The sequence below is a fragment of the Mustelus asterias genome, chromosome 16 (assembly GCF_964213995.1).
Source record: "Mustelus asterias chromosome 16, sMusAst1.hap1.1, whole genome shotgun sequence".
In the NCBI taxonomy this organism is placed as follows: Eukaryota; Metazoa; Chordata; class Chondrichthyes; order Carcharhiniformes; family Triakidae; genus Mustelus; species Mustelus asterias.
In genome coordinates, this window is record NC_135816.1 from 11,788,904 (window position 1) to 11,933,082 (window position 144,179).

The 144,179-nt window shown below is 48.8% G+C and overlaps 2 protein-coding genes across 2 annotated transcripts in view; one reads left to right on the forward strand and one right to left on the reverse strand.

The window, feature by feature from the left end:
* Nucleotides 1–1,003: 1,003 nt before the first annotated feature.
* cdx1b (caudal type homeobox 1 b) lies at nucleotides 1,004–56,245 on the reverse strand. The gene is made up of 4 exons (XM_078231554.1): nucleotides 55,813–56,245; nucleotides 24,439–24,447; nucleotides 3,883–4,031; nucleotides 1,004–1,201 (listed from the first exon to the last, which is right to left on the reverse strand). The coding sequence occupies exons 1-4, from the start codon at nucleotides 56,243–56,245 to the stop codon at nucleotides 1,004–1,006; spliced, it is 789 nt and encodes a 262-aa protein (XP_078087680.1).
* Nucleotides 56,246–127,831: 71,586 nt separating this feature from the next.
* LOC144505615 (uncharacterized) overlaps nucleotides 127,832–144,179 on the forward strand; it is a 77,621-nt gene continuing 61,273 nt past the window's right edge. The window contains exon 1 of the mRNA XM_078231719.1: nucleotides 127,832–128,097. The gene's annotated coding sequence lies outside the window, so the exon portion shown is untranslated. The remainder of the gene's footprint in view (nucleotides 128,098–144,179) is intronic.

Consider the following 144,179-nt stretch of genomic DNA (forward strand, 5'->3'; position numbering starts at 1 on the left):
AGGACACTGATTCAACGTTTTGAGCAAGAGATGAAGGGTGGGAGGAATGGGAGGTAGACTGTCTTTACACAGTGAGTGGTAATGAGTTGGAACTCGATGCTCACGAGGGTGGTGGAAGCGGAGACGATGGATGATTTGAAAAGGAGATCGGATGGATACTGAAATAAACCGGACTAACGGGTTAGAACGGGACAGCTTGGATCGCTCTATGGGGAGCCAGAATGGACTCAATGGGCATGTTGCGATATGGAAGGTGCAAGATAAATGCAAGTTGTTGTTGTACCACTTTTACGTGACTTCCACGGGGAGAGGATGCAGAATAATATCTATAAAAGCAACAAGACTGAGGTGCATTTCCCTATCAAAATCAAAGAAACATTCTTGGAGGTCCAATTTGGAAAAAATGGTGCCGTGTTCCGGCAGAATGCACCCCCTTGAATAATAAACTCTTTCTTAAAAAATAAACAAGCCCCTTTAACCAGGTGAAATATATTACAGCCTATCCAAAAAAAAAAGCAAATTCAAAAGCATTCACAACAGCAGAGGCCAACGCTTGGTGAAGCGGTCACTGATCTCACTCGGGAGAGTGCGGCCTTGTTACTGAACACGGTCTCCAGAAAGATCAACACCGCAACAGACGCCTACTCCGAGAGATGGCTCGTCCGTCTCTGTGTTTAGTTCTGTTCCCCTGGGCAGCGAGTCAGGTTTCCCAATGGATTGGCAAAGCAAAAGGTTAGAGTTCAAGCCTCGATCCCAAAGGCCCAACCTGTTCCTTCTCACTGCCGCTCCCCCCACCCTCCTCCTCCACCTTCCCGAGGCGACGAGGGAGGGTGGACGGAGGCGGCATTCCGAGTGTTCAATGACGGTCGCCATTCCCAAAGAACAAAAGCCTCTTCCATGTTGTAAAGCGAGTCTCTCCCTTGCTGGAGCCACAGCCTTGCCGGATCCAGAATAGAGCAGGCCCCGTTGCCCCCGGAGATACAGGTAGAGAGAGGAGTTTGGGTTAGGACAGGTATTCCTCTTTGATAGTCAGTGGGATGGACTGAGAGACAAGGTTGCTGCTGCTGCTGACCAGTCCAATGGCTGTGGGAGGCCCGGGGACTGGTGGAGTGGGCGTGGTCGTGCTGGCCTGCTGGGATTGCTGCTTCTTCTTGTTGATTTTCCTCTCTTTTGCTCGCCTGTTCTGGAACCAAATCTTCACCTGGGACGGGGCGAGAGAAGAGAGCAGACAGTCTACATCAAAAAAGACTCTCCATCATTCCAAGCTCCAATATCCAGACACAATTACTTCTTACTTTATTTATCAACTTAAAATGAGTGGCGTGAGGGCGAGGGCTGCACAAGTCTTGCATTTTTAGCAAGGGTAAGATATGGCACCTGCTGTGGGTGAGCCATTCAGGACTGAGATGAGGAAGAACTTCTTAGAGTCATAAAGTCATAGAGGTTTACAGCACGGAAACAGGCCTTTCGGCCCAACTTGTCCATGCCACCCCTTTTTTTTAATGATTAAGCTAGTCCCAATTGTCTACGTTTGGCCCATATCCCTCAATAGCCATCTTACCCTTGTAACTGTCTGAACGTTTTTTAAAAGACAAAATTGTACCCGCCTCTACTGGCAGCTTGCTCCAGACACTCACCACCCTCTGTGTGATAAAAATTGCTCCTCGAGACCCTTTTGTATCTCTCCCCTCTCACCTTAAACCAATGCTCGCTAGTTTTAGACTCCCCTACCTTTGGGAAAAGATATTGACTATCTGGCTGATCTGTGCCTCTCATTATTTTATAGACCTCTATAAGATCGCCCCTCAGCCTCCTACGCTCCAGAGAAAAAAGTCCCAGTCTATCCAGCCTCTCCTGATAACTCAAACCACCAAGTCCCAGAAAAAACCTAGTAAATCTTTTCTGCACTCTAGAAAAAGAAAGAAAATATTTTCAAGAGGGAGCTGGACGTGGCCCTGGTGGCTAAAGGGATCGAGGGGTATGGAGAGAAAGTGGGAATGGGATACTGTAAGTGCATGATGAGCCATGATCATATTGAATGGGGGTGCAGGATCGAAGGGCTGAATGGCCCACCTAACACCACAGTCCCCACCACCACCACACCCACCCCCCATTCCAGAACATTTCGTTTTACCTTAAATTTAAAGATAGCCATCTTATAAAACTTTGATTTCACAACAACTGGGGAAAGAAATCCAAACCAAAACCTATTGTAACATCAAGTAACAACATGGTTGCTTCCTGGCAGAGGAAGACAAAGAGTTTACTGCTGTGTGGGAGCATCGCACTGAAGAGCAGGATGAAATATTTTCTGTATTAGCAAGTAAATGGAATCATAGAATCCCTACAGTGCAGAAGGAGGCCATTCGGCCCATCGAGTCTGCACCGACCACAATCCCACCCAGGCCCTATCCCCATAACCCCATGCATTTACCCTAGCTGATCCACTAAGGGGCAATGTAGCAAGGCCAACCCACCTAACCTGCATGTCCTTCGGACTGTGGGAGGAAACCGGAGCACCCGGAGGAAACCCACGCAGACACGGAGAGAATGTGCAAACTCCACACACACAGTGACCCGAGCCGGGATTCAAACCCGGGTACCTGGCGCTGTGAGGCAGCAGTGCTAACCACTGTGCCACCATGCCGCCCCATGCTTTTAAAGTTTGTTTTCAAAAGGAAGGGAATGGGGTACAGACCGGACTTTGAGATTTAGGGAACAAGGAGGCATCAACAGGGCCCTGGCTGGTGGAAATGTGGCACACACACTTCGAGTGGAATGATTTTCAAAGGACATCAGAAGATTCAATCTGGTATGGCAGGAAGTAATGGGCTTGCTGGAAACTGAGGGTGCCCTGAAACTTCAGCTGGCATTCTCCAGTCTCGCACGCCCCACTATGGCTGCCAGCGAGAACGGAATATTTGACGCTCAGCCAAAACTCCATTCCCTGCAGCAGGACTGGAGAATCTGGGCCACGGGCGTGATCGGAGAATTGTGGCCTTTGTCTTGCATTGCTACCCATCAGCCAGAGGTGGGCATCCCATTGAGTTAATTGGTAAATGCAAGAGTAATCTTTTCTTTGATTTATTAGTTGCCTGTCAAATAACGTTTGATTAGTGTTGATTTTAGTTTGTTTGTTACATTAATGCCTTAAAACGTGACTTCTTGTCCCATGACTCTTTCTGTCGGTCAATCGGAAATTCACCTCTCTTTAAAAGTTATCGATCTCATGACAACACGAACAGCCACGAACGGTCACATGGATACCATACCTGCACAGACTGACAAACACAGATACATATGCACATGGGGCGGCATGGTGGCACAGTGGTTATCACTGCTGCCTCACAGCGCCAGGGACCCGGGTTTGTTTCCTGGCTTGGGTCACCGTCTGTGTGGAGTTTGCACATTCTCCCCATGTCTACGCGGGTTTCCTCCGGGTGCTCCAGTTTCCTCCCACAGTCCAAAGATGTGCAGGTTATGTGAATTGGCCATGCTAAATTCACCCTCAGTGTACCTGAACAGGCAGTGGAGCGTGGCGACTGGGGGATTTTCACAGTAACTTCATTGCAGTGTCAATGTAAATCTACTTGTAACTAATAAATAAAGTTTACTTTGCTTTACATGCTACAGATACACACACAGGTAAATGCACACACACCACACACTGCCAGCATTGGCAATAACCCCTGGCTGGATCTTCCTCCCACTCTGGACCAGACCAACTGAGGCTATTTCCCTCACTCACTGAGCACAGGCCGAGGCGCAACCTAGGGGGACATATTAAGCTTCCATGTCTCGACAAGTCACTGACCAATGACACCCATGGCAATAGTTTGCTGGGATTTAGGTTCTTGTTACACATAAATGAGACACACCCACCTGTCGTTCAGACAATCCTAATGCGATTGCCAATTCAGATTTCCTGCGGATGGTAATGTATCTGCTGTAGTGGAATTCCTTCTCTAACTCCAGCCTTTGATGATCAGTGTAGACCACTCGATACTTGTCTTTCGTTCTGGTTTTGCCTGCTGGTAAACAGGAAGGAACAACCTGATTTATTAAGCATGGCCTTGAACACGCGAGAATCTCCACCTTACAGCCAGTGCAAGGCCAGTGCTGGCCCGTACATTATCCACCGGCCACCTGTATTTAATTGGGAAATGGCATGGCTAAATACATTTATAAAGATACAGGGACAGAACGAGGCCATTCAGCTCCTCCAGCCCATTCCGCCATTCACTAAGATTATTGCTGACCTGTACCTCACCTCACTATATACACCTTAGCTCCATAACATTTAATGTCCTCATCCAACAAGTCTCACAACACCAGGTTGAAGTCCAACAGGCTTATTTGGAATCACGAGCTTTCGGAGCGCTGCTCCTTCATCAGGCGAGTGAAGTACTTTGGAAGTGTAGTCACTGTTATACTGTAGGGAACATTATTGTACACAGCAAGAGCCCACAAATAACAATGCAAAAATGACTAAATATTCTTGATTGAATGACGTTGGTTGCGGGATAAATGTTGCCCTGGGCACCAGGGAGAACAGCCCTTCTATTCAAAATAGTGTCTGTGGGATCTTACACATGCAACTGAGAGGTCAGATATCTGATTAGGGAACCTGGTTAACACTGCGAAGGCTGGTATTAATTGGCCAGCCCTAGTTGTCCTGAGAAGGAGATGGTAGGCCTTCTTTAATCCCTGGTGGTGGGTTTTGTACAAGGCGCGTTTCTCGCTGGGCCCCTTGAGAGGGAGGTTGAGAGGCAGCTGCGTTGGTGCCGGTCTGGAGTGGCGTATAGGCCAGCCTGGGTAAGGACGGCAGGTTTCCTTCTCAGTAAAGGCTATTCGTGAACCAGCTAGCTGTTTCCATTTCCAGATTTTGTTCCAAATGCCGCAAGCAAGATCTCGGTGACAGGGCTGGAAGTCATTACTGATTTGATGGCACAGTCAGTACACCATCATGGCACAGATATCATCCAGCAAGAAGGACCGAACTCCCTCCGCGTTAGGCCGCAGTGTCCACCTGGGCTGTGGGTCGGATTCTGGTGGGTGATAGTGCATTGGTCCCCCATCCCTCCTCCCGTTTCCCTGCTCCAGCTACCCTGGGGTGAGAAAGGCACGCTATTTCTTGATTCGTCTGCTGCAGGATTAGAAAGGCATGATATTTTCTGTGTGTTTTTGTTGTTGAAAGAAATACAAAAATAAACAGGTTTTTTTTTTCAGGCTCGCGTGCAAGTGGTGAGGGTGGAGTCAGCAAAAAGCATCCAAGCAGCCCAGTAACTAGTGGAAAATCTGGTTGTCAAACCACAAGCGACCAGCGTGAGTCACTAGTTGGTGTGTCGACACAGTGTCTAAGTGTGTGAACTGAAGTTAACTCCATAATGTGACAGTCCCAAAACAACATTGGCGTGAAATGTGTCAAATAACATCGATAGCAGCATGCCCTTCCGTTTACACATCACTGGGTCCATCTGAGCACAGCAAGAAGGAACAACATGTCACCCTATTATAGAATGATTCAGTGCAGGAATAGGCCACTTGGTCCTCCAGGCCTGTGCTGGTCCTTCATCCTCTTTGCCCCGTAAATCGTTCCCCCTTCAAGCACTTAACCACGGTGGCACAGTGTTTAGCACTGCGGCCTCACAGCGCGAGGGACCCAGGTTCAATTCCCGGCTTGGGTCACTGTCTGTGTGGAGTTTGCACGTTCTCCCCGTGTCTGCGTGGGTTTCCTCCGGGTGCTCCAGTTTCCTCCCACACTCCAAAGATGTGCAGGTTAGGTGGATTGGCCGTGCTAAATTGCTCCTTAGTATCAGGGGGACTAGCTAGGGCAAATGCATGGGGTTATGAGGATAGGGATGGGATTGTGGTCGGTGCAGACTCGATGGGCCAAATGGTTTCCTTCTGCATTGTAGGGATTCTATGAAATGTTCGACTAACCGGACCTCTTTCGAAAGTTACTATTGTTTCTGAATCCTTTCAGGCAAAGAATTCCAACTCCAGTTTTTCAGATAAAGCTCGGCACAACATCGTGGGCCGAAGGGCCTGTTCTGTGCTGTACTGTTCTATGTTCTATGTTCTACAACATTCCGCTGTGTAAAAAACAATATCTTTCTTCTCGCCCTCCATTTGGCTTCAGTGACCCAGCCTGCAATGATTGATGGGAAGGGAACTCTGAACTCTACCAACCCTATGAGAGAAGAAATTCCTCCTCATCGCCATACTTGATGGGAGACCCCTTATTTTTAAACTGCCCATTCCCCCCCACAACCCCGCAGTTCTTTTTTTTATTCATTTGTGGGACATGGGCGTCGCTGGCCAGCATTTATTGCCCATCCCTAGTTGCCCTTGGACGGCTGTTGAGAGTCAACCACATTGCTGTGGCTCTGGAGTCACATGTAGGCCAGACCAGGTAAGGACGGCAGATTTCCTTCCCTAAAGGACATTAGTGAATCAGATGGGTTTTTCCAACAATCGACAATGGTCACCTGGAGATTCTTAATTCCAGATATTTTTTATCGAATTCAAATTCCACCATCTGCCGTGGCGGGATTCGAACCCGGGTCCCCAGAACATTAGCTGAGTTTCTGGATTAATAGTCTTGTTAAATTAAGGCCCCATCCACCCCCACAGTAGATGTAAAGAAATGCTAATGCCACGATTTCAAAGAGGGCGCCTAGGGTTAATATTTATCCATCGATGAATGTCATTCAAACAGATTATCGCACTGCTGAGTGTGAAAGCTGGCTGTGTGCAAATTGACTGCTGCGTTTCCGATATTATAACAGTGACTACGCTTTACCAAGTGTTTCATTTCTTACAAGGAAGCATTGGTTCCAAAACAGCCAGCATAATTAAGGATGCCACACACCCCGGACATTCTCTCTTTCACCTTTGTCCGTCGGGAAAAAGATACAAAAGTCTGGGGTCACGCACCAACCGACTCAAGAACAGCTTCTTCTCTGCTGCTGTCAAAGACGTTTGAATGGACCTACCTTGCATTAGGTTGATCTTTCTCTACCCCCTAGCTATGACTGTAACACTACATTCTGCATTCTCTCCTTTCCTTCTCTATGAACGGTATGCTTTGTCTAGATAGTGTGCAAGAAACAATACTTTTCACTGTATACTAATACATGTGACAACAATAAATCAAATCAAATCAAGGTGCACTGGAACACTGGAAAATATATTCAAGAGGCGGCTGGATATAGCACTTGGGGCGAATGGGATCAAAGGTTATGGGGAGAAAGCAGGATTGGGCTATTGAGTTGGACGATCAGCCATGATCGTGATGAATGGCGGAGCAGGCTCGAAGGGCCGAATGGCCTCATCCTGCTCCTATCTTCTATCTTTCTATGTTTCTCATGTCATGATTGATGCAATACAAATGCAAGGCTTTCCACTTCAGAGGTTGGAGAGATCATTGCCCGGGACCCCCGACTCGGGGGGGCGGGGGGGGGGGGGGGGGGTCACCGCCCACTCCTGCTCTTTCTCATCCTTTCAATCCGCCTGTGTGCTGCTTCAGAGGACAGGAGATCCTCGCAGTTTGCCAGCAAACAATTTCACCATTTGTAGTCAGGTTGAAGATACCAGTTTGTGTCGCTGATTCCTGACTCCAGTTAAAGCAGCACCAGGATTTAACCTCTGCCTATCACATGTCGTAGCAGAGCTTGACAAACCCCAGGCACCATGTAAAGCTCTGGACACTCTGGGGAGGCCTGGATGAGGTCTTGAGCTGAAACGTCAGCTAGTTTAGCCCCATCATTAGAGCAAGTCACCACCTTCCTAAAGAGGCACCTCTGCCCAGAGGATTAATCGGAAGCTGATTGCCAATTAATTTGCCGGCGAGCATGTTATTTTGATGGTTAGCGTTTAACCGAATGCTTCCTCCAAGCTGCAGGCAGGGGCACATCAGTAAAAACAGCATTAATTGTCACCTTTTACTGTCCAATTACTGCTGGAGGGTCGAAGGAAACTTTTAAAACACGTCAGGAGTCTCACTGGGAGAATTTCACCAACATTCAAGCTGCATTGATTCTGGAAATTCACACCTGGAGTGATGAAGGGTGGCACAATGGCACAGTGGTTAGCACTGCTGCTTCACAGCGCCAGGGACCCGGGTTCGATTCCTGGCTCGGGTCACTGTCTGTGTGGAGTTTGCACTTTCTCCCCGTGTCAGCGTGGGGTTTCCTCCGGGTGCTCCGGTTTCCTCCCACAGTCCGAAGATGTGCAGGTTGAGTGGATTGGCCATGCTACATTGTCTCTTAATGTCCCAAGATAGAGTTATAGAGTCATACAGTGCGGAACGTGTAGGTTAGGTGGATTAACCATGGTAAATGTGTGGGGTTACAGGGATAGGGTGGAAGGGAGGGTCTGGGCGCGATGCTTCTTCAGAGAGTCGGGGAAAACGAAATGAGCCAAATAGTCTCCCCCTACTGTAGGAATTCAATGCTGTGTTACATTTTGGAGACTGTCATTGAGTCACCGAGAGGGAGCTTGGCCATAACAGAAAACAGTACAGCACAGGAACAGACCCTTCGGCCCACCAAGTCTGTGCCAACACAGATGTCTCTCTAATCTAATATTTTCTTGCCTCTACACGGTCCATATCCCTCTATTCGCTGCCTATTCATGTATCTATCCAGATGTCTCTTGAACATTGTTATAGAATCTGCTTCCACCACCTCCTCCGGCAGTGCGTTCCAGGCATTCCCCACCCTCTGTGTGAAAAACTTGCCCCTAACATCTCTTTTAAACTTTCCCCCTCTCACTCTCAACCTGAGTAATTGACCCTTCAATCCTGGGAAAAAGACTCTAACTGGAAGGACTCTGACTCTGTCGTGGGTTTTCTTTGGTCTGGAGAGGGGATGAGTGGAGAGCATGATGTCAGGCAGAGTGGCTGCCGCTGGAGGGGACAAGAGACAACAGGTTCAGACATGCCCCCGCCCCCCCCCCCCCCCCCCCCCCCCGCCCCCACACCGTCCCCGCTACCCCATCCTCCCCTGGATCTTGGGATCAGGGGGATCAGGAGACTGAATTTGATGATCAGCCGTGATCAAAAATGAATGGCGGAGCAGGCTCGAAGGGCCGAATGGCCTACTAGTTTCTAGTTTCTATCTCTACCCCGGGAGCTCAAGAGCAGCACCCGAGAGCCTCTCACTCTGCAGCAGGGACATTGCTAAATGATTCGCTGTCCGTCAGTCAGGACAGACAGCGAATAGAGGGATATAAGCAATTGGTCCAGATAGGTAAACGTGATCGACGCAGGCTTGGAGGGCCGAAGGTCCTTTTCCTGCGCTGTACTGTTCGTTGTTCTTTGACACGACACACTGAGCGGGAAGGAGCCCGCACACACGGCCCGACCAAAATTACACCTGACCAGCACTCGAATGCTAAACCAATAAGCTTCTAGATTAACCCCGCAGGAAGTACAAATCAGAAATTAGGATCAGAAGCCAGATTTTCAAACAGCGTATCTTAACAGCGCTACACACATTTCAGCACCATTTTCAACCTTTCACTACAATCACCCCCCAATTATTTGCAGACAGAACTCCCAGGGTGCATAGCACAGCTTGGGGCCACTCTGCCCATCCTGACCGACCTAGCTCCGTGCTGGAGCAATCATAGAAACCCTACAATGCAGAAGGAGGCCATTCGGCCCATCGAGTCTGCACCGACCACAATCCCACCCAGGCCCTACCCCCACATATTTTACCCGCTAATCCCTCTAACCTACACATCCCAGGACTCTAAGGGGCAATTTTGGCCAATCAACCTAACCCGCACATCTTTGGACTGTGGGAGGAAACCGGAGCACCCGGAGGAAACCCACGCAGACACGAGGTGAATGTGCAAACTTCACACAGATAGTGACCCGAGCCAATCCGTAGAATGTCCCATGCTCTTCCCCAAAACTTGTGTTTTTCTCTGTTTCAAATTACAGTTTCCTTTTATTCTGAGGCAGCAATGGTTTTATCCATGACCACACCCAATGACAGAGCACTCCATGTGGCAACAACACTCTGCATCAAACTACTTCCACCCAACTTCACTCGTTTCATGACAACCCCCAAGAGGGAAAAATAATATTTTCTTGGAAGAAGAATTCAAGGTTTTAAACAACCTTTCCGAAACCTCCTTCCCTGCCTTTGTCTACGCAATCCCAGTAAAGCACCATTCAAGTACACTGCACAGCTCTGGCCTCCATATTACAACAACAACATCTTGGGTGGGATTTTCCAGTCACGCTCGCCCCAAGGCTGGAAGTTCCCACCCGAGGTCAAAAGACCTTTGCATGGTCCGCTGAACTTTCTGTCCCGCCCACTACGATTCGCGTAGTGGGCAGGACAGGAAAATTCCACCCCTTGTGTTTATATAGCACCTTCACCACAGTCAAACATCGAATCATAGAATCCCTATCGTGCAGAAAGAGGCCAATCGGCCCATCCAGTCTGCACCAACCTTCCGAACGAGCATCATCCCCAGGATTACCCCCCACCCTGTCCTGTAACCCCACGCATTTACCCAACGAATCCCTCAGCCTACACATCTTGGCACACTAAGGGGTGATTTAGCATTGTCAATGCACCCTAACCAGCAAGTCTTTCGGACTGTGGGAGGAAACCGGAGCGCCCGGAGGAAACCCACGCAGACACGGGGGGAACGTGCAGATTCCCCACAGATACTGACCCAAGGCCAGGAATCGAACCTGGGCCCCTGGCTCAGTGAGGCAGCAGTGACGTATCACTCTGCTACTGTACACTCCAAAGCCTTTCGCAGGAGGGTTATAGAATCATCTAGAAAGGTTGCCCCATGAGAGAAGGTGAGTAAATCAGATGTGTCAATGTGTCAGCAATCCACCCAGGCCCATGTCCCCCTCCTTTCCCTTCCCGAAAATTCTTTTGATTGAAAAAATTATCCAGATTGCCTTTGGAAAGCCACAATTAAATCTGCCTCCACCACACACAGGCAGAACATTCCAGATCCTAACCACTCGCTTCGTAAAAATGTTTTTCCTCATATTATTGTTGCTTCTTTTGCCAATTACCTTAAATCTGTGTCCTCTGGCTCTCAACCCTTCTGTCAGTGGGAGCATTGTCTCCCTATCAACTCTGTCCACACCCCTCGTGCTTTTGAACACCTCGATCAAGCATCCTCATGACCTATGGCTTCATTGCTGGAGCTATTCTTTGGGGGGGAGATGGCCTAGTGGTATTATCACGAGACTATTAACCCACAAACTCAGCTAATGTTCTGGGGACCCGGATTTGAATCTTGCCACGGCAGATGGTGTAATTGAATTCAATAAAAAAAATCTGGAATTAAAAATCTGCTGATGACCATGAATCGATTGTCGGAAAAACCCATCTGGTTCGCTGATGTCCTTCAGGGAATGAAATCTGCCGTCCTTACCCGGTCTGGCCTACATGCGACTCCAGAGCCACAGCAATGTGGTTGACTCTCAGCCGCCCTTGGACAACTAGGGGTGGGCAGTAAATGCTGGCCAGCCAGTGATGTCCATGTCCCATGAATGAATTAAAAAATCTTATCTGCACCCTCTCTAAAGCCTTTACATCCTTCCTAAAGTGCAGTGCCCAGAACCGTACAGACATACTCCAATTGAGACTGAACCAGTGTTCTAGAAATGCTCCCCATAACTTACTTGCTTTTGTAGTTTATGCCTCTCTGTATAACTCCTAGGATTCCATATGTTTTACTCACCACTTCCTCAACTTGCCCTTACAGCTCCAATGATCTGTACACATATAGCCCAAGTCCCTCTGCTCCTGCACCCCCTTTAACATTGTATGCCAGAGTTTTCCAGTCCTTCATGCCATTGGGATCTTCCAGTCCCACCGCTGTGAAAGGAGATTTCAATGGTACGCTGGTCGTGCCGCACTTTTCCTCGCCGTTGTCGGGGCAGGGGGGTTGGAAAATTCCAGATCCCTTCCTTTATTTTACATCATTTCTCCTATCACATGGCCAGCACGGTGGCACAGTGGTTAGCACTGCTGCATCTCAGTGCCACGGACCCAGGTTCGATTCCCGGCTTGGGTCACTGTCTGTGCAGAGTCTGCACATTCCCCCCCTCCCCCCGTATCTGTGTGAGTTTCCTCCAGGTGCTCCGGTTTCCTCCCACAGTCCAAAGACGTGCTGGTTAGGTGCATTGGCCATGCTAAATTCTCCCTCAGTGTACCCAAAATGCATAGGTTAGAGGATTACCGGGGTAAGTGTGTGGGCTTACGGGGACAGAATGGGCCTCGGTAAGATGCTCATTCACAGAGACAGTGCAGACTCGATGGGCCGAATGGCCTCCTTCTGCACTGTAGGGTTCTATGGTTCTATGATTTCCCCTCAAAATGCATGAATTTAAACTTCTCTGCATTAAATTCCATCCACTAGTCCATTTCTTCCAGCCTGTCTGCAGCCTCTTGAAGTTTCAAACCGTCCACCTGAAAGTTCACAATAGTTCCTAGTTTTTGTCAGCTGCAGATTTGCAAACTGTGCCCTGAACACCCAAGCTGGAGTTATGTAAACATGATTAAAAATAGATCACACGGCCAGAGGATTATAGAACAGCTACAAATTTAATTTGGAACAGAAACCAGAAAAGTCAAATGTTTGGAATGATCCCTGAGGGTTGAAGAAGAGTAAGAAGTCTCACAACAACAGGTTAAAGTCCAACAGGTTTATTTGGCAGCACGAGCTTTCGGAGCGCTGCCCCTTCATCAGGTGAGTGAAGAGCTCAGCTGAAGAAGGAGCATCGCTCCGAAAGCTTGTGCTGCCAAATAAACCTGTTGGACTTTAACCTGGTGTTGTGAGACTTCTTACTGTGTTTACCCCAGTCCAACGCCGACATGTCCACATCATTGAAGAAGACTACAGAGGTGGGGAGGGGCAAGATTATAGAACAAAGAACAAAGAAAATTACAGCACAGGAACAGGCCCTTCGCCCCCCCCCCCCCCCCCCCCCCCAGGCCTGCACTGACCCTGCTGCCCAACTGAGCTAAAACCCTCTACCCTTCCAGGGGCCACATAGAGGGATTTGAAAACAAAATGTGACTTTTAAATTCGGGGAATTGCATAACTGGGAGTCACTGCAGATCAACAGGCGAAGGGGTGATCGGTAAACAGGACTTGGTGTGAACAGGGGCAGCAGAGTTTTGGGTGACCTCAGGTTTACAGAGGTTGGATGTGGGAGACCAGCCCAAACCTCAAGGTAACAGTGGCATGGGTGTGAGTTTCAACAGCAGATGAGTTGAGGTCGCAGCAGAGCGGGTGAAAAGAATACAGACATATTGAACCAATGGAGGAACTGTGAAAGATATTCTCAATGATGATAATGGAAGAGTGAGGTCGGCAAAGGTTGAAAAGGCTAGAATAGGTCTGGCAGCATCTGTGGCAAGAGAGAAAAATAAAGTTAATGGGTTGGGTGAATGATAGGCGCAATATTGAAGACAATTTCACTGCTTCTGCTTGAGTGCTTGTGTTCAGGAGAATGTTGAATTTAAGTCTATTTATAAGTCACACGTAGACTTCCATTAACGCTGCAATGAAGTTACTGTGAAAATCCCCTCGTCACCACATTCCGGGTGTTCGGGTACACTGAGGGAGAATTTAGCACGGCCAATGCACCCTAACCAGTACAACTTCAGATTGTGGGAGGAAGCCGTGCTGCTAATGTGAAAGATTGGGCCGGCACAGTGGCACAGCGGTTAGCACTGCTGCCTCACAGCACCAGGGACATGGGTTCGATTCCCAGCCTGGGTCACCGTCTGTGCGGAGTTTGCACGTTCCCCCTGTGTCTGCGTGGGTTTCTTCCGGCTGGTCCGGTTTCCTCCCACAGTCGGAAAGATGTGCTGGTTAGGTGCATTGGCCGTGCTAAATTCTAGATATGATACTATCTGAAGAACAAAGGGATGGCTTGAGAAAAAAAGGTAGCAAGAGCAATCTCTTTCACCATCTACCTCCTTAGGTAGCTGATTGATTCAACAACAGGTATCAGTAGCGTCATGAGGAAATACCTTTTATTCAGCAAGTGGTTAGCATTTGGATGAACTGTCTGCATGCGTGGTGGAAGCAGATTCAAGCATGGCTTCCAACAGAGAATTGGCCAATTATCTGAAGAGAAAAAGGGCGATGGGGAAAGGGCGAAGGGAGTGTGACATGTGAGTTACTCCTGTAGAGAGCCGGTACCGACACAATGGGCTGAATGGCCTACTGCTGTGCTATCAACATTCGATGATTCTATGAGCTACAATGCAGTTATTGCCTGATCACACCGATCAGTGTCTGTTCATGTCCCTGTTACAGGCAGGTGAAGGCTATGCCGCTGGTGGAGGGATTCAGGAGCCAGCAGTCCAGTCACATGTTCCTTGTGAGCACATGACACGCTGCACACACCGCCGGAATTCTCCGGCCAGTCACGCCCGTCACCGCAGCCAGCGAGAACTGAGAATTTGGCACTCAGTCAAAATTCCATTCGCTGCAGCGGGACCGGGGAACCCCAGCCGCAGACGCAGTCGGAGAATCCCAGCCACGGATAAGGTCGGAGAATCCCAGCCGCGGATAAGGTCGGAGAATCCCAGCCGCGGAGGGAGTCGGAGAATCCCAGCCGCAGGCGCAGTCGGAGAATCCCAGCCACGGACAGGGTTGGAGAATCCCAGCCACGGACAGGGTCGGAGAATCCCAGCCACGGACAGGGTCGGAGAATCCCAGCCACAGACAAGGTCGGAGAATCCCAGCCGCAGACGCAGTCGGAGAATCCCAGCCACGGACAGGGTCGGAGAATCCCAGCCGCAGACGCAGTTGGAGAATCCCAGCCGTGGATAAGGTCGGAGAATCCCAGCCGCAGACAGGGTCGGAGAATCCCAGCCGCGGACGCAGTTGGAGAATCCCAGCCGTGGATAAGGTCGGAGAATCCCAGCCACGGACGGGGTTGGAGAATCCGAGCCACGGACGGGGTTGGAGAATCCCAGCCGCGGAGGGAGTCGGAGAATCCCAGCCGCAGATGCAGTCGGAGAATCCCAGCCATGGACGAGATCGGAGAATCCCAGCCGCGAAGGGAGTCGGAGAATCCCAGCCGCAGACAGGGTCGGAGAATCCCAGCCGCGGAGGGAGTTGGAGAATCCCAGCCATGGAGGGGGTCGGAGAATCCCAGCCGCAGACAGGGTCGGAGAATCCAAGCCGTGGACGAGATCAGAGAATCCCAGCCACAGAGGGAGTCGGAGAATCCCAGCCACGGACAAGCTCGGGGAACCCCAGCCATCATTTCACAAAATTATTCAATGTCCTTATCCCCAAGATTCTATACATGAAGAGGATGTTCACAGCATATTGAACATTCTTCCCTCAACCTGAGAAACAATGACTAGCTGGTCCTTTACCTCCTTGCTGTTGTGCAGAATCTTAGAAACATAGGAATTAGGAGCAAGAGTTGGCAATTCAGCCCCTTGAGTCCGCTCCGCCATTCTATATGATCATTGGCTGATCTCCATCTCATCCTAACTCCACTTCCCTGCCTTTTCCCCATAGCCCTCTATCCCACTTTCGATCAAGTATTTATCTCTTTCGTGAATCCATTGATTGATTCTGCACCCACTGCATTCTGGGGCAGTGAGTTCCATAGATTCACCGCCCTCTGTGAGAAGTAGCTGCTCCTTATCTCTGTCTTGATCTTCCCCCCTCTTACTCGAGAGCTATGACCTCTTGTCCGAGACTATTCTAGAAGGAAAAACATTTGGTAAACATTTTCTTTATCAATCCCATTGAGTATTTTATATACCAAAATCAAATTCCCCCTCAATCTCTGTACTCCAGCGAGTACAAGCCCAAGCTGCTCAAACGCTCCTCATACGACAGTCCCTTCAAACCTGGAATCAATTTAGTCTGCGTAATAGTGGCTGCCACACAAGGTGCTGGTTTGGCTCCTATTCTGCCCAAGACCACAAGGAACTACAAAGGGTCGTGAATATAGCCCAATCTCTCACACAAACTATCCCCCCATCCTTTGCCTCGACAAAGCAGCCAGCATAATTAAGGACCGTCCGCTCCCCGGACATTCTCTCTTCCATCTTCTTCTGTCGGGAAAAAGATACAAAAGTCTGAGGTCACGTACCAACCGACTCAAAAACAACTTCTTCCCTGCTGCTGTCAGACCTTTGAATGGACCTACCTTGCATCAAGTTGATCTTTCTCTGCACCCTAGCTATGACTGTAACACTACATTCTGCACTCTCTCGCTTCCTTCTCTATGAACGGTATGCTTTGTATAGCGTGCAAGAAACAATATTTTTCACTGTATGTTAATCATAGATCATAGAAACCCTACGGTGCAGAAGGAGGCCATTCGGCCCATCGAGTCTGCACCGACCACAATCCCACCCAGGCCCTACCCCCACACATGTGACAATAATAAATCAAATCAAATCAAAAACAATCACTGCATCCATGAATTCATTGCAGGTGAAGATCTTTTTGAACAGTGTGATGAGGGCGTCCTTTGGGGTAAAGAGTTCTGAGTTGCTGTTAGTGATCAGGTAGACATGTTAATCAGAGGCCAGGGAGTAAGTCTAATGATTTGAAATTGCCTTACTGTCCCACACTATCCTCCACTTCTCCTCCACGCTTTGACGTGTGCTCCAATCGAACTTTATTACCTGCTAATTCCAGGTATCCATCCTGATTGTCAACATAATCGAAGGCCAATTGCACAATGCCTCCGCTGACAGAAAGTTTATGATGAAAAATTGGTGTCCCTGATAGCGATTCTTGAGAGACCTAACTTGAGTTGTTGATAAGAAGCTTATCCTGGTTAATGGATAATGTGAGCTTTATTCCACTTCTCCTCACGGAATTCAACAACAAGTCCTTGGCTTTTCCGCAGCTCTGAGTCAGTGGGTGACCCTTCCCCCGGTAGCCACCCAATCAAAATTGGAGAATGAGCAGCCAATGTTTACTGACAATGTTTAGAGACAAGAAAGTATTTGTTTATCCAGAGTGCTTTTCACCACTTCAGAATGCCCCAAAGTGTTTTACAGCATCGAGATATCAAATATACAGCAAAGGAACAGGCCATTCAGCCCATTTAGTCCATGCTGGTGCTTATGCTTCACTCCTCCCCTCTTTCCCCAACCAACTTTGTCAGAATATCCTTCTATTCCTTTCTCCCTCATGTTGCTTAGCTTTCCCTCGGGTGCACCTAATGGCGGCACGGTAGCACAGTGGTTAGCACTGCTGCTTCACAGCTCCAGGGTCCTGGGTTCGATTCCCGGCTCGGGTCACTGTCTGTGTGGAGTTTGCAAATTCTCCTCGTGTCTGCGTGGGTTTCCTCCGGGTGCTCCGGTTTCCTCCCACAGTCCAAAGATGTGCGGGTTAGGTTGATTGGCCAGGTTAAAAAAAAAATTGCCCCCTAGAGTCCAGGGATGCATAGGTTGGAGGGATTAGCGGGTAAATATGTGGGGGTAGGGCCTGGGTGGGATTGTGGTCGGTGCAGACTCGATGGGCCGAATGGCCTCCTTCTGCACTGTAGGGTTTCTACGATTTCTAATCTGTTCGTCTTGCTACCCGGAGCAGCAACTTCCACATTCTCACTGCTCTCGAGGGAAAAGGAGTTTCCTTTCAATTCCCCATTTGATTTCCTGGTGACTATCCTAAATTGTTGGCCTCTGCTTGAGCTCTTGATCTGAAGTCTACTCACTGTTGTAAAGTAAGAATGACAGCAGCCAATGTCTACACAGCAAGCTCCCACAAACAGCAATCTGATAATTGTCAGAAACAATACATATACATTAGGTATATGAAGGGATATTGGTTACATACCATCCCATGACACTGGAGGCCACAACCCTACTTTTCTTCTACATTGTGCCATGGGGTCTTTTACATCCACCACAGATGGAAACGCCAGTTTAATGCCTCATCCAAAAGAGAAAGTGCAGTGCTCCCTTGGTACTGCACTGGGATATCGATCTGGATTATATATCTGGAGTGAGATTTGAACCCACGATTTTCTGCCTGAATTCTAACTGTAATCTCCATTAGATGTACAGCTCCCCCCCTTGCCTCCAAACCCTTACCCCGCTTGCCCTGCTTGCCTTTATAGGACGGGGTATAGAGTATAAAAGCTGGAGTCTGATGATGCAGCTGTATAGAACGCTGGTTAGGCCACATTTGGAGTACTGTGTCCAGTTCTGGTCGCCGCACTACCAGAAGGACGTGGAGGCATTGGAGAGAGTGCAGAGAAGGTTTACCAGGATGTTGCCTGGTATGGAGGGTCTTAGCTATGAGGAGAGATTGGGTAGACTGGGGTTGTTCTCCTTGGAAAGACGGAGAATGAGGGGAGATCTAATAGAGGTATACAAGATTATGAAGGGTATAGATAGGGTGAACAGTGGGAAGCTTTTTCCCAGGTCGGAGGTGATGATCACGAGGGGTCACGGGCTCAAGCTGAGAGGGGCGAAGTATAACTCAGACATCAGAGGGACGTTTTTTACACAGAGGGTGGTGGGGGCCTGGAATGCGCTGCCAAGTAGGGTGGTGGAGGCAGGCACGCTGACATCGTTTAAGACTTACCTGGATAGTCACATGAGCAGCCTGGGAATGGAGGGATACAAATGATTGGTCTAGTTGGACCAAGGAGCGGCACAGGCTTGGAGGGCCGAAGGGCCTGTTTCCTGTGCTGTACTGTTCTTTGTTCTTTGTTTGTTCTCTACACCCTGCCAATTCTGGCCACTTGAGTCTTCCCGACTTCAATCATTCCACCCTCGGCGGCCGCGTCTTCTGCTGCCTGGGCCCTAAGCTCTGTCCACCCTGAACCTCTGTCCCTTTCCAACTCCTCCTCCCTCTTTAAGACACACCTATATCTTTGGCCAATCTTTTGGTCACCTGCCTTATGTAGTGTCTCCTTATGTGGATAGATGCTAACCTGTATCCCATAACCCTCCTTTAAAGTGCTGTTCTTACTTTAGAGGTGCCATAGGAACACAGGTTATCTGAGTCAGAGAGGAGAGTCTTGCCCAGTGAAGCGAATCAACGGTCTGGGAACTGATGTTCTCTCATCTACAGCTGTCAGTATCGCTAACTCTTTCACCACACTGTGGACATTCCTCTTCTGAACCTTCTTCACCTGTCCATACTTAAATGTAAATATCCCAGCCAACACACTCTTCCACCCTGTTTGCTGACTGTGTTACAATCAAGACCCGCTGCCAAACTCACCCTTTTCCAAATCTCAGCACTTCATCGGCTGGGGCATTGAGTTTAAAAATTGGCAAGTCATGTTGCAGCTTCATAGAACCTTAGTTAGGCCGCACTTGGAATATAGTGTTCAATTCTGGTTCGCCACACTACCAGAAGGATGCGGAGGCTTTGGAGAGGGTACAGAAAAGATTTACCAGGATGTTGCCTGGCATGGAGCTCATTAGCTATGAGGAGAGGTTGGAGAAATTTGGTTTGTTCTCACTGGAACGACGGAGGGTAAGGGGCGACCTGATAGAAGTCTACAAGATTGTGAGAGGCATGGACAGAGTGGATAGTCAGAAGCTTTTTCCCAGGGTGGAAGAGTCAATTACTAGGGGGCATAGGTTTAAGGTGCGAGGGACAAGGTTTAAAGGAGATGTATGAGGCAAGTTTTTTCCATAGATGGTGTTGGGTGACTGGAACTCGCTGCCAAGGGTAGTGGTGGAAGCAGATACGATAGTGGCTTTTAAGGGGTATCTGGACAAATACATGAATAGGATGAGAATAGAGGGATATGGTCCCCGGAAGGGTAGGGGGTTTTAGTTCAGTCGGGCAGCATGGTCGGTGCAGGCTTGGAGGGCCGAAGGGCCTATTCCTGTGCTGTAATTTTCTTTGTTCTTTGTTGAATTCCTAATCCCCCCCCCTTATCCTCTTCCTATAGGTCTTCAAAACCCAAACTTGGTGCCATTCAACTGAGGCCCGTTGATTGGCCAGACCCTCCTTTATAGTCTAGTTTCATATGACACTGGCCCTTCTCGGGACATGCGATCAGCAGGAGGCCAGTCTCTTGTACTTGTTCTGCCGCTGAATGAGATCGGGGCTGCTCTGTACTTTGGTTCTTTAAACCTTAGTCCAAAATTTGTCAATCTCTGTTTTGAATCTGCCATTTTGCTATTGCCCCCCCTCACCCCACCCCACACAGGTTCAACAGCCTATTCTTGGGGAGAGTGTTTCACATTTCCCCTCCTGTTTGTGTGAAAGGGTTCTTCCCACCATCACCCTGAATGAGGGATTTTAAAATTGAAGCTAATTTCCCCCAAACTAGCCTATTAGAATCACTGAATCCCTACAGTGCAGAAGGAGGCCATTCAGCCCATCGAGTCTGCACTGGCCATAATCCCACCAAAGCCCTATCCCTGTAACCCCACATATTTACCCCCTGACATTAACGGGCAATCCACCTAACCCGCAATCTTTGGACTGTGGGAGGAAACCAGAGCACCCGGAGGAAACCCACGCAGATACGGGGGGAACGTGCAAACTCCATGCAGGCAGTCACCCGAGCCCGGAATTGAACCCAGGTCCCTGGCGCTGTGAGGCAGCAGTGCTAACCCACTGTGCCACCGTGCCTATTGGCTCCATCAACCACCTTGAACACCTCAATTACAACATCTTCCATACTCAAATACAAGTCTGATTTATGCAATTTTGTTTTCACAGGTTAGAAATTGTGAATGCTCAGAGCATGTCGAGGAAGGGGCAGAGAACAGGAAGAGGTCATTTAAAGGCCAGTCAAACCCGTTCGCCATTCAATGAGATCACCAACGTGAATCTTAACTCCATCTACCCACCTTGACTCCACATTATTTCATACACTTGCCTGGTAAAGTCTATCAAACACTATACTTTATTATCTACATGTATCTACATCTACTGGGCGGCACGGTGGCACAGTGGTTAGCACTGCTGCCTCACACCCAGTGCCAGATTTAGGCATAAGCTAAACAAGCTACAGCTCAGGGCCTCACAATCCGCAGGGGCCTCACAAAATTTCAGAAGGTTTACAATGAGGAGAACATTTAAGAGCGGATACCAGAAAAGAAAAAGAAAGCACCTGCTTGAAGAGCAACTCAAAAAATTACCAAAATTACCAAACTCTATGAGAGAGATCAAGCCAGCCAGATGATAAATACGTAATCAGTAAATGCATTCATTTGAAAATAATTTGTATTTTTCACTTTAAATACCTTGCTATTAAATAATTAAAAGGCATAATCATGTTTTCAATTTTTTTGTGGTGACCCAAGGTCCTGCTTTGGTACGCACCTTTGTGAGACCTTTTGGTGTAACTTTTTAACAAGGGGCCTCCAAGCTTTATATAGCTTAGGGCCTCACCAAGTCTAAATCCGGCACTGCTCACAGCACCAGGGACCTGGGTTTGATTCCCGGTTTGGGTCACTGTCTGTGTGGAGTTTGCACGTTCCCCCTGTGTCTGCGTGGGCTTCCTCCGGGTGTTCCGGTTTCATCCCATAGTCTGAAAGATGTGTGGGTTAGGTTGATTGGCCATGCTAAATTGCCCCTAGTGTCAGGGGACTAGCAGGGTAAATATGTGGGGTTACGGGAATAGGGCCTGGGCGGGATTGTGTTCGGTGCAGACTCGATGGGCCGAATGGCCTTCTTCTGCACTGTAGGGATTCTATGAAAAAGCTTTTGATTTCAGATTTAAAATGAGGAATTGAGTTGGCATCCATCACCTTTTATGAGAGAGTATTCCACATTTTTGTCACACTTAGCTTGAATGGACCGGCCGCACCGAGGCTGATGGGGGCACAGATCATTCAGTAACTGCTGGCTGGCTCATTTCCTAAACTCTCCCTACATTGTCTCCCCACCACCCACTCTCTCCGCCCCCCTCCGTCCCACCGCCCCCCCGCCCCCCTCCATCCCACCTTCCCCCCCCCCCACTCCGCCCAACAATTCCTGTTGTCTCAGCACTGGCAGTACAATGGCCCACCTGCTCCCTCTGGTTACAGTAAGGGGTGATTCCACCAGGATGAAAGTCCATGCCAGCCTGCAGCACTGAACCCACTTGTCTGCCAGCTTCGATGGGAAGCTACATCGTGTGTGTACCCCTGGCCGGATTCTTCTGTCTGACCTCAGTCAGTATCCTGTCAGAGGACAACAGGGGAGCAATTTTGGAAAATGTATGTTGTGGCCTGGACTCTGATGGCGGTGCCCCACGTTCACCCTCACGCGCGTTGGTCTTGCGCCGTTCACACGGCATACCGGCCATCAGTACATCATTACCAGACCAAACCTCCGGAGCAGGAACTACATAAGAACATAAGAAATAGGAGCAGGAGTAGGTCCTATTTCTTATGTTCTAATGTAGTTCCTGCTCCGGAGGTTTGGTCTGGTAATGATGTACTACCAGTTTAGGCGGTTACCCAAAACCAGCATCTTACGCCCAAGGTTTAGTTGCCCTTCCTAATATCACCTTTAGTTCAGGGTCAATGTTTTGTCAGACAACCCTCTCTGTTAAACACCTTGGGACATTGAAGACACAATTTGCATTCATACGGCACCTTCCATGACCTTTGGATGTTCCAATGTGCTTTACAGCCAGGTTAAGCACTTTTAAAGGGCACTAACTGTGTTAATGTATGAAAGGCAGGAAGAGGAAGAGGCCATTCAGCCCCTTGAGTAGCACCTTGAGCAGCTTGCACCATTTAATTAGATCGTAACTGGTTTCTTAACACCTTCCGTTCACCTTGCTTACATCAGCCTCCATGCCATTGCCCAATCTATCAATCTCAGGTCTGACATTTTCAATTTCCACAGTCCTTTAAGTCAGCGACTTTCCATATTTCTGCTACACCCATTCTCCCTTATTAAAGGAGCTATTTAAATGTAAGTTGTTGTTGTTCCAGCCCTCAGGTGGTCCTTTACCTTGGAATGGGTGGATGGTAGTTCCTCCTCTTCTCGACCAGAGGAGTCCCTGGGTATCTCCAGCTGTGGCAAGGCCCCTTCCACTTCCGTCTGAAGAGAGAGTTGGAGGTTTAGTTTCGTCCCCTATCTAACATGCGGCAGCTCCAACATTGGACTTCCTGGACACTGAACTGTTAGTCCAGGTGGTTAATGTATTCATAATCTCTGGGGAATGCAGGAGCAGGAAGGGGACCATTCAGCCCCTCCAACCTGTTCCAAGGTTCAGTTATGATCAGGGCTGCTCTGCTCTCTATCTCAACTCCATCAATCCGCCCCTGTTCTGCATCGACTTTAATACCCTTGCCCAGTCAATAGCTACCAATGGCCAGGAATCTGAGTTTAAAAAAAAGGAAAGATGGGAAAGACTCAGCAGGTCAGGCAGCATCTGTGGAGAGAGAGACAGAGTTAAAGTTTGAGGTTGATTGCCTCTTGTCAAAACAGAGAAATCCATCGATCTGAGTTTTGACATTTTGCCAGGGTGGCACAGTGGCACAGTAGTTAGCACTGCTGCCTCACAGCTAAAGGCACCCGGGTTCAATTCCGGCTTTGGGTCACTGTCTGTGCAGAGTCTGCACGTTCTTCCTGTGTCTGCGTGGGTTTCCTCCGGGTGTTCCGGTTTCCTCCTACACTCTGAAAGACGTGTTGGTTAGCTGCATTAACCATGCTAAGTTCTCCCTCAGTGTACCTGAAGAGGTGCCGGAGTGTGGCGAGTAGGGGATTTTCACAGTAACTTCATTGCAGTGTTAATGTAAGCCTGCTTGTGACACTAATAAATAAACTTTAAAACTTTTCTGCAATGGTCAATGTTAACGCATCCAGAAAACTCAGGCTTCTGGATGGAGAGCATTCCAGATTTCCACCACTGCCTCACTCTAATTTTAATGTTATGTCCCCTTTGCTTTGGGCTCCACCACCAGGGGAAACAGTTCCTCTCTATTTACCTTATTATCTCCTTTAATCACCTTAAACACCTCAATGTAATTGTTACTTAATCTTGCATGTTCAAGGGAATACAAGCTTACCCTGTGTAACTGGTTCTCAGAATTTAACCCATTTATTAGCCTGGTAAACCTGAAGTAATAATCAAGGCCATCCCATCTCTCCAATTCCAATTCTCTTCCTGCACCTAGTGACACACTAAGGCAGAGTTTTGTCTGTTTCCATAGCTAGTAATTCCCGGGACAGGTCTCTAGTCTGTCGCCAGGGGCTTGAGGGGTGTTGCTCCACATCAAGCGTTGCTGACCAGGAACCTCTCCCGCTCTTAGCACCCACCGCCGGTGTGTTTGGAAGGATTTTGCATGTTGACACTCAACTTGTTTGGCCGTGTTATGACTTGGTCACCAAGTCCAGGATGGGACTTGAATCCGAAACTTCTGTCTCAGGGACAGGGACACTAGGCGCTGCGCTACTGGACCTTCCGTCCTGTCCTTCATGAAGGTTAAAGTGCTTTAAACCAATCAAGCTATTTGGAAGTGGAGTCACTGGTAGTTCCTCCTCTTCTCAACATGAGGAGTCACTGGGTATCTCCAGCTGTGGCAAGGCCCCTTCCACTTCCCTCTGGAGATAGAGTTGGAGGTTTAGTTTCGTCCCCTATCTAACATGCGGCAGCTCCAACACTGGACTTCCTGGATACTGAACTCTTAGTTCAATTGGTGATGGAAGTAATGTGGGAAGCATGACAGACAATCCACAAACAGCAAGACCCCAAAAGCAACAATGTAGAGAGACAGAGAGGTTTAGGAAGGCAATTCAAGGGCAGCCCAATGACCAGATGAACTGTTTTTAGTGGTGTTGGCTGAGGGGTAAATATTGATCCAGCCACAGGTGAACAGTCCTGCTCAATATTGGCTATGGGACAATTGTACACAGGCACCTCAGAGAGCAGCAAAAGCCTGGGTTTAACCTTTCACCTCAAAAGGATGACACCTCTGGCAGTGCAGCACTCCCTGAAATAGTGGATTGGGAATGTCAGCCTGGATTTTGAGCTCAAAGTCTCTGCAGTGAGTTGTGAGTGTGCAAGAATGATATAGTTTTGACAACATGTGGTATTAAATGAGTACTTTGCATCAGTATTCACCAAAGAGGTGGATGATGAGTCTGGGAAAGGATGTGTAGATAGTTTGAGTCATGTTGAGATCAAAAAGAAGGAGGTATTGGGGTTCTTGAGAAACATTAAGGTAGACAAGTCCCCAGAGCCTGATGGGATATACCCCAGAATACTGAGAGAGGAAATTACTGGGGCCTTGAGAGAAATCTTTGTATCCTCACTGGCTACAGGGGAGGTTCCAGAGGATTGGAGAATAGCCAATGTTGTTCCTTTGTTTAAGAAGGGTAGCAAGAATAATCCAGGTAATTACAGGCCGGTGAGCCTTACATCAGTGGTAGGGAAATTATTGGAGAGGATTCTTCGAGACAGGATTTATTCCTACTTGGAAATAAGTAGGCATATTAGTGAGAGGCAACATGGTTTTGTGAAGGGGAGGTCGAGTCTTTTGTGGAAGTGATGAAGATGATTGATGAGGGTAGGGCAGTGGATGTTGTCTACATGGACTTCAGTAAGGCCTTTGACAAGGTCCCTCATGGCAGACTGGTGCAGAAGGTGAAGTCGCATGGGATCAGAGGTGAACTGGCAAGGTGGATACAAAACTGGCTCGGTCAAAGATGACAGAGGGTAGCAGTGGAAGGGTGCGTTTCTGAATGGAGGGCTGTGACAAGTGGCATTCCTCAGGGATCAGTGCTGGGACCTTTGCTGTTTGTAATATATATAAATGATTTGGAGGAAAATGTAACTGGTTTGATTAGTAAGTTTGCGGACGACACAAAGGCTGGTGGATTTGTGGATAGCGATGAGGACCATCAGAGGATACAGCAGGATATAGATCAGTTGGAGACTTGGGCAGAGGGATGGCAGATGGAGTTCAATCTGCACAAATGTGAGGTAATGCATTTTGGAAGGTCTAATACAGATAGGAAATATACAGTAAATGGCAGAACCCTTAAGAGTCTTGATAGGCAAAGGGACCTGGGTGTACAGGTACACAGGTCACTGAAAGTGGCAACGCAGGTGGAGAAGATAGTCAAGAAAGCATACGGCATGCTTGCCTTCATCGGTCGGGGCATTGAGTTTAAAAATTGGCAAGTCATGTTGCAGCTTTATCGAACCTTAGTTAGGCTGCACTTGGAATATAGTGTTCAATTCTGGTCGCCACACTACCAGAAGGATGTGGAGGCTTTGGAGAGGGTACAGAAAAGATTTACCAGGATATTGCCTGGCATGGAGGGCATTAGCTATGAGGAGAGGTTGGAGAAATTTGGTTTGTTCTTCTGGAAGGACGGAGGTTGAGGGGCGATCTGATAGAAGTCTACAAGGTTATGAGAGGCATGGACAGAGTGGATAGTCAGAAGCTTTTTCCCAGGATGTATGAGTCAATTACTAGGGGGCACAGGTTTAAGGTGCAAGGGGCAAGTTTTAATGGAGGTGTATGAGGCAGATTTTTTACACAGAGTAGTGGGTGCCTGGAACTCGTTGCCGGGAGAGGTAGTGGAAGCGGATACGGTCGTGACTTTTAAGGGGCATCTTAACAAATACATGAATAGGATGGGAATAGAGGGATATGGTCCCCGGAAGGGTAGGGGGTTTTAGTTCAGTCGGGCAGGCTTGGAGGCTGAAGGGCCTGTTCCTGTGCTGTAATTCTCTTTGTTCTTTGTGACAGTTTAGAAGCTGATGGTCTACTGACTGAGGGTGATTTAGCCATTTTCATCCATACCAGACACATATTGTACTCCACGTTCTGCTGCTTCTATGAGTAATAATCCTCAGTGTTGATCATTGAAATTGCTATGAGTCTTGTGAATGATTTACAGAGATGACTCATGGTGAAGGGTTGCACAGTGAACTCATTTGTTTTCTGTTGCTAATTGCACTGTATCTAAGATAACACGATCACTCAGTTATATACTCCATTCCCTCCCGCCTAATGTCCGACACAGCACAGAGACCTAATGTAGGTGGACATTATGCACTTGCAAGAGTACGGGGGGGGGGGGGGGGGGGGGGGGGGGGGGGGGGGTGGCACAGTGGTTAGCACTGCTGCCTCACAGCGCCAGGGACCCGGATTCGATTCCCGGCTCAGGTCTCTGTCTGTGTGGAGTTTGCACATTCTCCCCGTGTCTGCGGGGGTTTCCTTCGGTTGCTCCGGTTTCCTCCCACACTCCAAAGGTGTGCTGGTTCGGTTGATTGGCCATGCTAAATTGACCCTAGCAGGGTAAATATGTGGGGTTATGGAAATAGAGCCTGGGTGGGATTGTGGTCGGTGCAGACTCGATGGGCCGAATGGCCTCCTTCTGCACTGTTTCGATGAATCCTCATCCCTGTGTTCAAATCCCTTGGCCCTTCCTAGCTCCATAACTGCCCCTGTAGGGCAGCACGGTGGCATAGTGATTAGCACTGCTGCCTCACAGCACCAGAGACCCGGGTTCAATTCCCGGCTTGGGCCTGTGTGGAGTTTGCACATCCTCCTTGTATCCACATGGGTTTCCTCTGGGTGCTTTGGGGGTTTCCTCCCACAGTCTGAAAGACGTGCTGGTTAGGTGCATTGGCCATGCTAAATTCTCCCTCAATGTACCCAAACAGGCACCGGAGTGTGGCAACTAGGGGATTTTCACGTAACTTCATTGCAGCGTTAATGTACGCCTACTTGTGACACAAATAAAATAAACTTTAAAAAAAAAACTTTCCTCCAGCCCCACGATCCTCCGCGATCTCCACATTCCTCCAGTTTTGTCCTTCTGAAAATTCAGTTTGAATCACTCCACATCCAGTGGTAGCCATGTCTTTGGCTGTTGTTGAATTGCCTTCCTAAACCTCTCTATCTCGCTACGTCTCTCTCTCTCCTTCTTTTAAGGTTTCTTAGCACAAAGGATAGTGAAAACCAAAAGTCTTCACTCATAAAGCCTTAAGGCTGGGGGTCAAGTGAACATATCATGTTTGAGATTGACAGATTTTGCAAAGCAAGTGTATCTTAGCGTACAGAACCACGGTGAGTAGTAGGAATTAAGATGAGCAGCCATGATCTGGCTGAATGTTGAAACAGCCTTGAGGGGCTGAATGGCCTCCTCCTGTTACTGTGTTCCGCAAAGACTATTGGTTCAATCACCATTTCAGGAGTTAGACTCTCTCTAGGAGGGACTTTATGGCCTCCCTCATCCTGAAACCGTAAAATTCCACCTGAGGTCAACGGAACTTTCCATGGTCCACCCCTCGCCCACTCTGGTTCCCGTGGCGGGCAGGGCGGTAAAATTCCGGCAACAGTGTTGGAACTGCCACCTGTTAGATTGGGGACTAAAAGAAACCTCCAACTCTCTCTCCAGACGGAAGTGGAAGGGGCCTTGCCACAGCTGGAGATACCCAGGAACTTCTCTGGTTGAGAAGAAGAGGAACTACCACCCATCCATTCCAAGGTAAAGTACCACCTGAGAGCTGGAACAACAACAACTTGCACGTAAATAGCTCCTTTAATAAAGAAGAATGAGTATAACAGAAGTCTGGAAAGCCTCTCCCTCAAAAGACGAATGAAAATAGTTGTTTCGTTGTGCAGGACTTGAGTATTGTTGAAAAAAGAGACATGCTGTCAAAGCTTTCCACCTTGCACTCATCAGGACAGATGCAAGAATGCCAAATTTCAAAGGGAAAAGCAGTTTATACTGCAGGAGAAGAGGATGCTAATGGGTTGGCAAGTGGACTCTAATTGATAGCTGCGTCGCCATGGAGAATGCATGGGATTCACCTGAATGCACAACAGGAGTAACAGGTGAAACGAGTTGTTTCACACTGCTACTATGCACAAATGATATTCGCCACTCACAAACTAACAAGGTGCTGCTCTCAAGCCAAAAAGCCATTCAACCTGAGTAATGCGGCCTATAAATTTTGGTGCCAGTGTGGTGCCAGGTATGTAGATCATACATCCCAATGACATGGGGATTGTATGAAACTGATCAAGGTTGTGTCCCTCCAGCTATTCACAACTGGCAAAGTACTGACTGTACTCAACAAGTTCCTGGAACATAGGGTAAGATTCTCCAGCCTCCGAGCCGTGTGTTTCCCACTGGTGGGAGGTGGCGCGTTGTTTGCCAGCAGCAGAATTCTCTGGCCTCGCCACCGTCAATGGGAATTTCCATTGGCGTCACCCCACACCGACGGGAAACCCACGGGCTTTGCCAGCAGGACCGGAGAAACCCGCCAGCTTTAGCATTGTGGCCATAATGTCCAACATTACATGTGATTTCACAATTGGATAGCACTTGCTAAACAATCCTGATTGTGCTAAGAATTATACTAACATCCAATTTAAGATTATCTGTTGGACTCACAGTGAGGCTCACTTACACGTGCTGGAAACCACGAATATCCAAACACACAGCCCTGTCCTTCACAAACAGAGAGAACGTATCCACACATTGCCTTTTCTCAACTAAACAAAAGCTCGGAGAACAGCCATTCTCTGATTCATTCCCTATGCCTTGAGCAATCAGAGTTGACTTGCCTGGTTTGAATTTAAGTGAAAGCTTTGTACTTAACTGTTCCAAGGTGTATTCTCCATGGCAGACCATCTACCAAACACTCCCAGGACAGGTACAGCATGAGGTTAGACACAGAGTAAAGCTCTCTCTACACTGACCCGATCAAACACCCGCCAGACAGGTGCAGCATGGAGTTAGGTACAGAGTAAAGCTCCCTCTACACTGTCCCCATCAAACACTCCCGGGACAGGTAAAGCATGGGGCTAGATACAGAGTAAAGTTTCCAGTACACCGTCCCTATCAAACACTCCCAGGACAGGTACAGCACGGGGTTAGATACAGAGTAAAGCTCCCTCTACACTGCCCCCATCAAACACTCCCAGGACAGTTACAGCACGGGGTTAGATACAGAGTAAAGCTCCCTCTACACTATCCCCATCAAACACTCCCAGGACAGTTACAGCACGGGGTTAGATACAGAGTAATGCTCCCTCTCCACTGTCCCCATCAAACACTCCCAGGACAGGTACAGCACAGGGTTAGATACAGAGTAAAGCTCCCTCTACACTGTCCCCATCAAGCACTCCCAGGACAGGTACAGCACAGGGTTGGACACAGAGTAAAGCTCCCTCTACACTGTCCCCCATCAAACACTCCCAGGACAGGTACAGCATGGGGTTAGATACAGAGTAAAGCTCCCTCTACACCGTCCCTATCAAACACTCCCAGGACAGGTACAGCACGGGGTTAGATACAGAGTAAATCTCCCTCTACACTGTCCCCATCAAACACTCCCAGGACAGATCGAGCACAGGGTTAGATACAGAGTAAAGCTCCCTCTACACTATCCCCATCAAACACTCCCAGGACAGGTACAGCACAGGGTTGGATACAGAGTAAAGCTGCCTCTACACTGTCCCCATCAAACACTCCCAGGACAGGTACAGCACAGGGTTGGATACAGAGTAAAGCTCCCTCTACACTGTCCCCAACAAATACTCCCAGGACAGGTACAGCACGGGGTTAGATACAGAGTAAAACTCCCTCTACATTGTCCCCCATCAAACACTCCCAGGACAGTTACATCACGGGGTTAGATACAGAGTAAAGCTCCCTCTATCTCACACGGCGATTATCACAGCCCAGAACAATGGATCGGCTTGAAATTGGGCTCAGCCCTTCAGGTTGTGGTGCGAACGAAACACTTCTTCAAACACAGGGAGTGGAAACCTGAAACTCTTTCCCCCAAAAGGATGTTAAGGCCATGGATCAATTGAAGGTTTCAAAACCTGAGTTTGGTAGATTTTTGTTCGAAAAGTATACTAGAGATCATGGAAGCAAGGAGTTAATCGACAGGTCAGCCATGATCTCATTGGATAGCAGAGCAGGCTGGAGGCGTTGAATGTTCCTACCTTCCGATCCTATGCTTCCTCCAAGGGCGAGAGATTGAGAGCGCGAAATAGAATATGACAATGGCATCAGCATGTGACTTGTCCTCAAAACCTGGATTCTTGACCCCTTGGCAGACGTTACTGCGATAAATCTTATCTTAGAAATGTAGAATAGCCAGCAATAAAACTGCTCTAAATATGCCTCACATTTTCTGGGTTAAAGTTACTTTCAGTCTCAAGATGTCAGTGTGTATAACGTCCACCCTTGAAGAGTGAATGCAGTGGCTATTGTTCTTGGTTTTCCTGTAACGTAACCTGTGCTCCAGCAATTAGTAGTCATAGAATCATAGAATCCCTACAGTACAAAAGGAGACCATTCAGCCCATCGAGTCTGTACCAACCGCAATCCCACCCAGGCCCTATCCCCCGTAACCCCACACATTTACCCTGCTAATCCCCCTGATACTAAGGGTCAATTTAGCATGGCCAATCAAACTAACCCGCACATCTTTGGACTGTAGGAGGAAACCGGAGTATCCGGAGGAAACCCACGCAGACAAGAGGAGAATGTACAAACTCCAGACAGACAGTGACCCGAGGCTGGAATTGAATCCAGGTCCCTGGTGCTGCGAGGCCTCAGTGCTAACCACTGTGCCACCATGCCGCCCAGTCATTGGCCACAACTCTGACCCCAACCAAACTGAATAAAGAGCAGCACATTGCATACTTAGCACAGTCTCTGTTACTGGCCTGTCTCCTATTGGCAGCTCCCTCTGAAGTCCAACCCACCTCGGATAGCGCAGAGATGCTGTATATCCCAAAATTATTTCTTGACATTATCCCCACAACAAGGGAAAGAGATGGCTGAAGCGTGGCCAGATAGAGACGTTCAGGGTGATGAAAGGGTTAAACATAGAGAAGGTGTTTCCACTTGTTGGGAAGTCCAAGAGATTACATATTGTTGTTGTCAGATGGTCAATCGATTGTCTACCCAGGGTAGTGAGTCTCTGCTATGGGTCGTCATGTGATCAACAGGACAATTCCCAATCCACATATCTTTTAGCATGTGGATCAGGCAGTCCCATGAGGTGGTGGGACCCGGAGTGCAAGACTGACTCCCTTTTCTTTCTTTCTCCCCACTTTGCCTCATCATTGAAGCATTTGGACCCAGCTTGGTGGACAAGTTGTCGCCATTTTAAACAATCGGTAACAAGCTCCTCCCAGTCATTAACGTTAATGCTGCTTTGATTCAACGGGAGCTTCAGAGTGTCTTTGAAGCATTTTCTTTGTCCTCCCCTGGAATGGCGACCATTTGAGAGTTGAGAGAACAACCTTCCGATCCTCTGGCGGCACGGTAGCACAGTGGTTAGCACTGCTGCTTCACAGCTCCAGGGTCCCGGGTTCGATTCCCGGCTCGGGTCACTGTCTGTGTGGAGTTTGCACATTCTCCTCGTGTCTGCGTGGGTTTCCTCCGGGTGCTCCGGTTTCCTCCCACAGTCCAAAGATGTGCGGGTTAGGTTGATTGGCCAGGTTAAAAAAATTGCCCCTTAGAGTCCTGGGATGCGTAGGTTAGAGGGATTAGCGGGTAAAGTATGTGGGGGTAGGGCCTGGGTGGGATTGTGGTCGGTGCAGACTCGATGGGCCGAATGGCCTCCTTCTGCACTGTAGGGTTTCTATGATTTCTATGATTTCTATGAACAGGACCCAGCAGGAGAAGAACCTTTCAGCCAACAGTCCATTGAAGCTAATTTGCAGGAATTTGCCTGAATGGGAATGGAGCTGGCTTCAAGAAGGACAGTAGTGCTTGTTTGAGCTCCTCCCATTGAATCGGAAGGCTACACTGGAGGCATTGCTTCTGGGATTCCTCTAGTGCTCTATATGTTGTTGATACATAGAAAATAGGAGCAGGGGTAGGCCATTTGGCCCTTCGATTCTGCTCCACCATTTAACACATTCAGAGCTGATCCTCCATCTCACATACTCCCATGCTCTCCTTGACACTTTTAGAGTCTAGAACTCTATTTCCTTCTTTGACATATTCAGTGACCTGGCCTCCACAGCCTTCTCTGATACAGCGCCAGGGACCTGGGTTCGATTCCCAGCTTAGGTCACTGTCTGTGCGGAGTATGCACGTTCTCCCCGTCTCTGCATGCGTTTCCTCCGGGTGCTCAGGTTTCCTCCCACAGTCCAAAGATGTGCGGGTTAGGTTGATCGGCCATGCTAAATTGCCCCTTAGTGTCAGGGGGACTGGCTAGGGTAAATGCATGGGATTATGATGATAGGGCCTGGATGGGATTGTGGTCGGTGCAGACTCGATGGGCTGAATGGCCTCCTTCTGCACTGTAGGATTCTATGATTCTAGAGAATTCCACAGGTTCATCACCCTCTGAGTGAAGAAATTTCTCCCCATCTCAGTCCTAAATGGCCTTCCCCGTTGTGGTGAACCATAGATGGTTACCACTATGAGTACTGAACCATAGATGGTCAGCACTATGGGTCCTTGTCGATATGTTACTGTTGTCACTGTTGGGGTTAGGGTTGGGGGTGTTCTACCTGTTGATATTGTTCTGTGGTACACTCCAGTTGGCTCCGCCTACCTGGAGGAGTATAAAGGTCACTGCACTGCCTGGTGACCCTTTAGTCTGGGATTGTATTGTTATATAGTGTGCTCCATTCTTGTTAGTAATAAAAGCCTTTATTTCCCGAGTATGATCCAGCCTCCCGAGTGATTTAATCGCGCATCAGCCGTACACTGCCCAGGTCTAACTACAGGAGTGTGGAGACAACAGCTGCTCCATACACTAGGGCTTCTGCTAACTTAAGGAAATCTTTTTGTCAAACTTTTGCTGCTGTAGATTTTTTAGAAGACTGGGATGGCAGATCTGATCCAGTGTTGGATCTCCTCAGTTGGAGCATTGCGGACAATTCTGGGCAATCCCCTTCAGGATGGATGCAAAGGACCTAGCCGTGTCAAAGGTTAGCCAGGATTCTCCAGGGATGAGGGACTTCAGTTATGAGGAGTGGTCGGAAAAGTTGGAACTGTTCTGTTTGGAATCAAAAGGTGGCTTACAAGATGATGAGAGGATGGAGTAGATGGAGAAAAGCTATTCCCATGTGGGTATTCACATATGCGAATTGACAAAAGGATAAGAAAATTAGGGAAGTGAACACCTGGCTAAAGGAGTGGTGTGGGAAAGATGGGTTCCATTTCATGGGGCATTGGCATCAGTATTGGAACAGGAGGGATCTGTACCATTGGGACGGTCTCCACTTGAACCGATCTGGGACCAGTGTTCCAGCAGAAAGGATAAATAGGGGGTTACAAGGACTTTAAAATAGCAAGTCGGGGGCGGGGGGGGGGGGGAGAGAAGGGTAAAACTACAAGAGGTGTAATGGTTAATGGTTAAGCGTCAGGTTAGTATGTGAGGAGAAGATAGAGGTTGATAGGATGGACAGGCAGGGCCAGGCTAATGACCATCAGGGATTAACAAAGCATGTCAAAATGTATGAAAAAAGTAGCACACAAGAAAATCCTGCAAGGGAAAGACAAGCCAGTAGGAGATATTTAAATGCACGCAGTATTCGAAATGACAACACAAATAGAGATAAACGGGTATGATTTGATGAGTTAGAAACATGGTTGCAGGAGGACTGGGAGTTGAACGTCCAAGGGTACTCAGTATTCCGAAAGGATAGACAGGATGGAACAGGAGGTGGAGTTGCTTTATTGGTTAAAGATGACATCAAGGCTGTATTAAGAAATGACATTGGCACTGAGGGGCAACATGTGGAATCGATCTGGGTAGAAATAATAAACAAAGGAAAAAACATCTTGGTGGGAATAATTTACAGGCCCCCGAGCAATACTTCCAAAGTGAACATGGTATAAACCAAGAAATAATGAGGGCTTGTGAGAAGGAAACATTGGTAATCAGGGGTGATTTTAACATGCATATTGACTGGATTAATCAAATTGGCAAAGGTAGCCTCGAGGGAGATTTCATAGAGTGTGTGAGGGATTGTTTCTGAGAGCAATATGTTATGGAACCAACAAGGGAGCAGGCTATTTTAGATTTAGTATTATGTAACAAGGAAGGGTTGATAAATAGCCATGTTGTGAAAGATCCTCTTGGAAAGAGTGATCACAGCATGCTAGAATTTCAGATTCAGATTGAGCGAGAGAAGCCAACCTAGAGTTTTAGCGTTAGGCAGAGGTAATTATACAGGCCTGAGAAAAGAGTTGGCCCAAGTAAACTGGGCACAGATAATTGAGGGCAGGACAGTTGAGGGACAATGGCGGATGCTCAGGAAGATATTGAATACCTCTCGATTAAAGTATATTCCTGAGAGGAAGAGGAATTGTAAAAGGAAGGAAACCGTTCCATGGCTGGACAAGGAAGTGAAAGAGGATATAAAGGCAAAATCTAAGGCATACCAAACTGCAAAAACTAGTGGCAAGCTGGACGATTGGAAGAACTTTAAGGTTCAGCAAAAGGCTACTAAAAATAGAATCCAAAGAGCGAGGATGAACTATGAAAGGAAACAAGCAGAAAACATAAACACAGATACCAAAAGCTTCTGTAAGTATATGAAAAGGAAGAGAATAGCTAAACTAAATGTTGGCTCTTTAGAGGACAATACTGGTGAGGTATTAATGGGGAACACGCAGATGGCAGAGGCACCAATCTAATATTTTGCCTCTGTCTTCAAGGTGGAGAATAATGAAGATTTTCCAAAAATAGTAGTTAATGCAGAGCAACTTGGTGCATTAACCATCACTAGGAGAGGGTATTGAATAAACTAATAGGATTAAAGGCAGATAAGTCCCAGGATCTGATGGCCTGCACCCTAGGGTATTAAAGGAGGTGGCAGCAGAGATAGTGGATGCATTGGTCGTGATATTTCAAGGTCCCGGTGGATTGGAAACATGCGAATGTGACGCACCCATTCAAAAAGGGAGAGAGACAAAATGTAGGAAACTATAGGCTGGTTCATTGACCTCCGTGGTGGGAAAGTTGCTGGAATCAATCATTAAGGAGGAGATGACTGAGCATTTGGAAAAAACAAAGCTCAGTCCATCATTGTCAGCATGGTTTTGAGAAGGGAAAGCCATGCTTGACAAACTTGCTTTGAGGACGTAACCAGCAAGGTGGATAGTGGGGAGCCTATGGATGTGGCATATCTGGACTTCCAGAATTCGTTTGACAAGATGCCGCATAAAAGACTGTTCCAGAAGGTGAGATTACAGGGGATTGGGGGTAGAGTATTAGATTGGATTGAGGATTGGCTGACTGACAGAAAGCAGAGGGTCGGAATAAATGGGTCCTTCTCTGGCTGGCAAAATGTAACGAGCGGGGTGCTGCCGGGGTCAGTCCTTGGATCTCAACTGAAAGTCAGTATGCAGGTGCAACATGTGGTAAAAAAGGCAAATGGGATGCTGGCATTTATTGCAAAAGGACTGGAGTATAAAAGTAGAGAAGTGTTGTTGCAATTGTATAGGGTGTTGGCAAGGTCACATCTGGAGTATTGTGTCCAGTTTTGGTCTCCTTATTTGAGGAAGGATGTGGTGGCATTGGAGGCAGTTCAGAGGAGGTTCACCAGATTGATTCCGGGGATGAAAGGGTTGACGTATGAGGAGAGATTAAACAGTTTGGGTTTGTACTCGCTGGAGTTTAGAACGATGAGAGGGGATCTGATCGAGGTATATAAAACTTTAAAAGGGATTGATAAAGTAAATGTAGACCAAGTGTCTCCTCTTATGGGGCAATCTAGAACAAGAGGTCACAGGTATAGGTTGAGAGGCGGTAGATTTAAAACTGAGTTGAGGGGGAACTACTTCTCGCAGAGGGTGGTGAATTTGTGGAACTCGCTGCCCCAGAGCGCAGTGGAGTCTAAATCATTGAATGGTTTCAAGAGGGAGATAGATATATTTCTAATTAAAAAAAGGAAAGAGGGATATGGGGAACAGGTGGGGAGGTGGATTTGAGACCAGGAAGAGATCAGCCATGATCTGATTGATGGCGGAGCCCAGGTTCGAAGGACTGAACTTGCCGACTTTTGCTCCTAATTCCGATGTTCCTAAGAGTTCTACCGTTACCTGCGAGGCAGGAACTGTAGTGCTATACTCTCACTTTAAAACCTGGAATGGGGAGAAAGCACATCAAATATATCCTGACAGACACCAGCCTTTACCCATGGCAGCACGACCTCTTTGTCCCCACTCGTCTCTATGTAACTAGACAGATAAGGATGTCTTTCAACAGCAGAGAATGCACTAACATTGAGTAAATGTTAATTCCCCTTTGCTTTTTCTCTTTGTAGGTCACCGTACACAATGATAGTGAACCTTTCCTTATCGCCCAACAAGCTTCAAGAGTTAGTTATTGGGTCATTGGTGTAATTAACACTCTCAGAGCCTCCTCTCACAGTTCTGGTTCCCACTTCATTCCCCAAACAGGGGCTTGTGCCAACATCACGGCAGGAATATTCATTAACCCTTCAGTGGCCAGCTCAGGAAAGAATCTAACTGAAGTTGGAACAGTCGCTTTGGAAGGTGCAGGATTCAAAACCGCTGGCCTGGCTGAGGGAATTCAGGGTTTGACACCCAGTGCGATCCTCATGTCCGATGGGTGTGGGTGACTGCACCCCACCCCAACCCCCTCCCCATATGAATTGTGATGGTCCATAAAACTCTCTCACTGTATGGTCACTCTCCAACTGGCCGAAAGAATGATTGCCATGGACCTGAATGGGCACACTCAGGTGACGGCCTGTTGGACTCAGTCTATAGAATCCCTACAGTGCAGAAGGAGGCCATTCGGCCCATCAAGATTTCATAGACTCTCCGAAAGAGCACCTTACCCAGCATACCCCACCCCCGTCCTCTCTATCCCCATAACCCCGCACATTTCCCATGGCTAATCCACCTATCCTGCACACCTTTGGACACTAAGGGGTAATTTAGCATGGCCAAACCACCTAACCTACACATCTTTGGACACAAAGGGGCAATTTAGCATGGCTAAACCCCTTAACCTATACATTTTGGGACGCTAAGGGACAATTTAGCATGGCCAAACAACGTAACCTGCACATCTTTGGGCTGTGGGAGGAAACCGGAGCCCCCAGAGGAAACCCACGGGGAGAATGTGCAAACCCGACACAGACAGTCACCCAAGGCCAGGAATCAAACCCAGGTCCCTGGCGCTGTGAGGCAGCAGTGCTAACCATTGTCAACCTGCAAATCTTTCCATACGACCTCAGGATATCCCAAACCGCTTAAATGGTCAACGATGTACTTCTAAATAGTTGTTGCTGTTGTAATATGGGAAGCAGAGTAGCTAATTTACACAAAACAACATCCGGCAAACTAGGCCTCAATTTAACATAATTTCCAACAGTGTCAGCACCGTGTTGTCACAGAGTCAGCCCTCACTGCTAGCTTTGACCTAAATTTTATGCTTTGATCTCTAGATTGGGATTCAAGCCCAGACTGTTTTAAAAGCTTTGAGAAAGTGGAGTACTGTGTACTGTTTGATCTCCTTACTTGAGAAAGGATATACTGGCACTGGAGGGTGTGCAGAGGAGATTCACTAGGCTGATTCCGGAGTTGAGAGGGTTGGCTTATGAGGAGAGGCTGAGTAGACTGGGAGTATACTCATTGGAATTCAGAAGAATGAGGGGAGATCTTATAGAAACATATAAAATTATGAAGGGAATAAATAAGATAGAAGCAGGGAGGTTGTTTCCACTGGCAGGTGAAACCAGACTAGAGGGCATAGCCTCAAAATAAGGGGGAGCAGATTAAGAACTGAGTTGAGGAGGAACTTCTTCATCCAAAGGGTTGTGAATCTGTGGAATTCCCTGCCCAGTGAAGCAGTTGAGGCTACCTCATTGAATGTTTTTAAGGCAAAGATATTTATTTATTAGCCACAAGTAAGGCTTACATTAACACTGCAATGAAGTTACTGTGAAATTCCCTTAGTCGCCACACTCCAGGTCAATGCACCTAACCAGCACGTCTTTCAGAATGTGAGAGGAAACCAGAGCACCCGGAGGAAACCGACGCAGATACGGGGAGAACGTGCAAACTCCACACAGACAGTGACCCAAGCCGGGAATCGAACCTGGGTCGCTGGCGCTGTGAAGCAGCAGTGCTAACCACTGTGCCGCTGTGCCGCTGCATTCTGATAGGAATTAAGGGTTATGGTGAGCGGGCAGGTAAGTGGAGCTGAGTCCACAAAGGAACCAGCCATGATCTTATTAAATGGCGGAGCAGGCTCGAGGGGCCAAATGGCCTCCTCCTGCTCCTAGTTCATATGTTCTTAGCTTCTTTAGTAGGTTCTGTAATGATACCAATCTGCCTGTGGGTTTCTGCAAACAGACATAAGAATTATCTGTCTCCTAACCAGGTCAAAGTGCACAACACTGTCAAATTTGATAAATTAATTAGTAGTGTCAGGACAACACCAAAGCTGTGTTTTTAAGAGCAATTTACTTAGGATTGGGCCCTGCTGGGAAGGTTGATACTTATTGCCGATCCCTAAATGCCCTGATGTATTTACTGGCCGTGCGCTGTCTCTGAGCAATGGCAGTGGTTTGATCCAGCAGCTTGTTAGACCACTTTAATATATATTCAAACAGTCTTTAAAGTCTGCTAGATGTTGCAATTAAAAAAGAATTAAACTAGGTAGCCATGTGGGTCTGGAGTTACACCGAGGCTCAGGTTGGGTAAAGGCAGCAAGTTTCCTTCCCTAAGGGAAATGAGGAGAGGTAAAGGGAAGGGTTTTCAATGCTGAGGGTCTGAGGTACGGCCGCCAGTGATGGAGGAACGGAAGTCTGGGGAGCGCAAGAACCCAGAGTTGGAGGAAGGCAGGAAGCTTGGAGAGTTGTAGCACTGAGGGAGGGGACAGAGTTAGAGAGGGTTCAAAGCGTCACGAGACTGAGAATTTTAGAAGCTGAGACCTGGCTGAACTGGAAGCCCATGTAAGTCAGCAAGCATGGCGGGGGATGGGTGAGTGGCGGGGGATGGGTGAGTGGCAGGGGGTGGGTGAGTGGCGGGGGGATGGGTGAGTGGCGGGGGATGGGTGAGTGGCAGGGTGTGGGTGAGTGGCGGGGGGATGGGTGAGTGGCGGGGGATGGGTGAGTGGCAGGGGGATGGGTGAGTGGCGGGGGATGAGTGAGTGGCGGGGTGGGTGAGTGGTGGAGGATGGGTGAGTGCCGGGGGGTTGGTGAGTGGCGGGGGATGGGTGAGTGGCGGGGGGTGGGTGAGTGGCGGTGGATGGGTGAGTGGCAGGGGGTGGGTGCGTGGAGGGGGATGGGTGAGTGGAGGGGGATGGGTGAGTGGCGGGGGGTGGGTGAGTGGCGGGGGGATGGGTGAGTGGCAGGGGGTGGGTGAGTGGCGGGGGATGGGTGAGTGGAGGGGGATGGGTGAGTGGCGGGGATGGGTGAGTGGTGGGTGAGTGGAGGGGGATGGGTGAGTGGAGGGGGATGGGTGAGTGGCAGGGGGGTGGGTGAGTGGCGGGGGGTGGGTGAGTGGAGGGGGATGGGTGAGTGGAGGGGGATGGGTGAGTGGCAGGGGGGTGGGTGAGTGGCGGGGGGTGGGTGAGTGGCAGGGGGTGGGTGAGTGGCGGGGATGGGTGAGTGGCAGGGGGGTGGGTGAGTGGTGGGGGGTGGGTGAGTGGAGGGGGATGGGTGAGTGGCAGGGGGGTGGGTGAGTGGCAGGGGGGTGGGTGAGTGGCGGGGGGTGGGTGAGTGGAGGGGGATGGGTGAGTGGCGGGGGGGTTGGTGAGTGGCGGGGGATGGGTGAGTGGCAGGGGGGTGGGTGAGTGGCGGGGGATGGGTGAGTGGCGGGGGGATGGGTGAGTGGCGGGGGGATGGGTGAGTGGCGGGGGGATGGGTGAGTGGCGGGGTGGGTGAGTGGCGGGGGGTTGGTGAGTGGCGGGGGGTGGGTGAGTGGAGGGGGATGGGTGAGTGGAGGGGGATGGGTGAGTGGCAGGGGGTGGGTGAGTGGCGGGGGGATGGGTGAGTGGCGGGGGGATGGGTGAGTGGAGGGGGATGGGTGAGTGGCAGGGGGTGGGTGAGTGGCGGGGGGATGGGTGAGTGGAGGGGGATGGGTGAGTGGAGTGGGATGGGTGAGTGGCGGGGGATGGGTGAGTGGCGGGGGGTTGGTGAGTGGCGGGGGTTGGGTGAGTGGCGGGGGATGGGTGAGTGGCGGGGGGATGGGTGAGTGGCGGGGTGGGTGAGTGGCGGGGGGTTGGTGAGTGGCGGGGGGTGGGTGAGTGGAGGGGGATGGGTGAGTGGAGGGGGATGGGTGAGTGGCAGGGGGTGGGTGAGTGGCGGGGGGATGGGTGAGTGGCGGGGGGATGGGTGAGTGGAGGGGGATGGGTGAGTGGCAGGGGGTGGGTGAGTGGCGGGGGGATGGGTGAGTGGAGGGGGATGGGTGAGTGGAGGGGGATGGGTGAGTGGCGGGGGATGGGTGAGTGGCGGGGAGTTGGTGAGTGGCGGGGGGGTGGGTGAGTGGCGGGAGGTGGGTGAGTGGCGGGGGGTTGGTGAGTGGCGGGGGGGTGGGTGAGTGGTGGGGAATGGGTGAGTGGTGGGGGGTTGGTGAGTGGCGGGGGGTGGGTGAGTGGCGGGGGATGGGTGAGTGGCGGGGGGATGGGTGAGTGGCGGGGGATGGGTGAGTAGCGGGGGATGGGTGAGTGGCGGGGGGTGGGTGAGTGGCGGGTGTTGGGTGAGTGGCGGGGGATGGGTGAGTGGAACTTGGTATGAATTAAGTTTAAGTTTATTCATTCGAGTCACAAGCAGGCTTACATTAACACTGCAATGAAGTTATTGTAAAAAATCCCCTAGTCGCCACAATCCAGCGCCTGTTCGGGTACACTGAGGGTGAATTTAGCATGGCCAATGCACCCAACCAGTCTTTCCGATTGTGGGAGGAAACCGGAGCACCCAGAGGAAACCCATGCAGACACGGGGAGAAGGTGCAGACTCCGCATGGACAGTGACCCAAGGCGGGAAGTGAACCCAGTTCCCTGGCGCTGTGAGACAGCAGTGCTAACCACTGGGTTACCGTGCCACCCATTAGAGTTAGGATTGGAACAGCAGGGAGTTGGCTGATCTCATATTTAAGGAGCATAGGAGATGGGAGGTCTGTCATAGAATCAAAGAATCTCTACAGTGCAGAGAGAGGCCATTTGGCCCATCGAGTCTGCACCAACCACAATCCCACCCAGGCCCTATTCCCGTAACCCCATATACTTACCCTGCTAATCCCCCGATACTAAGGGGCAATTTAGCATGGCCAGTCCACCTAACCCGCACATCTTTGGGCTGTGGGAGGAAACCGGAGCACCCGGAGGAAACCCAAGCAGACACGGGGAGAAGGTGCAAACTCCATGCAGACAGAGACGTGAGGCCGGAATCGAACCTGGGTCCCTGGCGCTGTGAGACAGCAGTGCTAACCACTGGGCCGCCTTGTCTACCAGGAAGAGCACTGGAATGGTCAAGACGTAACAAAAGGCACTAGTGAGGGTTTCGGCAGCCGATAAGCTGAGGCGGGGCTGCCGTCAGGTGATGCTGCAGAGGTAGAAGTGTGTTGTCTTCGTGATGGAGTGCAGATGTGGTCAGGAACTCATCTCAGGACGGAACCACTTCACAATCTCACCCAATGGGTACAGATTATAGAGAGGCCATTTGAGGGGAGTGGGGTGGGGTTGGGGTGGTGTGAGGTGGGTTCCTGGGGACCAGCGAGTTCTACGAGGAGACAAACAGTCAGACTGCAGTGCAGAGTGGCATCGTACAGAGCAGTAGGTCCTCGACAGGAGATGAAAGTTCAGTGGGGCAACGAGGCAATAAAATCAAAGCAATAAAATCTGTGCCAACATCAAATACATTATAGATCCAATAAATTAAAACTATTAGACTCCATCTTGTCAGCAGCTCAGAGTTCATGATCTATACTTCAATCTCCAAATTCATTTTGAACTGCCTCTGTGTGTTACACCTCCAGGTCTATCTCGTTTTCAAACAAATCTTCATTGCGTTTAGCCAAATATGCTCCTCAAAGTGCGAATATTTAATGTTAGGTTTATGTGCATTGGGGTGACTGCAGGATATGTGCCCACTAACACACACACACACTCACAGACACACACACACTCACAGACACACACACACTCACAGACACACACTCACAGACACACACTCACAGGCACACACACACTCACAGACACACACACACTCACAGACACACACACTCACAGACACACACACAGACACACACTCACAGACACACACACACTCACAGACACACACTCACAGACACACACTCACAGACACACACACACACTCACAGACACACTCACAGACACACACACACTCACAGACACACACTCACAGACACACACACACTCACAGCCACACACACTCACAGACACACACACACACACTCACAGACACACACTCACAGACACACACACACTCACAGACACACACACACACTCACGCACTTACACACACACACACTCTCGCACACACACACACTCACGCACTTACACAACTCACACATACACACTGACACACACACTCACGCACGCACACTCACGCACTCACACTCACAAACTCACACACACTTACTCACACACACAGTCACTCACGCACACTCACATAAACTCCCTCACACTCACTCACATCCACACATATAAACTAAATCTCACACAGACTCATACAGATTCACACACACACACTCACACACACACACACACATACTCATACACACACACACTCACACACACAACCACCCACACACTCACACACACTCTCTCACCCACACACACACACTCTCACACACACACACTCACACACACACTCAGACACACACAATCACACACACACTCTCTCACACACACACTCACACACATTCACACACACTCTCTCACCCACACACACAGACTCTCACACACACACTCTCACACACACACTCTCACACACACTCTCACCCACACTCTCACACACACTCACACACACATACCCACGCGGAATTTTATCAGCCCACCCGCCACAGGAATCGGAGCAGGCGAGGGGCGGACAGTGGGAAGGTTCATTGACCTCCTGCAGGATTTTACGGTTTCAGGATGAGAGAGGCCATAAAATTCCGCCCATAAACTCATTCACACACACACACACAAACTCAAACAAATTTACACACAGATAAACTCACTCTCATTCACTCACACACTCATAAACCCAGTTACACAGAGACTCATACAGACTCACACACACTGACACATGCATGCAAACTCACGCACTCACACACATTCACTCACTCACTGACACACACACAAACACATACAGACACACGCACATTGACAGTAATACAAAAGTGCATCATGCACACACAGACACATATATACAAGTGTGCACACAAACTCACACATTCACTCAGAAACACAGAGACATAGATATACATTCACATGCATGTACGCACGTACAAACACACAGACGTGAGCATGCACACATACACACAGGCACGCACATACAAGGTCTGCCCAAGCCGAGAAGACAAACTTTGACCTCTGACCTTCTATTGCTAAAGAGAAGACAATTCTAAGAAAACATGACTAGATTGCACTGATTGTGCCTATCTTGTCGAACAAGGAGACTCGTTTGATGTTAATTTGCGGGGAGGGGTTAGAAATTTTTTAAAGGTGTTTGACAAACAGTGGGAGAAACAGAAGAACCGAGAGATAGATCAAAGGATGTGCGTCAGCTCCATGGATACCAAACCCAGGTCCGGACAATAGCAAGAGAACAGTCTCTTGTTCTTCAATATTCCCCAGTTTAAATCTCCACCTCCACTCTTCAAGCATAGACTTTGTTGTTGCGGAATAATACAATGGAACTCTCTCCAGAATCCCCAGGGACCTCCATTAACCCCCGCCCACATCAACATGGACCTGTTAACATATTCCTTCAACATTAGGATCACAATACCGCTCTCTCTTTGCCTATTTAATTTTAAAATTCACATATTCGCATTCAAATCCCTCCGTGGCTTCGTTCCCTACATACTTCCATAACCTCCTCCAGCCCTACCAACCTCCGAGATCTCAGCATTCCTCCAATTCTGGCCTCTTGAATGTCCGTAACTTTAATCGCTTCACCATTAATGACCATGCCTTTAGCTACCCAGGCACTAAGCTCTGAAATTCCCTCTCTAAACCTTTCTGTCTCATCTATTCTTCTTAGCTCCTTGAAGAGCGACACGATAGCAGAGTGGTTCGCACTGCTGCCTCACAGTGCCAGGGACCCGGGCTCAATTCCGGACTTGGGTGCCTCTCTGTGTGGAGTCTGCACATTCTCCCCGTGTCTGCGTGGGTTTCCTCCGGGTGCTCCGGTTTCCTCCCACACTCCAAAGGTGTGCGGGTTAGGTGGATTGGGCACGCTAAATTGCTCCTTAGTTTTCCAAGATGTGTAGGTTAGGGGGAATAGCAGAGTAAATATGTGGGGTTTTGGGGATAAGGCTTGGGTAAGAAGATCTGTCGGAGTGTTATCGCAGGTTCGATGGGCCGAATGGCCTCCTCCTGTGCTGTAGCGATTCTATGATCCTATTCAAGAAGGTCCTTGAAATCTACTTTTCTGATCCAGCTTTTGGCTGCTTGGCCTGATATCTCCTTCTATGGCTCAATATTCCTTTCAGTTCCATTGCACAGCTGTGATGAACATCTTTGGGCAGTTTCCTATGCTAAAAGCTGTATAACTCTGCCACACATACCCTGGCCAGGAAGTCCTGTGGTGCCGTGAGTAGTATCCCTACCTCCGGGTTCAAGTCCCACTTTTTTAGAATTTTTTTTTAATTCACTCGTGGGACATGGGCGTCGCTGGCTGGCCACTGTTTATTGCCCATCCCTCATTGCCTTGATCAGAGGGCAGCTGAGAGTCAACCACATTGCTGTGTCTCTGGAGTCACATGTAGGCCAGACCGGGTAAGGACGGCAGATTTCCTTCCCTAAAGCACATTAGTGAACCAGATGGGTTTTTCCGACAATCAACAATGATTCCATGGTCATCAATAGATTCTTAATTCCAGATATTTTCACTGAATTCAAATTCCGCCATCTGCCGTGGTGAGATTCGAACTCAGGTCCCAAGAGCATAAACTGAGTATCTAGATTAATAGTCTGGCGATAATACCACTAGGCCATCGCCTCCCCTACTCGAGGGCCATGGAAGATGTGTTCATAATGGGGACAACCAGGTTAATTATTGGTCTGTAAATCCTCCAGTCAAGCTGATGGTGAGTGGGAGAGTTTGATGGCCAGACATCTCTATGCTCCTTAAAACCTACACCTTTGGCTAGGTTTGTGCTCAGTTGGCTGCACAGCTGGTTAATGATGCAGAGCAACGCCAACAGCGTGGGTTCAATTCCCGTACTGGCTGAGATTATCCACGAAGGTCCTGCCTTCTCAACCTTGTCCCTCGCCTGAGATCCTCAGGTTAAATCACATCCTCTGGTCATCTGGGACTATGGTGACTTTATCTTTAATTGACGATGATTTTATTGTAGTCGATGTGCACAGATGTTCCAGCTGCCTCCCTCTCTAATCCTCAGCATAGTTTCGACAGAGGGATATGAGTGACTGAGACGTTACGTAGAATTATACAGAATGTACAGCATAGAAACAGCCCATTCAGCCCAAGAGGTCCATATCTGTGTTAATCCTGCACCGCTTCATCTCACCCTGCTATTCATTTCTACATTGCCTACTATTAAATGCATCAATGTTTTTCAACTCAACTCAGTGGCACTGAGTTTCACACTCACACCATTCTGTGGATAGAGGAACCGCTCCCGAATTCCCAATCGGATTTATTACTGACTATCTTATATTTATGGCTTCAGGTATTGACCTCACCCACAAGGGACTGTGCTGCTAATCAAACCCAGCCCCAGCTGTGCACTGCCAAGTTTCCGTCTCTATAAAGCTCGGCAATAGGATCAATGTGGAGTTCTCTGCTATCTAGATTGTGCAGCCTGCGTTAACTACAATCTGGGGAAGACAAAATGGGGTGAGGCGAGGCATAGAGGACCCCAGAGCTTGGGTTTTTAGAAACTTGCAGATTGTAGGAGGGAATGATGGTCTTCAGGCCCTGGCAATGATTGAATTAGATTGAGAAACGCTGCACTAGTGTCTTCTCTCTGTCTGATGGCAGCAATTATCACACAGCCTGCGAACCCCTCCTATTGTAACAGGAGAGCGCTGCCACTTTAAACATAAATGGGTTAAAATCTTCAGTAAAACAATGAAGTCTGCGTAATATATACATCATTGATGTCACTCAGAGAGGACACTTTAAATTCAGCATATTAACGACAATCAATTAATTTTACTACACAAAGACAAGGAACACAGCAATTTATTTTTAATGTTAACTTCCCCCATTCTGTTCGTTTTGTTCAGGTGGATTGGACAATTCCAATTGTTTATTAGGAGATTTGAGCTGAGTTCAGGACCAGATTGAATCGCAGGAAAAGATGTGCAAGTTAGATTGATTGGCCATGGCTAATTGCCCCTCAGTGTCAAAGGGGACTAGCAGGGTAACGACATGGAGTTGTGGGAATAGGGGCTGGGAGGGATTGTTGTCGGTGCAGGCTTGATGGGCTGAATGGCCTGCTTCTGCACTGCAGGGATTCGATGATCATTCTAATCTATGATAAATGGGCTGAATTTGTTTTCTGTGTTTGGGAGCCTGGCAATGGGATGACTTCTGGATCCCGACTCCGTGTGGCGTCAGTGTGATGCACACGCTGTGCTTTTTTGATTGAAAGACTGATTAATGGCCAAAGGACGCATTTGATGTCCAATTAAGGACAGCGGGTGGGATCCGGAGGCTCAGTCTCCAGCACTAGGGGTGGCACAATGGCACAGTGGTGAAGCGGCACAATGGCACAGTGGTGAAGCGGCACAATGGCACAGTGGTTAGCACTGCTGCCTCACAGCATCAGGGACCCAGGTTCGATTCCCAACTTGGGTCACTGTCTGTGTGGAGTCTGCACGTTCTCCCCGTATCTGCGTGGGTTTCCTCCAGGTGCTCCGGTTTCCTCCCACAGTCCAAAAGACGTGCTGGTTGGGTGCACTGGCCATGCTAAATTCTCCCTCAGTGTACCTGAACAGGCGCCGGAATGTGGTGACTCGAGGATTTTCACAGTAACTTCATTGCAGTGTTAATGTAAGCCTTACTTGTGACACAAATAAATAAACTTTTAAAAGGAGGTGGGACCATTCCCGGGAATTGATCCCTGGGTCGGTGGTGGGAAATTCTGGACATGTCTGATTCCGTTCTCATCATGTGGACATGCCGGCATTGGACTGGGGTAAACACAGTAAGAAGTTTAACAACACCAGGTTAAAGTCCAACAGGTTTATTTGGTAGCAAAAGCCACACAAGCTTTCGGAGCTGCAAGCCCCTTCTTCAGGTGAGTGGGAATTCAGAATTCTGTTGGACTTTAACCTGGTGTTGTTAAACTTCTTACTCCGTTCTCATCACCAGAACTGATTAAAAATTCAACCCAATAATTCTCCCAAAAGTGACCTGGTTGATCATTTTCGGTTAAGGAGGAAAATTACATTACAAATGTTTCCAGAGGGGACGTAGTTCAAAATAATGCATTGTGCTCAGTTTTGCAGTGTAGCCTCCTCAGAGGTAAGGGATTGTGTTCACCGGTAAACTCAAACACTCACTCACTCTCTCAACATATTTAACAATAGGACTTTCAATTCAAATCCCAGGTCAGAGGCCCTATTCATTCACGATTATACCTGCTGTATGGCTCACACACCATACGAAAACTTCAACTAATGCAGAATGTCAGGCAGATTCACACAAAATATTCCCAATCGCTGCCTAATCTGTTGCGATTTCTTTCATCACCAACAATTGTGAGGCCTACAGTGTCGATTATTCCAACGTTTGCCTCCCATATGGCACCCTTTACAAATTCAACCCATTCAAATCTCTGCTGCCCATATCCTAACAGCACGGTGGCACAGTGGTTTAGCACTGCTGCCTCACAGCTCCAGGGACCTGGGTTCGATTCCCGGCTTGGATCACTGTCTGTGTGGAGTCTGCACATTCTCCCCGTGTCTGCGTGGGTTTCCTCCGGGTGCTCCGGTTTCCTCCCACAGTCTGAAAGACGTGCTGGTTGGGAGCATTGGCCGTGCTAAATTCTCCCTCAGTGTACCCGAACAGGCGCCGGAGTGTGATGACTCGGGGATTTTCACAGTAACTTCATTGCAGTGTTAATGTAAGCCTACTTGTGACACTAATAAATAAATAAATAACTCACACCAAGTCCCAATCACACATCACCCACAGGGCTTGTAGATCTACACTGCCACCCGGTCTGGCAACACCACAATTTCAAAGTCCTCATTTTGTTTTCAAATCCCTCCTCATATTCCCTCTCTCTGCAATCTGCTTCATCTCCAGCCCAACAGCCATAGAAAAGTTACAGCACAAGAGGCTATTCGGCCCATCTTGTCCATGCCAGCCCGAGAACACCCAAGTGCCCTTTCTAATCCCACCTTCTTGCACCCGGCCCTCAGCCCTGTAGCTTACAGCACTGAAGGTGCAGATCCAGGTGACTTTTAAAAGAGTTTAAGAGTCTCTGCCTCCACCACCAACTCGGGCAGTGAATTCCAGACACCCACCACCCTCAGCGTAAAAAAGTTTTTCCTCATGTTCCCGTTACACCTACTGCCACTTATCTTGAATCCATGTAGAATCATAGAATCCCTGCAGTGCAGAAGGAGGCCATTTGACCCATCGAGCCTGCACCGACCACAATCCCATCTAGGCCCTATTCCTGTAACCCCAATATTCACACTGCTAATCCCCTGACACAAGGGACAATTTAACATGACCAATCAACCTGCATATTTTTGGACTGTGCGAGGAAACTGGAGCACCCGGAGGAAACCCACGCAGACACGGGGAGAACGTGCAAACTCCACACAGACAGTGGCTCAAGCCAGGAATCGAACCCGGGTCCCTGGGGCTGTGAGGCAGCAGTGCTAACCCACTGTGCCACTGTGCCGCCCCTGGTTCTAGAATTCTCCACCAAGGGAAATCCTCCATGATCACTGGATTCCCCCAATTCTGGCCCCTTATACATCTCCGATAATAATTGCTGCACCATTGGTGGCTCGGCTTATCAGCTACCTGGGTCCTAGCCTTTGGAATTTCCTTCCTAAACTTCTCCGTCTCTCTCACTCTCTCTACTCTTTTCAGATGCTTCTTAAAATCCCAATTTTTGGATGAAGTTTTGGTCACCCGTTCTAATATCTACCTATTGTGACTTGAAGCCAAATTTGTTTGGTAATCCCTGTGGAACGCTGATAGGGTCATTTTGCAGTGGTAAAGTTGCTATATTAATGCGACTTAGCTGTAAAATGGTCAGTGAGCTGCACTGCGTATCGTCAAACACAAGCTGACCAGTTAATGTGCTGCAGACAGTAATGGACTGAGAAACTCGCTGTGGGGGGGTGGGGGAAGATCGGGGCTCCGGGATACAGCCTTGTTTGAGGTTCACAGGACATAATGTGCGGAGTATTCCTCCGGTACACAAGAGCAAGTGTGTGGGACAGTGTGAATTCTGGAAACAACATTGACAAGTCCCAGGGATTTTTTCCAAAGAGTTTTACGAGGCTTTGGAGAAGGGGGCCTCAGAAACAAAATGATGTCAACAATGAAATAGATCGCTGCTAAGATGGAATGCTGAGGAACAATATAAACTTTTCTTCTTCAAAACACACAGCTGTGTTGGGGTCATCCTGCCTTCTACACAAACAGTGTTAATCACTAGTCTATATATCAAAGACAGAATGAAACTGCTTAACAATCACGAGATACCCACTCTCAAACTGAAACCTTCTCTGTTGCGGAATTACCGCATTTTAATTTAGAATATTTTGATCAAAGAGATTCCGACAATGGAAACAACCTCAAGTTGCCTTTGCACCCACACCTTTAATGCAATGAAAAGTTCCAAGGAATCTAGAATCATAGAATCAGTGCAGAAGGAGGCCATTCGGCCCATTGAGTCTCCAATGACTCTGCGAAAGAGCATCTCACCCAGACCCTCCCCCTGCCCTATCCCCATAAATCCATACATTTATCCCACTAATCCACCTAACCTACACATCTTGGGACACTAAGGGACAATTTCGCATGGCCAATCAACCTAACCTGAACATCTTTGAACACAAAAGAGCAATTTAGCATGGTCAATCCCCCAACCGACACATCTTCGGACACTAAGGGGCAATTTAGCATGGCCAATCCACCTAACCTACACATCTTCAGATACTAAGGGGCAATTTAGCATGGCCAATCCACCTAACCTACACATCTTCAGACACTAAGGGGCAATTTAGCATGGCTAATCCACCTAACCTACACATCTTCAGACACTAAGGGGCAATTTAGCATGGCTAATCCACCTAACCTACACATCTTGGGACACTAAGGGACAATTTAGCATGGCCAATCCACCTAACCTGCGCATAGGGGAATTTCACAGTAACTTCATTGCAATGTTATTGTAAGCCTTACTTGTGACTAATAAATAAACTTTAAACCTTACTTTTTGGACACTAAGGAGCAATTTAGCATAGCCAATCACCCTAACCTGCGCATCTTTGAAACTGAGGGGCAATTTAGCATGGCCAGTCCCCCTAACCTACATATCTTTGGACACTAAGGGACAATTTTGCATGGCCAATCAACCTAACCTGAGCATCTTTGGAGACTAAGGAGCAATTTAGCATGGTCAATCCCCCAACCTACACATCTTCGGACGCTAAATGGCAATTTAGCATGGCCAATCCACCTAACCTACACATCTTCGGACACTAAGGGGCAATTTTGCATGGCCAATTCACCTAACTTATACATCTTCGGACTGTGGGAAGAAACCGGAGCTCCAGAAGCAAACCCATGCAGACACGGGGAGGACGTGCAAACTCCACACTCCACAATCTAACCAGACAATACTCAACACACAAAGAGACATCAGGACAAATGACCAAAAAGCTTGGTCAAAGAGGAAGGTTTTAAGAAAGGACTTGAAAGGAAGGAGAGAGAGAGGTGGAAAGATTTGGGGAGAGGAAGTCAAAGTTCAGGGCTGAGGCAGCTGAAGGCACGTTCAAAATCAGGGACATGCAAGCGGCTGGAATTGGAGTAGCGCGGAGACCTCGGAGGGTCTTGAGATTGGGTCAGTTTAGAGAAATGGGGAGGGGCAAGCTCAGGTGGGAAACAATCATGAGAATTTTAACACCCGATTATCAGATCCGCGATTCCCTTCCTGCTAATTTTAAAAACTTTTCCAAGGCATCATTGAAATGGATTTCAGAGGATATAGAAACATGCAGCACTGTGGGAGGCCATTCAGTCCAATGAGCCAATACTGCTACTAGTTCTTCAACTGGAACTGGTTGCTCTAATCCTATCATGGAAATAGGTTCAAATATTTGAGCAGCGATAGAGCAGAGGATGACAGTATAACAAATCCTCTGTGCAGTTAAACAAAGCCTATTGTCCTTAAATGTAAGATAGATATAATAAATCTAATAAGGAATTCAGGAGAAACCTTTTTACCCAGAGAGTGGCATGGTGACACAGTGGTTAGCACTGCTGCCTCACAGCACAGGGACCTGGGTTCGATTCGGGGCTTGGGTCACTGTCTGTGTGGAGTTTGCACATTCTCCCCGTGTCTGTGTGGGTTTCCTCCGGGTGCTCCGGTTTCCTCCCACAGTCCAAAGATGTGCGGGTTAGGTTGATTGGCCATGCTAAATTGACCCTAGTGTCAGGGGGATTTGCAGGGTAAATAGTTGGGGTTACGCGAATAGAGCTAAGGTGGGATTGCGGTCAGTGCAGACTCGATGGCTGAATGGCCTCCTTCTGCACTGTAGGTACGCTATGATTCTATGATTCTAAAGTGACGAGAATGTGGAACCCGCACCCGCAAGGAGCTGTTCAGGTGAATAGCATCGTTACAGTTAAGGGGAAGATAGATAAATGCGTGAGGGAGAAAGGGATAGAAAGTTACCTTGATGGGGAGAGATAAAGAGAGATGGGAAGAGACTAACCACAAGCATGGAATGGTTGGGCTGAATGGCCTCTTCCTCTGCTAGAAATACTATCCTATAGGTAACAGGCCTGGCTCAATTAGTAGCATTCTTGCCCCTGAGTTAGGTTCTGGGTTCAAGTCCCACTCCAGGGCTTCAGCCCAAGGTCAAGGCTGGAACTCCGGTGCAGTACCGAGGGAGAACTGCTCTGCTGGCTTTTGCATGAGACATTAAACCCAGGCCCCATCTGCCTGCTCGAGTGGATGCAGAACATGAGAACTCGGAGCAGGGGAGGGCAATTCAGCCCCTGTTCCGGCATGCAGTACGATGATGGCTGACTCCATGGTGCTACGTGAGAGAAGGGTGACGGAGTCTATCCCCATTGTCCTGGCTAACATTTACCTCTCAACAAACACCAGACAAAAATAACAGATTATCTGCACCTTATCACATTGCAGTTCGTGGGATCTTGCTGTGCACAAATTAGCTGCTGCATCTGCCACCTTACAACAGAGACCCCACTTCAAAAAGTATTTGACTGGCTGCAAAGCGAGCTGTGATGTCCAACGGACGTGAAAAGCGATTTATAAATGTCAGCCTTTCTCTCTATTTCTCTGCCCTGTAACCGCTCCCGAACTGGATTCCGAGCTGTGTTGATTATTTTTTAACACAAGCTGTAATCGAATCGCAATCGATGGGCCTGAATTTCCGCAGATTCTCTGGAACCTTCTCCTCTGCTGTCACAGTGAGGAGATTCAAGTTGCTTCCGTCTAATTCCAAGTCTACCGGAAACTCTCTGGCGGTCGATATGTTCTTCGTGGTGAGGGCGTTACACGGGTGATGTTGAATTGGCAGAGCGTTTTTAAACTCAACCCCATCTTTCTTCCCACTGAAGTCAGTTGGGGAGAGGTGTAAAAACCTGCTGCCAATTCAGTAACATCCACTTAACACACTCGGGTAAACTCAAAACCTATCTCCGCAATCAACCTTACACCTTATGAAATTACGATATGAGCTTTTGAACAGTTAACTAGCACTAGACGCCATGGTTTACTCAATACCTGGACTTATCTGGTTACCTGTGCAATAAGTGGAACTCAAACAATTGTCTTATGTGTTTATTTTTCATTTTGAGGGCTTTCTTTTGTTTTGTCATGTGAGGGTTTGCAGTGAAGGGTTTAGCAGTTAAGGTGAGGTCAGGCATGGATTGGTGACCCTCACGCTTTGAGGTTTCATCGAAACCCTACAGTGCAGAAGGAGGCTACTCGGCCCATCGAGTCTGTACCAACAACAATCCCATCCCAAGTCCTATCCCCACAAACCCACACATTTACCCCGCTAATCCCTCTAACCTACACATCCCAGGACGCTAAGGGGAACTTAGCATGGCCAATCAATCTAACCCGCACATCTTTGGACTGTGGGAGGAAACCAGAGCACCCGGAGGAAACCCACGCGGACACGGGGAGAAGGTGCAAACTCCACACAGACAGTGACCCAAGCCGGAATTGAACCCGGGTCCCTGAAGCTGTGAGGCAGTAGTGCTAACCACTGTGCCACCGTGCTGCCATTGCTTTTTGGCTGCTTGAGGGGGAGGATTGAGGAGTTGGGGTCCGGGAGTGGACTGGGTTGAGGGAGTGCAGCGAAAACTGACTCCTGGGGTGGCAGGTCTGTCATATGAGGAGAGATTAAGTCGGTTAGGATTATATTCATCGGAGTTTAGAAGAGTGAGAGGGGATCTCATAGAAACTTATAAAATTCTAACAGGTTGAGACAGGTTAGATTCAGAAAGAATGTTCCCGATGGTGGGGGAGTCCAGAACTAGGGGGTCATAGTTTGAGGATAAGGGGTAAACCTTTTAGGACTGAGGTGAGGAGAAATTTCTTCACCCAGAGGGTGGTGAATGTGTGGAATTCACTACCACAGAAAGTAGTTGAGGCCAAAACATTGTCTGATTTCAAGAAGAAATTAGATATAGCTCTTGGGGCTAAAGGGATCAAAGGATATGGGAGGAAGGGGGGGATCAGGATATTGAATCTGATGATCAGCCGTGATCAAAATGAATGGCGGAGCAGGCTCGAAGGGCCGAATGGCCTCCTCCTGCTTCTAGTTTCTATGTGTGCGTGAAAATGAGAGTACACGGTGAAAATCGAAGTCCACACGCTGGGAGAGACTGTGAAGGAGGCGGCATCTGGGGTTTTGAGAAAGATTAGAGAGAAAGCCCAGAGGGCCCTGGATATAATACGTCCAAATTCTCACACCAAATCAACCCTCTCCTTCCTGGTCTGCTTCCATTTTCAAACCCGTCCCGGCCTCGTCCCCCACATCAACCTCTTTCAACTCATACTCACTGCTCTGCCCAATTATTTAAAAAAGCCTCCCTTGCCTGAAAGGAACAAGGTTGTTGCCATCAAACGCTTTCTCTCTCCCTAATCCTCATTCTCCGTCCAGCCCTCCCACTCCCCCCAACCAGTGCCCAGGGACTCTGCAATTTTGATGCTAAAATTCTTGACCTTGTGAGCTCTACCTGCGTAAGCACCCGCTCCCCGACACCGTCTGAAACCTCAGCTGGCCGGCATTCTCAATTACCCCTCACGCTGTTCGACATTGAGAGTGTGTGACTGCTAGCACAGCTGAACAACAACAACAACAACTTGCATTTATATGGTGCACTCCACGTAGAAAATGAAGTGCTTCACAGGAGTTTAAATCGGACCAGATTTGCTTTAAACCTCCGAGTTAATGTCACGAACCTTTAGCCGCTCTGGACACTGGCCTTTAGCTGAGTGAGAAGCTACCCCGCTCTCCTGTCTTACCTTGCAGATTCGGCTGAAGATTGCGTCTCATCCAGTCGTAGGGATTCCGCCTGGGCGAACTCGGGGAGAGCTGCGGGACCATGCTGCTCATGGAGGGCAGCAGGCCGGCCCCCGCCTGGGGCTGCATGGCAGCAAAGTCAGAGGGGCCAAACGCCAGCTGCCCCGGCGAGGAGGTGACGGCCGGAGCACCAGTGCCATAGCCGTGCCATTCCTCGCGCGGTGGGACGTAAGGGGAGCTCCAGGTGCCAGCGGCTTGAGGGTGGTGCGGGTCAGCGCTGATCCCGGGGACGTGGTGATGGTAACCAGCAAAGTCAGAATACTGAGGTGGAGGAGGAGGGGGGGCAAAGTTCTGGGGGTTCAGGTTCAAGCTGGGGTGCCGCACGGAATTGGGGTACATGCTGCCTTCCTTATCCAGGAGATAGCTGACATACATGTTGGCCGAATCCAGCCTGGATCATGCTGACTCTCCACTTGCCTGCAAAGGGCGGTTTTGGTGTTCGCTCACTGCTCATATCACCCCTCCCTGACACACACACACACATACATACACACACACACACACAGTTTCTCATTAACCATCTCTTACTTAAAACACACCCTGACGTCACATCTCTCTCTCTTCACAAATTTGCATTGAAAGAATTTTTTTTCCCCTCCCAGAGATTAGAGAGGGAGGACTTCAAACAGAGTGACAAAGGTTAAGGAAGAGGGAGATTCTCTCTGAATCCCACCCCCATGTCCTTCAATCCCAGGTAAAGTGTTGAGTTATAAAAAAAATACCAGGTTCAGACAAATAGAGAAAGGTTAGTAAGCAATTTAGCAAGTTTACTAAGCCGCCAACTCACTTTCCTCACACTCTTCTCTCTGGTACGGACTCACCTTTCACCCTCTATCTTGCATATTGAGCTCGCAAACCTCAGCCAAACTGCTGGCTGCATAATAGTTCCATTACTTTCCTGGTTGGCCTCTCACCTTTCACCCTTAACTTTCACCTCAACCAAAACCACTCATATCCTAACTCGCGCTGAGGGCAAAACTTTATAGCACCCTGCCGGCCATGTTTTTGGGGGTGGGATTTGGAGCAGCTAAAATAAGGTGGGTATCTCTCCTGGCACCTTCCCTCCCCCCTTCCCCTCCGAGCTGACTTCCACAGTACGCTCGGTAGGCGGGTGCCTGTCAGCCATATTTATGAGCTTGAGAGCAAGCAGATGAACTGGGACAATGACCTGCCCACACCGTGTTACGGGTAGATGGATGGGAGTGGGCAGGCCGTTCTTTGTGGCCTCTGGTGAGAAGGAAGAACAGAGAACGAAAAACAAAGAACAGTACAGCACAGGAACAGGCCCTTCGGCCCTCCAAGCCTGTGCTGATCACGTTCTCCCATCTGGACCAACTGCTTGCATCCCTCTATTCCCCGCCTGTTCATGTGTCTCTCCAGATAAGTCTTAAATGTCACTAATGTATCTGCCTCGACCACCTCACTTGGCAGTGCATTCCAGGCCCCCACCACCCTCTGTGTAAAAAACTACCCCCGCAGTTCTCTACTGAACCTTTCCCCCCTCACCTTGAACTTGTGCCCCCTTGTGATTGTCATTTCCACCCTGGGAAAAAGATTCCAACTGTTCACCCTATCTATACCCCTCATAATTTTATAAACTTCTATCAGGTCGCCCCTCAGCCTCCGTCTTTCCAGAGAGAACAATCCCAGTTTATTCAATCTCTCCTCATAACTAATACCCTCCATACCGGGCACCACCCGAGTAAACCTTTTCTGTACTCTCTCCAAAGCCTCCACGACCTTCTGGCAGTGTGGCGACCAGAATTGGACACAGTATTCCAAATGTGGCCTAACCAATATTTTATATAACTGTAACGTAATTACAGGAAGGAGATAGAACATAGAACATAGAAAAACTACAGCACAAACAGGCCCTTCGGCCCACAAGTTGTGCCGAACACATCCCTACCTTCTAGACCTACCTATAACCCTCCATCCTATTAAGTCCCATGTACTCATCCAGGAGTCTCTTAAAAGACCCGATTGAGTTCGCCTCCACCACCACTGACGGCAGCCGATGAGATGGCACCTCATTTTGGGTGTGGCCTGTATGGATTGGACTATCCCCCCCCCAACCCCTGCCCCCTCCACACTCCACCAGATGTCAGGCTCCCTTTCTTCCTTGCTCCCTGCTCTTCAAAATTCAACTGCCCCCCCCCCACCACCCTCCCCACCTCCCAACCCTTCACCTCGCTCCCTGGGGCCTCTGATCCATCCCAGCCCTAAAGATCCAAGACTTAGCGTTCTCTCGCAGCCATCACCCTCTTCCCTGCTCCCCTACAGTATCAGCGGTGAATATCGATGAGCTCTTGCACTACCAGGACTGCTGGCGCTGGGGGGAGGTTCACCCCAAAGCCCCGGGACAACATTCATCCCTCAACCAACATCACTACATGTAAGAAGGTCTGGGGGGGAATTCATCCGTCCTGCCCACCCTGGGAACCATAGCGGGTGGGTGGGGAGGGGCGGTGGAGGGTGGACTACGAGGTCCATTGACCTCGGGCGGGGATTCTCCGGTTTTGGGGCGAGCGTGGCCAGATAATCCCACCCATGGTCATTTGGATTATTGCTGTTTGTGGGATCTTGCTGTGCAAAGAATGCCCCCTACGCCCACACTTCCTGGATTGCAACAAAAAAACATATTTCAAAAGTACTCCATTGGTCAGACAATGCTTTGGGACATGTTGAGGGCGTGATTTAAGACAGAGGTGAGGAGAGAGATCTTCTCTCAGAGGGGAGTGAATCTGTGGAATTCTTCACCGCAGAGGGCTGCAGAGGCTGGAGCGTTAAGTATGTTCAAAGCTGAGGTAGACGGAGTTTTAATCAGTAAGGGAATCGAGGGTTATGAGGATAAGACGGGAAAGTGGAGTTGAGGATTACATCAGTTCAGTCATGGGGTGGGGTTCTCCGAACTCACCGTGGCTGGGATTCTCCGGTCCCGCTGCAGTGAATGAAGCTTTGGCTGAGCACCACCTTCTCCGTTCTCGCTGGCATAGGTGGCGGGGCGTACGAGATCGGAGATTCCCACCCATTATCTCATCAAATTGCAGAGCAGACTCGATGGCTGAATGGCCGATTTCGGCTCCTACATAGAATCATGGAATCCCCACTGTGCAAAGGGAGGCCATTCGGCCCATCGACCCTGCACCGGCCCAGGCTCTAATCCCTGTAACCCCACGTATTTACTCTGGTTTGATCTGATTTAATTTGATTTATTATTGTCACATGTATTAATATACAGTGAAAAGTATTGTTTCTTGCACGCTCTACAGACAAAACATACCGTTCATAGATGAGGAAACGAGAGAATGCAGAATGTAGTATTATAGTCATAGCTAGGGTTTGGAGAAAAATCAACTTAATGCAAGGTAGGTCCATTCAAAGGTCTGACAGCAGCAGGGAAGAAGTTGTTCTTGAGTCGGTTGGTACGTGATCTCAGACTTTTGTATCTTTTTCCCAAAGGAAGAAGATGGAAGAGAGAATGTCTGGGGTGCGTGGGGTCCTTAATTATGCTGGCTGCTTTGCCGAGGCAGCGGGCAGTGTAGACAGAGTCAATGAATGGAGGCTGGTTTGTGTGATGGATTGGGCTATATTCACGACCTTTTGTAGTTCCTTGTGGTCTTGGGCAGAGGAGGAGCCTTACCAAGCTGTGGTACAACCAGAAAGAATGCTTTCTATGGTGCATCTGTAAAAGTTGGTGACAGTCATAGCTGACATGCCAAATTTCCTTAGTCTTCTGAGAAAGTAGAGGCGTTGGTGGGCTTTCTTAACTATAGTGTCAGCATGGGGGGACCAGGACAGGTTGTTGGTGATGTGGACACCTAAAAACTTGAAGCTCTCGACCCTTTCTACTTTGACCCTGTTGATGTGGACAGGGGCATGTTCTCCTTTACGCTTCCTGAAGTCGATGACAATCTCCTTCGTTTTGTTGACATTGAAGGAGAGATTATTGTTGCCGCACCAGTTCACCAGATTCTCTATCTCATTCCTGTACTCTGTCTCGTCATTGTTTGAGATCCGACCCACTACGGTGGTGTCGTCAGCAAACTTGAAAATCGAAGGGGAATTTGGCCACACAGTCATAGGTGTATAAGGAGTATAGTAGGGAGCTGAGAACACAGCCTTGTGGGGCACCGGTGTTGAGGATGATCGTGGAGGAGGTGTTGTTGCCTATCCTTACTAATTGTGGTCTGTGAGTTAGGAAGTTCAGGATCCAGTCCTGCTAATCCCCCTGGCACTAAGGGACAATTTAGCATGGCCAATCCACCTAATCCGCATGGCTTTGGAGTGCGGGAGGAAACCGGAGCACCCGGAGGAAACCCATGCAGACACGGGGAGAACATGCAGACTCCACACAGGCAGTGACCCGAGGCTGGAATTGAACCAGGATCCCTGGTGCTGTGAGGCAGTGGTCCAAACATTGTGCCATCCTGCTGTCCATTATGGTCTTGCATTGCTGGAAGAACCATGTTAGAGATGAGGCACGAAACCGAGGCTGGCTGAGATCCCATGGTTCCCTTCAAAGCGTGAGGCAATTCTTCTGAAATCCTGGCCAATAATTTTCCCCAATAAAAACCAGTGAAACTAATCTTTTGTCACACTTGCCTTGACTGGGAGTGTTTGCTGACAATCCAATCGCTGTGCTTCAATGCAAGTCCTTTCCAGCTGCATTCTCAATGGTTAAAGTCCGAGATAAAGCAGTGAATTAATTTTTGGTTTAGTTGGTCCCGTCCGGTGGTGACCTTTCGTGACCTCACCTTAAGCCTGAGGTCAGCAAGGTAAATGCTGGGCATTCCCTCACAGTCACTTCCTAGGTTAACTTCACCTAAATAAAATGGCTGGATCCGATGGGCATTTCAAATTCAAACAGAAACTTAGCATCGGTGTGACAAAGGGGCAATAAAATAATAAATCACTCGGGAGAATTTCGGCCCTCTTTATAATAGGTTACAAAGTTAAGGCAGATATGACAGAATGACCTTCAACACCAATAACCTCTGACCTGAAGATGAATGGACCGCTCTTAAATGGACAATATTGGGCTTAAAGGATTTGGTATGCCTTGCGAGGCTTTTGGTTTTTAACTGTTTGATGCCTACAATACAAAAGGTCATTTTTGTTATAAGCATAGCTGGTTTGGAATCCCAGTTAGCCTGGAATGCCCAGGAGACATGGGGCAGGATTTTCCAGGCCTTTCCACCAGTGAGATCTTCCTGTCCCACTGAAGTCGACCGCCCCCCCCCCCCCCCCCCCCCCCAAACTGCGGGCACCCCAGCAGCATGATGGGAATACCAAGAAAATTGCCATTGGTTTCGGCGGGACTAGAAGATCCCACTGGTGGCCAATGGCGACCTGCCTCCGCCACAGGAAAACATGCTCTGGAGGGTGGTTGGGATGGTGGTGGGGGGGTGGTGGGATGGAAAATTCCGGCCATAGAGTCATCATTACGAGCATTCGGCCCATCATGTCTCTGCCGGCACTCTGTGGAGCAATCCAGTCATTCCCATTCCCTTGCTCTATCCCTGTTCACCCACATGCTTAATTCCCTCGCTTGGCCATCCAATTTCTTTTTGAAATCGTTCTTCGTCTCTGCTTCCACCACCCTCACGGGCAGCGGGTTCCAGCTCACTTTACCACTCACTGCGTGAAACCGCTCCCCCCATTTCAGCTCTTGACCAAAACCTTAAATCAGTGTCCCCTTGCCCTTGTATCACCAGCTCGTGGTCGAATCTCAAACAACGTTGAGATGGAGTATAGGAAAGAGGTAGAGAATGTGCTGAACTGGTGCAATGACAATAATCTCTCCCTCAGTGTCAATAAAATGAAGGAGATTGTCACCAACTTCAGGAAACATGGTGAAGGACATGCTCCTGTCTACATCAAAGGTGATGAAGTGGAAATGGTGGAGAGTTTCAACTTTCTAGGTTTCCAGATCACCAACAACCTGTCCTGGTCCCCCCATGCCGACGCTATAGCTAAGAAAGCCCACCAATGCCTCTACTTTCTCAAAAGGTTAAGGAAATTCAGCACGTCAGCTACGATTCTCATCAATTTCTACAGATGCACCATAGAAAGCATCCTTTCTGGTTGTATCACAGCTTGGTATGGCTTCTGCTCTGCTCAAAACTGCAAGAAACTACAAAGGGTTGTGAATATAGCCCAGTCCATCACACAAACTAGCCTCCCACCCATTGACACTGTCTACACTTCCCACTGCCTCGGAAAAGCAGCCAGCGTAATTAAGGATCCCACGCACCCCGGACATTCCCTCTTCCACCTTCTTCTATTGGAAAAAGATACAAAAGTCTGAAATGACATCCCAACCGACTCATGAACATTTTCTTCCCTGCTGCCATCAGACTTTTGAATGGTCCTATCACATAGTTAGCTGAGCTTTCTCTACACCCTATCCCTAACTGCAACGCTATATTCTGCGCTCTCTCCTTTCCTTCTCCCCTATGTACACTATGAACGGTATGTTTTGTCTGCATAGCATGCAAGAAACAATACTTTTCACTGTCTCCCAATACATGTGACAATAATAACTCAAACCAATTCAAAAATGTGGGAGCTGGGCAAAGATTGTTTGACTGACGGTCAAGGATCATCCAATTGTGTAACGTAAACTCTGCTTCCCGACTGGCTGTGGGAAACTGGAGCTCACACGGTTGGACATGTCGAGAGACCAATGATGGAAGAGCGTGGGAGTGCAGTGGTTGGAGGCATGAGGCCATGTGATGTAATCTCCAAGAGTGTGCCCAATCAGGGTTGGTATTCCTCTAGTAGGTAGAACCAAATTTTCAGCTCAAGCTGTTGGTACACATGTCTTGAGGCCTCCTGCCAGTTTAGTGTAAAGGTCTTCTGTCCTAGGGATAAGTTATCTATCTATTTGAGCAGCTCTGTTTACGGTCAACTTGCAATTGCCACAAATCCTCATTGTTTGGTCTGGTTTTAGCACTGGAACTATTGGCATATATTCTCAGAAATGACAAATATTACTTACGACGCTGCTTCTGGGTCAAAGATCATCACACAAACTTCTCTGTTTTTTCTCAACCTCCAAGAAAGTCGATGGAAAACGGATGTTTCCAATTCTGAGAATTGTACTGGTTTCATTATCCCTCGATCTTCCAACCACTTTGATTCCATTTCCAACTTTTTGGTAAAGTTGCCGAAGGGACAGGCTGACACTGACCGAGAGTTTACGTAAATTTTAGCCTTTACCCCCCCCCCCGCCCGCCCCCCCTGTATGATCCCCAGCTCTCTTCAAAAAACCTCTTGAAACGTACACAAGAGCTCTTGGAAAACTCCATCCATGATGTTGAATATTTCCAGCCAATTCCACTTGATTTGCTTCAACCAGTCTCGCCCCATAAACTAGGCCTCTGAACTTTCACTTCCATCAGGGGTAGCTGGACAGATCGACGCTGGTAAGACACCAGTGTTGATATCATGCCCAATAACTTCTGTGCCTCCCCCATATAGGTTTTGATTTGATTTGATTTATTATTGTTACATGTATTAACTTACAGTGAAAAGTATTATTTCTTGCGCGCTATACAGACAAAGCATATCGTTCATAGAGAAGGAAAGGAGAGAGTGCAGAATGTCATGTTACAGTCATAGCTAGGGTGTAGAGAAAAATCAGCTTAATGCAAGGTAAGTCCATTTAAAAGTCTGACAGCAGCAGGGGAGAGCTGTTCTTGAGTCGGTTGGTACGTGACCTCAGACTTTTGTATCTTTTTCCCAATGGAAGAAGGTGCAAGAGGGAATGTCCGGGGTGCGTGGGGTCCTTAATTATGCTGGCTGCTTTGCCGAGGCAGTGGGAAGTGTAGACAGAGTCAATGGATGGGAGGCTAGTTTGCGTAATGGATTGGGCTACATTCACGACCTTTCGTAGTTCCTTGCGGTCTTGGGCAGAGTAGGAGCCCATACCAAGCTGTGATACAACCAGAAAGAATGCTTTCTATGGTGCAGCTGTAAAAGCTGGTGAGAGTCATAGCTGACATGCCAAATTTCTTTAGTCTTCTGAGAAAGTAGAGGCGTTGGTGGGCTTTCTTAACTATAATGTCGGCATGGGGGGATCAGGACAGGTTGTTGGTGATTTGGACACCTAAAAACTTGAAGCTCTCGACCCTTTCTACTTCGTCCCCATTGATGTAAACGGGGGCATGTTCTCCTTTACGCTTCCTGAAGTCGATGACAAGGTTGCCAACTTTGCTGAGGTGTTGCTGGGCCTCATAGATTGCAGATCTCCCTGCAAATACTTGTAGGCTTATTCACCTATTCCCATGGCTGAAGCGTCTGTATCGGCCTCCGTAGTTAATGGACGCCTGTTAACCATAAGGGAGCGTTTGAAGAGGGGTGTTTGTTTACCTTGACAATCTTGAACTTATAAATTTCGGACTTTTCTTCCAAATCTTCCTTAATCTTGTTTACTGGAGTCCTTGTTTTTTGGGAACGAGGGGCGGACGGTACGATTCTGCATCTGGTTTGTATGTGGCCCTTCCGATTACACCTGAGACAGATGAACTCTTTACATTTGCTTGTGTCATGGGGATGTCTCCCCCAGAACGAAAACCCTCCCCCCCCGGTCTGGCTGGCAATTTCTCTTCCTTCTCTTGGGTTCTGTTGGGCCCGCGCTACTGGGATTCCGAGCGGCCCCCACCAAATTCCGTTGACCTCACCCTGCCTGCCTTGCGGTGCAAAAGTGTTTTGTTCAGTGCACTCTGTCGCTTCAGCCAATTCAAACCACTTCATCCAGGGGATGGCGAAGAGCTTCTTTCAAATATACAAACTGTTAATACCAGATACAAGACGATCACTTAAGGGTGGGCCAAACACTCAGTTTTCAGTCATTTGGCAAAGTCTAGCAACAAAACTGTCTCCCCTGGGTCCCTAGCAGCTAAGAGGAATCTATATCTCTGCAGAATAATGGAGGGTCGGGGATTATAGTTGTCCCTTATTAGAACAACCAGCTGGTCAAAAGGTTTGTATCCGGTGCCTCTGGAAATGTGAGACTTCTCACGAGGTGGAACTCCCTCTCTCACAGCACCTAGAACCTCTACAGTGCAAAAGGGGGCCATTCGATCCGTCAAGTCCACTCCAACCACAATCCCACCCAGGCCCTATTCCCGTAACCCCAAACATTTACCTAATCCTCCTGACACTAGGGTTAATTTTAGCATGGCCAACCAAACAAAACCGCACATCTTTGGAGTGTGGATCAGGCAACATCCTGGTGAATCTTCTTTGAACTCTCTCCAAAGCTTCCATGTCCTTCTGGTACTGTGGTGACCAGAACTGCATGCAATATTCCAAATGCAGCCTGACCAAAGTTTTATATAGCTGCAACATGATTTCCCAACTCTTGTACTCAACGCCCCGGCTGATGAAGGCAAGCAAGCCATATGCCTTCTTAATCACCTTGGCCACCTGCGTTGCCACTGTTAGGGACCCGTAGACCTGCATGCCCAGATCCCTCTGTATGTTAATTATCCAAAGGGTTCTGCCATTTACAATATAATTCACACCAAAATTTGATCCTCCGAAAATAAGAAGTTGATCTGGTTAAAAGTGACTGTGAAGTTGTCGGAATTTCATTAAAAAAAGCAAGTGGTTCACGAATGAGGCCATTCAGCCCATTGTGCCTGTTCTGGCTCTCTGAAAGAGATATCAAATTAGTCCCAGTCCCCTGAGTTGCTCCCCTTTAAGTATTTTTTCAAGTATTTAGCCAATTCTTTTTTGTTTATAGTTCTGGTCACCCTATTATAGAAAGATTATTATTAAACTAGAAAGAGTGCAGAAAAGATTTACTAGTATGCTACCGGGACTTGATGGTTTGAGTTATAAGGAGAGGCTGGATAGACTGGGACTTTTTTATCTGGAGCTGAGGCATGATCTTATAGGGGTCTATAAAATAATGAGGGGCTCACATCAGCTAGATAGTCAATATCTTTTCCCAAAGGTAGGGGAGTCTAACACCAGAGGGCATAGATTTAAGGTGAGAGGGGAGAGATACAAAAGTGTCCAGAGGGGCAATTTTTTCATAAGAGGGTGGTGGGTGTCTGGAACAAGCTGCCAGAGGTAGTAGTAGTACAATATTGTCTTTTAAAAAGCATTTAGACAGTTACATGGGTAAGATGGGAGGGATATGGGCCAAACGCGGGCAATTGGGATTAGCTCAGGGGTTTTAAAAAAGAGCGGCATGGACAAGTTGGGCCGAAGAGCCTGTTTCCATGCTGTAGACCTCTGTGACTCTATGACTTTATGACCATTGTTAAGCAGCACTGTGGGGGTACCTACGCCACATGGACTGCAGCGGTTCAAGAAGGCAGCTCACCACCACCTTTTGAAGGGTAATTAGGGATGGGCAATAAATGCTGGTCTAGCCAGCGACACCCACGTCCCAGGAAAGAAAAATAGTCAGCACATCACCCATTGCCCGACTCTGACCCCATGCTCCATATCTCCATCTATTTGGATTTAGTGTGGCCGGAAAGATAGATATTGGGCCAATGCTATATTTGTAGCAATCTTGCTTGAAGCTGGTTTGTGTGTGGAAGGGTGCCGTGACCTTGTACATGGTTGACTTTATGGTGTGTCAGTCTGGGAGAATGATTGGCTGAATTTTCCGACTCGGAGCCTGATCCTGAACAATGTTTTCCTAAACAAAACTGACTTGGAACGTCCAACCAAACCACATCATTTCCTTTGTCATCGGCTGCATTCTTAAAATAACCGAACAGATGGAGCCTCACTGAACACAGAGACTCAAAGAAAAACAGGCGGTGGGGATTGAGGTTTGGGGCATTTCATTTGCAAATATCTGCATGCAATTTTTCAAAAAGAATCATTCTGGGGTTGTGGGTGATGTTGGCAATGTTGGCTTTGATTACCCACTCCCAGTTGCCTTTGACACGGCAGTGGTTGAGTTTTTTGTTGACTTATTGATACAAGCTGAGCAACTTGCTGGGCCAGTTCAGAGGGCAGTTAAGAGTCAATCATTTTACATCGAATCCTACAGTGTAGAAGGAGGCCATTTGGCCCATCGAATCTGCGCCAACCACAATCCCACCCAGGCCCTATTCCCATAACCCCACATATTTACCCTGCTAATCCCTCTAACACTAGGGTCAATTTAGCATGGCCAATCAACCTCACCTGCACATCTTTGCACTGTGGGAGGAAACTGGAGCACCCAGGGAAAACCCACGCAGACACGGGGAGAATGTGCTAATGCCACAGAGACAGTGACCTGAGGCCAGAATTGAACCTGGGTCCTTGGCGCTGCGAGGCAGCAGTGCTAACCACTGTGCCACCATGCCACCGCTGTGCCACTGTGTCACCCCTGTGGGTCTGGAGATACTAACATACTTTAGGGAAGGAAATCTGCCTTCCTTACCTAGTCTGGCCTACATGTGACTTCAGACCCATATCAATGTAGTTGACTCCCAACTGCCCTCCAAAGGCAACCAAGGATGGGCAATAAATGCTGGGCAGCCCGCGACAACCATGTCCAAGAATGAATAAATAAAAATAAGCCAGACCGGTAAGGACAGCAGATTTCCTTCTCTGTGTGAAGCAGAGCTATGGGGCTAGCTAGCACTGGGTGACTCCTGAAATATCTGCTAGACGGCCATGACTAGACTAGATTAGAGGTATTTCTCCTGGCACCAGACTATCCAATGGGAGGATGTTGCTTTGGACCTGAAGGACTGACTGGCGTGGGTTGACATAACCCCTGAGCTAGCTCTCCAGTGACAGTGCCACCAGTGTCCTAGGGCTTCCTTCTGTCTATCTGACGCTGCTGGAGTGAAAATGTGGAGACCTCAATGGGATCAGAGCAATGTGTGCTCTTTATCATCCAGGAATAAGTCATGCTCAATGCAGTGTCGACACTTACTGGACCACCTCACACCCAGATATCAAAGCAATGGTGTGAAATATACTGTAAATGGCAGAACTCTTGGAACATTAACATACAGAGGGGTCTGGGTGTGCTGGTCCACAGTTTCCTAAAAGTGGCACCATAGATGGCTAAGGTGATTAAGAAGGCATATGGCTTGCTTGCCTTCATCAGCCGAGGCATTGAGTACAAGAGTTGGGGAATAATGTTGCAGCTGTATAAAACCTTGGTTACGCCACATCTGAAGTATTGCGTGCAGTTAGAAAGAATCATAGAAACCCTATAGTGCAGAAAGAGGCCATTGGCCTATTGAGTCTGCACCGACCCAGGCCCTACCCCCATATCCCGACATATTTACCCACTAATCCCTCTAACCTACGCACCTCAGGACACTAAGGGGCAATTTTAACACGGCCAATCAACCTAACCCGTACATCTTTGGACTGTGGGAGGAAACCAGAGCACCCGGAGGAAACCCACACAGACACGAGGAGAATGTGCAAACTTTACACAGACAGTGACCCAAGCCGGGAATCAAACCCAGGTCCCTGGAGCTGTGAAGCAGCAGTGTTAACCACTGTGCTACCGTGCCGCCCAACCACTGTGCTACCGTGCTGCCCAGTTCTGGTCATCACACTACCAGAAGCTTTGGAGAGAGTGCAAAGAAGGTTCACCAGGATGTTTCCTGGTCTCGAGGGTGTTGGCTATGAGGAGAGGTTGAATAGGATTGTTTTCACTGGAAAGACTGAGGCTGAGGGGAGACCTGATAGAGGTCTACAAAATTATAAGAGGCAGAGACAGGGTGGATAGTCAGAGGCTTTTTCCCAGGGTGGAAATGTCAATTACAAGGCTGCACAGGTTCAAGGTGAGAGGGGGAAAATTTAAGGGAGATGTGCGGGGGAAGTATTTCACGCAAAGAGTGGTGGGTGCTGGAACGTGCTGCCAGAGGAGGTGATGGAAACAGGCACATTAGAATCCATAGAATCCCTACAGTGCAGAAGGAGGCCATTCAGCCCATCGAGTCTGCACCAACCATAAATCCACCCAGGCCATATCCCCACAACCCCATGCATTTACCCTAGCTAGTCTCTGCACTAAGGGGCAATTTAGCATGGCCAATCCATCTAACCCGCACACCTTTGGACTGTGGGAGGAAACCAGAGCACTCAGAAGAAACCCAAGCAGACACGGGAAGAATGTGTAAATTCTGCGCAGACAGTCACCCGAGGCCGGAATTGAACCCAGGTCCCTGGTGCTGTGAGGCAGCAGTGTTAATCACTATGCCCGCCCCTTTAGCAACGTTTAAGAGGCATCTGAATGGGTACATGAATGGGGGGGGAGGGGGGGGGGGGTCAGAATAGAAGGGTAGGGACCGAGTAAGGGCAGAAGGTTTTTCTTAGTTTAGTTAGGGTATCATGTTCGGCACAGGCTTGGAGGGCCGAAGGGCCTGTTCCTGTGCTGCACTGTTCTTTGTTCTTTGTTCAATGCTGGATGTGAACTTGAGGAGAAGGCTGGGTCATGAGTGAATGTCAATGGTCAGATGCTGGTGCTGTTGGAGCTCCCTCTGTGCACACACAGGTAACCTGGTTCACAGGCTCACATCTACAAGTGAGAATGACAGAGTCCTGAAGGCTCAGTATGAGGATAATGCCAGAACATCATTCTTGTATGAGAGCCACCTTGTGGAGAGATACCAGAGTCCGGATTCTGGTCAGGTGTCAGAGTGTCAAACGAGGGCAAGTGATTGGTGATTGTTCTCCTTGAGGTGCTTTCCAACGCTCCAGGCACTCTGCCAGAAGCTTGCGGAGTTTGCAGTGCTGCTCCTGCCTCTTGTAGGCCGCCATAGACCGTGAAATGTTGGCGCGATGCTTGAAAAGGCTGCACCATGTCTGATTTCTTCACAGTGCTTTCTGGCAGAGCTCTTACCCCAGAACAGAAAGGCCACGTGCTCCAGAGACTGCCTAACCTCCCAACGATGAGGCCATTGTCACACTCGATAGTCATTCTGAGACTGAGATTCCTTACTGAGACGCTGAGGACTGAACAGAAGGTGTAAATTTTGAGCTGGCACGGAGAGCACAGGGGAAAGGGCGGAGCGTCTTCATCGCCCTGGAAACTTGGGGTTATAAGGATCTCACAGCATGGCTGCCGCTTCTGGGCCTTACGATGGCCTCTTCACTGGGTCCCCAACACGCTCATCGAACGCATCCCCCAGTAACACACACACACACACAAACACACACACACAGAACCCCCCCCCCGCACACGCCCCCGGTAAATATTAACACACACCCCCCCCCCACACCCACCCCCACCCAGTAACACACACACACACACACAGACATCCCCCCACCCACCCCCACCCAGTAACACACACACACACACCCCCTGCCCCCAGTAAATATTAACACTTGAAGCATTGCTTTGAGAAATGTCCAGTGCAGATTGTAATGTAGATTTGTTGCAGGAACGGACATGTGGAGGAAGGCTGGGGTTATGATGGGTTCGCGAGATTAGTGTGTTAGTTGTACAAGCGGTTGGGAGGGTGGGGGGGGTCCTCGCTCCCTGTTGGCCTGTTTAGTCTAATTTTGGAAGGTCGGAGAGAGAAGCAGGATGGCGTGGGAAAGAGGGAAGTGGTCTGTGCACTGGGAGAGGGAGAATGAGTTCGGAGAGCTGGAGAGTGAAAGGGCTGTGGGAACACTGGAGAAAGCAGCCTGACCCTGAGCACCGAATGTTGGAAGATTGTCATTCCAATTCTTGTAAATGCATTGAATTACACAGAATACAATGCTCAGAGTCAGCCATTCAGCCCAAACATTACATACTGTCATTGCTCTTGAGGGATTAGAGAGTCCTGCATTAGGGTTAAAGTTGACTGGCTAGTTTTTCTCCATTTGGTTAGAATTCCGATGTCAGGATTATTTCCGATCCTGAACCCCTCGTGTCATCGGGATGACTCTCACGCCATAAGTTTTGAATGAAGCTGAACTGGACCAGCTATGTAAATACTGCGGCTACAAGAGCAGGCCAGAGACCGAGGGGCAGAGATCTTTCAGTTTGAGACTAAGCCCCATGACGAGGGAAGGAACATAAGACCATAAGACATAGGAGTGGAAGTAAGGCCATTCGGCCCATCGAGTCCACTCCACCATTCAATCATGGTTGATTTCAACTCCATTTACCCGCTCTCTCCCCATAGCCCTTAATTCCTCGAGAAATCAAGAATTTATCAATTTCTGTCTTGAAGACGCTCAACGTCTCGGCCTCCACAGGAGTGGAGGCCGAGACGTTGAGCATGGAGTGTTCCCCGCTGTGGAGGCTGGCGGGTAAATACCCCAAATCCTCCAGCCCTGACCTCATTAATTATGCAGCCAGGTGTGTTTTATGTGGTATTCCATGGAGGTAAAGCCTCGATGGTGCGTTGTCCACTATCATATCTGGGAGCCATATTGAAAAGATGCCCAACGACCCTGATCCATTTTGACCTCCTAAAAATGAAGATAGATCTTCAGGAACATGGGCCAAGTGCTGGCAAGTGGGGTTAGGTGGACAGGTCAGGGCCTTTCATGCATCGGTGCAGATTCAATGGGCCAAAGGGCCTCTCCTGCACTGTACTATTCTGTGATTCTGTGAACATTCTGAAGATGGACTCCCTCCAGGACACAGAATGTCCACCTGCAGATGCTCCCCCACCCATTGCTGTGGCGTTCTGGGGTTCAGGGTTGCTGTTGGCCTCTATCTTGAACTCTGCAGGCTGCCCCGGGCATTATTCAGATGAGACCCGACATCTGCATGATAAACGTGTTTTGCGCCGATGTTTTTCCCCCGGCATCGTGTGGGAGCCTGACATGTGACAGGGTGGGCGGGTTGGAGCGGGGTCTGACCTTCATCAGGATGTAAATGAGGTTCACAACATCCTTTGGCAGGTTTTCCAACCCACCCGTGGTGGGCATCAGCAGAAGATCCCGTGTAAATTCTCCCCGTCGTGAAACTGACTTCTGGGCCTTCCGCCATATTTGACCGAATGAACACCAGCGAACCTGCCGGCGAGTGCTTCGGAAAATTCCACCCTGGGAATTCTACAGAGAGTAACTCACCCCCTGACTTCCCAAAGCCTTTGGGCAGAGAATTCCAGTGATTCACCACCCTCTGCAAGAAGACATTTCTACGTACATATATTTTAAATGACCGTCCCTTTATCTTGTAGCTCTGTCCCCTTGTTCAAGACTGTCCCACTAGTGAAAACATCTCACCATCTACCCTGTCACTCCCACCTCAGGATCTTATATGTTTGAATAAGGTCACCTCTCACTCTTCTAAACTCCGAGGAATACAGAGCTACACTATTTAGTCTCTCTTGATAGGACAACCCTCTTATCCCAGGAATTAGCCTGGTGAATCTCCTTTGGACTGCCTCCAATGTTACTATATCCATTTTAAGGTGAGCGTCCAAAACTGTACACAATATTCCAGGTGAGACCTCACCAACACCCTGTAAAATGGCAACAAAATCTCTCTATTTTTAGACTCCAACCCCTTCGTAATAAAACCAAAATGCCACTTGCCTTCTTAACTACTTGTTGGACCTGCCTGCTAGCTTACAGTAACAGAGAGGGAAGGGTGTTATTTTGGTGCCACAGGCTGGCACACCGGTTCACCAATACCATCCCACCTCTGCGCCATTTCCGGAAAGGCCAGAATTGGGACAGAGAAGTTACCCATCAGCAAACGGCAGGCAGCTTGTTACGTTTGTTGGAAGACCAGTTCAGGTCACGGATCTGAGGTATTGGAAGCACGACAGCTGTCCAAGAGGAAAAAACGGTTCGGACCAATATTCCTACTTCCCCGTTTTGACTGGGTTTTTTTTCCCTTCTGGCTGGCTGGAGGCAGCCTCCCAGAGGCTAACGAGCCAGCATTCTCAGAGATATTTCAGGCCCCCTCTCTCCCTGGCGACTGGCGGCTCGATTGAGGGGTCCCTATGGCTATATTTGATGCGTGTTATCACACACAAGGCTTGAGATGCTCAAGGAAATAAAGGCTTTTATTTACTATTACAATGAAGCTACCATGTATAGTACACGATCCCAGACTGAGGGGTCCCAGACAGAGCAGTGACCTTTATACCTCTCCCAGGAGGCGGAGCCCGACTGGGATGTACCATAATAACTATAATACAGGTGTAACAGCCCAACCCTAACCCCAACAGCAACAAGTAGAACAACCCAACCCTAACCCCAACAGCAACAAGTAGAACAACCCAACCCTAACCCCAACAGCAACATATATACATACTCGTAGTACTGGCCAGACCCTGGCTCAGTACTACCTGGTGGGAACCAACGATGGTTCACCACAATATTTAATGTGTAAGGTTTTAAAATTGCGGAGAGGCTGCCTCACGTGGGAGGAATTCTCTCTCTTGCCCACACGCTGAGCTCTGAAACTTGGGAGCTGCAGCTTCAAGCGACCGCACCGTCCATAAGTGAACAGCAATCATCACATCTGCCCACTAACTGGCCAATACGGATGCAATCACCATCGGCTTAGGGCTCCTGACACAGTGTGGCGTCTCCCGACCCCGAGGCACAATGTCCTGCTTCATTAAAAGCTGCGCTGATTGATGAGGGTTTGACAGTCACCCACTTCACCCACAATTATAAATTGGGGGGCCAGAGAAAGAATCAATGCTGAACTGAGTCTGCTCCATACACCACGATGACCAGGACAGCAAGACTGGACAATTCTGCCCTCTCCCCAGCTCACCTCCACAGCATACTGACCAACCCCACACCCGACCATCACTCCCCCCACCCCCCCTCCCACCCCCCCACCCCCGCCCCAACCCACCATCAATGGAGACAAAGTAGAAATGGTCGAGAGCTTCAGGTTTTTAGGTATCTACACTGTCTACACTCCCCGCTGCCTCGGAAAAGCAGCCAGCATAATTAAGGACCCCACGCACCCTGGACATTCTCTCTTCCACCTTCTTCTGTCGGGAAAAAGATACAAAAGTCTGAGGACCCGTACCAACCGACTCAAGAACAGCTTCTTCCCTGCTGCCATCAGACTTTTGAATGGACCTACCTTGCATGAAGTTGATCTTTCTCTACACCCTAGCTATGACTGTAACACTACATTCTGCACTCTCTCATTTCCTTCTCTATGAACGGTATGCTTTGTCTGTATAGCGCGCAAGAAACAATACTTTTCACTGCATGTTAATACATGTGACAATAATAAATCAAATCAAATCAAATCACCCATTCCCCCACCATCACTCCCACCCCCCCTCCTCCCACCATCACTCCCACCCCCCTCCACCATCACTCCCACCCCCCCTCCTCCCACCATCACTCCCAGCCCCCCTCCCCCCACCATCACTCCCAGCCCCCATCCTCCCACCATCACTCCCACCCCCCCTCCCCCCACCATCACTCCCAGCCCCCCTCCCCCCACCATCACTCCCAGCCTCCCTTCTCCCACCATCACTCCCAGCCCCCCTCCCCCCACCTTCACTCCCAGCCCCCCTCCTCCATCCATCACCCCCACCCCCCCTCCCCCCACCATCACTCCCAGCCCCCCTCCCCCCACCTTCACTCCCAGCCCCCCTCCTCCCACCATCACTCCCAGCCCCCCTCCCCCCACCTTCACTCCCAGCCCCCCTCCCCCCACCATCACTCCCAGCCTCCCTCCTCCCACCATCACTCCCACCCCCCCTCCTCCCACCCCCCCTCCCCCCACCATCACTCCCAGCCCCCCTCCTCCCACCATCACTCCCAGCCCCCCTCCCCCCACCTTCACTCCCAGCCCCCCTCCTCCCACCATCACTCCCAGCCTCCCTCCTCCCACCATCACTCCCACCCCCCCTCCTCCCACCCCCCCTCCCCCCACCATCACTCCCAGCCCCCCTCCTCCCACCATCACTCCCAGCCCCCCTTCCCCCACCTTCACTCCCAGCCCCCCTCCTCCCACCATCACTCCCAGCCTCCCTTCTCCCACCATCACTCCCAGCCCCCCTCCCCCCACCATCACTCCCAGCCCCCATCCTCCCACCATCACTCCCACCCCCCCTCCTCCCACCATCACTCCCAGCTCCCCTCCTCCCATCATCACTCCCACCCCCCCTCCTCCCACCATCACTCCCAGCCCCCCTCCTCCCACCATCACTCCCAGCCCCCCTCCTCCCATCATCACTCCCACCCCCCCTCCTCCCACCTTCACTCCCACCCCCCCTCCTCCCACCATCACTCCCAGCCCCCCTCCTCCCACCATCACTCCCACCCCCCCTCCTCCCACCATCATTCCCAGCCCCCCTCCCCCCACCATCACTCCCAGCCCCCCTCCTCCCATCATCACTCCTCCCCCCCTCCTCCCACCATCACTCCCAGCCCCCCTCCTCCCATCATCACTCCCAGCCCCCCTCCTCCCATCATCACTCCCACCCCCCCTCCTCCCACCATCACTCACAGCCCCCCTCCTCCCACCATCACTCCCACCCCCCCTCCTCCCACCATCACTCCCAGCCCCCCTCCCCCCACCATCACTCCCAGCCCCCATCCTCCCATCATCACTCCCACCCCCCCCTCCTCCCACCATCACTCCCAGCCCCCCTCCTCCCATCAACACTCCCACCCCCCCCCCTCCTCCCACCATCACTCCCAGCCTCCCTCCCCCCACCTTCACTCCCAGCCCCCCTCCTCCCACCATCACTCCCAGCCCCCCTCCCCCCACCATCACTCCCACCCCCCCCTCCTCCCACCATCACTCCCAGCCTCCCTCCCCCCACCTTCACTCCCAGCCCCCCTCCTCCCACCATCACTCCCAGCCTCCCTCCCCCCACCATCACTCTCACTCCACAGGCCGTGTGATCTCCCAGGAGAGCTGTAAGAAATGGATAAACCCAGGGTGGATGAGGCAGAGCATTTTCCCCAAGAGATGTCACAGACAATGGGGAGAGTTAGGGACAAACGCAGCATCTTCTTGAATGCAGAGACTCACCCCACTGCTCGGCACAACATACTAGCGCATCATTAAACTCTGCAGAAAGATAAACTGCCGAATACCACTTTGATTTCACTGCCAGCCTGACAGGTGAAGGCAGTGAACCAAAGCATTCTGCTGCCACCCTCTGGACAGGTAACGGTATACACAGTAAGAAGTCTCACAACACCAGGTTAAAGTCCAACAGGTTTATTTGGTAGCAAAAGCCACAAGCTTTCGGAGCGCTGCTCCTTCGTCAGGTGGAGTGGGAGTTCTGTTCACAAACAGGGCATATAAAGACACAAACTCAATTTACAAAATAATGATTGGAATGCGAGTCTTTACAGGTAATCAAGTCTTAAAGGTACAGACAATGTGAGTGGAGAGAGCGTTAAGAACAGGTTAAAGAGATGTGTATTGTCTCCAGACAGGACAGTTAGTGGGGTTACAGATAGTGTGACATGAACCCAAGGTCCCAGTTGAGGCCGTCCTCATGTGTGCGGAACTTGGCTCACGACACACAACAATGCAGAGTCGCTGAGCAGAGACTGATAACCAAGTTCCGCACACATGAGGATGGCCTCAACCGGGATCTTGGGTTCATATCACACTATCTGTAACCCCCACGACTTGCCTGGGCTTGCAAAATCTCACTAACTGTCCTGTCTGGAGCCAATACACATCTCTTTAACCTGTGTTTAACCCTCTCTCCACTCACATTGTCTGTACCTTTAAGACTTGATTGCCTGTAAAGACTCGCATTCCAACCATTATTCTGTAAATTGAGTTTGTGTCTTTATATACCCTGTTTGTGAACAGAACTCCCACTTACCTGATGAAGGAGCAGCGCTCCGAAAGCTAGCGGCTTTTGCTACCAAATAAACCTGTTGGACTTTAACCTGGTGTTGTGAGACTTCTTACTGTGTTTACCCCAGTCCAACTCCAGCATCTCCACATCAGGTAACGGTATGCCATGTTGCATTGACCACCTACGGTGAGTTAGGAGGGTTTTGTGCAAGTGTACAATTATTTTACAACAGGCCCAATTTGGAGCATTCACAAGTTCTGTGTCAAATGTTTAACGCCAGCAGATGATGTTTCATAGAATCCTGGATTTGGATTCAACACCCATTCCAGTGATTTAAGCATAAAATCTAATCTGACTCTCAGCACCAGTACTAAGGGAGTGCTGCACTGTCAGATGGTCAGTACTAAGGGAGTGCTGCACTGTCAGAGGGTCAGTACTGAGGGAGTGCTGCATTGTCGGAGGGTCAGTACTGAGGGAGTGCTGTACTGTCAGAGGGTCAGTATTGAGGGAGTGCTGCATTGTCAGAGGGTCAGTACTGAGGGAGTGCTGCACTGTCAGAGGGTCAGTACTGAGGGAATGCTGCACTGTCAGAGGGTCAGTACTGAGGGAGTGCTGCACTGTCAGAGGGTCAGTACTGAGGGAGTGCTGCACTGTCAGAGGGTCAGTACTGAGGGAGTGCTGCACTGTCAGAGGGTCAGTACTGAGGGAGTGCTGCACTGTCAGAGGGTCGGTACTGAGGGAGTGCTGCATTGTCGGAGGGTCAGTACTGAGGGAGTGCTGTACTGTCAGAGGGTCAGTACTGAGGGAGTGCTGCATTGTCAGAGGGTCAGTACTGAGGGAGTGCTGCACTGTCAGAGGGTCAGTACTGAGGGAGTGCTGCATTGTCGGAGGGTCAGTACTGAGGGAGTGCTACACTGTCAGAGGGTCAGTACTGAGCGGGTGCTGCACTGTCAGAGGGTCAGTGCTGAGGGAGTACTACACTGTCAGAGGGTCAGTACTGAGCGGGTGCTGCACTGTCAGAGGGTCAGTACTGACGGAGTGCTACACTGTCAGAGGGTGAGTACTGAGGGAGTGCTGCACTGTCAGAGGGTCAGTACTGAGGGAGTGCTGCACTGTCAGAGGGTCAGTACTGAGGGTGTGCCGCACTGTAGAGGGTCAGTACTGAGGGAGTGCCGCACTGTCAGTGGGTCAGTACTGAGGGAGTGCCGCACTGTCAGTGGGTCAGTACTGAGGGAGTGCTGCATTTTATGGGGTGTGGACATTGCTATCTTGGCCAGTATTTATTGCCCATCCCTAATTGCCTTTGAGAAGGTGGGGGTGAGATGTCTTTGTGAACCACTGCAGTCCATGAGGTGTAGGCACATCCACAGTGCTGTTAGGGAAGTCATTCCAGCATTTTGACCCAAGAACAGTTAAGGAATGGTGATACTTTTATAAGTCAGGATGGTGAGCTTCCAGGTGGTGATGGTCCCAGGTATCTGCTGCCCTTGTCCTTCTTGTTGGGAGTGGTAGTGGGTTTGGTCTAAGGAGCCTTGGTGAGTTCCTGCAGTGCATCTTGTAGATGGCATGGCTCACAAGGCTGCCACTGTGTGAATGAATGAATGAGTGACTGTTTGTGGAAGGTGTGCCAGTCAACGTTTTGTAAAAATCCATCTGGTTCACTAATGTCCTTCAGGGAAGGAAATCTGCCATCCTTACCCGGTCTGGCCCACATGTGACTCCAGACCCACAGTATACGGTTTATTCTTAACTGCTCCTTCTCCTCAGGCCACTCAGTTCAAGGTCAATTAGGAATAGCCAAGAAATGGTAGTCAAAAGGAAAAACACTGGAAAATCTCAGCAGGTTGGGCAGCATCCGTAAGGAGAGAAAGGAGCTGACGTTTCGAGTCCAGATGACCCTTTGTCAAAGCTAGCCTTGCCTGTGATGCCCACAGTGTGTGAATGAATAAATAAAAATCTGTTGGGTTGCTATTTTCTAATGCTACCTCCTTTGGCACCATATTCACTCTTCACACAACTCCCATGACAACACAAGTTGTTGATGCTGATTTCATTCAGAGTTGGGTGTTGCGTGTAACCCAGATGTTTCAGACGATTCCACACCAAACTCCTATCTACTGAGTGCTGATGTTTCCAAAAAGACTGGCCCACATGTCAATGGGAGGTGCAATTTTACAGCAAGTGGGTTGGTACAGTTACTGAGCAGAACCCCCGGCTCCCACACAGCAACATCAGGCCACACAATCGGCAGAGCAGAGAAGAGTTTGGGTTTGAAAAGGCTGCAGCTTGTCAGGGACGGGGAAGAGTTAAGAAGGTGCAGGGTGTTGGGCCTTCAAAGGACCTGTGTTTTCGAGCGATTCTCTGACTTCAGTAATTGGTTTTGCTCCTCGCTGACATTTCCTAACATGTTGTTTGGTTCCGTGGTTTGGATCACATGGTCCACTGGCAGCTCAAAGGGTGGCTGACTGTGGGGGGGGAAAGCACATGATCACAGAGACAGATCAACACTGCAGCCAACTGGGGGGGAAACCCTTCTCCCACCATCACCTTTCTCAGCCACTCTTAGCTCCACTCTCTCCTCTCAGAGTTGCAAGGGGGTACATTCTCACTCCAGAGGAGTGGAGTGGCACGGTAGCACAGTGGTTAGCACTGCTGCTTCACAGCTCCAGGGTTCAATTCCCGGCTTAAGTCACTGTCTGTGTGGAGTTTGCACGTTCTCCTCGTGTCTGCGTGGGTTTCCTCCGGGTGCTCCGGTTTCCTCCCACATTCCAAAGATGTATGGGTTAGGTTGATTGGCCATGCTTAAATTGCCCCTTAATATCTTGAGATGTGTAGGTTAGAGGGATTGGTGGGTAAGATATGGGGGTAGGGCCTGGGTGGGATTGGGGTCGGTGCAATCTCAATGGGCCGAATGGCCTCTTTCTGTACTGTAGGGTTTCTATGATTTCTATGAGACTGGATATTTCGGATGATCGAGTTTCCCATTTCTCCATTTGAAGAGGTGGCTGGGGGAACACATCCCCGTTGACACTATCTGCCCCGTGGCTATTTTACCCTGAAATGGGCGATAATCAGCTGGCCGCAGTGGGGAGTGGGGGGAGTAGGGGGGGAGGGGGGAGGTCTCCTGTCCCTCTTTCGGGAGGAAACCCCTGCCTCAGAGAGCCGGTGGGCAATCTGATTGGCCAGCAGCTCTCTACCCCCGCAGCGACAGGAGCTGAAGGTTCATGAAGTCGTCAAGGCGAACTTCCTGGGAGCAACACAGAATGGTGAGTTTTCAGGGACTCGAGGTCGGGAGGGTAAGGAAGGCCCCGGGGGAAGGTGGATAATGGGGGATTAGGATGTCGGTGGGGGAGGAGGCTCGGGGCAGAGGGAGGTCCAACGGCCACCCGACTTTAAGGTGGGCGCCGGAGTTAGAAGGGGGCTTTTGTTGGAGGCGCGCCCCCTCACCCCCTTCCCATTCAAGGCCTGGAACTGATCATTTCCTGTCCCCTCCCCCACTCTCGGGATATCCTCCCGCCAGCCTAACGATTGCGGCTGGCTGGGAAATGACCCCTAAGTGGTGAATAATTGGCCTCATTTGGGGAAAGGGTGGCTCTGAGACATTGCCCGCCCCAGTGTAAATACACTGAGGTCAGGGAGGATGGGAACTCAACGGGAAGCCCTATTTCACCCACAAGCTGCACCCCCAACCCCCCCACCTCAAATATCCTCCAGCAGAGGGGTGTGAAATTCAGGCCCAGATCATGTGTACAGAATCTACTGTGGCGCTGAGGGAGTGCTGCACTGTCAGAGATGCCGAAATTTGGCTGAGGCCCTCATCTGTAAAGGATCTACTGTTTGGAAGATGAGAGGGGAGTTCTCCCAGGTGTCATGGACCAATATTAACCTCACCCAAGATCAAGGAAACAAATGATCTGGTCATTATCAGACTGCCGTGTGTGGGATCTTATTGTGATGAAACCAGCTGGAGTATTTTTTTTATTCATTCATGGGACATGGGCGTTGCTGGCTGGCCAGCATTTATTGCCCATCCCTAGTTTCCCGAGGGCAGTTGAGAGTCAACCACATTGCTGTGGCTCTGGAGTCACATGTAGGTCAGGCCAAGTAAGGATGGCAGATTTCCTTCCCTAAACGACATTAGTGAACTAGATGGGTTTTTTCAACAATCGACAATGGTTTCAGTAGATTCTTAATTCCAGATATTTTGTATTGAATTCAAATTCCACCACCTGCCGCGGCGGCGGCATTCGAACCCCGGTCCCCAGAACATTCACTGAATTTCTGGATTAATAGTCTAGCGATAAATAGTAAATGTGAGGTCATCCATTTTGGTAGGAATAACAACAAAATGGCTTATGCGGAGAGACTGAGTAGACTGGGGCTATACTCATTGGAATTCAGAAGAATGAGGGGAGAGCTTATAGAAACATATAAGATTATGAAGGGAATAGATAAGATAGAAGCAGGGAAGTTGTTTCCACTGGCAGGTGAAACTAGAACTAGGGGGCATGGCCTCAAAATAAGGGGGAGCAGATTTAGGACTGAGTTGAGGAGGAACTTCTTTATCCAAAGGATTGTGAATCTGTGGAATTCCCTGCCCAGTGAAGCAGTTGAGGCTACCTCATTGAATCTTTTTAAGGCAAAGGTAGATAAATTTTTGAACAGTAAAGGAATTAAGGGTTATGGTGAGCGGGCGGGTAAGTGGAGCTGAGTCCACAAAAAGATCAGCCATGATCTTATTGAAAGGCGGAGCAGGCTCGAGGGGCCAGATGGCCTACTCCTGCTCCTAGTTCTTATGTTCTTATAATACCACTCAGCCATTGCCTCCCAATGTTTGCCAACAGGCGGAACATTTCAAACAGATTCATTGTACTGTATGTTTCTGAGAGACAATATAAAAATTTTTAGGTAAAGTTTTCTTTAGAAACACTGCGTACTTCAGTTGAACTCAATCTGATGCATTAAGATAAAAGCAAATTGCTGCAGATGCTGGAAGCTGAAACAAAAACAGAAATTGCTGGAAAATCTCAGCAGGTCTGACAGCATCTGTGGAGAGAGAATAGAGCCAGCGTTTCGAGACTGGATGAAGTTGGCTCTATTCTCTCTGCACAGATGCTGTCAGACCTGCTGAGATTTTCCAGCATTTTCTGTTTCAATATAATACGCAAGCAATTCCGCTCCCTCTCCACCCAGACTGACATGAACTGTTCACTCGTTAGCCTTGGTAACATCAGTGCCAATGTGAGGCTTTTTAAAAAAAGTTATTCACAGGATGTGGGCGTCGCTGACTAGGTCAACATTTATTGTCCACCTCTAATTGCCCTTGAGAAGGTTGGCGGTGAGCTGCCTTCTTGAACCTCTGAAGTCCATGTGTTGTAAGTACACCCACAGTGCTGTTAGGGAGGGAGGGAGTTTTAGGATTTTGACCCAGCGACAGTGAAGGAATGGTGGTATATTTCCATTTGGGCAGCACGATGGCACAGTGGTTAGCACTGCTGCCTCACAGCTCTAAGGACCCGGGTTCGATTCCCGGTTTGGGTCACTGTCTGTGTGGAGTCTGCATGTTCTCCCCGTGTCTGCGTGGGTTTCCTCCGGGTGCTCTGGTTTCCTCCTACTGTCCAAAGATGTGTGGGTTAGGTTGATTGGCCATCCTAAATTGGCTCTTAATGTCAGGGGTTTAGCAGGGTAAATATGTGGGGTTACGGGAATAGGGCCTGGGTGGGATTGTGGTCAATGTAGACTCGATGGGCTGAATGGCCTCCTTCTACACTGTAAGATTCTATGAAGTCAGGATGGTGAGTGACTTGGAGGGGAACTTGCAGGTGGTGGTGTTCCCCTGTACCTGCCTTGTCCTCCTAAGTGGTAGAGGTCACGGATTTGAAAGGTACTGCAGAAGGAGGCCTGGTGAGTGAAAAGTACATTCTATTCACTCTAAGAGAACAAGCCCACCTTCCAGTGTCTTGAAATGTCAAATGATTAATGGCCCTGAGCGTGTGTGAGGTCCAGACCAATACAGAGACCCACATATAGACAGATGCCAAAGTCTTCCTGCTGTTCACTCCGGCGGGATCCTATGGTCCGAACGATGGCGCACACACCTGCCACAGGCTTCCCGGAGACCTGGGTGTGTTCAACAGGAAACCCCATTGACAATGGCGGAACTGTAAGATCCCACCACCAGCGAGCAACACACCACCTCCCGCTGCCCCGAAACGCATCGTGGAGGCAGAGGAAAATCCCGCCAGAGTCTTGTTGATTGTTCCACCATTGGCAGGTTAGTCAGTCCGGGTTGAATGGGATAGCTTTCTCTCCAAACAAACTGTAGCAACCCCTTCGACCGCACTTTGCAAACAATCTTTACCACCTCGAAGGACAACTAAGGCCACATTAAGTGGAAGCATCACAACCTGCAAGTTTCCCTTCAGGTCACTCAACATCATGACTTTTAAGTTTCTTTATTAGTATCACATAAAAGCAGCCAACATAATCAAGGACCTCACGCACCCCGGACATTCTCTCTTCCACCTTCTTCCATCAGGAAAATGATACGAAGGTCTGAGGACACGTAGCAACCAACTCAAGAACAGCTTCTTCCCTACTGCCATCAGATTCTTGAATGGATCTACCTTACACTAAGTTGATCTTTCTCTACACGCTAGCTATGACTGTAACACCACATTCTGCATTCTCTCATTTCCTTCTCGATGAACGGTATGTTTTGTCTGTGTAGCGTGCAAGAAACAATACTTTTCACTGTATAACCAATACATGTGACAATAATAAATCAAAAATGTTAACACTGCAATGAAATTACTGTGAAAATCCCCTAGTCGTCACACTCCAGCACCTGTTCGGGTACACTGAGGGAGAATTTAGCATGGCCAATGCACCTAACCAGCACATCTTTGGGACTGTGGGAGGAAACTGGAGCACCCAGGGGACATGAATATAGCAAGGGGACATGAATATAGCTGAGGAGGACACTGGGTTGCAGGGGAGTAGAATAGACAGTATTACAGTTGATAAGGAGGATGTGCAGGATATTCTGGAGGGTCTGAAAATAGATAAATCCCCTGGTCCGGATGGGATTTATCCAAGGATTCTCTGGGAGGCAAGAGAAGTGATTGCAGAGCCTCTGGCTCTGATCTTCAGGTCGTCGTTGGCCTCTGGTATAGTACCAGAAGATTGGAGGTTAGCGAATGTTGTCCCATTGTTTAAGAAGGGGAACAGAGACTTCCCCGGGAATTATAGACCGGTGAGTCTCACTTCTGTTGTCGGCAAGATGTTGGAAAAAATTATAAGGGATAGGATTTATAGTTATTTGGAGAGTAATGAATTGATAGGTGATAGTCAGCATGGTTTTGTGGCAGGTAGGTCGTGCCTTACTAACCTTATTGAGTTTTTTGAGAAAGTGACCAAGGAGGTGGATGGGGGCAAGGCAGTGGACGTGGTATATATGGATTTTAGTAAGGCGTTTGATAAGGTTCACCATGGTAGGCTTCTGCAGAAAATGCAGATGTATGGGATTGGGGGTGATCTAGGAAATTGGATCAGGAATTGGCTAGCGGATAGGAAACAGAGGGTGGTGGTTGATAGTAAATATTCATCATGGAGTGCGGTTACAAGTGGTGTACCTCAGGGATCTGTTTTGGGGCCACTGCTGTTTGTAATATTTATTAATGATCTGGATGAGGGTATAGTTGGGTGGATTAGCAAATTTGCTGATGACACCAAAGTCGGTGGTGTGGTAGACAGTGAGGAAGGGTGTCGTAGTTTGCAGGAAGACTTAGACAGGTTGCAAAGTTGGGCCGAGAGGTGGCGGATGGAGTTTAATGCGGAGAAGTGTGAGGTAATTCACTTTGGTAGGAATAACAGATGTGTTGAGTATAGGGCTAACGGGAGGACTTTGAATAGTGTGGAGGAGCAGAGGGATCTAGGTGTATGTGTGCATAGATCCCTGAAAGTTGGGAATCAAGTAGATAAGGTTGTTAAGAAGGCATATGGTGTCTTGGCGTTTATTGGTAGGGGGATTGAATTTAGGAGTCGTAGCGTTATGTTGCAACTGTACACAACTCTGGTGCGGCCGCACTTGGAGTACTGTGTGCAGTTCTGGTCCCCACATTACAGGAAGGATGTGGAGGCTTTGGAGAGGGTGCAGAGGAGGTTTACCAGGATGTTGCCTGGTATGGAGGGGAGATCCTATGAGGAGAGGCTGAGGGATTTGGGATTGTTTTCGCTGGAAAGGCGGCGGCTAAGAGGGGATCTTATTGAAACATATAAGATGATTAGAGGTTTAGATAGGGTGGATAGTGATAGCCTTTTTCCTCTGATGGAGAAATCCAGCACGAGGGGGCATGGCTTTAAATTGAGGGGGGGTAGTTATAGAACCGATGTCAGGGGTAGGTTCTTTACCCAGAGGGTGGTGAGGGATTGGAATGCCCTGCCAGCATCAGTTGTAAATGCGCCTAGTTTGGGGGCGTTTAAGAGATCCGTAGATAGGTTCATGGACGAAAAGAAATTGGTTTAGGTTGGAGGGTCACAGTTTTTTTTTTAAACTGGTCGGTGCAACATCGTGGGCCGAAGGGCCTGTTCTGCGCTGTAATGTTCTATGTTCTATGTTCACCCGGAGGAAACCCATGCAGACACGGGGAGAACATGCAAACTCTACACAGGCAGTGACCCAAGCCAGAATCGAACCCAGGAACCTGGCGCACTGAGGCTGCAGTGCTAACCACAGTGCCGCCTTAGGGACTGTATCACCATTCCTTCACCATCACTGAATCAAAATCTGACATCCCTACAGTTTCACGGTTGTTTTTACAAAGGCCAACATCATAGTTCCAGAATTTTTTGTAAAACTGATTTAAAATTCTCCACTGACCCATTGTAGGGTTTGGAATTTGCGTTCTCTGGAATTTTTAGTCCAGTTAAAAAAAAGTCTGAAATATGAAAAGCTGGCTGTCAGTAAACCTGTGACCAGGGGTGCTGCAAGATTCTCGTAAAAAGCCAACTGGTTCGCGAATGTCCTGTGGGGAGGGAAAGCTGCCACCCTTACCCAGCCGGGGCCTAGAAGTAACTCCAGTCCCACACCCACATTGTTGACTTTTAACTGCCCTCTGTAACAGCCGAGTGAGAAGGAGGCTCTCCCACCAGCCTCCCAACGGCAGTCGGAGGTGGACAATGATCAGCGATTGATCGCATCCCAAGAACGAATGTTTGAAAAGTATGTTGAAGTCTCCAGAGGGAGGTTTGAAATGCACAACCCTCTGACTGGAAGGTTAGAGTGCAAGGTCACGGGGTAGACATCCAGAGGAAGGCCTGTGATTGGGAAGCGTTTTTAGAATGATGCTAACATGTGTTTTATGTAAAGGTTGGGGGGGGGGGGGGGAGGGGAGGATCCAGTTTCATGGAAAGAGCTAACAACAATCACAAGTCAAGTCGCTGGAAGACAGCCGAGATTTTATTTAAAATATGATTTCCTTTTCGGCAACCAAGGCCTCGTGGCAGAGTGATCACTCCCCAGGGCAGGATCGCCGAGCCCTGATCGCTCCCTCGAGACTGTTACACAGGAACATAGGCCATTCAGCCCCTCAGGTCTGCTATACAGGAACAGGAGGAGGCCATTCAGCCCCCTCAGGTCTGCTACACTGGAACAGGAGGAGGCCATTCAGCCCCTCGGGTCTGCTACACAAGAGCAGGAGGAGGACATTCAGCCCCTCGGGCCTGCTACACTGGAACAGGAGGAGGCCATTCAGCCCCTCGGGTCTGCTATACAGGAACAGGAGGAGGCCATTCAGCCCCTCAGGTCTGCTATACAGGAACAGGAGGAAGCCATTCAGCCCCTCAGGTCTGCTACACAAGAGCAGGAGGAGGACATTCAGCCCCTCAGGTCTGCTATACAGGAACAGGAGGAGGCCATTCAGCCCCTCGGGTCTGCTACACAGGAACAGGGTGAGGCTAATCAGTCCCTCCAGTCTGCTACACAAGAGCAGGAGGAGGACATTCAGCCCCTCAGGCCGGCTGCACAGGAGCAGAGAGAGGCCAATCAGCCCCTCAGGCCAACTACACAGGAACTGGAGGAGGCCATTCAGCCCCTCGGACCGTTACACAGGAACAGGAGAAGGCCATTCAGCCATCCCCCGAGCCTATTACACAGGAATAGGAGGAGACCATTCAATTAATTGAGCTTGTTACATAGGGAAATAAGGAGGCCATTCAGGCCCTCAAGCTAAACCAACCATTATACTAATTTAACTCCATCTACCCATCTCTTTTCCATAACCCTGAATCCCCTCATCCAACAAGCATTTACCAGTCTTAGCTCTGAATACTTCAATTAACTCCAATCACAGCAGCTTTTTGGGAGAGAGATTTCCACAATTCCTACATATGAGGCATTTCCTGCAAGGTCCAATATTAAGCTTGTAGCTCCTTGTTGTGGACTGCACCCCCCCCACCGCAACCCCCCGCTCCCCCCCCCCCCCCCAACACCAGAGGAGTTAGTTTTTCTCCATCTATCCTCTTAACTTGTGGAATCATCTAGAATGGGCGGCACGGTAGCACAGTGGTTAGCACTGCTGCTTCACAGCTCCAGGGTCCTGGGTTCGATTCCCGGCTCGGGTCACTGTCTGTGTTGAGTTTGCACATTCTCCTCGTGTCTGCGTGGGTTTCCTCCGGGTGCTCCGGTTTCCTCCCACAGTCCAAAGATGTGCGGGTTAGGTTGATTGGCCAGGTTAGAAATTGCCCCTTAGAGTCCTGGGATGTGTAGGTTAGAGGGATTAGCGGGTAAATATGTGGGGGTAGGGCCTGGGTGGGATTGTGGTCGGTGCAGACTCGATGGGCCGAATGGCCTCCTTCTGCACTGTAGGGTTTCTATGATTCTAGAACACGTCAATTGGACCACCCATTAATCTTCTACACTCAAGGGAATACAAGCTAAATCTTTGCAAAGTGTCCCCATAAAATGTGACCTCTTCAGCCGTGCTGGCCAGCTGTGGGATCTGAACGACGCACCCCTTCAGGGCCAGTCTATCCTTCCGAAGGTGCGGAGCTCAGGAAGAAGGCAGCATTCCAGAGGGGATCCAACCAGAACTTCATATCATGAAAATGTACCTCACGCCACCTTGACAGCAAAGTTCCATAACTAGCATGGTCAGCAGAGGGCAGCCTGGGCTTGAGGAGCCAGCACAGCAGAGAGGGCGAGGGGACAGGAACTCAGGGGGCATGTTCTGCTGAGTCTGAGGATCTCCTCCAGCCCTACAACCCTCCACGATCTCTACACTCCTCCAATTCTAGCCTCTTGCACATTCCCACTGTCCATTTCTCCAATACTGGCAGCCATGCATTCTGGAATCCGAAATCCGCCCCCGCACTGCCCCCCCCACCTCATCCCCCCCATTCTCCTGCTCCCCTGCCCCCCACCCCCACCCCTAACCTCCCCTTTCTCTCTTAGCACTGCTGCCTCACAGCACCAGGGACCCGGGTTCAATTCCGGCCTTGGGTCACTGTCTGTGTGGAGTCTACATGTTCTCCCCGTGTCTGCGTGGGTTTCCTCCGGGTGCTCCAGTTTCCTCCCACTGCCCAAAGTAGTGCAGGTTAGGTGGATTAGCCATGGTAAATGTGTGGGGTTACGAGGATAGGGCAGGGGTGTGAGCCTGGGTAAGGTGCTCTGTCAGAGGGTCGGTGCAGACTTAATGGGCCGAATTCCGTCCTTCTGCACTGTAGGGATTCTATGATTCTCTCTCTTTCTTTTCCTATAAGTTCAAAGATGTGTAGTTTAGGCTGATTGACCATGCTAAATTGACCCTTAGTGTCAGGGGGATTAGCGAGATATTAAGGCGATAGGGCCTGGGTGGGATTGTTGTCGATGCAGACTCAATGGGCCGAATGGCCTCTTTCTGCACAATAGGGATTCTATGATTCTAAGAAGCTTCTTAAAACCTACCTCTTTGACTGAGCTTCAGGTCCCAATATCTCATTACATGACTCGGGGTCAAATTAATGACACACCTGTGAAGCACTTTGGACTGTTTTGCTGTTAAAGGCGCTATGTTAATGCAAGTTGCTGTTGTTAATGCATCGTCAGCCAAGGGAATGCTCGAGATTCAAAGGGTTAAAGTGTTGACCTTTCTGACTGTCTCAGCACGGAGGGACTCTGGAATTTGTCAGAATGCCAGCGAGACAGAAAAGGGAAGATAACGGGAGCTCTGCAGTCCTTTTTGCATCATTCCAGTTTTAAGTCTGTTTGAGACCCGTCTTTTATTCATCAACTTGTGGCTGGACCAAGAGCCAGGAACTCAGGGGAGTGAAAAGAAACCATGCCAGAAATCCATGAGCCCATTCTACTTTCAATCAACCAAAAAAAAACTGTGCAATGGAGAAGGAAAATCGTTAAATTCATTCTTGGAAAAATAAAAATATGAATAAAACTGGAAGTCCAACGTGGACTATTGACACGGTTATGTCAGCATGGGAAGAATCCTGATTCACCGCTCCAATTTAAGAGGATACCAGTTGGATTATACCATCTCAGCCCGCCTTGGATTACCTCAGATTGGACATATTTACTGGAGAGTCTATCGCTTATCCCTTAGACATATAGGATTCTCAGGGGGGTTGACAAGGTAGATGCTGAGAGGTTGTCTCCCCTTGTGGGAGAGTCTGGGACCAGAAGGCATCATCTCAGATAAGGGGGGGTCTCCCATTGAAGACAGAGATGAGGAGGAATTTCTTCCCTCAGGAGGGGAGTGAATCTGTGAAATTCTTCACCGCAGAGGGCTGTGGAGGCTGGGACGTTAAGAATATTCAAGGCTGAGATCGACAGATTTTCGATCAGTAAGGGAATCGAAGGTTATGGGGATAAGGCGGGAAAGTGGAGTTGAGGATTATCATTTCAGATCAGCCATATCTCATCGAATGGCGGAGCAGTCTTGATGGGCCGAATGGCCTACTTCTATACCTACGTCTTATGATCTCCTCCCACTCTGCAACCCACACTCTCCGACTATTGGTTGCTTGACACACCCATTCTTACAGTGATCTGCCAATCAGAAATTGAAAAGTCCCCTTATTCTTTTCATGGGATGTAGTTGCCCCGAATTTCCCTTAACCTGAGTGTCTCGCTCGGCCATGTCAGAGGGGCAGTTAAGAGTCGACCACATTGCTGTGGCTCTGGAGTCACATGTAGGCCAGACCGGGTAAGGACGGCAGATTTCCTTTCCTAATGGAGCATTAGTGAACCAGGTAGATTTTTACATCAATCGCTGATAGTTTCATTGTCACCATCACACACTAACTTTATATTCCAGATTTATCAATTAAATTTAAATCCTACCAGCTGCTGTGGTGGGATTTGAACCTGTGCTCCCAGAGCATTAAACTGGCTCTCTGGGTTACTAGTCCAGTTGCCTTACCACTACCCCACTGTTGCCCCATCTTTATAACCTGACTGGATGCTTCTTGCCTGTAAGTGAACAGACATATTGGGTGGGATTTTCCAGCCAGACTCGCCCGAGACCGAAACTTCCCGTCTGAGGTCAACAGACATTTAAATGGTGTGCCAGATTTTCTGTCCTGCCTTCTACAATTCCTGCGGTGGGCAGGACCAGAAAATTTATCCAATTATCTCTAATAGTTTTGTAAGTGTTGAGGAAGTGAAAGACACACTCATAGTTTGTCAATGCTGCCTGATTTATTTATCCCTGGAATTTTGCTCACTGCAGGACCTTGGAGATTAATCTTCAACATCCATAGACTCTGTGAACCCTAATTTTTTTATTCATTCGTGGCACTGGGTGTCGCTGGCTGGCCAGCGTTTATTGCCCATCCCCTAGTTGCCCTGGAGAAGGTGGTGGTGAGCTGCCTTCTTGAATCGCTGCAGTCCCCGTGCTGTGGGTTGATCCACAATGCCGTTAGGGAGGGAATTCCAGGATTTTGACCCAGCGACTGCGAAGGAACGGCGATATATTTCCAAGTCAGGATGGTGAGCGGCTTGGAGGGGAACGTTCAGGTGGTGGTGTTCCCATGTATCTGCTGCCCTTGTCCTTCTGGATGGAAGTGGTCTTGGGTTTGGAAGGTGCTGTCTAAGGGTCTTTGGTGAATTGCTGCAGTGCATCTTGCTACCTCCTAACTTGGTCATTCCAAAACTCCCCAACCCTTTTGACCGGTGTTCAAATCTTTCTGTGGTTTTAGTGTTCCCCAGCCTCCCATTGCCGTAACCTCCATTAGACTATACCACAACCCTCCACCGATTTCTCCAACCCTCCAATTCTTTTACAAACCAATCCCCTTTATTATTGGTGACTCTGTTCCCCCCCCACCCCCGCCCCCGCCCCATTCCACACCCCACAGCGTGTTTTGCAGTGGTAGAGACAGCCTGCCATTAAGTGATGGCAGTTCTTCCAGACCAGCCGCTGTCAATGAGTTTTCCAGTTGTCCACACCCTCCATCGTGCAGGGTGTCACCATCAGCAGGACCGGAAGATCCCACCAATGTCTTCAGCTGTGATAGGCCGGTGTTCTGGAATTCCCTCCCCAAACCCTCTCCACCTGCCCTCAACCCCATTAAAGTTAAAGTTTATTTATTAGTGTCACGAGTAGGCTTACATTAACACTGCAATGAAGTTACTTTGAAAATCCCCTAGTTGCCACACACCGACGCCTGTTCGGGTACACTGAGGGAGAATTTAGCATGGCCAATGCACCCTAACCAGCACGTCTTTCGGACTGTGGGAGGAAACCGGAGCACCCGGAGGAAACCCACGCCGACATGGGGAGAACGTGCAGACTCCAAACAGAAAGTGACCCAAGCCAGGAAGTGAACCCAGGTCCCTGGCGCTGTGAGGCAGCAGTGCCAACCACTGTACCACCTTAAAAGATTCCTCTTCAAACCCACCCCTTTGATCAATGTTCTGATCCTCAAATATGTTTCTTTGGCTTAGCCTCCATTTTGTTTGTTTAGGCTTCGGGTGAATGTTGATCGCGGGGGAGGGGCAGAGATCAGCCAACCACCACGTTTCCTGTTCTCCATATTGAACACACATCCTGCCCCGTTGCTAGCTCTCCAATATCCACGCAAGAAGGGTACTAATGTTCATGTAAAAGTTGGCAACATCATAAAGCTGCTTTGTAACTTCTGCAATGCGTTCACAAGTCACTAATTCAGTCAAGAATTCAGCTGCATTTATTTGCCAACTATTTGGCTCACATTTGTTCCCTGTTTGCTGGCTGGTTGGACAGTTACCAGGAGCAGGATGTGTGTGAGGTGTGTGGAGCAGGAGGTGTGGGTGCTGTCTGATTTGTAGCTCTTCCCTAGCAACCAGCAGTCAAAAAAGGCCAATTTTCCCAACACCTCCCCATCCCAGCATCACCCATAATAGATAATAAAGAGCTTGCATTTATATAGCACCTTTCACCATCGCAGGATGTGTTAAAACGCTTCATCGCCACTTGGGTACTTTTGAACTAAAATCACTGTGGGCAAATTTAGGAGCCAAATATGTGCGCAGCAAGATCCCACAGCAATGAGATAAACGATTGGATGTTCGATAGTGTGAGATCCTGTGGCACTGTGTAGGAGACAGGCTCTGAGACAGAAGCTCCGCATCTGATGTCCACCATCCTGACTTGGAAATATATCACCGTTTCTTCATTGTCGCTGGGTGAAAATCCTGGAACCCCCTCCCTAACAGCACTGTGGGTATACCTACAGCACGTCAACTGCAGTGGTTTAAGAAGACAGATCACCATCACCTTCTCAAGGGGCAATCAGGGTGGGCAATAAACGCTGGCCCAGCCAGCGACGCGCTGGAATGAATTGTTAAACATGTCAACTTCCAGATCCATGAGTCAGAGCTGATAAGATGAGTGCATCAACTTAAAGAGGATCTGAATACTCAGATGCTGGTTGAACAAGAGTTCCATATCATCAATGTGAATCGATATGTTGATGCTATAACGCAGTCCGAGTTCGCTATGATTGGGATTGCATCTCCACAGAAGAATGTTAAGCAGTCGCTTAAGTTTATAATCAAGACAGCAGCAAATGCTAATATCTTGACATCATACAGGAAATAACTGAACATCTAGACTCTCTTTTACTATATTGAGATGTACTTGGTATATCCCGAGGGGTGATTTTTAAAGGGAAACATGTCCTGATACCCAAAGCTCTGTGTTCTGATACTCTAACCTCATTATATCAAGGATAGATTGTACCAGAGAGACAGTCTACTGGTTGGGAATCAACAGGGATGTCGAGATGATGGTTACATCTCAACACAAACTGGAGGAATAGCATCTCATCTTCCAGCTAGGCACTTTACAGCCTTCCAGTCTCAACATCGAATTCAACAACTTCAGATGATTAGCTCCACCCCTTCTCGACCCTTTGTTTTCATTCTATTTTATTTATTTTTTACTGTTCTCAACCTTTTATTTCTTTATTGTCTTTCTTCATTTTTCTTCCCCCCCCCACTCTTTCCCCTTACTTCGTCCCCCTTCCCTTACCTTTTCTCTTCCCCGCTTCCCCTTTTCTACATTTTACCTCTGTCCCATTTCCCCCCCTCCCCCAACATCTCCATCTGTCGCAGCTTACAGCTTCTCTGCCGTTTGGCCATTCACACCCTTTAATCTCTCCGTGGACAGCTATTAGCAGTCTTTTTCCCTGGTTTCTATGGCTATGACTCATCTTTCATTCCCTCCCCCTGCAGTACAAATATCCCCCACTTTCTATGCCTTTTAGCTTTGACAAAGGGTCATCTGGACTCAAAACTCTTTTCTCTCCTTACAGTTGCTGCCAGACCTGCTGAGATTTTCCAGCATTTTTCTCTTTTGGTTTCAGATTCCAGCATCCGCAGTAATTTGCTTTTATCCTGTGAGACATGTCAACGTTATCAATCAAATCAAATCAACAGCGGTAACCCTTGATTCCATAAGACCAGAGTGATGAAGAGTCATCCAGACTCGAAATGTTGGCTCTAGTCTCTCTCCATAGATGCTGTCAGACCTGCTGAGATTTTCCAGCACTTTCTGTTGAGGCAGGACCAGTATTGGCTGGATTGCAAAGGTCAAAGTTCTCAGTCATTCATTGATATTCTGCAGAGGTCACTGGGATGTGCAATCAGCATAGATTATATGGGGTCACGTCACCCAATGATGCCAGAGCCAGAGTCAACTAAGAGGAGAACTGTACAATATTACTGCACCGGACACTCCTGTTGCACTACACACAAGGTCAAAGACAAGATCTGACAATGAGGAAGCCATGTGTACAGGTAAAGAACAGGTTGTCACAGATTCTGGGCTGTCAGAGAATCATAAGCGTTGTGAATCATAGAATCACTTCATACAGAAGAGGCCATTCGGCCCATTAAGTCTGCACCAACTCCCTGACAGAGTATCTTACCCAAGTCTTCTCCCTGCGCTATCCTCACAACCCCACCCCACAAATTTCTCTTGGCCAATACGCCCAACCTGAACATCTTTGGAGTGTGGGAGGAAACTGGAGCACCCGGAGGAAACCCACCCAGATACGGGGAGAATGTGCAAACTCCACACAGAGGGTGACCCAAGGCCAGAATAGAACCCTGGTTCCTGGCACTGTGAGGCAGCAGTGCTAACCACTGTGCCACTGTACTGCCCCATATCTCACACTTCTGAGCAGAGATTTACAATCACAAGTTATGATTGAATCAGTTTTGAGATTCTTGGTTTTGTGTAATTGTAAATGATGTTTTGTTTTCTTTCTGTTTTATTACCCTGAATCATCGTTGTATATTGTACACATGTTTTCTGATCAACAGGATGTGCTGTTATTTTTTGGGGGAAAGGGGGATGTTGTGCGAGAGACTTTAAGTGGAGAGTCACTGAAGGAAGTGATGTCATGTCTCATATGAGCTGGGAGTTGTGGGTATGGACCTACAGTGTAAGATGTGTGTACAACAGGCTCCTATACTCATGTTGTACATATCTGTATTACGTGGAGCTCTGGCCGACACACTATCAGAAGGACATGGAAGCTTTGGAGAGAGAACAAAGAAGGTTCGCCAGGATGTTGCCTGGTCTCGAGGGTGTTGGCTATGAGGAGACGTTGAATAAACTAGGATTATTTTCACTGGAAAGACGGAGGCTGAGGGGAGTCCTGTTAGAGGTCGACAAAATTATGAGAGGCATAGACAGGGTGGATAGTCAGAGGCTTTTTCCCAGGGCGGAAGTGTCAATTACAAGGGGGCACAGGTTCAAGGTGAGAGGGGGAAAGTTTAAGGGAGATGTGCAGTGGAGGTTTTTCCCTCAGAGAGTGGCAGGTGCCTGGAACGCGCTGCCAGAGGAGGTGGTGGAAACAGGCACATTAGCAACATTTAAGAGGCATCTGGATGGGTACATGAACAGGGAGGGAATAGAGGGATACGGACTGAGTAAGGGCAGAAGGTTTCTTTTAGTTTAGTTAGGGCATCGGCACAGCCTTGGAGGGCCAAAGAGCCTATTCCTGTGCTGTACTTTTCTTTGTTCTATCTATTCTAGTGAAATAAGCCATGTATGTGTGTGTTAATATTCATGTGGCCTCCTATCAGTCACACAATAAAGGAACAAATGCTTACGGTCTTCTGGAAGACCTGGTAGAAATGCAAATTCTTTCTTCTGAATTAAAATGACTCAATAAAGACCTTCGACAAAACGAGGGGGTTGCTTGTGCAAAGTTCACACTTTATTCCCAGCAATGATGCCAAACAAGAGAGCTATCAAAAACAAGAAACTAATGCTGGTTTGTGCGTACTAACATTTAGAGATATTCCCTTAACTTCTAGGGAGTATCTCTAAACATTTGTCCACAAACAGATTTCAGTGAAGCAACAATGGTTTCAGTTGTAGAATTCAATTCGCAGAATGTGGCTTTTCAGCAGCTGGTGAGGAACTGCAGTGAATGTTTTTGTTTTGTATTATGAGTCGGCTGGCTTCCATAACCCATTTTAACTTCTCTACCCATGGTGGGGGCCAGTCACAACACTGGGAGAATGAAGTTGGATGGCAGTGCTGTAGATTAAAGCTGGAAATCTAGCAGAACCTTCCACAGACAATGGCACGTTTGTTCCTCAGTTGTCTTGGCACCTTTGTCAAGTTTCCCAGCATTGCAGCCATTTTCCCATTCCCGAGCAGTGGCAACAAGAGGAAGGATTTGCATTGCTATAGCACGCCCCATGACCCAAAACCTGTCAGCACTTTTTACAGCCAAATGGACTATTTACAAAGTGCAGTCGCTGCATTGTCTCTGGGGAAAGGGGAAGCTGAGGGGTTAGCTCCTAGTGCTTTGCAACATTGTGAAATGGTTTGAGAGGGTAGCTGGAGAAAAGATGTTTCCGGTTGCGGACAAGACCAGAAGTGTGGGTGGGGAAGGGGGGGGTGGGGAAGGGGGGGTGGGGGGGGGGGGGGGGGGAATTACTAATAAATGCAACAAGGAATTCAGAAAAAAACACCTTTACCTGCAGAGTGGTGAGAATGCGGAACTTCAGTACCACATGGAGTGTTGTGGCGACTGGCATACATGCATCCACGGGGAATCTGGATATCTGCGAGAGGGAGAATTGAATCAAAGGATTTTTTTTTTGGTGTCTTTTTTATTGAGTACAAGAGTTGGCAAATCATGTTGCAGCTATATAAAACCTTGGTTCGGCCACATTTGGAGTATTGCGTGCAGTTCTGACCAGCATCTATTGCCCAACCCGAGTTGCCCTTGAACTGTTTGGCTTGCTAGGCCATTTCAGAGGGGCAGTTGAGAGCCAACCACATTGATGTGGCTCTGGAGTCACATATAGGCCAGACCAGGTAAGGACGGCAGATTTCCTTCCCTAAAGGACATTACTGAACCAGATGGGTTTTTACGAGAATCGATGATAGTTGTCATGGTCACCGTTACTGAGGTGAGCCAATTCCAATTCTAGATTTATTAACTGAACTTCAATTCCACCAGCTGCCGTGGTGGGATTTAAACCTTCGTCCCCCAGAGGATCAGCCTGGGCCTCTGCGATTCAAGTCCAGTGACATGACCACAACATCACTGCCTTTCCCCATTTTAAAATGAAAGGAAACCACAAACTGGATGAAATGAGAGGCAGCAAAATACTTTTTAAGCTGGTTTCTCTCTCCACAGATGCTGCCAAATCTGCTGAAATTTTCCAGGGCTTTCCGTGGGGTGTTTTTTTCCAGTTCCTGAGAATCCAGTGTTTTGTTTTAGTCATCCAAGGACAGCACAGAGATTCTAACCCCAGCAATAAGTTTGAGGATTTGAATTCATTTTTTTAAAAATTGGAAATAAAAGACCTGTTATATAAAAGACCAGGGATGAGATTCTCCAGCCTCCCAGACACGTGCTTCCCGCTGGCGGGAGGTGGCGCCTTGTTTGCTAGCGGCAGAATTTTCTGCTCCTGCCAACTTCACCCCAAGCTGGCGGGAAACCCGCCAGCGGCAGTGCACTGCCGGCAGGACCTGAGAATCCCACCGGCATGAACGGCTGGAGAATTCCGGCCCAGATGTGGGTTTCCTCTGGTATTCCAGTTTCCTCCCACATTCCAAAGATGTGCGGGTTAGGAAAATTGGCCGTGATAAATTGTGATGTGGAGTTGCCGGCGTTGGACTGGGGTGGGCACAGTAAGGAGTCTCACAACACCAGGTTAAAGTCCCAGCAGGTTTATTTGGGAATCATCAGCTTTCGGAACGCCGCTCCATCATCAGGTATGTGAGTGACTCGCCTGATGAAGGAGCAGCACTCTGAAAGCTCGTGATTCCAAATAAACCTGTTGGACTTTAACCTGGTGTTGCGAAACTTCTTACTATGCTAAATTGTCGCTTGAGTGTCAGGGGATTAGCAGGGTAAATACGTGGAGTTACGGGGATAGAGCCTGGCTGGGATTGTTGTCGGTGCAGACTCGATGGGCTGAATGGCCTCCTTCTGCACTGTAGGGATTCTATGATTCTATGATTTATCAGTAAAAGTGGCCGTGAGCTGTTGATTTGTTGATTTTTTTGAAAATCCCTATCTGGTTAACTAATATCCTTCAGGGAGAGAAAACTTCCATCCTTACGCAATCCGAGCTTGTAAGTGACTCCAGTCCCACGCCAACATGGCCAATGTTTAACTGATTGGGATGTGGCCCAGTCAGACATGCAGTTTATCGCAAACTCGCTTCCACAGGTCCAACTGAAGGACTGACACAGCACCACCTTCTCAAAGCAACGAGGTATCAGTCTTACTGAAGCCAGTCACACCCCCAGAATGAATAAATATTCAGAAAAGGCCGCAGAGGGCAGATCAACAACCATAGAACAACATTATTTGTCCCGTGGTCATTGATGGAAGGCCATTTGTCCTTCCGATATTTCCTGGCTGGCTTCCTGGAGCAGTCGGGAAAGTGGAATCTCACTGAAGTGAGAGGCTCACTGGAATCTTGAAATGGAAATCTCAGCATACGAGGACTTTGGTCAGAATCACCTGGTGTGGTTTGAAATTAAAGCAAGCAGCAAGAAGGCAGTATCAGCGAGGACGCACAGAGAGCTCGATCACTTCTCAAGCTTTGATTCAGAATTCACCCCCTGGATGGAATGTGCGTCATCCATGGTTTTCTCTGAGTATTGAAAAGCTGCCGGAATCTTCCCGTCCCGCCCGCCACGGGGATCGCAGAAGGCGGGACACGGACCATGCAAAGGTCCGTTGACCTCGGGAGGGATTTTCCGGCTTTGGGGTGAGTGCGGCTGGAAAATCCCATCCAGCGGGTTTTAGCAGACAGGCAGCGGAGGGAAAGTCTTATTGTGCAGTTTATGTTACAGCTCAACTCAATCCATTCCCTGCTCCACCCCCGCCCCCCACACACCCCCAAACCACCCCCCACCCCCCCACCGACCGCCCCCCCACACACACACACACACTGTCACACACTGTCACACACCCCCACCCTCTCACACACACACACAACCCACCACCCTCTCACACACACACCCACCACCCTCTCACACACACCCACCCACCACCCTCTCACACACACACACAACCACCACCCCCTCACACACACACCCACCACTCTCTCACACACACACACAACCCACCACTCTCTCACACACACCCACCACCCTCTCACACACACACCCACCACCCTCTCACACACACACCCACCACCCTCTCACACACACACACACACTCTCTCACACACACACACACACCCACCACTCTCTCACACACACACACAGACACACTCTCTCACACACACACACAACCCACCACTCTCTCACACACACCCACCACTCTCTCACACACACCCACCACCCTCTCACACACACACTGTCACACACTGTCACACACACACCCCCACCCTCTCACACACACACCCACCACCCTCTCACACACACACCCACCACCCTCTCACACACACACCCACCACCCTCTCACACACGCACACACACTCTCTCACACACACACACACACACCCACCACTCTCTCACACACACACACAGACACACTCTCTCACACACACACACAACCCACCACTCTCTCACACACACCCACCACTCTCTCACACACACCCACCACCCTCTCACACACACACTGTCACACACTGTCACACACACACCCCCACCCTCTCACACACACACCCACCACCCTCTCACACACACACAACCCACCACCCCCTCACACACACCCACCACCCTCTCACACACACACAACCCACCACCCCCTCACACACACACCCACCACCCCCTCACACCCTCTCACACACACACACACACACACACTCTCTCACACACACACCCACCACCCCCTCACACACACAACCACCACCCCCTCACACACACACACACACACACTCTCACACACACACACCCACCACCCTCTCACACACACACCCACCACCCCCTCACACACACACACACTCACATACACACCCTCACACACACACCACCCCCTCACACACACACACACCCACCACCCCCTCACACACACACACACACACACATACACACTCTCACACACACACACACCACCCCCTCACACATGTTCACGCACGCACACACACACTCTCACCACCCCCTCACAAACTCACACACGTACACACACACTCTCACGCACACACACCACCCCCTCACACACACGCACATACAGATGCACACACACACACACACACTCTCACAACATGACAGATCATACGACCCTAAGGTGTGGGAGCAAAAGCAGGCCATTTGGCCCATCGAGTCTACTCTGCCATTCAATGGGATTGTGACTGATCTGATAACAGTATGTTAGTTAAATTGTTAAGAGACTCAGGTGAAGGGCATTGTTTCATGAAGATTTCAGAGCACCAGGCTTTCCAGGGTGGGGAGCTCGGGGACCGTGAAGGATACAGAGAGTGACCGAGTGAAGTTTGTGTGGGGGTGAGAATGGCAGCTCACAATGATGGCAGCACTAGCTCACTGGCTTCCAGAAGTACTTTAGTGCCTGAGCCATCACAAGGAGAATATTCATGATAGCGACATAGACAGGGATTGCAGCAACTTGACTGCTCTTCACACTGAGATCCAAAAAGAAGCCTCTACCAGCAAGCACTTCTGGATAGAGCAAGTGGTGATTAAGGTGCTTTTAGGGGGGGATTCTGAATTAGAGATATTCAGCCACGATCCCACAGCTTGTAGCTTCACACCATTGACACCTCAGCCAAGAGCAGGATTTTCCAATCGCTCCTGCCCCAAGAGTCTAGAGTCGAGACTGGTAGTCTAGTGGTTAGGATTCGGCGCCTTCGCGACCGCGACCTGGGTTCGATTCCTGATCAGGGAATTAAAATTTATGGGCGGCACGGTGGCACAGTGGTCAGCACTGCTGCCTCACAGCTCCAGAGACCTGAGTTCGATTCCCGGCTTGGGTCACTGTCTGTGTGGAGTCTGCACGTTCTCCCCGTGTCTGCGTGGGTTTCCTCGGGTGCTCCACTTTCCTCCCACAGTCCAAAGGTGTGCGGGTTAGGTTGATTGGCCATGCTAAATTGCCCCTACTGTCAGGGGCATTAGCAGGGTAAATATGTGGGGTTCTGGGAATAGAGTCTGGGTGCGATGTGGTTGGTACAAGCTCGATGGGCTGGTTGGTCTCCTTCTGTACTGTAGGGATTCTATGATTCTATGAATATAACCAGCATCCATTGTCCTCCGAGGAATTTCATCCATCACTGAACCACAGATTAGTTTTAGCTTTAGTCTGAAAGACGTGCTGGTTAGATGCATTGGCTGAGCTAAATTCTCCCTCAGTGTACCCGAACAGGCGCCGGAGTGTGGCGACTAGGGGATTTTCACAGTAACTTCATTGCGGTGTTAATGTAAGCCTAGTTCTGACACTAATAAATAAACTTAAAATTTAAATTTTCCCCCAGTGTACCCGAACAGGCGCCAGAGTGTGGCGACTGGAGGATTTTCACAGTAACTTCATTGCAGTGTTAATGTAAGTCTACTTGTGACTAATAAATAAATAAATAGTTTTAGACCTGGTAATTAAGCACAGGTGGTGTCAGCTGTTCTGGACAAGGTGACAGCGCTGGTCATGCTCAGATGCTTCCAGCTCCCCAAAGTAAACTTCCCAGATTCAGGAAGTCTCAGTGAGTCCGGCGAGTTTATATTGGGAATGCCATTGGAATGGTCAGGAAGTCTCATGTCAGGACCCGGCAGATTTACTGCGCCTGTTAACACCATCCAGCCTTCCGATGAGTTCTGGCAGAGCGCAGTTCTCTCACTCTGGGACTGTTCGGAATTTTAAACGTTCCTGAGGTGTGGGGAGGGGTGGAATCTGAGTGAAGTAAAGTCGCCCGCTTTTGCCAGATCCAAAACTGGACGTAGGGGTGGGGAGCGTCGACTGAAGTAGGAGTTATGACATTCTGGTAAATGGAAAAACCAAACACTCACACAACTGTTGCTGCTTATAAACTGCCAGACGGCCTGTGGAGAACTGGACAGTCTGAACCAAAGGGTGTTACTCCAGCTGGCAAAGGTTGAACATTAAGCACTTCCTTTATTTTTTATTTATATTTTTCTCTGGATCTGGGTGTCACTGGCTACACCTACATTTATTGCCCGTCCCTAATTCCAAGATCTCCAAGAAGATCGCGCATATCGACACAGGCATCAAGTTTCTACAAAGATGCAGCACGGTGGCAAAGTGGTTAGCACTGCTACCTCTTAACGCCAGGGACCTGGGTCCGATTCCCGGTTTGGGTCACTGTCTGTGTGGAGTTTGCACCTCCCTGTGTCTGCGTGGGTTTCCTCCGGGTGCTCCGGTTTCCCCCCACAGTCCAAAGATGTGCGGGTTAAGTGGATTGGCCATGCTTACATTGCCCCTTAGCATCCAGGGATGTGTAGGTTAGAGGGATTGGTGGGGTAAATGTGTGGGGTTGTGGGGATAGGGATTGTTGTTGGTGCAGACTCAATGGGCCAAATGGCCGCCTTCTGCACTGTAGGGAATCTATGATTCTATGCAAGAAAGCAGACAAAATCCTGAAAGGACTACAGATCACGAACCCACTCAGGTCGACCTATAACGCAGACTACCTGTAAAGACTCGCATTCCAAACATCATCTTGCAATTGAGCCTGTGTCTATATATGCCCTGTTTGTGAACCCAACTCTCCACTCACCTGAAGAAGGAGCAGCATTCCGAAATCTCGTGATTCCAAATAAATCTGTTGGACTTTAACCTGGTGTTGTGAGACTTCTTACTGTGCCCACCCCAGTCCAACGCCAGCATCTCCACATCATCACTAATTGCCCTTGAGAAGGTGGCGGTGAGCTGTCTTCTTGAATCGCTGCAGTCCATGTGGTGTAGGTATACCCACAGTGCTGTTAGGGAGGGAGTTCCAGGATTTTGACCCAGCGACAGTGAAGGAACAGCGATATATTTCCCAGTCAGGATGGTGAGTGGCTTGGAGAGGAACTTGCAGGTGGTGATCTTTCCATGCATCTGCTACCTTTGCCCTCTAGGTGGCAGAGGTCACAGGTGTTGAAGGGGCTGGTGTGGAGGGTCGGTGAGTGCAGACAGAGTGCGCCAATGTTGGAAGGTGTGAGAGAAGGTGTCGTTTTTCAGGCCACTCTATTGGCTGCCTCTAGCAGGGATCCGCGCAGTATGATCTGATAGCACATGGTGCAGCCAGCCTGCTGTTCTTAAAGGCAGTCTGTCCCTATTAAAGAGAACCTGCTTTGAACAACATGCTGCTGAAGACTGCTGCTGTAATAAGAAACAAGGAAAATGGAATACCGGGGTGGAGGGAGGACTCCAAGTCACAGATGTGGCATGATAAGCCTTATTGGTGGAGGGAGGGGTGGGGGTGGGGGGGGGGGGGGGGGGGGGGTGCAATACATCATAATCTGTGAGGAGCCAGGAGATCCGCAAGGAACACTCTTCATGGGAATTGGGAGCAGGTGGTCAGGGAGGTCACTTTCCAGCATCTGACCCCAAGAGCCCAGCAGCAATTCACCAAAAGAACCTCACACACATGGCTGGTCAAAGTGTGACATTTATGTGACATCTCCATTCTCCCACCCCACCAATCCCAGACCCTGTTCAATGCACCACAATCTCAGCAATCATTTGGCAGCACTCACTGTCTCACGGTTCACACCTAACACTCAGAGACTCCACCTGACCGGCACACACCTACCAACGCTGCCAGCTTCATACCTGCCTCTCCCAGCCTCCACGTTCCTCCAGCTGTAGCACAGTGGCACAGCAGTTAGCACTGCTGTCTCACGGCACCAGGGACCCAGGTTTGATTCCCAGCTTGGGTCACTGTCTGTGTGGCGTTTGCACGTTCTCCCCGTGCCTGCGTGGGTTTCCTCCGGGTGCTCCGGTTTCCTCCCACAGTCCGAAAGACATGCTGGTTAGATGCATTGACCATGCTAAATTCTCCCTCAGTGTACCCGAACAGGCGCCGGAATGTGGCAACTGGGGGATTTTCACAGTAACTTTTTTTTATGCATTCGTGGGACATGGGCGTCGCTGGCTGGCCAGCATTTATTGCTCATCCCTAGTTGCCTGAGGGCAGTTGAGAGTCAACCAAATTGCCGTGGCTCTGGAATCACATGTAGGCCAGACCAGGTAAGGACGGCAGATTTCCTTCCCTAAAGGACATTAGTGAACCAGATGGGTTTTTCCAACAATCGGCAATGGTTTTGTGGTCATCAGTAGATTTTAATTCCAGATATTTTTAGTGAATTCAAATTCCACTCTCTGCCATGGCATTAGTTGAGTTTCTGGATTGATAGTCATCATAGAATCATAGAAACCCGACAGTGCAGGAAGAGGCCATTCGGCCCATCGAGTCTGCACCGACCACAATCCCACCCAGGCCCTACTCCCATATCCTGACATATTTTACCCGCTAACCCCTCTAACCTACACAGCTCAGGAAACTAAGGGGCAATTTTAGCATGGCCCATCAACCTAACCCGCACATCTTTGGACTGTGGGAGGAAACCGGAGCACCCGGAGGGAAACCCACGCAGACACGAGGAGAATGTGCAAACTCCACACAGACAGTGACCCAAGCCGGGAATCAAACCCAGGTCCCTGGAGCTGTGAAGCAGCAGTGCTAACCACTGTGCCACCGTGCCGGCTGCACGGTGGCACAGTGATAATAGTGATAATAGTCTAGCGATAATAGTGATAATAGTCTAGCGATAATACCACTAGGCCATCGCCTCCCCGTGACTTCATTGCAGTGTTAATGTGAGCCTACTTGTGACACGAATAAATAAACTTTAAACAAATAGAGTGTTAGGCAAGAACTGCCCTCTCACCTTTGCAGGGCAAGGTGATGCACAATAGGGTGGAGCTGGCAGGGCACAAGGACGCCTGAATCTCCCAAGCCCTGTGGGGGAGATTGCTTTCAGCATCTTGGGGTTGGCTGCAAGGGAGCTGGTATCACCCACCATCTCCATGATCATTGAGGATGATGGATCGTTTCTGCCTCATGCCCTTTCTCAACTCTCAGCTCAACCTCATCCTGCCACCCGGGATGATGTGTAAACTGCTGATGGTGCGACCAGGGACCTCCAGTTTTCCAACTCATCCCCAGTATCTCATTCTGTCCCTGCCTACTGCCGTCAGACGCCTGAGAACAGCAGCCCAGTCTCAGCAGCCCTAGGAGAGGAGAGAGAGCCACAGCACAGCACTGATGAAGAGGGTGCCTCACTTCAGCCGGCAGCCGCCAGCTCAGGTATCAGCCCTGCCTGTGTAAAGTTAGAATCTGCAGATGGTGAGGACACTGGGCATGAGTGGGCTGCAGCCAGGCCAGGGAATAATTGATGTTGCAGCTCACCAGAGGGCAAGGTGGCATGTGAGCTCTGCTGCACAAGGTTCAGATGGCAGTGGCATACAGGAGCACGCTGATGGGGATGCCCAGTGAGGTACTGGGTGCCAGGCATCCTCTTGCCGCTGTCCAGGAGAATGGAGGAGTCCAGCTCCAAAGTGGCAGAGGGCATTATGCCGATCTTTCCCTCTCCGCTGCCCCTTCACCATCTTCCCATCTTGCTGCAGAGCCAAGACACTGCCAGGCCTATCCCTATCCCTGTTGCAGCCTTAGTGTGAACAGGCCATCAAATCCTCTGCCCTCCCTACGTGGATGCAGCGACATTGCAGGGATTTACCACAACACCTTCAAAAACACCCCAAAGCACTTCCAGACACTTTGCAATAGCATAAATTCTTCAAATTCACTTTACGCGCGGGCTGGGTGCCTGGCTCTGAAAACAGACCCAGGATTCAATAGCCCTCGTGCAGTTAAATGTTGATATCGGAATAATTTGAATGGACACGGATGTCACGCTAGTGAGTTGATCTCTGTGATATCATTCTCGGCCTAGTTCTGTTGTTTCCAACGCTCCAACCATGCGCCCTACACCAGCATTGCTACGAGTCCGGATGTCACACGCTGAGGGTTTAAGGTGACGGGTGGGTTTACACACAGTCAACTCCAGAGCTTCTGACCTCAGCATCCGAGGGGATGGCCGCAAATGATGGAGCAATGAATATCAAGGCTCGCACAAGAATTCAGGATTGGAGGAGCTCAGAAAGCTCGGCGGGGTGGAGAGCTGGAGGAAGTTTTGATTTGATTTATTACTTTCATATAGATGTCATAAAACCCAACAGTGCAGAAGGAGGCCATTCAGCCCATTGAGTCTGCACCAAAAGCAATCCCACCTAGGCCTTATCCCCGTAACACCACATATTTACCCCGCTAATTCTATGCATCCCAGGACAATATGGGGCCATTTAGCGTGGCCAATGCACCTAACCCGTACATCTCTCAACTGTCAGAGGAAACCGGAGCACCCGAAGAAAACCCACACAGAAACGGGGAGAACATGCAAACTCCACACACAGACCCAAGCTGGGAATCGAACCCAGGTCGCTGGAGTTATGAAGCAGCAGTGCTAACCACCGTGCCACCATGCCACCCGTGCATTAGTACAGTGAAAAGGGTTGTTTCTTGCCCGCTATTCAGACAAAGCATCCCAAACATAGTGAAGGAAAGGAGAGAGTGCAGAATGTAGTGTTACAGTCATAGCTAGGGTGTAGAGAAAGATCAACTTAGTGCGAGGTAGGTCCATTCAAAAGTCTGACAGCAGCAGGGAAGAAGCTGTTCTTGAGTCGGTTGGTACGTGACCTCAGACTTTTGTATCTTTTTCCCAACAGAAGAAGGTGGAAGAGAGACTGTCCGGGGTGCGTGGGGTCCTTAATTATGCTGGCTGCTTTGCCGAGGCAGCGGGAAGTGTAGACAGAGTCAATGGATGGGAGGCTGGCTTGAGTGATGGAGTTATAGAGGTGGGGAGGGATTTGAACAGGAGGGTGGTGAATTTTTAAATGGGGACAGTGAACAGGGAGACAATACGGGCCAGCGATTGGAATTGGGTTTTAAGTAAGTTAGTCACGATCAGTTTTAGTCAAAATTGCTACATACTGGCCGGCCTCAATGGATTGGCAGGAAAGGGAGGTCATGACCTATGCCCCTGGTGCCCAGGTCAGGACAGCTTACAGGAGGCAGCAAAGGAAAACAAACCAGACACTCGAGGGAGAAACTCTGTTTACCGAAGTCTCCAATTCCAAGGCTCAGATATCACTGAAACATTTGAAATGAGATAAGGTCTATTCTGAAGCAGAAAAGTGACACAAATTTAAAAGCTGCTGATCAGGAGAAAACTATCTCTGAGTCATCACCCAAACCCCACCCCCACCCACCCCCACAGCCTAACTCCACCCCCACCCTCACCCCCACACCCACCCCCACACCCACTCTCCCACCCGCACCCCCACCCACATTCCAACCCCAGCCCTACACCCACCCCCACCTCACTCCCCCTATCCTCTTACATTCCACCCAGTCCAATCCCACTCCCCCCCTCGAAGGCGACCTCCTGTGGCCAGTTCCCTGGCAGCAGGACAGGCAAGCAATGCAAAATGCTATAGATATCAAGGGACTGGAGGATCCCGCCAGTGGCTAAAGCCTCCACTTCCAGGAAACATGCTGGAAGGTGGCAAGAATATCATAGAGTCATAGAATCATAGAATCCCTACAAGGAGGCCATTTGGCCCATCGAGTCTGCACCGACCACAATCCCACCCAGGCCCTTTACCTGTAACCCCACATATTTACCCTGCTGATCTCCCTGACATTAATAGGCAATTTAGCGTAGCCAATTAACGTAACCCGCACATATAGCAAAATAAGACATGGCTCAGAAAGGCACATAGAACAGCACACACAGGCTGCAAGTGAAATTGCTGGCTGCAGAGAAAACGCACAAAGAAAAGACAGACAGAGGTAGCAAGCAAATTACTGAGTGAGTAAAAATAACTGTAAATAAATCTCCCAATTCCATCTCCAGTCCACTTGGAAAAATTATTCATGGCAAAACTGGCAGTTTTTCCATTTACAACAGCAAAAACATGGAATTTCATTGCAGTGTTAATGTAAGCCTCACTTGTGACTAATAAATAAAATAAATAAATAACTATGAGATTGCAATCGACTTAATCAATAAGTTTGAACCAGGAAGAGAGCCACGCTGATACCATGACCGGGGAGTGTATACATAAAGTGTATACCACCCTCAATCTCACAGACAAGCAAAGAAAAAGATGGCAGGGACCTTGAAAGGTTTGAATGTACATTTTGAACCCAGAGTGCCTGTTACATATGAGTGTTAAGCATTCCAAGCTAGCGTTCAAAGTGAAAATGAGACCCATTAAGTGGTATTTCATGGCAGTAACACAGCTAGCAGAATCATGGGAATTTGGGCAGCTAATAGACGATCTGATTAAAGATAGATTAGTCTTACACCTACAGACTGGATTGGCAACATGATGTCAGCAACCAATCTGGAAACCTGTGAGTATGCTTAGACCCATAGGGTCTAAATAAAGCGCTGAAGACAACTCACTAGCCCATGCCAACCATCAAAGGATTTTTCCTGCAACTTGCCAAGGCAAAAATATTCTCCACGCTAGATGCGAAGGATGGCTACTGGCAACTGAAGCTGAATGAAAGAAAAAGCTTTCCAATTACATTCTGGACAATGTTCAGAAATGCTGATGGTTGCGTAACCTATTTGGCAATTCCACGGCCCTGGAAGAGCATCAACTGTTATGACGCAGGGGTCAATCCCCTTTACCTCACTTCATAATCCGTTAAAGTGTTTGGGAAGGTGTTAACTGTTCTACCTTACCGTTTAGAGGTTCATTAACGTCAAGACCGGACACTCACTTTAAGAGAATAACTAACAAGTTATTTTAGTTTTAATCAAACAGGAACTTTAATTAAAACCAGTAACATTTTAATTAAAGGAAAGTTTGACTGAAATGCTGTTCAAATAAACACAAGGAACATTCATTACCAAAACAGTAACAACGGAATTTTAGTCACTCTCAAAAAACTATGCAATTAGGTCTGATAGCGTTCAGAAGTTTTAGAGTACTTCGGTAGTTGTCCGCTGCCTGTAAGCACTGTCTGATTTGAAACTTTTCGCTGGTTAAATGGTGAGTTCTATTCAGACATATCTGAAGCTAGCAGAATTAAGAACTAACTGTTTAAGTTGATATAACTGCCCTTAACTGCCTTTAACTGCTCCAGTGGAACTGGTCCTGCTTCTGGCTCAACCTCTGGTGGAACTGTATTCAAGGTAGTTGAGCTCTTTTATAATCCTTATGACCTATCAACATTCCTGTACTCAGATTGGTTTGATGTTGACAACAACAGCAAATTAAAATCTGATAGGTTCCCTTTATCCTGTTGTCTGGTCCTCGAAACAAATGTTGCAACTCAGAGTCTGTGCGTACTCTGCATTTCAAACATCACAGCATTGAACAAAACCACTTTTTAAAGGGACCACACACTGTTGTTTCCCCTCTAGTATTTTAATTCTTGACAGACATTCTGTACATCTTTATAAGCTCAACTCCACAGCACAACACAGGCAACATGAGATGTCCAGTGATCTTCCCTGAGTGGATGCCATGGTGAATCATCTACTAGTCTATAGATGTGGAGACATAATGGAAGAAGGCATAGCTGACCATGATCTGAATTTAATACGACGGCTGGAGAGAGCTCACCAGATGAACCTGAAACTGAACAAGATGGCAACTGAAATTGCCTGAAGTCAAGGACACAGGTCATGTACTGAGAGTCAAAAGTCTTCCCCTGGATCCTGACACAGTGAGGGCTGTAGCAGTGATGCAGCAACCAATAGATATGAAAGCAGTGCAATGATTTGTTGGATTTGTGAACTATCTAGCAAAATGTTTGCCTAGTTTGTCAGCAGAGTGTGAACCAGTACACAAGCTGAGGTGGCATGGGTGGCACAGTGGTTAGCACTGCTGCCTCACAGCGCCAGGGGCCCGGGTTCATTTCTGACCTCGGGTCACTGACTGTGTGGAGTTTACACGTTCTCCCCGTGTCTGCGTGGGTTTCCTCCGGGTGCTCCGGTTTCCTCCCACAGTCCAAAGATGTGCGGGTTAGGTTGATTGGCCATGATAAATTAACCCTAGTGTCAGGGGGATTGGCAGGGTAAATGACGGGTTACGGGAATAGGGCCTGGGTGGGATTGTGGTCGGTACAGACTCGATGGGCTGAATGGCCTCTTTCTGTACTGTGGAGATTCTATTCTATTCTATAAAAACATCACTGCCATGGAGGTGCAGTGGTGTGGGGAGGAGAACAAGAGGCAGCGTTCACCAAAATCAGCACTGAAGTACAATGATGTCAATGAGGAAGCCACCTTGCAGGGTGACACCAGCAAGACGGGTTTGGGAGCAGCTCTCATGCAACAAGGACACGTTCCCATCAGTACCCGTTTGGAGAGAGCGACAGCAAAGTCTGACCACAAACACCTTTAAAACATTCTTCCCAAACCGCGACTATCTACTCCACAGCGATTACAAAGAATGTTACTCTGCTTACAAAGATATCACCTGGATGCGACACACAAGCAAGGGAACAACATAGAACATAGAAAGCCACAGCACAAACAGGCCCTTCGGCCCACAAGTTGCGCCGATCACATCCCCACCTCTAGTCCTATCTATAGCCCTCAATCCCATTAAATCCCATGTACTCATCCAGATCTCTTAAAAGACCCCAACGAGTTTGCCTCCACCACCACCGACGTCAGCCGATTCCACTCACCCACCACCCTCTGAGTGAAAAACTTACCCCTGACATCTCCTCTGTACCTACCCCCCAGCACCTTAAACCTGTGTCCTCTCGTAGCAACCATTTCAGCCCTTGGAAATAGCCTCTGAGAGTCTACCCTATCCAGACCTCTCAACATCTTGTAAACCTCTATCAGGTCACCTCTCATCCTTCGTCTCTCCAGGGAGAAGAGACCAAGCTCCCTCAACCTATCCTCATAAGGCATGCCCCCCAATCCAGGCAACATCCTTGTAAATCTCCTCTGCACCCTTTCAATGGCTTCAACATCTTTCCTGTAATGAGGTGACCAGAACTGCGCGCAGTACTCCAAGTGGGGTCTAACCAGGGTCCTATAAAGCTGCAGCATTATCTCCCGACTCCTAAACTCAATCCCTCGATTAATGAAGGCCAGTACGCAGTACGCCTTCTTGACCACATCCTCCACCTGCGAGGCCGATTTAAGAGTCCTATGGACCCGGACCCCAAGGTCCTTCTGATCCTCTACACTGCTAAGAATGGTACCCTTCATATTATACTGCTGCTTCATCCCATTGGATCTGCCAAAATGGATCACCACACATTTATCCGGGTTGAAGTCCATCTGCCACTTCTCCGCCCAGTCTTGCATTCTATCTATGTCTCGCTGCAACTTCTGACATCCCTCCAAACTATCCACAACACCACCTACCTTGGTGTCGTCAGCAAACTTACCAACCCATCCCTCCACTTCCTCATCCAGGTCATTTATGAAAATGACAAACAGCAAGGGTCCCAGAACAGATCCCTGGGGCACTCCACTGGTCACTGACCTGCATGCAGAGAAAGACCCCTCCACAGCCACTCTCTGCCTTCTGCAGGCAAGCCAGTTCTGGATCCACAAGGCAACAGCCCCTTGAATCCCATGCCCTCTCACTTTCTCAAGAAGTCTTGCATGGGGGACCTTATCGAACGCCTTGCTGAAGTCCATATAGACCACATCCACCGCTCTTCCTTTGTCAATGTGTTTGGTCACATTTTCAAAGAACTCAACCAGGCTCGTAAGGCACGACCTGCCCTTGACAAAGCCGTGCTGACTACTTTTGATCATACTAAACTTCTCTAGATGATCATAAATCCTGTCTCTCAGGATCCTCTCCATCAACTTACCAACCACTGAGGTTAGACTCACCGGTCGGTAATTTCCCGGGCTGTCCCTGTTCCCTTTCTTGAATATAGGGACCACATCTGCAATCCTCCAATCCTCCGGAACCTCTCCCGTCTCCATCGACGATGCAAAGATCATCGCCAAAGGCTCCGCAATCTCCTCCCTCGCCTCCCACAGTAACCTGGGGTACATCCCATCCGGTCCCGGCGACTTACCAACCTTGATGCCATTCAATAGTTCCAACACATCCTCTTTCTTTATGTCCACATGCTCGATCCTTTCTGTCCACCGCAAACCAGCAGTACAACCACCCAGATCCCTTTCCACCGTGAATACCGAGGTAAAGTATTCATTAAGCAGCTCCGCCATTTCTAACGGTTCCGCACAAACTTTTCCCCCTTCACCTTTTAAGGGTCCTATGCCTTCACATCTCATCCTTTTACTCTTGACATATTTGTAGAAAGCCTTGGGATTCTCCTTAATCTTACCCGCCAAGGCCTTCTCATGACCCCTTCTCGCTCTCCTAATTTCCTTCTTAAGCTCCTTCCTACATCCCGTATACTCCTCTAAATCCTTAACACCTCCTCGCTCTCTGAATCTTCTGTACGCCTCTCTTTTCTTATTCACCAGGTTCATCACAACCTTCGTGCACCACGGTTCCCGTACCCTACCAACATCCCCCTGTCTCATCGGAACGTTGTCATGCAGAGCTCCAGACAAACATTCCTTGAAAAGCGGACATGTATCACAGACATGCTGTCGAGAGCAGCGCTCCCCGTGAAGTAAGTTGAGGATGCGACAAGGGAATGTGAAATCTTCCCGATTCAACATGAAACAGCAACTCAACATGTTCTCAAAGTCATCAACCCCCCTAAAAAGAGGTCAAAGTCATCAACCCAGCAGAGACATTGGTTAGAATTCCCCGGCTGTTAATGCCAGCGGGATTCCGCCAGCAGGTTTCATGGAAGCATGGGGTGACATTAATGGGAAATCCCATTGACATCAGTGGGACCAGAGAATCCTCCTGCAAGCAAACTACACGCCGCCTTCCACGGGCATGAAACAAGCAGCTAAGAGGCCGAAGAATCCTGCCCATTGAATCTGACAAATTGTAAATATCCAGTGAACTACCCAGCAAGATGAACTCTCCAAGCGATCCAAAGAATGGCCGACAAACATCAGGAACAGACCCGTGGTCTCAAGAGCATAATGGGTATACCAGGATGAATTGACAGCCCAAGAGGGAATCTTGTACAAAGGAAATGGAGATATCATCCCTAAGGAGATGAGAGGAGATACGCAGGAAATACACATCCATGCAAGCCATCAAGGAACTGAATGGATTATGAGAAAGGCAAGAGACTTGCCAAACATGAACAAAGAAATTAAAGACCCCATTGACCAGTGCAGTGTGTGTAACGAGTGCCAAGCGAGGCAAACCAGACAACCATTGATAACATTTCACATCGCAGACGGATGTAGCTGGCAGGAGCTGATTATCTTGTTACTGTAGACTACTATTCAGAATACTGGGAGTTAGACAAGCTGACTTCAAAGACAGTGAGAGTGATAACAGAATGTCTGAAAGCCCATTTCAGTTGGTGTGGCATTCCAGGCATTGTGATGAGTGACAATGGCCCTCAGTTCACAAGTGAAGAATTCAGCCCATTAACAAAGGATTGGGAAATTCAGCACCACACATCAACTCCACACTATCCCCAGTCGAATGGAAAGGCTGAGATGGCAGTAAAAATCGCCAACGGACTCATCAAGAAATTGAGCAAATCAAGCACGGACATAGACAGGGCAATCCTTGAGTAGAGAAACACACTGACTGGAAGCATGAGAAGTAATCTAATGCAGACACTAATGTCATGCTGCGCACAAACTACTCTTCCAATAGCAAAAAAAGCTATTGGAACTAAACATAGTAACAGGCGTGAATGGAAATATCACGGTGAAATGATAGAAAGACAAATTTCAGTTTGACAAGACTGCCAAACCATTGCAGAGCCAGTTACGATGCAAACCTCCAACACTCTCAACAGGAATCAGCCCAAATGGAAACCTGGCACATGTGTACCAAAATTGCCACCTCGATCGTATGCAGTGGAGGGGTGAATAACCAAATATACCAGCGTAACCATAGGCGTACCCAAACAATGAGCCAAGTTGTTGCTTCATACCAATTGGCCAGTCAGAGAGAGGGATCTCATCAGCTGCACTGAGTACAGAGCAACCACCAAGCCCAGAGATCCACAAGTCCCAATCGCAATGGAACAATAGTCACCAAGGGCCATGGGAACGACATTCCCAGACAATGAGCATCACCCAGACGAACAGCCAATGTCAACACACACACGTTCCACTAAGACACCTGCATGAATGAAATATTATGTCCCGCCCACCACAGGAAGCGTATTGGGTGAGGGTGGGCCATACAAAGGTCCTCGGGTAGGGTTTTTTGGCCTTTGGGCAAGCGCAGCCAGAAAATCCTGCCCTGTGTGTGCAATGCATGTCCAGTGACTGACCAGTAGAACAAACAGTGTTAATGCATGAGAACTGTGGGTGTAAAATGGGAAACTTGGGTAATTCATAGTCACACTGGAATGTTGTGTAAATATATTGTTTGTTTGCTAAGAAAAGAGGGATCTTTGTATCTTTTGTTTGAGATGGAAAGAGGGGATGTTTGAAATGTAACCAGTCTGATTGACACCTCTGGCATTCTGTAGTCATGTGGCAATGCCATGAGGTTTCCTCTGGAGGCAAACATCTTAGAGCAGTTGAATAAAGAATACACTGAAGGAGTACAGTTTTGATTTGATTTGATTTATTATTGTCACATGTATTAACATACAGTGAAAAGTATTGTTTCTTGTGCGCTATACAAACAAAGCATACCGTTCATAGAGAAGGAAAGGAGAGAGTGCAGAATGTAGTGTTACAGTCATAGCTAGGGTGTAGAGAAAGGTCAACTTAATACAAGGTCACCAAATCTGGAAGAGATTGAATTAAAACATTGATACAGAGTTTATCAGAGTTCAAATAGAGTTTTAGAAGCGTAGAACGAGAGTAAAAAATAGAATTTGAGGGTATGCTGGGCACAACTTACAAGAAGTCGCCTCGCTCTGGCGCCATCTTGGAATATCGGAAATGGGGCTGGTGTTTGCGAGGATGATGGGATCAAGGATTTATTTATTGCGGAAAGGATGATGATTTGAGGGAGAGGCTGACAGCACCTGAAGAGAGAGAAGCATTAACAATGTCGGTGAAGGTGGAGAAACTGGGTGACAGCCAATAGGGTCGATGGAGCAGGAGGCGGGTCTCATGGACAAGATGAACTGAGAGGGCATGAGGGGAGATGGGAGAGAAACTGGAGAAAGATGTGAGTTCAAGGCTCTAAATGTCCTTATACTTGAAACAATTAGTTCCCCAAGCATTGGACAAGACCCCTATCGCCCCGTATTAAATCCTCATCTTCAAGGGGAAACAGAGAAATTGTTTAGAATCATAGAGGTTTACAGCAAGGAAACAGGCCCTTCGGCCCAACTTGTCCATGTCACCCAGTTTTTACCATTAGCTCGTTCCAATTGCCTGCGTTTGGCCCATATCCCTCTATACCAATCTTACCCATGCTACTGTCTAAACGCCTTTTAAAAGACAAAATTGTACCCACCTCTACTACTACCTCTGGCAGCTCGTTCCAGACACTCACCACCCTCTGTGTGAAAAAATTCCCCCTCTGGACCCTTTTGTATCTCTCCCCTCTCACCTTAAACCTATGTCCTCTAGTCTTAGACTCCCCGACCTTTAGGAAAAGATGTTGACTAACTACCCTATCTATGCCCCTCATTATTTAATAGACCTCTATAAGACCATCCCTAAACCTCCTACGCTCCAGGGAAAGAATTCCCAATATATCCAGCCTCTCCTTATAACCCAAACCATCAAGTCCCAGTAGCATCCGAGTAAATCTTTTCTGCACTCTCTTTAGTTTAATAATATCCTTTCTATAATAGGGTGATCTGCTAGCTGGGAAGTCTGAGACTTAAGAAACATAATTAAAGCTGGGGCCAGAATAAAATTAGTAAACTTTTCTACATGAAAAGTGTGGTGCACTTTGGATCTCTCTTCTGAAAATGGCATCTGGTGCCAGGTCAATTGTTAATTTCAGATCTGAATCATACAGTCATAGAATCCCTACAGTGCAGAAGGAGGCCATTCGGCCCATCGAGTCTGCACCAACAACAATCCTACCTAGGCCTTATCCCCGCAACCCCACATATTTACCCGCTAATCCATCCAACCTACGCATCCCAGTACATTAAGGGGTAATTTAGCGTGGCCAATGCACCTAACCTGCACATCCTTGAACTGTGGGAGGAAACCGGAGTGCCCGGAGGAAACCCACGCAGACATGGGGAGAACGTGCAAACTCCACACAGACAGTGACCCAAGCCGGGAATCGAACCGGGAAGTTGATAGATTTGTGTTAACTAAAAGTTAAGGGATTATGGATGGGGCATAGGTGGGGATTTAGAGTTGGGTGACAGATTATCTACGATCTCACTGAATGGCTGAACAGCATCAAGGGGCTGAACGGCCTCCTCTTGTTCCTCTCCTTGCTGTTGAACCCTTTGGACAGGCTCCACTGTGTCCTGGCGTACAGCAGTGCCATCGGAAAGTAACAGGTGAAATCTGTGGTGTGATAGCTGCCAAGTGAAATTCTAAAGGGAGAGGGAGAACCAGAGATGGAAACAGGAAACAGAAGTGAAACGAAAATTATAAGTTTAGGAAAGCCACAAGCTAAATGAAACACAGGCACAAAGAGCTCTTCCAGCTCAGTTTCTAATTTACAGAACAGGCTGCTCGTTAGTGCGGAGCCAGTTATAGTGTTCCAAAAGGGAAAAGGAGAGATCTTCGAACCTGCTTCCCTCCCACGAGCAGCCAGAAGCCCAAGCCCAGCTGGCTAGGATGCAGGTTTCAGCATCTGAAAGAGGATTGGTTTTGAACCAACAAGAGGAACACTGGAACAAGGGAACATTGTTATAGGGCTCAACACAAGGTTTCTTCCAAGGCTGAGAAGTCAAGGCTTCCCAAACTGTGGGTCACGAGATGAGATATTGGGGTGATGAGCGTTGTGGCAGCAATGGCTGCCAGGGAGTTCGAACTGAGTGTGAACAGTGTGAGGCCCCTTTAAATACTTGTGCTCTTTTCCTATTGGACAGATTGAGGAGGGTTAATTCCCACCACAACTCACCACGCTCAACCTCACTCCCCCCGCTCCCGCTCAGCTGCGGAAGGTGGGCGGCACGATGGCACAGTGGTTAGCACTGCTGCCTCACAGCGCCAGCGACCCCAGTTCGATTCCTGGCTTGGGTCACTGTCTGTGTGGAGTTTGCACGTTCTCCCCGTGTCTTCGTGGGTTTCCTCCCACAGTCTGAAAGACGTGCTGGTTAGGGTGCATTGACCCGAACAGGCACCGGAGTGTGGCGACTAGGGGAATTTCACAGTAACTTCATTGCAGTGTTAATGTAAGCCTTACTTGTGACTAATAAATAAAATAAAACAGAAGGTAATCCACACCCCACCCACTCAGCAAGTGGCAGACCCCCAGACTTTCACTCTGGCCGCACACAGTCTGGGGAATTAAAATGGGGTCGCACTGAAAAAATGTTTGAGAAGTGTTTTGATTTGATTTATTATTGCCACATGTATTAGCATACATTGAAAAGCATTGTTTCTTGCGCGCTATACAGCCAAAGCATACCATTCATAGAGAAGGAAAGGAGAGAGTGCAGAATGTAGTGTTACAGTCATAGCTAGGGTGTAGAGAAAGATCAACTTAATGCGAGGTAGGTCCATTCAAAAGTCGGACAGCAGCAGGGAAGAAGCTGTTCTTGAGTCGGTTGGTTCGTGACCTCAGACTTTTGTATCTTTTACCCGATGGAAGAAGGTGGAAGAGAGAATGTCCGGGGTGCGTGGGGTCCTTAATTATGCTGGCTGCTTTTCCGAGGCGGGGGGGGGGGAGGGGTCGGGGGGGAGGGGTCGGGGGGGGGGGGGGGGGTGGGGGGGGGGAGGGGTGGGGGGGGGTGGGGGGGGGGTGGGGGGGGGGGAGGGGTGGGGGGGGGTGGGGGGGGGGGTGGGGGGGAGGGGTGGGGGGGGTGGGGGGGGGGGTGGGGGGGGGGGGAGGGGTGGGGGGGGTGGGGGGGGAGGCTGAGCTGGTATGAGAGAGTTTTAATTTGAACTCAGTGGGGGCAGAGAGAGAAGGGAAAGTGGAGGCGGCAGGCGGTTTAGATTCTGGGGTTGGTGACGGGGCCTGCAATGCGCTGCCTGGGAGGGTGGTGGAAGCGGGTTGCCTCACACCCTTTGAAAAGTATCTGGATGAACACTTGGCATGTCATGACATTCAGGGCTATGGGCCAAGTGCTGGCAGATGGGATTAGGTAGGAGTTCAGGTGTTTCTAATGTGTCCGTGCGGACTTGATGGGCCGAAGGGCCTCTTCTGCGCTGTGTGATTCTATGATTCTTAGAGCTGATCCTGCCCATTTAAATTTTGAATGTTCTGCAGTAGAATTCTTCCCTGCTTGATTCATTAAGCATCCTTCACCCATTCACAGAGTGTAAACTTTGAGGAAAGGAGTATGTGAATATTTCAGACCAGCTAACCTGTTTATCAATGTTGTTCCAGGACTGGAAACCACTGTCTAACTGCTGGACAAGGCAGGTTCTGTCAGGAGCTGACTGGCGTCTGACAGGCATCAGTGTACTGTCGGTACTCGGAGTCTGTAAACCTGCAGAGACACAAGCTGAGCCAAGAAGAGTGAGTGGGCCCCGAGACTCAATCACCGTTCTGTACTGAGAGCTAACCCCAGCATGAAGAGCAGTCGATCTCATCCCTGCCTGAGTGGGGAGCGCTCTCAACTTGGAATCAGAAAATTGCAAGTTCAAGCCTCGCCCCAGAGACCTGAACCCCCTAATCCCGGCAGACACCGCAGTACTGAAGGAGTGCTGCACTGTTGGAAGTTTTGAGCAAGAGGTCAGAAAAGAAAGTGTCATCTTGGATAAGCCATCAGACTGAGACCTTGCTTGCCCTCTGAGCTACCTATAAATCTTACCCATCGTTGCCGTTTCAGTGAGGAGCGGGGGGTGGTCTCGCTGGTGACCAGAGGGCAATATTTACCCTCAGTTAGCATCACTAAGCAAGGCATGTTGCTGAAGATTTTATCTTGCAGTCGCCAGGGCAAACACAGGAATGGCAAATTTCAAACAAACACGACAAATTTATACCCGAACAGGCGCCGGAGTGTGGCAACTAGGGGATTTTCACAGTAACTTCATTGCAGTGTTAATGTAAGCCTACATGTGACATTAATAATAAATAAATAAATAGAATCAAAGGGTGCTGATTCATTGGCAAGTTCACTCTGATTGGCTGAGGTGTTGCCATGGTGAAAGTAACAGGGAACTTTAGGCTCCCCAAGCTTCTGGGTAATTCAAAAAGGAGCAAGAGGCTGGACATGTTCCTCTTGTTTGCAGAGAACAGGACGCTGTGTGTGAATACATATTGATCCGAGCAAGTGAAAATGAACCATGTTACCTGCAGCCTGACTCTTTGGGCGGGATTTTCCAGCCGCCCTCGGCCCAAGACCGGAAAATCCCGCCCGAGGTCAACGTACCTTTTCATGGTCCGTGTCCCGTCCACTACGATTCCTGTGAAGGGCGGGATGAGAAAAGTTTGCCCTTTACCTTAATGTGATTGAAATAGCGGCTCTGATTATTATCATGTTGCCAAACCCTCCCCCTCCCCCAACCAGTGTAAATAGTTTAATCAATAGATTCCAGAAATTTGGCTTGAATTCCCTTCAGTTTAGGAAGTCGAAGGGATAAACTTTTTAAAGTGTTTACTGCGGTAGAAATAAAGGAATTAAATTCTCTGGTGGCAGCGAGTTCCGAGCAAGGGAGCATAATGCAAAAATTCAAGGCAGGTTGTTTAGGAGTGGAGACTGCAGATTTCCTCCAACACTGGGGAACAAAAATCTAAACCAAAAGGATGTGATCAATCAACTTTTATTAGCTAATGGATATGGAGCAAAGGCAAGTAAAAGAAATGGAGATACAGATCTTTATTGTTGGTCTGATTGAACAGCAGAACAGGGTCAAAGGGCTGAATGGCCTTCTCCTATTCATACTGTTACTATGATCTGATGGGGGACACTCATGGCTCATCATTCACCTAATCTGAGAGCCCCCCACAGCTCCATCTGATGGAAAACAATAAATGCTAAAGTGTGGGGGAGGTGGTGGCGCAATGGTAATGCCAGACAGCTCGTAATCCAAAGACCCAGGCTATCACCATGGGGACACAGGTTCAAATCCCACCACAGAAACCATGCAGACGCTACGACAACGGATGAATGAACACCGCTCGACAATCACCAGGCAAGACTGTTCTCTTCCTGTGGGGGAGCACGTCAGTGGTCACGGGCATTCAGCCTCTGATCTTCGGGTAAGCGTTCTCCAAAGCGGCCTTCACGACACATGACAGCGCAGAGTCGCTGAGCAGAGACTGATAGCCAAGTTCCGCACACACGATGACGGCCTCAACCGGGATCTTGGGTTCATGTCACACTATTTGTAACCCCCATGACTTGCCTGGACTTGCAAAATCTCACCAACTGTCCTGTCTGGAGACAATACACATCACTTTAACCTGTGCTTAATACTCTCTCCACTCACATTGTCTGTACCTTTAAGACTTGATTAGCTGTAAAGATTCACATTCCAATCATTATTCTGTAAAATTGAGTTTGTGTCTTTATATGCCCTATTTGTGAACAGATCTCCCACTCATCTGACGAAGGAGCAGCGCTCCGAAAGCTAGTGGCGTTTGCTACCAAATAAACCTGTTGGACTTTAACCTGGTGTTGTGAGACTTCGTACTGTGTTTACCCCAGTCCAACGCCAGCATCTCCACATCATGACCTCTCCTGTAGCCAGTGAGGATACAAAGATTTCTCTCAAGGCCCCAGCAATTTCCTCCTTTGCCTTTCTCAGTATTCTGGGGCAAATCCCATCAGGCTCTGGGCACTTGTCTACCTTAATGTTTCTCAAGAACCCCAATATCGCCTCCTTTTTGATCTCAACATGGCTCAAACTATCTACACACCCTTTCCCAGACTCATCATCCACCACGTCCTTATCTTTGTTGAATACTGACGCAAAGTACTCATTTAATACCTCGCCCATTTCCTCTGGCTCCACGCATAGATTCCCTCCCTTGTCCTTGAGTGGGCAACCTTCTCCCTTGCTCTTTATATATGTATAAAAAGCCTTGGGATTTTCCTTAATCCTGCTGGCTAATGCTTTTTCGTGACCCCTTTTCGCCCTCCTTACTCCTTGCTTAAGTTTCTTTCTACTTTCGAGAAGAAAATCTGCCATCCTTACCTGGTCTGGCCGACATTTGACTCCACATCAATGGCCTAGCAAGCCACTCAGTTGTCATCTAAATCTAAAAAGAATGTATCGGACAGACCACCCAGCAGCGAGCTAGTCACCGGAAATGACAACAGCAAACCCAGTCCTGCCAACCCTGCAAAGTCCTCCTTACTAACATCTGGGGCCTTGTGCCAAATGGGGAGAGCTGTCTCTCAGACTAGTCAAGCCTGACATGGTCATTCTCACAGACACCATGACACCCTGGCACAAAGGAAGATGGTTGTGATGGTTGGAGGTCAATCATCTCAGCTCCAGGACATCACTGCAGGAGTTCTTCAGGATAGTGTGCTAGGCCCAACCCATCTTCAGCTGCTTCATCAATGACCTTCCCTCCATCATAAGGTCAGAAGTGGGGATGTTTGCAGATGATTGCACAATGTTCAGCACCATTTGCGACTCCTCAGGTACTGAAGCAGTCCATGTTCCAAATGCAACAAGACCAACATCCTGGGGGTTATTATTGACCAGAAACTCAGTGGGACTAACCATATAAATACTGCGTCTACAAGAACAGGCCAGAGACTGGGGAATTCTGCAGAGAGTAACTCAACTCCTTTTTAAGCCCTTAATTCAGAGAGCAATGACTGAAAGAATGATCATTGATTGGAGGAGAGGGGGCAGGAAACTGGGATTGATCTGGTACCAGAGGGAAGGAAGGACACATGAAAGGTATTTTAAATTCAGGAGATTAAGTGAGACAGTGGGGAAATTTGGAAGTGAAGTGTAGGACCTTCAAATCAGTTCACTAGACAGAGAGAGCCAGTGGAGTTGATGAGGGCTTGGGAAGAAGTGACACTCTGAGCAAACTTTTGACTTCTCATCTTGATATCTGGCCTGGAGTTAACATTTATCTCATTTGGGCCAATGGAACAGCTGCTATATAAATGCCAGTTGTTGTTGTTCTTGTGGTTCCTTTGGGTGAGTGCTTCAGTAGGGCTCACTGCCCTTGGGTAGTGTAAGGGGAAATCCCCAGGGTATCTGTAACGTTGTCCCTCCCACACTTTTCCTCCCAATCTGGATACCTGGTGCACTGAGGACAAAAGTGGGATTTTGCTTCTAATGCCCTCTCAAGGTGAATAATGCACGGATACACTGTGCAAGGTCCCATGTAAAGGACAGCCATTTGAATAAGGCACCCAAAAAGGTGCCCATTCTATGATCCGTATCACAACAGAGGACAGTCCCTTCAAGATGGCTTGATGGCAACATTTGTGGACTCTACCAATCAGAGTCCAATTGCCAACCAATCAGCACTTCCTTCTCATACGGTATGAATTGTTGTTTTCAAACAATGCTTGGCAGTTATCTGTTAGTCTCCATCAACTGGTGCATTCTCCATGGCAATACCTCTACCAATCAGGGATACTTGCCAATCAATCAGCACTTTCTTCTCATACAGTATAAATTGTTGTTTTCCCCTTATACTGGTATTCGTGCATAATGTCCTGATGAGTGGGGTGTCTGAGATGATCCCATTACCGTCTTCGCAATGGAATACTAAGAATGGGCAATAAATGCTAATCTTGCTGACAATGCCGACATTCTGTGAATTAAGATCCTGAATGTACGGTTCAAACAAGCTGCCCCGTCTCACTCCACAATGAGCCCCTTGTATCGGTGAAGGTGCTGCAATGTCACCAGTGTCACCAGTGGGCAGAGGGTGTAGTCGAGTGTGGCATGTTTACATAGTGAATTTCCATAACAAAATGAGCTTGGGCAATTAAATACAAAAATAAGGAATGAATTCATGGCCTTTGAATGGCCATAGAAACATAGAAACTAAGAAAGTAGAAGCCGGACATTCGGCCCTTCGAGCCTGCTACACCATTCACCATGATCATGACTGTTCATCAAATTCAATATCCTTATCCCCGCCTTCCCCTTATTTCTCATGATCCCTTTAGCCCCAATAGTTATATCCAATTTCTTCGTGAAATCACATGTTTTGGCCTCAATTACTTTCTGTGGTCGTGAATTCCACAGACTCACCACCCTCTGGGTGAAGAAATTTCTCCTCATCTCAGTCCTAAAAACTATCCTCAAACTATGACCCCTAGTTCTGGACTTTCCCACCATTAGGAACACTCTTTCTGAATCCACCCTGTCTAATCCTGTTAGAATTTTATAAGTTTTATGAGATCCCCTCTCATTCTTCCAAACGCCAGTTAATCTAATCCTAACCTAATAGTAACTCCTAGAAATGAGGCTTGGGTCAATGCCAGGAGGAGGGGTAAGAAGCAATCGGGAAGACAATCCCCTGGGGCGGTTCCCCTCCATAATAGGTTTTCGGTGCTGGAGGCTACAGTTGAGGAGGAATCAACTGAGCATAGAGAGCAGATCTCTGGGGGTGAGCCGAGTGAGAAAGCTCAGGTGGTTAGGGGCTGTAAAAGACTGGGCCTTGTGATTGGGGACTCCACAATTAAGGAGACAGATAGGAGGGTCGGAACTAAAGGTAGGGACTCAGGGTTGGTGTGTTGCCTACCAGGGGCTGGGGTCCGGGATGTGTCTGACAGGGTATTCAGGACTCTTAGGGGGGAGGGAGATAAACCACAAGTTATTGTACATGTGGGGACACACGACATAGGGAGGATAGGGGAAGGGGATATTAGGCAGGGATTTATGGAGTTGGGGTGGAAACTAAAGGCCAAGACTGACAGAGTGGTTATCTCTGGACTCTTGCCTGTACCACGGGATAGTTTAGAGAGGAATAGGGAGAGGGAAGGTTTGAATTCATGGCTGAGGGGATGGTGCAGGAGGGAGGGGTTCAGGTACTTAAGCAATTGGGGCTCGTACTGGGGAAGGTGTGACCTCTATGAGAAGGATGGTCTACACCTTAATCAGAAGGGGACCAATATCCTGGGGGGTAAATTTGCTAAGGCCATGCAGGGAGGTTTAAACTGATTCGGGGGGGGGGAGGGATCCTGAGTAGTGGGGCTGAAAGTGAGGGATGCATGGATGGGGACTGCAATGCACGGCATTGCAGAGGTGGGGTGGAGCAGGGTTTGAAATGTGTATACTTCAATGCCAGGAGTATTCGCAATAAAGTGGGTGAACTTGCAGCGTGGATCAGTACCTGGGACTTCGATGTTGTGGCTATTTCAGAGACATGGATAGAGCAGGGGCAGGAATGGATGCTGCAGGTCCCGGGGTTCAAATGTTTTAGTCGAAGTAGGGAAGGAGGTAGAAGAGGGGGAGGGGTAGCATTATTGGTCAGAGATTGTATCACAGTGTCAGAGAGGAGGTTTGATGAGGACTTATCTGTTGAGGTAGTATGGGCGGAGATTAGAAATAGGAGAGGAGAGGTCACCCTGTTGGGAGTCTTTTATAGACCTCCTAAAAGTTCTAGAGAGGTTGAGGAAAGGATTGCGGAGTCAATCCTGCTTAGGAGTGAAAGTAATAGGGCAATTGTTATGGGGGATTTTAACTTGACTAATATTGACTGGAATTGTTATAGCTCTAGCTCGTTAGAGGGGTCAGTTTTTGTTCAAAGCGTGCAGGAAGGTTTTTTGACTCAGTATGTAGACAGGCCAACTAGAGGTGAGGCTATATTGGATCTGGTGCTGGGAAATGAGCCAGACCAGGTGCTAGACTTGGAAGTTGGTGTGCATTTTGGTGATAGTGACCACAATTCGGTTACGTTCACCTTAGTGATGGAAAGGGATAGGCATGAACCTCGGGCCAATGGTTTTAGCTGGGGGAAGGGTAATTATGAGGCTATTAGGAGAGAATTAGGAAACATAGGTTGGACTAGGAGATTACAGGGACTGGGAACGTCCGACATGTGGAGTTTTTTCAAGGAGCAGCTACTGCGAGTCTGTGATAGGTATGTCCCTGTCAGGCAAGGAGGAATTGGTAGGGCTAGGGAACCGTGGTGCACCAAAAAAGTTTCTTTGTTGGTTAAAAAGAAAAAGGAGGCTTATGTTCGGATGAGACGTGAGCACTCGGGTAGTGCACTAGAAAGCTTTAGATTGGCTAAGAGGGAGTTGAAGAGCGAGCTTAGAAGGGCTAAAAGGGGACATGAGAAGACTTTGGCGGATAGGGTTAAAGAGAATCCTAAGGCGTTCTATAGGTATGTCAAGAACAGAAGGTTGGTTAGGGCAAGTTTAGGGCCAGTTATAGATGGCAGAGGGAAGTTATGTGTGGAACCGGAGGAGATTGGTGAAGCATTGAACCAATATTTCTCTTCGGTGTTCACGCAAGGGGACATGAATATAGCTGAGGAGGACACTGGGTTGCAAGGGAGTAGAATAGACAGTATTACAGTTGATAAGGAGGATGTGCAGGATATTCTGGAGGGTCTGAAAATAGATAAATCCCCTGGTCCGGATGGGATTTATCCAAGGATTCTCTGGGAGGCAAGAGAAGTGATTGCAGAGCCTCTGGCTCTGATCTTCAGGTCGTCGTTGGCCTCTAGTATAGTACCAGAAGATTGGAGGTTAGCGAATGTTGTCCCATTGTTTAAGAAGGGGAACAGAAACTTCCCCGGGAATTATAGACCGGTGAGTCTCACTTCTGTTGTCGGCAAGATGTTGGAAAAAATTATAAGGGATAGGATTTATAGTTATTTGGAGAGTAATGAATTGATAGGTGATAGTCAGCATGGTTTTGTGGCAGGTAGGTCGTGCCTTACTAACCTTATTGAGTTTTTTGAGAAAGTGACCAAGGAGGTGGATGGGGGCAAGGCAGTGGACGTGGTATATATGGATTTTAGTAAGGCGTTTGATAAGGTTCACCATGGTAGGCTTCTGCAGAAAATGCAGATGTATGGGATTGGGGGTGATCTAGGAAATTGGATCAGGAATTGGCTAGCGGATAGGAAACAGAGGGTGGTGGTTGATAGTAAATATTCATCATGGAGTGCGGTTACAAGTGGTGTACCTCAGGGATCTGTTTTGGGGCCACTGCTGTTTGTAATATTTATTAATGATCTGGATGAGGGTATAGTTGGGTGGATTAGCAAATTTGCTGATGACACCAAAGTCGGTGGTGTGGTAGACAGTGAGGAAGGGTGTCGTAGTTTGCAGGAAGACTTAGACAGGTTGCAAAGTTGGGCCGAGAGGTGGCGGATGGAGTTTAATGCGGAGAAGTGTGAGGTAATTCACTTTGGTAGGAATAACAGATGTGTTGAGTATAGGGCTAACGGGAGGACTTTGAATAGTGTGGAGGAGCAGAGGGATCTAGGTGTATGTGTGCATAGATCCCTGAAAGTTGGGAATCAAGTAGATAAGGTTGTTAAGAAGGCATATGGTGTCTTGGCGTTTATTGGTAGGGGGATTGAATTTAGGAGTCGTAGCGTTATGTTGCAACTGTACACAACTCTGGTGCGGCCGCACTTGGAGTACTGTGTGCAGTTCTGGTCCCCACATTACAGGAAGGATGTGGAGGCTTTGGAGAGGGTGCAGAGGAGGTTTACCAGGATGTTGCCTGGTATGGAGGGGAGATCCTATGAGGAGAGGCTGAGGGATTTGGGATTGTTTTCGCTGGAAAGGCGGCGGCTAAGAGGGGATCTTATTGAAACATATAAGATGATTAGAGGTTTAGATAGGGTGGATAGTGATAGCCTTTTTCCTCTGATGGAGAAATCCAGCACGAGGGGGCATGGCTTTAAATTGAGGGGGGGTAGTTATAGAACCGATGTCAGGGGTAGGTTCTTTACCCAGAGGGTGGTGAGGGATTGGAATGCCCTGCCAGCATCAGTAGTAAATGCGCCTAGTTTGGGGGCGTTTAAGAGATCCGTAGATAGGTTCATGGACGAAAAGAAATTGGTTTAGGTTGGAGGGTCACAGTTTTTTTTTTAACTGGTCGGTGCAACATCGTGGGCCGAAGGGCCTGTTCTGCGCTGTAATGTTCTATGTTCTATGTTCTATGTTCTAACCCACTTAGTCTTTCCTCACACATCAGTCCCGCCATCCCAGGGATCAGCCTGATGAACCTTCACTGTACTCCCTCTATAGCAAGAACATCCTTCCTCAGATGAAGACACCGAATCTGCACACGATACTCCAGATGTGGCTTCACCAACACCATATCCAATTGCAGTAAAGCATCTCTATCCCTATACTCGAATCCTCTTGATATGAAGGCCAACATGCCATTTGCCTTCTTTGACACTGGGTTACATATGCAAGCCTTGGTCCAGTAATGTCATCCCCACTTTACCTGAATATTGCACTTAACCCTGTGACATCCCAGTGCACAACCCCACAATGTGCAAGGACTGAATTAGATACTGGCGGTAAAAACAGATGGAGATCCTACTCATTAAAGGCAAGTTTCTCCAGCAGAAGAAATACAAATAATTGGAATTAAAGTCAAATTAAGTTGGACTTCCTGAATAATTAAGAGGGGAATTAGACACAGGGCAACACTCCATGCTGGTAGAGGGTTAAAATCAGGATGGACTGGGGAATTTATAAACTCACCACAGTCCTTAATTCTTTCCATATGTAACCTTATACGTGTCAGCCTCTCTAACCAGGGGCTAAATGTGTTTGAATCTATGCTGCTAGTCACTTTTTGTTTTGTTCGCAATGTGCCTCATCTTTGTGTCAGGCTGGAGTTCAGCACTTGCCTTTTGGGGGGAAAGAGGGGAATATCAGTCATGGGTTTGATAAAATACCTATTACAACAGTAGGGCTAGACCGAGAAGAGCTGATGCTGATTCAAAGCCTGTGAGTCAGCTGTTGGCGTAGAAAGGCAGTACTCTCAACATCCTTTTTAGATCCCACACACAAACAAAAAAAACTGGGCAAATCGCCAGACTGGGAAGGGAATTGTCTTAAGAGTTGGAGAACTGAGATCAGAAGGGGAGGAAACCAGTTCCAATCCACCCGCCCCAATATTCAGTGGAGACTTTTTCCCTTCCAAGTTCCCAGAAAGTTTTTTTCTCTCTCTCCCCCTCTCCTTTTCCCGTGCTGTATTTTGTTTAAAACACACAACGGGACCCTTCCTCAGTCAGCAAAATTTATACTCTCCTGCAGGGCTCGCACAGATTTCTGTACAACAAAACTTTGGAGACTTCTCTCTCTCTCCCTGTTCCCCCTCCCCCGTCACTTGCAGAGTCGACTCCACTAGAAGTCTGGAACTGGCAGCTGTGAGATCCGCAGCCCCATTCATGTAGTTTTGACGGAAGAAGCAAGAAGGATTTGGATCTTCTTGGCAAGAGGGGAATCTTCCAGCGCTGGGTTGGCAGGTGAGATTGAATCTGGTGTCAGAGAACGAAACTGCTGCTTGACTTGTTCGCTGGAGTTTGATGGGGATGGGAAACTTTAGCTGAACCTCGTAGAGTTTGAGTTTCCACCTTGTAATTCTTAACCCCTTTGGGTTGTCCCCCGCTAGTGTGCCGTGACTATCAGTGCAGATTGCATTTGCTCACATTTGCGTATTTAAGGCAATTGGCAGCAAAGGAGGGGACTGAGAATTGAGATCCAGAACGGACTGTTTAGAAGGGAGGCAGTTTGAATGGTGAGTACTTCAAAAGGTCTTGAAGTGGGGCAAATGCCATGCTGTGGGAACACAGGAGGGTGACTGGGACGCAATGGATAGCGAACTGAAACCCATTTCAGGCACAGTCGCAATGGGCCAAATGGCCATCACCTGGGTTGACAGTTCTATGATCTAACAATCCAAAAGATGTGCTGGTTCGGTGAATTGGCCGTGCTAAATTCTCCCTCAGTGTACCCGAACAGGCGCCCGAGTGTGGCGACTAGGGGATTCTCACAGTAACTTCATTGCAGTGTTAATGTAAGCCGACTTGTGACAAATAAATAATAATGTAAATAAATAATAAATTACCATGGATATATTAATTTTAGAAAGCTCGGTGAATTAGTGGAATGCATTGATGTAACAGAGAGGAATGGAGTTTTAAAAAAGACCATAGTTAAACTGATTAGGCTGATGGCTTCAATTAGACGCATTCTTCCACAAATTGTCATCCTCTCCGGTCAGATCTTCACCACGATATCGCCTGTTTATTTTCTCTCCTCTCCGTGTTTCAGTTGAAGAGGGAGTTTGTAAGAGTCTGGTGTTGTGTGAGTAAAAGGACTTGTCATGGGATTGGCTTGTCTCCGTTGGGATCCAAGTGTCTCGTTGGAGATTATTCCCCGGATTTGGCAGTGACAAGTGGACAAGTTCCAGAAACATGAGTTCGAACTGATGAGTCGAGAGCAAAGAGATTCTGCAGAGGGGATGAAGTGGGTTTTGCTACAGATTCCCAGCTATCTAACCAGACATGCTCAAGTCCTCGTCCAGACACTGACGCACTCGAGGGGAATTAAAGCATTTAACCTTCATAATTTAAAACTTGCAAATATCCGGTGTTCAGTGACAAAAATCAACAGTGTGGCGTGATGATCAGGTAGGCAGAAAGAACTGGATATCAGATAGACACCAGGAACTGAGAGGGAAATATCAGATAGACACCAGGAACTGAGAGAGAAATATCAGATAGACACCAGGAACTGAAAGGGAAATATCAGAAAGACATGGGGAACTGAGAGAGAAATATCAGATAGACACGGGGAACTGAGAGAGAAATATCAGATAGACACGGAGAACTGAGAGAAAAATATCAGATAGACACCAGGAACTGAGAGAGAAATATCAGATAGACACCAGGAACTGAGAGGGAAATATCTGATAGACATGAGGAACTGAGAGGGAAATATCAGATAGACACAGAGAACTGAGAGAGAAATATCAGATAGACACCAGGAACTGAGAGAGAAATATCAGATAGACACCAGGAACTGAGAGGGAAATATCAGAATAGACACGGGGAACTGAGAGAGAAATATCAGATAGACACCAGGAACTGAGAGGGAAATATCAGAAAGACATGGGGAACTGAGAGAGAAATATCAGATAGACACGGAGAACTGAGAGAGAAATATCAGATAGACACCAGGAACTGAGAGAGAAATATCAGATAGACACCAGGAACTGAGAGGGAAATATCAGATAGACACAGAGAACTGAGAGAGAAATATCAGATAGACACGGGGAACTGAGAGAGAAATATCAGATAGACACCAGGAACTGAGAGAGAAATATCAGATAGACACGGGGAACTGAGAGAGAAATATCAGATAGACACCAGGAACTGAGAGGGAAATATCAGATAGACACAGAGAACTGAGAGAGAAATATCAGATAGACACCAGGAACTGAGAGGGAAATATCAGATAGACACAGAGAACTGAGAGAGAAATATCAGATAGACACGGGGAACAGAGAGGGAAATATCAGATAGACACCAGGAACTGAGAGGGAAATATCAGATAGACACAGAGAACTGAGAGAGAAATATCAGATAGACACGGGGAACAGAGAGGGAAATATCAGATAGACACCAGGAACTGAGAGAGAAATATCAGATAGACACGGAGAACTGAGAGAGAAATATCAGATAGACACGGGGAACAGAGAGGGAAATATCAGATAGACACGGGGAACAGAGAGGGAAATATCAGATAGACACCAGGAACTGAGAGAAAAATATCAGATAGACACGGAGAACTGAGAGAGAAATATCAGATAGACAAGGGGAACAGAGAGGGAAATATCAGATAGACACGGGGAACAGAGAGGGAAATATCAGATAGACACAGAGAACTGAGAGAGAAATATCAGATAGACACCAGGAACTGAGAGGGAAATATCAGATAGACACAGAGAACTGAGAGAGAAATATCAGATAGACACGGGGAACAGAGAGGGAAATATCAGATAGACACGGGGAACAGAGAGGGAAATATCAGATAGACACCAGGAACTGAGAGAAAAATATCAGATAGACACGGAGAACTGAGAGAGAAATATCAGATAGACAAGGGCAACTGAGAGAGAAATATCAGATAGACACCAGGAACTGAGAGGGAAATATCAGATAGACACCAGGAACTGAGAGGGAAATATCAGATAGACACGGGGAACTGAGAGAGAAATATCAGATAGACACGGAGAACTGAGAGAGAAATATCAGATAGACACGGAGAACTGAGAGAGAAATATCAGATAGACACGGAGAACTGAGAGAGAAATATCAGATAGACATGGGGAACAGAGAGGGAAATATCAGATAGACACCAGGAACTGAGAGAGAAATATCAGATAGACACCAGGAACTGAGAGAGAAATATCAGATAGACACGGGGAACAGAGAGGGAAATATCAGATAGACACGGGGAACTGAGAGAGAAATATCAGATAGACACCAGGAACTGAGAGAGAAATATCAGATAGACACGGGGAACAGAGAGGGAAATATCAGATAGACACGGGGAACTGAGAGAGAAATATCAGATAGACACGGGGAACTGAGAGAGAAATATCAGATAGACACGGAGAGGATGGTGGTGACCGCAGGTGGAGGATGCGGTCAAGAAGGCGTATGGCGTACTAGCCTTCATTAATCGAGGGATTGAGTTTAGGAGTCGGGAGATAATGCTGCAGCTTTATAGGACCCTGGTTAGACCCCACTTGGAGTACTGCGCGCAGTTCTGGTCACCTCATTACAGGAAAGATGTTGAAGCCATTGAAAGGGTGCAGAGGAGATTTACAAGGATGTTGCCTGGATTGGGGGGCATGCCTTATGAGGATAGGTTGAGGGAGCTTGGTCTCTTCTCCCTGGAGAGACGAAGGATGAGAGGTGACCTGATAGAGGTTTACAAGATGTTGAGGGGTCTGGATAGGGTGGACTCTCAGAGGCTATTTCCAAGGGCTGAAATGGTTGCTACGAGAGGACACAGGTTTAAGGTGCTGGGGGGTAGGTACAGGGGGGATGTCAGGGGTAAGTTTTTCACTCAGAGGGTGGTGGGTGAGTGGAATCGGCTGACGTCGGTGGTGGTGGAGGCAAACTCGTTGGGGTCTTTTAAGAGACTTCTGGATGAGTACATGGGATTTAATGGGATTGAGGGCTATAGATAGGCCTAGAGGTGGGGATGTGATCGGCGCAACTTGTGGGCCGAAGGGCCTGTTTGTGCTGTGGCTTTCTATGTTCTATGTTAACTGAGAGAGAAATATCAGATAGACACGGGGAACTGAGAGAGAAATATCAGATAGACACGGAGAACTGAGAGAGAAATATCAGATAGACACCAGGAACTGAGAGAGAAATATCAGATAGACACCAGGAACTGAGAAGGAAATATCAGATAGACACCAGGAACTGAGAGAGAAATATCAGATAGACACGGGGAACTGAGAGAGAAATATCAGATAGACACGGGGAACAGAGAGGGAAATATCAGATAGACACGGGGAACTGAGAGAGAAATATCAGATAGACACGGAGAACTGAGAGGGAAATATCAGATAGACACCAGGAACTGAGAGGGAAATATCAGATAGACACGGAGAACTGAGAGAGAAATATCAGATAGACACGGGGAACTGAGAGAGAAATATCAGATTGACACGAGGAACTGAGAGAGAAATATCAGATAGACACGGGGAACTGAGAGAGAAATATCAGATAGACACGGAGAACTGAGAGAGAAATATCAGATAGACACGGAGAACTGAGAGAGAAATATCAGATAGACACGGAGAACTGAGAGAGAAATATCAGATAGACACGGGGAACTGAGAGAGAAATATCAGATAGACACGGAGAACTGAGAGGGAAATATCAGATAGACACGGAGAACTGAGAGAGAAATATCAGATAGACACGGGGAACTGAGAGAGAAATATCAGATAGACATGGGGAACAGAGAGGGAAATATCAGATAGACACCAGGAACTGAGAGAGAAATATCAGATAGACACCAGGAACTGAGAGGGAAATATCAGATAGACACGGAGAACTGAGAGAGAAATATCAGATAGACACGGAGAACTGAGAGAGAAATATCAGATAGACACCAGGAACTGAGAGAGAAATATCAGATAGACACGGAGAACTGAGAGGGAAATATCAGATAGACACGGAGAACTGAGAGAGAAATATCAGATAGACACGGAGAACTGAGAGAGAAATATCAGATAGGCACCAGGAACTGAGAGAGAAATATCAGATAGACACCAGGAACTGAGAGGGAAATATCAGATCGACATGGGGAACAGAGAGGGAAATATCAGATAGACAGGAGGAGCTGAGCGGAGGAATTATATTGCATTGTCCTTTGTCCTTATGTTTTTGTCCAAGCTTTACTTCACCTCCCTTAAGTTCTCTTCATCTGTCTCTATGTCACATTTTGTTTGGTTATCCCCCTGTTGGGCACCGTGGGTGTTTTACTATGTTAGATGGAATATAAATGCAAGATGCTGTTATCATGCTGGTGATTAGATTGAAGCGTTTGAAGAGAGCATTGAAGCATCTGAGGGAGGCTTAGAATTGCATCGAAGTTTATTACATTACAACAGGCCATTCAATCCAGTCTGTCCATACCATGTGGGCCTTTTAAAAGTTTAAAGTAATGTTTATTTATTCGTCACAAGTAGGCTTACGTTCTCACTACAATAAAGTTACTCTGAAAATCCCCTCGTCGCCACACTCCGGCGCCTGTTCGGGTACACTGAGGGAGAATTTAGCATGGTCTAAGCCCCTAACCTGCACATCTTTGGACTGTGGGAGGAAACCGGAGCACCCGGAGGAAACCCACGCAGACACGGGGAGAACGTGCAAACTCCACACAGACAGTGACCCAAGCCAGAATTCGAACCCGGGTCCCTGGAGCTGTGAGGCAGAATTGCTAACCGTTGTGCCACCATGCCTTCCCACCCTACTCCACGTAACCCCATCATCAAATCCCTTATACTTATTAAACGTTCCCTAAATGGGGTTGGGGTGAACTAGCTTGATGGGTTCTGAACTGGCTTGGCCATAGAAGGCAGAAGGTAGTTGTGGAAGGGTGTTTTTCTGAATAGACGACTATAAATGGTGGTGTTCCGCATGGACCAGTGCTGGAACCTCTATTGTTTTAATATATATAATGACTTGGAAGAAAACGTAACTGGTCTGCTTAGCAAGTTTGCAGATGATATCCACTGAGATTGCTGGAGTTGCAATGGTGATGAAGATTGTCAGAGAATACAGCAGGATATCGATAGGCTGGAGAACTGGGTGGAGAAATGGCAGATGGAATTTAATCCGGACAAATGTGAGGTGATGCATTTGGATCGATCCAATTCAGGTGGGAGCTATTAAATAAATGGAAGAACCATCAGGAGCATCGACACACAGAGAGATCTGGGAGTACAGGTCCACAGATCCTTCAAAGTGGCAGCACAGGTGGAAAAGGTTGTGAAGAAAGCATAATGGCATGCTTGCCTTCATCGGCCGGGGCATCGAGTATAAAAGTTGGCACATTATGTTACAGTTTTATAAAATGTTGGTTAGGCCACATTTGGAATTCTGATGGCCACATACCAGAAGGTCGTGGTGGTTTTGGAGATAGTGCAGAAAAGGTTTACCAGGATGTTGTCTGGTGTGGAGGGTATTAGCTATGAGGAGAGATTAAATAACCTGGGATTGTTCTCCTTGGAAAGACAGAGGCTGAGGGGCGACCCGATAGAAGTTTATAAAATTATGAGGTGCATAGATAGGGTGAACAGTTGGAAGCTTTTTCCCAGGGCAGAAATGACAATTACAAGGGGCACAAGTTCAAGGTGAGGGGGGAAAGGTTCAGTGGAGATGTGCGGGGGAAGTTTTTTTACACAGAGGGTGGTGGGGGCCTGGAATGCACTGCCCAGTGAGGTGGTTGAGGCAGATACATTAGTGACATTTAAGACTTCTCTGGATAGGCACATGAACAGGCGGGGAATAGAGGGATACAGGTGATTGGTCTAGGTAGGACAAGGTGATCGGTGCAGGCTTGATGGGCTGAAGGGCCTGTTCCTGTGCTGTACTGTTCTTTGTTCCTAAATGCATTTAAACTACTCCATGATCTCATTGAATGTCCGGGGGCTAACTGGCCCACTCTTGTTCCTTTGTTCCTCTGTGTGAGTGAGTTCTAGATTCTCACTACTCTCTCCTCCTGAATTCCCTTTTGGGATCACTGTATCAGTGGTCTCCAACCTTTTTAAGCACAAGATCACATTTGACATCAAATGCAGCACGGAATCTACTGTTAAAAATTCAACTTTACTAAAACCTCCCAAAATGTATGTCTCACCTATTCTCATGAGACACCTGTGCTTGCACACTGTCTGTGAGTGCTGTGATGTCTGGGCCATGGTTTGAGATGGCCAATCTCATACAGTCCATCAGATGGGCATCTGTGAGATGAGTGCGATACTTGGAGTTGATGATTTTTAGCTGGAAAAAAGCCACCTCGTGGAGGTACGTGGAACCAAAGTGAGCCTTCACCTTCTGGCTACGGTTAAAGCACCAGCAACATGCTCTTGATGGCTGTCAGAATTTCATTTTTGTTTTTAAAGCCTTTGAACAAGGTGTCGACAGCAACCATCATAACCTCCTTGAAACCTCTGACACAGGGGAGGCGATGGCTGAGTGGTATTATCGCTAGACTATTAACTAGAAACTCAGCTAATGTTCTGGGGAACCGGGTTCGAATCCCACCACGGCAGATTGGGGAATTTGAATTCAATAAAAAATATCTGGAACTAAGAATGAAGAAACCATTGTCAATTGTTGGGAAAAACCCACCTGGTTCGCTAGTGTCCTTCAGGGAAGAAAATCTGCCATCCTTACCTGGTCTGGCCTACGTGCGACTCCAGAGCCACAGCAATGTCAACCGCCTCACTTGGCAGTGCATTCCAGACCCCCACCACCCTCTGTGGCTTGAGAGCAATGTGGCTCTCAACTGCCCTCTGAAATGGCCCAGCAAGCCACTTAGTTCAAGGGCAACTAAAGGAGGGCAATCAACGCTGACCCATGCCCCATGAATGAATTAAAAAAGGACTCTGCCATTGGGGAACAGCTTGTTATGCTTTGCCAGCAGATGGCTAATACAGAGAGACCTCTCTTTGCTCACCTTGCCTTCAGCCACAGGTTTTGAAAAGAGTGACTGTTTGAGCTTGCAACATTCCCTTCAACTCCCCAACTTTCTTTGTCCGAACGACACTGTTTAAAGGGAAATTTCCTTGAAATTTTGCATGCATTGTTTTGTGATGTGGTTCCAAATTCCCTCTTTCACTCAGGGCTCTGTTTAAAAATGAGACCAATGGTCTCAGCATTGCCATTTGTAAAATGAAATTCACCCGCCCGTTCCGGGTGGGAATTTTGCCCTCTTGCAGGTCCCCAGCTCCTCGCTCATCATTTTGTCTTCACCCAGTTTAAGTCCATGTATTGGAACCTGCGATTCGGCAGCCAACGAGCTGATTCGCTCATCTTCACGGGAGGCCTGGGTTCTGCTCATTTTTGGCAGCCAATGACAATCAACTTTTCAAGACTCCAGGATCGACTTGTCCATCTCGATCAGTTTTTTGGAGACCACTGCACTACATACTTATGGCTTCATACACACAGAGGAAGGGGAAGGGATAGAGGGACAGGGGCAAGGGGAGGGTGAAGGGAGACATTTAGAGTGAGTCCAGGCTTCTATAGAGTATATTTTGATTTGATTTGATTTGATTTATTATTGTCACATGTATTAACATACCGTGAAAAGTATTGTTTCTTGCGCGCTACACAGACAAAACATACCATTCATAGAGAAGGAAACGAGAGAGTGCAGAATGTAGTGTTACAGTCATAGCTAGGGTGTAGAGAAAGACCAACTTAATGCAAGGTAAGTCTATTCAAAAGTCTGACAGCAGCAGGGAAGAAACTGTTCTTGAGTCAGTCGGTACGTGACCTCAGACTTTTGTATCTTTTTCCCGACGGAAGAAGGTGGAAGAGAGAATGCCCGGGGTGCGTGGGGTCCTTAATTATGCTGGCTGCTTTGCCGAGACAGTGGAAGTGTAGATAGAGTCAATGGATGGGAGGCTGGTTTGTGCGATGGATTGGGCTACATTCACGGCCTTTTGTAGTTCCTTGTGGTCTTGGGTAGAGCAGGAACCATACCAAGCTGTGATACAACCAGAGAGAATGCTTCCTATGGTGCATCTGTAAAAGTTGATGAGAGTCGTAGCTGACATGCTGAATTTCCTTAATCTCCTTAATTTCCTTTTCCTTATAAAAACTAGCACTGAGAAATTGGGCTGAATGGCCAGTTTCAGCTCCAAGGTTCTATGTACAAATCCGGTGCACATGAATGTAGTGTTTAAATATTAGCTTCATCTTTCTCAAGCATAGGTTAGTTTTCTGCCTAAGTCCCTAGCTCATTGGGAAAATAGTTTGCCCTTCCATTTGGGATGGGATTAGTTTCTTTACACAAATTAAACAACAACCTATATTTATATCCCGCTTTCAGCACAGTAAAACATTGGGTGCTGCAGGACGTAATTATCCAACGACATACTCCAAAACTTGGTCAAGCTTTTTTAGGTTTTTAAGAGCGTCTTAAAGGAGGAGAGAGAGGTAAAGAGGTGGGGGGGAATTCCAGAGATTGGATCCCTGGTTGCTGAAGGCACAACATGATGGTGGAGTGAAGGAATTGGAAGATGGGCAAGAGGTACAGGCCTGGTGCCAATGCCCCATTTATTGTCAAGCTGCCAGGCACCATTATCTAGACTCTCACCGGCACCAGGTATCGGTGAATACCTAACAACTGTGATACTACAGAGTGAATTCCCACAGCAAGGAAGGAAGGAAGGTAGGGTGGCACAGTGGCTGGGCAGCATGGTGGCACAGTAATTATCACTGCTGCCTCACAGCACCAGGGACCCGGGTTCAATTCTGGCCTTGGGTGACTGTGTGAAGTTTGCACCTTCTCCCCGTGTCTGTGTGGTCTTCCTCTGGGTGCTTCAGTTTCCTCCCACACTCCAAAGTTGTGCAGGTTAGGTAGATTCACATGCTAAATTGCCCCTTAATTCCCAAGATGTATAGGTTGGGGGGGGGGGGGGGGGGGGATTAGTCATGGTAAATATGTGGGGTTGCGGGGATAGGGCGGAGGAGAGAGCCTGGGTAAGATACTCTGTCAGAGAGTTGGTGCAGACTCGATGGGCTGAATGGCCTCCTTTTGCACTGTGGGGATTCTGTGATAGTATAGAGCAGCAATGCTAGATCCAGAACATATTCAGGCAAGCGATAAAGCCGACACAGAATGGAACCATGTTTCAATTGTATCTTCAATGATAACGAATTGAAAAGATATGAGTCTGGGTACAACCATGGAGCAACATAACAACCATATCATTCTTGGGAAGTGGCTGTCACTGGCAACTCTGCAATTTATTGCCCATCTCTAATGATCTTGAAGCGGTGCCCATCTTTGTGAGCCACTGCAGTCCGTGTTGTGTTTTTCGTGACAGCCTTGATACAACTGAGCAGCACATTAAGAGTCAACCACATTGGTGCGGGACTGGAGTCACAAATAGGCCCAGCTTGGGTCAGCACAGCAGGTTTCCTTCTCCAAAGGACGTTAATGAAGCAACTTTATTCCACAGCTTCATGGTCACTTTTACTGACGAATATTCCTCAGTGTAGATCACGTTGCGTTCGATTGGTGATTTGTCCACATGTGTAGCGTGTGATCCTGCTTCACTCTGAGACAGAAACCAAAAGGGGCCAAGGATAGATCCTCAGTAATTTGAGGGTCGGGCACAAAGAGACGTCGCTAGAGATGCTTAATTAGGATTAAATGGTCAAGAACGGGATCACACGAGAGCCGTGCACTGAGCTGGGAATAGACAGGAACCAGAAGTGAATGTTGTGGTCAACTGTGTCAGAAGATTTGTGGAGAGAGAGCACCGTGCTAGCAATCAGAGAATCTCACTGGGACTTAGTGAATGTTACATATTGAAAAGAAATATAAATTAGTGGATGGATCAAGAAAACAGTAGGCAGTACAGCATGTGTTAAATGGTACAGTAAACTGATTTAGAAGATAGATCTATGTTAGATTAAATTTGGGCGGCACAGTGGTTAGCACTGCTACCTCACAGCACCAAGCACCCGGGTTCAATTCCTGTCTCAAGTGACTGTCTGTGTGGAGTCTGCACGTTCTCCCCGTGTCTGCGTGGGTTTCCTCCGGGTGCTCCGGTTTCCACCCACAGTCCAAAGACGTGCAGGTTAGGTGGATTGGCCATGCTAAATTGCCCCTTTAGTGTCCCAAGATGTGTAGGTTAGGGGGATTAGTGGGGTAAATACTTGGGGTTACGGGGAACAGGTCTGGGTGGGATTACCCCTCAGTGTCAGGGGGATTACGTGGGGTTGCAAGGATATGGCCTGGGTGGGATTGTTGTTGGTGCAGACTCGATGGGCCGAATGGCCTCCTTCTGCACTGTAGGGATTCTATGATGTGGAGATGCCGGCGTTGGACTGGGGTAAACACAGTAAGAAGTCTCACAACACCAGGATAAAGTCCAACAGGTTTATTTGGTAGCAAATACCATAAGCTTTCAGAGCGCTGCTCCTTCATCAGATGGAGTGGAAATGTGCTCTCAAACAGTGCACAGACACAGAAATCAAGTTACAGAATTAGAATGTGAATCCCTACAGCCAGCCAGGTCTTAAAGGTACAGACAATGTGGGTAGAGGGAGCATTAAACACAGGTTAAAGAGATGTGTATTGTCTCCAGACAGAACAGCTAGTGAGATTCTGCAAGTCCAGGGGGCAAGCAGTGGGGGTTACTGATAATGTGACATAAATCCAACATCCCGGTTTAGGCCGTCCTCATGTGTGCGGAACTTGGCTATCAGTCTCTGCTCAGCGACTCTGCGCTGTCGTGTGTCGTGAAGGCCGCCTTGGAGAACGCTTACCTGAAGATCCAAGGCTGAATGCCCGTGGCTGCTGAAGTGCTCCCCCACAGGAAGAGAACAGTCTTGCCTGGTGATTGTCGAGCGGTGTTCATTCATCCGTTGTCGTAGCGTCTGCATAGTTTCCCCAATGTACCATGCCTCAGGACATCCTTTCCTGCAGCGTATCAGGTAGACAACGTTCTAGACAACGCCCAGAATGATCTCGGCAGGCGGCCCAGATCATTCTCTGGTGGAGGAGAGGGAGGAGGGAGGCGGGTCAGATATATCTCTGGTGGGGGGAGGGGGAGGGAGGCCTGATCGCTCTCTGGTGTGGGGGGGGGGGGAAGGAGGGAGGCGGGTCAGATGTATCTCCGGTGGGGGGGCAGGGCCGAACACTCTCTGGTGGGGAGGGGGGGTGGGGGGGGGGGGTGGAGGGAGGCCCGATCATTCTCTGGTGGTGGGGTGGTGGGAGGGACCCGATCATTCTCTGGTGGGGAAGGGAGGAAGGCCAGATGGATATCTGGTGGGAGTCCAGGAGGGCCGGGGTAGTGGGGTCCGCTGCCATTCTGCGGGCGATCGATGGTGGGGGGGGGGGGGAAGGGTGGCAAGGGGTCACGATTGGTCTGGGTAGCAGGGAGGGGGGGGGCGTGGGTAGATAAGGGGGACAGTTATGTTGTGGGGGTGGGGCGATGTCTGTGGGGGCCGTCACTCCCGCATTTTGCTCCCGGGCCGCTTTGTCCAGTTTTTGCGGCCCGGGAGCAATGTGGCAGGGGCAAGTTTTAAAAAAAAAATTCTCACTGCGCATGCGCAGTTCAAAGCTCCGATTGTTTTGGGCGCGATAAGTCACGCCCACAGCACGATTCAGGCCCCCGATTTTTTTTTTCAGGCTAAGTGCGTACGGGGGCGCCTGAGAACAGGTTTCCAAGTCAGATCTGAATTGCGCCCAGATTCAGCATCGGGCCCTTAGTGTCAGGGGGATTAGTGAGGTATTATGGAGATGGGGCCTGGGTGGGATTGTTGTTGGTGCAGGCTTGATGGGCCAAATGGCCTCCTTCTGCAGTGTAGGGATGCTATGATTTACATAATTTGGGAAGTCCCTGTTGGAGGGGGAGACAGGAACCCAGATACCTGGTGGTGCACATCCTCAAACGATTGAAACTACATGGCAGAGCAAGTTGATCAGGCTAGATATTTTTCAAAAGAAGCCCAGTGGAATCTTTAGCTTTATCACCAGAGACGCAAGATACAAAAGTGAAGAATTGTGTAAAGATTTGTAAATCACAGCTGAAGCCCCAGGGAAAATATCCCAATTCTGGGCTGCACACTTTCAGAAGGACAGCAAGGCCATGATGAGAGTCAGAAGGAGATTTACTCGACTGACACCAAGGATGAGAGTCTTCAGCGATGGTGAGGGACTGGAGGAATATTGTTCACATTCGGACAGAGATGAAGGAGGAATTTGATAGAGGAGTTAGTGTTGGAAAGGTTAAATACCTGAAGGAACAGCTTGCAGGACCTTCAACAAAGAGCAGAAGGAAATAGGACTAATTGGATATCACTATCAAAGAGCTGGCACAGGGACAAAGGATCAAATGACTGCCTTTCTTGCTGCATCATGCTGTGATTCAATGATCTATTAGACCAATGAGTAAAGGAGCCGCCAGCCTATTACTAACCGACAGAAGCATTTGTGGTCCCCGTTGGGAGCTCCTGTCTGGGATGAGTTAGCTGATCTGAGTACTAACACATTGCGTCTGAGTCCGGAGGTCACGGGTTCTAGTCCCGCCCCAGAGCCTTGAGCACAGAATATTGGCCAATACCCAGTTCAATACTGAGGAGGCACAGCGCACTGCGTGGTGGGTAGCGCCAAAGGAACATGCTGCACCGTCAGAGTGGTAGTGTCGAAGGAGCACCCCATTCTGACGGAGACACGGTTCTGAGGGAACGTGTCGCACTGTCGGAGGGACAGTTCTGAGGGAACGTGTCGCACAGTCGGAGGGACAGTTCTGAGGGAACGTGTCGCACAGTCGGAGGGACAGTTCTGAGGGAGGGTGTCGTACAGTCGGAGGGACAGTTCTGAGGGAGTGTGTCGCACAGTCGGAGGGACAGTTCTGAGGGAGCGTGTCGCACAGTCGGAGGGACAGTTCTGAGGGAGCGTGTCGCACAGTCGGAGGGACAGTTCTGAGGAAGCGTGTCGCACTGTCGGAGGGACAGTTCTGAGGGAGCGTGTCGCACTGTCGGAGGGACAGTTCTGAGGGAGCGTGTCGCACAGTCGGAGGGACAGTTCTGAGGAAGCGTGTCGCACAGTCGGAGGGACAGTTCTGAGGAAGCGTGTCGCACTGTCAGAGGGACAGTTCTGAGGGAGCGTGTCGCACTGTCGGAGGGACAGTTCTGAGGGAGTGTGTTGCACAGTCGGAGGGACAGTTCTGAGGAAGCGTGTCGCACAGTCGGAGGGACAGTTCTGAGGAAGCGTGTCGCACAGTCGGAGGGACAGTTCTGAGGAAGCGTGTCGCACAGTCGGAGGGACAGTTCTGAGGGAGTGTGTTGCACAGTCGGAGGGACAGTTCTGAGGAAGCGTGTCGCACAGTCGGAGGGACAGTTCTGAGGAAGCGTGTCGCACAGTCGGAGGGACAGTTCTGAGGAAGCGTGTCGCACAGTCGGAGGGACAGTTCTGAGGAAGCGTGTCGCACAGTCGGAGGGACAGTTCTGAGGGAGCGTGTCGCACAGTCGGAGGGACAGTTTTGAGGGAGCGTGTCGCACAGTCGGAGGGACAGTTTTGAGGGAGTGTGTCGCACAGTCGGAGGGACAGTTCTGAGGGAGCGTGTCGCACAGTCGGAGGGACAGTTTTGAGGGAGTGTGTCGCACAGTCGGAGGGACAGTTCTGAGGGAGCGTGTCGCACAGTCGGAGGGACAGTTCTGAGGGAGCGTGTCGCACAGTCGGAGGGACAGTTCTGAGGGAGCGTGTCGCACTGTCGGAGGGACAGTTCTGAGGGAGTGTGACGCACAGTCGGAGGGACAGTTCTGAGGAAGCGTGTCGCACAGTCGGAGGGACAGTTCTGAGGAAGCGTGTCGCACAGTCGGAGGGACAGTTCTGAGGAAGCGTGTCGCACAATCGGAGGGACAGTTCTGAGGGAGCGTGTCGCACTGTCGGAGGGACAGTTCTGAGGGAGTGTGTCGCACAGTCGGAGGGACAGTTCTGAGGAAGCGTGTCGCACAGTCGGAGGGACAGTTCTGAGGAAGCGTGTCGCACAATCGGAGGGACAGTTCTGAGGGAGCGTGTCGCACTGTCGGAGGGACAGTTCTGAGGGAGCGTGTCTCACAGTCGGAGGGACAGTTCGAGGGAGCATGCCGTACATTCGGAGGGACAGTCCTGAGGCAGCGTGTCGCACAGTCGGAGGGACAGTTCGAGGGAGCGTGCAGCACTGTTGGAAGGACAGTTCTGAGGGAGCGTGTCGCACAGTCGGACAGACAATTCTGAGGGAGTGTACAGCGCTGTCGGAGGGACAGTTTTGAGGAAGCGTGTCGCTTTGTCGGAGGGACAGTTCTGAGGGAGCGTGTCGCACAGTCGGAGGGACAGTTCTGAGGGAGCGTGCAGCACTGTCGGAGGGACAGTTTTGAGGAAGCGTGTCGCTTTGTCGGAGGGACAGTTCTGAGGGAGCGTGCAGCACTGTCGGAGGGACAGTTCTGAGGGAGCATGTCGCACTGTCGGAGGGACAGTTCTGAGGGAGCGTGTCGTACAGTCGGAGGGACAGTTCTGAGGGAGCGTGTCGTACAGTCGGAGGGACAGTTCTGAGGGAGCATGTCGCACTGTCGGAGGGACAGTTCTGAGGGAGCGTGTCGTACTGTCGGAGGGACAGTTCTGAGGGAGCGTGTCTCACAGTCGGAGGGACAGTTTGAGGGAGCGTGCCGTACAGTCGGAGGGACAGTCCTGATTGAGCGTGCAGCACTGTTGGAGGCACAGTTTTGAGGGAGTGTGTCGCACTGTCGGAGGGACAGTTCTGAGGGAGCGTGTCGCATTGTCGGAGGGACAGTTCTGAGGGAGCGTGCAGCACTGTCAGAGGGACAGTTCTGAGGGAGCGTGCAGCACTGTCAGAGGGACAGTTCTGAGGGAGCGTGTCGTACTGTCGTAGGGACAGTTCTGAGGGAGCTGGCGCACAGTCGGAGGGACAGTTTTGAGGGAGTGTGTCGCCCAGTCGGAGGGACAGTTCTGAGGGAGCGTGTCGCACAGTCGGAGGGACAGTTCTGAGGGAGTGTGTCGCCCAGTCGGAGGGACAGATCTGAGGGAGCATGCAGCACTGTCGTAGGGACAGTTCTGAGGGAGCTGGCGCACAGTCGGAGGGACAGTTTTGAGGGAGTGTGTCGCCCAGTCGGAGGGACAGTTTTGAGGGAGTGTGTCGCCCAGTCGGAGGGACAGTTCTGAGGGCGCGTGCAGCACTGTCGGAGGGACAGTTCTGAGGAAGCTGGCGCACAGTCGGAGGGACAGTTCTGAGGGAGCGTGCAGCACTGTCGGAGGGACAGTTCTG

What these genes read in the sequence shown, in the direction of transcription:
- cdx1b (XM_078231554.1), bottom strand. Translation starts at nt 56,245, where the DNA reads ATGTATGTCAGCTATCTCCTGGATAAGGAAGGCAGCATGTACCCCAAT. An exon ending in TAGGATTGTCTGAACGACAG is followed by an intron (nt 1,202 to 3,882) that starts GTGGGTGTGTCT and finishes GCCCCGTCCCAG; the next exon opens with GTGAAGATTTGGTTCCAGAA.